Consider the following 143,338-nt stretch of genomic DNA (forward strand, 5'->3'; position numbering starts at 1 on the left):
TTTCTCCAGCAAAAATGGGTTTCTTCCGAACCGGCAGAGAACTGCAGTTTGGGGTCTGCAGCCGTGGTGAGCACACGCAAGGCCCCGGAGATCAAGGCGAGGAGAACCTCTCATGGGGGGAAAGGGAGGTGAGAGGGCTCTGGGAAACCAGGAGGAGTCCTGGGCTTTTCATTGTCTGGATCCTTGCCGAGAAAGAAGAGACGTCTTTCTTCTTCCCAGAGGGCTCTGCCGTTGCTACAGGGGCGGAAAGAGCCTCTTTTTGGTCCTCTCATCTCAGGACGGAAAAGTGCTCAGAACTGGTCTTCTCTGAGGATCGTATACCACTGACTGACCCAGGCTCACTTGCTTGCCTAGAAAATAATTGTCATCTCATCAAGACTCTCAAGACACCCCCCCCCCGAATCTGTCAACTCTCATCTATTAATTACATCATGAATTTTGCTCAGTCTTAATCTCTTGATGGAATCCACATTTAAAATCAGTATTACTTTTAGATAGAGCCGACTTCCATCTAGGGATGGATTTTCTTCCCTGGGGTTCGAATATATCAGTTACCTTACCCTGCCCCTTGAAGGAGAATTTTCTAAAGAGATCATTCTTTTCCTTGGACTCCACCAGTGAAACAAAATTGTGCCTTGTTTTAGTTTTGCTTCCTGTTCGGATGTTGACTTTAGCCCTGTGTTAGCATTAATTTTATGTGGTATTTCTAATGGATACTTGCTTTTTTGTTCAAGAACAAACGTAAATTTTCTCTGTTGCGACCTGGTTGCTGTCTGCCAACTGGGCCCTTCATTCTGTTGTTGAGACTTCTTATTCTTTTCTTCTCTTAGAAACAGCAACAACAACATTCTCCCCAGGTTTATTGAGGTATAATCGCCGTTGCCTGAGTGTAAGGTGTGCACTGTATTTATTTGATGCCCTTAGGTATTTCAGAATTAGCGTCGTGGCAGAGTTAGTGAATACTTCCGTCAGGCCACGGAATTACTGCATTTTGTGGGGAGAACATGTAACATCTATTCTAAGCAGCTTTCAAGGATATGGTCTGGTGTTGTTTGCCATCGGCACCGTGTTGTGTGTTAGATCCCAGAACGTACTCGTTCCATAACTAGACGTTTGTACACTTGACCCAGAATTTCCCTGTCTCCTCAAACCCCAGCCCCGTGCGAGCCATCATTCGACTCTGTTTTATAAAACCCGTATTTGACTATTGAGCAAGTTCCCCCGCCCTCTGAATATCTTGTGCACTGTGGACCGTATCTGTTTGGTCTTTAGGCTGTACACCAAGGGGTTAAGGACAGGGGTCAGAAAGAGAAAGAGGTTGGCCATGGTTACATGGAGAAGAGGCGTTGTGAACGTACCAAACCTATGAATGAGAGCCAGCACGATGAGGGGCCCATAGAAGAGGCAGACAGTGAAAATGTGGGCAACACAAGTACTGAGTGCCTTGAGCTGACCGTCTTGAGAAGCAATAGCCAGCACTGTTTTCAGGATTAGGATGTAGGAAATGACAATGAACACAGAGTCAACTCCAAAGGAACAGAGGACAAGGGACAACCCGTAGATGAGGTTGACTCTGACAGGGCCACAGGCCAGCTTCATAACGTCAGGATGGTAGCAGTAACAGTGTGAGAGAATGACAGCCCCGCAGAAGGGCAGTCGCTGGAGCAGAACTGGCAAAGGGGCCATCAAGGCCACCCCCCTCGTCATGGCTGCAAGCCCTACCCCGATAATCCGAGGAGGGGTTAGGACTGTGGGGTAGCGCAGTGGGCTGCGAATAGCTACACATCGATCAAAGGCCACGGCCAGCAGGATGGCCGACTCCACGGAGGAGAAGGTGTGGATAAAGAACATCTGTGTTAGGCAAGAGTGGAACTCAATCTCTCTGTGATTCAGCAGGAAGACACTGAGTACTGTAGGCAGCGTGGACAAGGACAGACCCATGTCTGTGGCTGCGAGCAGAGACAAGAAGATGTACTGAGGCTGGTGAAGGCTGGAGGTGGTTTTGACGGCAAAGAGGATGGTGCCGTTCCCCAGGAGGGCAAGGGAGTACATGACACACAGTGGAACAGAGATCCATGTTTGTGCAGCTTCCAGTCCGGGGATGCCCGTTAGAAGGAGGGAGGGTGGCTGGAACCAGCTGTCATTTACAAGCCCCATGAGGATATTTCTTGGCATCCAGCCGGATCAACTTCTAAATGTTTCTATTGGGAGAAATACACAGATTTTAAGATAGGAGGATATAATGCCTTGAAGTCCTTTAGAGCAGCACTACTTCTAGGCATCTTTAACATCAAGAAATTGCTCCTTAGAATTTTCCAAACCCACGTGATAACTGCCTGGCGTTGGGGCAGTGGACAGCTGCCACTGCACTGCAAGAACGCCTCCAGCCCCTTGGGCCTAGAACACTGCACTTATTGACGAAGTGACAAAATTCAGGATGTGATTTTCTTTTTTACATTTCGAAAAATCTCATTGTCAGACCTCTTTCTGTTTAGTTCCTATCTAATTATTATTTTTTTTTTTTGTCTTTTGTCTTTTTGTTGTTGTTGTTGTTGTTGTTATTGTTGCTATTTCTTGGGCCGCTCCTGCAGCATATGGAGGTTCCCAGGCTAGGGGTCCAATCGGAGCTGCAGCCACCGGCCTACGCCAGAGCCACAGCAACGCGGGATCCGAGCCGCATCTGCAACCTACACCACAGCTCACGGCAACGCCGGATCGTTAACCCACTGAGCAAGGGCAGGGACCGAACCCGCAACCTCATGGTTCCTAGTCGGATACGTTAACCACTGCGCCACGACGGGAACTCCTAGTTCCTATCTAATTATTTTTGCATCGATTCGTACTTTCGGTTATCGTAGATGAAGCTCAGAAATAAGTGTCTGCATTTGACAGTGAACACTTTCCCTGCATTTGACAGTGAACCTGTAGTTACCTAGCCACCTGGGAACCTGGGAAGGTCCCCTTTAGTGATACCTGCAGAAATAAAGCAGGTATCAATAATGATACTTCAATAACGCACACAAACCCCAAGTCACTACATTTTTTTGGTGTGTGACCGTATTTATTTATTATAGTTATATCTAGGTTGTTTGATAAATTATTTTTAAATAATGTTAATTTTTGTCAAAGCGTGGGAGTGACAAAATCATCAAAGCGTGTGTGGTCATTATGCCTTAGCTGATGCTAAAATAGTATCAAACATTAACAAATCATTTTTTGAATGAAATTTGATCTATTTTTATCACAAAACATATATATATATCAGGAAATAATAAGTACAAATACTTCAGTAAGTATCTTAAAATAGCATAATTAGAGAAAATCAGGTTAGCTTTATGTTTCTATCCTACAAAGAAGGTTGAGAAGAGATTATATATTATTGTTTGAATAAAATTAGATTTAAACGTTTTGTTTAAAATTGCAAGCGGACACAAAATTGCGAGGTGACTATATTTGGATATGAGGGTTGGGGGAGAGAAGGAGGTAATATAACTGACCGTCTCTAGAAAAGCATGCAAGTAAAACACAATATCTTTTGTAAAATCCTATTATTTAAAAGTGTAGCCAAAAATAAAAATACCAGAAACAAAATTAAACAGACATCAATAAAGGATTCCTTCAGGAAGAATGCTAGAGATGGGAGGAATGGGATAGAGAATATATATTTTTTTTGTCCTCAGGCAAAATTAGAATTATTGTACTGTTTTAAAACCATGTAAATCTAAACCAACACCGTGATTTTATAGATGGAAGTGTATCTTGGAAGAGCAGCTCCCAGATGAAGTACAGTGTATAGCTCTCCATCCGTTGACGTGTAGACCTCGCATGTCCATTCGTGCACTCCCACGTCTTGGCAGTGATGTCTCCTGCATCCCCCCACCTTCTCTCCTTGGCATCTTGTAAAGATTGCTCCACACAACCTGTGTTTTGAGCCTAGGAATTGAGTCCGCTTCTCATAAAGAGGGCTCCTCATAAGGAAGCTAACTTCCTAAGGTCTTCAAATACTAATCTTTGTATGTCTTCAGCTCCAGTGTCCATGAAGGATCAGAGCCCCTCGTATTTAAAGAAAAGAAAAAGATATCCATGGTGCGTAGCAGTTCGGGCTATCCAAACATACCGCAGACACGACTCTCACTCAGAGTCATTCAGCACACGGATCCTCAGCACCACTGCACGAGACCGTGTCACAAGCACAAACCTCTGACCTGCCGCAACACCCCGTACACCTCACTGAAACACATGCAGAGACATAGACTGTTAGACATAGCAGACATGGGCGTTGAAATAGTTGTTACAGCTGTATTCTGCACGCCAGAAATCAGTAGACAGATGGGAGCAGTACGGAGTCTGAAGTATAGGTAGGAAGACGGATGGAAAGGTCCACGTGGCAACTCTGCACCTACAAGGACTCTGCGGAAAGAGATCTCGGTCGGAGGCATAGATACGAGAGTCACTAGATGTCGGACACATTCAAGTGAGAAAGAATATCCAAGAAAAGGTAGGAAGTGCTATCTTGCGGGAGACTGTATCTCTTTCTCTCCATCCGTCTGTGTCTGGGTATCACAGTAAAGAAATCCACGGAGGAGGAAGAGACGAGAGAGAGCAGCAGACCAAGTGCAGGTGGCCGGGGAGCGTTCGCTCAGAGATACACAAGACTTAAGTCCTTAAGAGGTTTCACTTCTGGAATTAAATTTTATCCAACGTTAACACAAAGTGGTAGCTTGTAAGTGGTTGAAATTACTAGAGAACAAGGCATCACTCGACAATGGAGTATGGTGAAGAGAGAGATCAATGTTAGAACAAAGAAAAATACATACATTTAAGAAACACAGCAAAGAGTAAATGCTTTAGAAATTGTTTTAAGAAAAATATTCCAGGGAGTTCCTGTCGTGGCTCAGTGGGTAACGAATCCGACTAGAAACCATGAGGTTACAGGTTTGATCCCTGGCCTTGCTCAGTGGGTTAAGGATCCAGCGTTGCGGTGGGCTGTGGTGTAGGTCGCAGACGTGGCTTGGATCCTGCGTTGCTGTGGCTCTAGTGTAGGCTGGTGGCTACAGCTCTGATGAGACCCCCAGCCTGGGAACCTCCATGTGCCGTGGTAGCAGCCCTAGAAAATGCAAAAGGACGAAAAAGAAAAAGAAAAATATTCCAGATTGTTGAAAGGATAATAGTATTTAATATCACTGATAGAGATTTTTAAGATGGGTTAGATTACGAGGGCAAACAGAATAAAGAAACAATGCTAGACATCAGATTTTATAACACAGAGAACAATTCTCTGAAAAACATGACAAGATATTTCTGGAGATTAAGACGTATTTGTGAAGAGAAATGGATATTTAAAAGTTTAACCGATACAAAGAATGGAAGATGTGAGGTCGTTTACATCTCACCGAGGATGGTTTAAAGAACAGTATGCTAGCACAGAGTTCAACTAAATAAACTATTTAAAAAGTAAGACATGAAAAGTTAGACACAAATGAAAGACTGATTTTATAAAGGATATTTTGTTTTTTCCACCCGGAACAAAGTAATCATGTAAATGCCCCATTCTCCATCCCTGTTTCATTCAATGGCTTGTCATCAATTAATAGAGCTATTCTTTGGAAGTTCCTCGGGCTCGCTTCCCCAAGTTTTGTCATGTGTCTGTCATTATTTGACTACTCTCTGGCTTTTTGTCACAATAAGATGATCCATGCATATCTTGTGCTCTGCCTAGACTAGCCTTGACATCAGCCATTTCTTCAAAAAGTCCTGGTTGTTTTAGATGACATTAGTTTTTAGAAGGCAGATCTGAGTGCTAAGTGGTTCATTGCTATTGAAGGGTGACTGCTCTCAGAGTGTCTCAGTGGACAGAACTAGAGAATATAGATAGATGATAAGTAGGTGAACAAGCAGTTACATTAGATGATAGATAGACAGACAGAAAGGAAGATAGATAATATATAGATATCCACCCCAACTTACATGTAAATTAATTTCTGTATCTTTCTAGTTGTGTTGAAAATCATGAAGGCAAACAAATACAGCCTTGACTAATTCAACAGCAAAGGGTGCATTTTAAATGTCTCCCCTTTCGTATTTGTGGCTCTTATCTTCCAGTGAAAAATCTTGCTCCCACTGGCTTCAGTAGCATCTTTATCTGATCATTGTTCTGTGTGTCACGGGTCCAGCATTGCCAAGGTCCTTTCCCCAGAGCAGATTCCCAGATTCACTCCTTTCTCAGGATGGGCTCTGACATTCTGCATACGGCTCCCCCCACCGCGTGGGTGACTCCTTTCCTTCCTTGGGTTACAGCACTTCAGGCTTCCATCTCCCCATGTGGGAGCCCCCTTCTTCGCTCACGCAGTTGCACACCTCATCTCGGAACACCTCCTGCAGGTATACACCCACCCCCCCAACATAAACACACACGCACTCTGCTCAGTCTCTGGCTCTCGTCACTCGCTCTCTCGTCACTAGGGCTGCATTTAGAATCCACCTTCCTGCCAGGTGGGCATCTTCACTTCCACCCCCATCTGAGCGTCCTCTTCTGCTCTCTTCCGACATCCCATGCTGGTCTACTCCTCTCAAAAATGCCCTCCTCACACCTGTCAGGACCTCCCAACCAAACACCCCGTTGTGGCCCACTGGCCACATACCCGCTCCCCGATCCCACACGTGCCAACACAGATGCCTTTGTTCCTGTGCTTCAACCAGTGGTTTTAAGACAAAATCATTCAGGATGAGATGGAGCATGAAGGAAAGGGGAGCAAAGGAAAGGGGGAAGCTAAAGAGCCAGCTTTGTTCACATTAAGTACGGTATGTTTCATTTTACTGCCCATTTGTATTAGGTTGGTTTTTATGTGAAAAATAACCTGATACACTTTAACAGTGAATCTGTCGTGATAGATATGTGGCCAATATATTCTGAGAATTAGTTCCTTAAAATTAACATTTTCTTCTATGTTGCCTTGAACCAAGAATAAACGTTCATGTAACTTTAGTAATAAAATCTATGATTTTTTAAAATTAGAGCTTCTGGGTTTATATCATGAAATGACAGGGGATTCTGATAGTTCTAAAGCTGTATTTCAGTAGAGTATACTGATTTTATAGCTAATTTTTATATTCAGAATTTTTATGAACCTTGATAGTCAAAATTAATTGATGCTTTATACATGTTATGCACGGTTATAATCATTTGCAGTTTTTCTCGGTTCTCATGGAATTTGCCCTACCTTTATTTCTACTTTACTGAGAAGGAATCTGAGACAAGGCGGGTTCGGTAACATTCATACATGATGAGAGAGGAATTAACTGGCTGCAGAACCAGCTGTCATGGCCATTATCTTCTAGCTTGAAACTGCATATAATTCTCATTTTTGCTTATGGCGTGATTAAAAAATCTTAATTTATGCATTTAAGAATTTTCAAATGGTTTACCAATGTAACAAATTATTTACGAATATAATGCCTGCTTGATAATAAATTCTTATATTTAACGGTGCTTAAAATATCCATGTTGAATATTACAGAGGGCTCTTTTTTTCCAAAATTTTATAGTACGGTTGATCACTGTCAGGAGAGAACATGTGTGTTAACAGTAAATGGAGGCTTCCATGAAATAATGTCCTGTTTAAGGGTAGATCATGCCCTTCGAGGTAAAGAAAGCCTGTGTTAGTCGTAGACACTCTTGCTATTAATATATTGACTCAACTCAAAATCGAATCCCTGTAATAAAACCTTTTCTGTCTAAAGATTTCACGACGCTGAAGGAGAAGTCACCAGAAAACTGTCCTTAAAGCTCCATGCGCCCATGGATCATGAAATTCACCCACTGGTGAGTTTCCTGGCGCTTGTGTCTTTGATCGAGTGTAATAAAAACCACTGGTGTCCCTGACCCACTCCTTACCTTGGCTCTTTGTAGTTTTACTGAAATTCACTAATGATTTCGGCGAAGGCTCAATGTTGGCCATCCTGCCAGCAGGCCTGGGCTTTCAGACCGTTGTCCTTCTCGTCGTGGCGCTCGCCGGGCACATTTAGGGCAGCGCTCGCAGACCTCTTCAGTGCCTTCAGTGAGGGCACAAGGGCCCCTGCCTCACCGGGATGCCGCGTGGGAGTTAGAGGCACGTCCTAGAGGCTGTTTCAGATCCTCTAACTAAGTAGGTCCTATGCTGTTTACGCTCTAAAGCAACAGCTCCACATGAGCAGGGTGTTGCCTGCAAGTCAGTTTTATTCCAAGTTTCTCATCTGAAACTGGACTGTTTGCGTTTAGCGCCTCCCTTAACAGCTTTTAGGTGTTTGTTGACGTGTCTACCCACTCGATGCATGAAGAGAAGAGAACACGGGGCTTCATCTTTCTCTGCGTTTCCTTCCTTTCTAAGCTCACACCATCACTGTCCATGAGAAGGACTTTTATTTCCTCTTCATGTCTAATAAGCATTTTCCCATATAATATCCATTCTATCGCTATGCGGTGTTTTAAGGGAACATACCGTATTCTCCCCTGAGAAATTAATCCACACGGGTTTACTACAGAAGTAAACAAACAATTAACAAAAAAGAAAACATACACCAGTGTTTTACAAGTATTTTTCCCTGATGCTTAACCCACCTTTTCAGAAGCTCGAGCTACCTGGACATTGGCTGAGAAGCCTCGTTGCCCTTTTGGAATTCGAAGGAGCTCTTCCGTGAGGACCTCCCCTGTGCTCGGGAAGGGGCTCTTCCGTGTTCTGTGTTTTCTCCCAACGCATATTCATCCACAGGGCGAAATACATAAATAAATACAGAGAGAGGTGGGGGTGGGGGAGGGACCTTCGGATTCACTTATCAAGAAGGTAGGGCTTTGGAGATTCAGAGCTTTCTCTGTCCCTAATTAAAACGTCATCCACCCTCTCATCAGCTTAATCTAATTTCTGACCGTGTTCAGTGCTAGCAGGGGACCAGCTCAGCAGGTGACACTCGTGTCCGACCTCATCATGCAGAAGACTTTTGCTTTCTGGTGAATTCCTTGTTCTCACTGGAGGCCAGTGGAACCTCAGAACACGGTTTCTGTCAGGGCCACTTCTAGGATGTAGAAGGTCATGAGAAAGTGTATTTAATGGGTATGGGGCCCTGTCAGGTGAAACAATTTGATTTTAAAAATGGAATACCAATAGGCCCACATAAGGTATAGTCATTTATCAGTGAAGATTGAGAGTAATGGGTATAGATATGTATTCTCTATTGTCCAAATCAATGTGTGTGAAGAATTTTCATTGTTTTATTTTTATTTTTTATTTTATTTATTTATTTATTGCTTTTTAGGGCTGCACCTGTGGCATATGGATGTTCCCAGGCTAGGGGTCAAATTGGAGCTGCAGCTGCCAGCCGCAGCCACAGCCATGCAGGGTCCAAGCAGCTGCATCTGTGACCTACACCACAGCTCATAGCAATGCCAGGTCCTTAACCCACTGAGCGATCAAACCCATATCCTCATGGATCCTAATTGAGTTCATTACAGCTGAGCCGCAGTGGGAACTCCTGAGGATTTTTCGTAGTGTTTAGGCTCCATGTCTTTCTTTTCAGGTCCAAGAGCTGTCTCTTTGTGTTCTTTATCACCACATGTGCTCTTCCATCGTGAGAAAAAGGAACGGTAGCAACACAATTAGAAGTTTTAAAAAATTTATTGGAGTATAGTTGAATTAGAATGTGTTAGTTTCAGGGTACAGTAAAGTGAATTGTATAAATTACATTCTTTTCCCATAGAGGACATTACAGAATATTGAGCAGAGTTCCCTATGCTATGCAGCAGGTCCTTGTTAGTGACATATTTTATATATAGCAGCGTGTATATGTTAATCCCAGACTCCTAATTTATCCCTTTCTCTTGCATTTCCCCTTTGGTGGCCAAAAGTTTGAAGTCTGATTTTGAGATCTGTGAGTCTGTTTCTGTTTTATAAATAAGTTCACCTGTATCATTTCTATGAGATACCACATAGAAGTGATATCATATGATATTTGTATTTCTGTCTTACTTCACTTAAAATGTTAGCCTCTGGGTCCATTCATGTTGCTGCAACTTTTTTTTTTTCTTTTTGCTTTTTAGGGCCGCACCTGAGGCACGTGGAAGTTCCCAGGCTAAGAGTGGAATTGGAGCTGCAACTGCCAGCCTACACCACAACCACGGCAACACTAGATCCTTAGCCCACTGAGCAGGCCAGGATAGAACCCACATCCTCATGGGTACTAGTCGGGTTCCTTACTGCTGACCCACAACAGGAACTCCATGTTGCTGCAACTTTTAATGCCATGGCTTTATTTCTTTGTATTGACGAACTGTAGATTTTGCTGCGCTTTCTCCCCCACCCCCCAAAAAAAGCTGGTTCGTATTGGCTGCGTCATTAGTCATGACCCTGCAACGTGCATTGTGTTGTTGGACTGTATTGGATTTCTGAGGGCACACCACATGTGGGCATCAGAAAGAGTCAGGGTAGAAACAGCCTCTGTTCGGTTGTCTCTGGGTGGTGCTGTAGATAGAAGCATATAGATAGATCTCTCTTCACACTTGTTTATCCCACTTCTTTCAAAGTGAGGTCCTTCTTTTTAATCTTACAACCTGGATGAAGTAGGTGCATCACTGGGTGTGGGATCTTTCCCTACAGTGTAAGAACAATTCATCACACCTAAATGACTTGCATGGTATTTCACATATAAAAAACAATAAATTACGCCTGAAAACGTTCTACCTTTGAATGATTGTATTCTTTGGAGAAGCTCTTTTTTTTACTTCATTGCTCTAGTTTTTTTTATTAATACAAATGCTGTCTAAGAAGAGCATGAGATTTGACCGAGGCAAACCTGCATTTAATTTTTAGCTGGATTTCTTACTATAAGTGCGGATGAAGCTTCAAGACTCTAGTGTCAGTGGAAAAGTAAGAATACCAGAAATCATCGTGGTTTCAAAAGAACTGGCACATCAGAAACGTGTTTTAAACTTGAGACGTTCTGTGGCAGCTCATACGAAAGGCTAATTTCCCCCATGCAGGTCTCCCTTCCTATGTGAAACAGTTATCAAGGATGCAGGGTTGTATGTTGCTTTATGTGCCTATGTTTGACTCAGATTTAATTTAAAAAAAAAGGTCTTGGAGATAATTTATGATAAATTGCTCTATTTTTCCACCTCCATGGATTTTGTGCTGTTTTTCAGGAGATAATAAATTCTTTTTTTTTTTTTTTTTTTTTTTTGTCTTTTTGCCTTTTCTAGGGCCGCTCTTGCGGCATATGGAGGTTCCCAGGCTAGGGGCCTAATCGGAGCTGTAGCCACCAGCCTACACCACAGCCACAGAAACGTAGGATCCGAGCCGCCTCTGCGACCTACACCATAGCTCACGGCAACGCTGGATCCTCAGCCCACTGAGCAAGGCCAGGGATCAAACCCACAACCTCATGGTTCCTTGTCAGGTTTGTTAACCACTGCGCCACAACAGGAACTCCCAGGAGATAATAAATTATTAAGAAGTGTGTTCCCTCAACAACAAAGACAAAACAAAACTAAACAAACAAAACAGACCCTAGAGCTCTCACAAAAATTCATGCATTTAACAAGTGGAAACCTCAACAACACACTGTATTTCTGTGACGTGTTTGCGTCTCTCAGAGCCGTCTCAGCTTGGGTTGCTGCACCGCTAGGGCCACTGTTAATTCCCCAGGCCTGTCTAAGAAGTACCCTCTTCCCGTAAGTCTGTTGATCCAGTCAATGGGTCTTTCCTGGTCTTAATGAAAGAATCAAGGGCCCAGAAGGCCACAGATACTGTTCTGGATTCCCTGCTCCTCTTGGGATTTAGTTCTCCTGGGACAGGGAAAAACTGAAGAACCAGCCTCGGAGGCAGCACCAGGGACCTCGGTCAAGGGCAGACAGCCTCGCTTGCGGGACATCTGTGAGTCTGCAGCTGCGGAACAGAGGAGCTAGTGAGCACCTGGCCTTCCGTGTGGGACGGCGTGAGGGGCTGTTGAGTTCTGCGAGGGTCCGGGGAGTCCCAGATGGCAGAGCAGGTCCCCTCTGGTCCAGGGACAGGGACTTCGTGATTACGTTCCTGCAATATATGCCCATGTTACAGCACCTGCCCCGGGCCATGACTTAAGCAGATGCAAGGCTGGGGATGGAGGCACGTCCCGTGCCTGTGAAACAGTGTTTGTTATCAACGGGATAACAGGTTAATGAACGGTCCGTTGAAGGGTCATTTATGTTCTACTTCACAGGTTTCTGTGTGGTTTTCTTTATCCACTTTCAGCTTGCCAGTTAAAATTCTCTTTGGAACAATTTAGTGCAGAAGGGCTTTGCCCCCTGTCATCCAGAAGAGAAAAGAAGTTGAGACACAAGGCTAGGTGTAGTGAGCGTGGAAGCCAGTTTCATGGGATGGTGAGAGCTAGCATCTCAGGAGACTCTGATGGTAGTTTTCATTTATATCAAGGGGTTTGGGGGCAGGGTGCTTGTCTATCTCGTTGAAACAGGATAGAATTGGGGAGAGTAAAGAAAATGGAAATGATAAAATATGAATCACAAGCTAAGGGCAGACAGAGATACAAACAACTGGGGAGAAGGAGGGAAAAAAATTCAAAGGAGAGCATTTAGTGCCGTTTCCTGCTTGGTAAGTAACAAACCCACGAGCCCTGTTGGATCGCACGTGTCTGACAGGGCTCTGATTATCTCCGAGCGTGATGGGCTTTTCAGATCAGCTGGCTCACTGCGGCATCTCCTGCACACAGTGGGTGTGTGTGATCCCAAGGCTGTGCGTGATGCTTTGATGGATGTAAGCAGTGCATATGAGGGAGAAAGGGAAGTGACGGGAAGTATAATAGAAACTCTTGGGGTTCTGGATGTTTCTTAGAACACAGCTGGATGGCTGACGGTGGGAAAGGAAGCCCCGTTGTGGACTTTGAGGACCGTGCCATCTCTGCTTGTTTTATGAACGTGGTTGAGTTGATACCTAAGCTGGTTTTCAGAATCGGCTCATTTCTGTGTCTCTGTGGACTGTGTTTTGATGTATTCGTTGACATGCATTTAAAACGTGGAATGCTCAGTACCTCTGCAAGGAACGGGAATGGCAGAGGCACAGGAAACAGATTTAAATGGGGAATCCTGAGTGCAGACCTGTAGTGAGAGAGGAAGCTGCCAGTATCTCTTCCGCTTCAGTCACTCTTTCCCTTCTGTTCAGCACCCGTCTTCCTGAGGGTCGCTTCCCACTGCTCTTCTCCGCTGTGACGCATCCAGCACTTTCCCTCTGGGATCAGACACCGTCCTCTCGAACTTCCCCAAGTTGTAGGAGATGCTAACGAAGACCTGACATTTTCACTGGACGTCCTACTCTCGACGCAGCAACTTGGAAGTAGAACCGAATAAAAAGTAATAATACGAAGAACAACACTGCACATAGTAATAATAATAACGGTAGCATTGGAAACAAGCCGCGGGCTGTGAACACGTAGCAGGAAAACCGGAATACAATGGCATCAAGGAAATCAAAGACCTAAGTTTAGAGAAGGAATTGCTCACAAATGGGGACTGAAGCAGTGTCTTAGAAGCATGGAGTGTTCGAGCAAGACCAGCTGAGTTTGAACCTCTGCTTGGTTAGACACTAGCTGTGACCCTGGACAAGCTCTGCAGCCTCCTTATGCCGTAGATTCCTAACGTGTGAACAGAGACCCTTCCAGCAGTCGTTTGGTTGGGTCATTATTATTAGAAGTAAACGGTATTTTGTGAGCATCAGATTACATAAAGTAGTTGACACAGGGTATGAACTCAGATTAATTTAACAGTATAAATAAAGCAGGGGCTCGGTGGTGGTCTTCGTATTAAAAAGCCGACGTGATTGAAGGCGACTGCTGTGATCACACAGACTGTGGGTTAAGACACAACTAAGGGAGGGACTTAATGCCCAGAGCTCCTCTCTTTTTCATTCTATCTTTTTTCCATCCAGCAAAATGACTTAAATTACAACCGAACTGAAATATACAGCCTGATTTTTTTTGTTTTTTCATTGGAAGGGCTTTGAGCCCCAGGTCCATTTTTGTAAATTTTGTATCTCGAAGAGAAGGTAAGTGTGAGCTAATTTCACTCCAGCCTAGAATGGACAGAGAGTTCAGAGGGAGGAAACGCCTGTGCCAAGGTCCCTGCAGGCTGGTGGCGTAGCTGAGGCTGCTGCTCAGGTAGAGCCTCGTGCCTGGTCCAGGTCTCTTCCTAGGGCACCGAGCAGGTCAGAGTCGTTCGGCCAGATTTACTTCCTCAGTAGTGCCATCAACACTTCCTACAGGAATGCTTCCAGAATAATTGCGCTAACTTCCTCTGAGTCCTGCACCTCCTGTTTTACCTTTTTATATTGGTTAATGGTATCACTATTTATTCCAGACATGATGTCTGAAAATATTTTATCTCTCATTTATTCCTCATATAAGCTATCTCCTGGAAGTCTCTATTCATTGTTTGTTGTTTTTTAAACACCCTTCTTCTCTATGCCCTGTTGTACTGTCAAGGCCACATTCCTAGTTGCTTTGGCCCATTGCAAAAGCTTCCTAGAGCAATTCCAGATAGCTATATTCCTTCATTTCAATCAGTTTTGCTGCATTTTAAACCATATCTACTTAGCAAAAAATGTATTATGCTAGATCCTAAAGAAATAGCCATCATGGGAATTAAGATGTATTGGTGAAGAATATTACAAAATATGTAATCAGGCGTTGTATCGCTGTGCTATTGGGAAATAGCAGGTAAAAATAGTAAACATACTGTCCACCATCACAGACTTCCCTGAAAAGATAAGTCTTAAATTTTGATCATATTGACGTCTTCTTAAAACATTGGTAAAATGTCATAGGCTCCGTAAATACTATTGAATAATAAATCAGTTCTTCATAGAGCAAATTAACCCCAAAGTCTTTAACGTCTAAAGCTCTTTTTTACATTGACTTTTATTGAAGTGGAGTTGACTTATAGTGTTGTATTTCAGGTGTACAGCGAAGTGAATTAGTCTTCAAGGCACCATGTACTTGCTCGGTCCTGTCTCTCGCGTCTCTAAGCCCTCAATACGCTAGATGACTTGCATTTTACAGTGATTTACTTCTTTATTTTAGCTTTTGGCCTTTCTTACTTGTTCTTTCCAAAGTTAGCCTCTTGAAAGGATAGTGTTTTTTGAAAGATAGCTCTAATGGCCACACGTCCACGGATCTTCGCACTGTCCCTCGGTTCAATGTCACACATCGTCTGTGTTACACACGTGGGATCGAGTGTCTGCCATCACTTCATCCTGATCTGCTCTGAGGGGTGGTTGTTTGTGTCCCTGTTTCATGATCCTCCCAAGAGTAGGAGACCCTTGAAATAGCGGGTATTTATAGTTTATATTTGGTTCCTTCTTTATCATAGTGTTATCAACAGAGTGACCTTAAAGAAATGTTCACCAGCTGATTGAATTCTTGCATGTTTAATTCTTGAGTGTTTCAAACTCATTTTTTGTTACTTTGTTATCTATGAGCTGCCTTTTTCTCTTCTCTGGAAATAATATTCAAATTGGAGCAAAAAATGAAGGAAAAAAGGGAAGGGGCACATATTTGAACACAAGCTGGAAGAAATAAATGAGAAGAGAAAAAAGGAGCAATGCAGGCCAGAGGGAGTAGGAGGAAGGGTGTCTTGGGTGGTGATGATGAGTGGGCGCCGCCGGCCACGTCAGAGCCATGTTTTGTGAGTCCTTGCTTTGCAGGGCATCTGTTTAACGGAAGCACGTGCATCCTGGGACCATGCAAAGAGAGAACATGGTTTGGACATGCGCAGTATCAGGTTGGTCATGCGGTGTGCAGAGTAAGGACTGCCTGGACTCCTGTTTCTCTTTCTAAGTCCTTTTCATTTGATGATGAACGTTTTCATATTAAATCAGAGGCATCATGATTTAGCGGTATTCAGCCCCCCCAAAAAGCCACCCAGTCTTCTGAACACTTTGTTTCGGGAGCTCCAGGAAAGAGTGTTGTTAGTCGCCAGAAAGGACCCGTCGGACGAAAAGTGTAAGAGGTGTGAGATCATGAAAAGTTTTCTCGTGTGATGCTGTCAGGACAGATGGTGCATTGACCGTGGTGCTGGACCAAAGCCCAGACCCACTGAGTGTTTGCTGCTGTTACTGTTTTACCATTATCGTTACCTGAAGCACGAGCTCTAACAGTCGTGGTAACATTCATGTCAGGAAAGCCTGTGTGGCTCGTCACCTTTGAAGCGTTGCTGGTTACTCTGCTTTCTTAAGGCACCACTGCGATGCCAAGGGTCACACTCCATCCGGTGAAATAACCTGATTCTCTGTAATTCACACCCTCTCTCTCTCTCTCTCTCCTTTTCCGTCTCCCTCTCCCTCTCCCTCCCTGTCTTCCCCCTCCCCAGGGCTCAGTATCAGAGGACCAAGTAAAGGATGACAGCCTCTTCCAACGACACCAGCCTTAGAGACATCTGGTGTAGCATGACTGGGCTCCCGGGACTGGAAGAGGCACACACCTGGATCTCTATCCCCATCTGTTCCATGTACATAGTTGCTGTCGTAGGCAACACCCTCCTGTTATTCCTGGTCTCCACTGAGCGCCGTCTTCATGAACCCATGTACCTTTTCCTCTCCATGTTGGCTCTGGCAGATGTCTTTCTCTCCACAGCCACCACACCAAAGATGCTAGCTATCTTCTGGTTCCAAGACGGGGGTATTTCTTTTGGTAGCTGTGTGTGCCAGATGTTTTTCCTCCACTTCATCTTTGTGGCAGAATCTGCCATCCTGCTGGCCATGCCGTTTGACCGCTATGTAGCCATCTGTCATCCACTAAGATATGCTGCCATTCTAACACCCTCAGTCATTGGAAAAGTAGGCATTGCTATTGTAACTAGGAGCTTCCTCATCTGCTTCCCCTTGGTTTTTCTGGTTTATCGGCTTACTTACTGTGGGAGAAGGGTTATTCGTCACTCATATTGTGAACACATGGGCATTGCCAGGCTCGCCTGTGACAGCATCAAAGTCAACATCTACTATGGGGTGACTGCGGCTCTGTTTTCCGTATGCCTGGATGTGGTGCTTATCATCATCTCGTATGCCCTCATCCTCCGCGCCGTGTTTAGAATTCCTTCGCAAGATGCCCGCCTCAAGGCTCTGAGTACTTGTGGCTCTCATGTGTGTGTTATCCTACTGTTCTACACCCCGGCCTTTCCTTCAGTCCTCGCTCACCGATTTGGGGGCCACAGTATTCCACTTCATGTACATATCCTCCTTGCCAACCTTTATGTGGTGATACCACCCGCTCTCAACCCCGTCATTTATGGAGCTAAGACCAAGCAAATTCAGGAGAAATTGACCCGTGTCTTCTCTTTGACCAATAAATGTTGCTGATGTAGACTAAACGGCTTAGTTCTTCACTTTTGTATACAACTCCACTAATTGAAGAAAACCTAAAATGTCACTGGGCATCTTACATCATGCTGGCATTAAGAGATCAGTAACAGTAAAATTTGGGTAAATGAGATCATGTTGAGAAATGTAGCAATAAAACCCAGTTTGCACACGGGCAGTGTTACGTTGAGGTTGGGAATTGATTTAAATGTGGTACAGTGGGAAAAACTTAACTTATGCCAAAAACTATTAACAGTTTTTAATAAGTAGAACTTACAAAAATTGGAATGGAGTAGTTGAAACCAGTCAGCCATTTATAACATAAAATGCTTTGCCTTTTGAAAATTGTTTATTTTTCTTTTCTTTCACTAGAGTCCTACCGTCATTAAGTGCTTCTGTTAGTGGGCACCAGCTAGAAGAAGGACAGAGAGGAAGGAGGTAGGGTGGGGAGGTTTCTTTTAGTTGGAAAAGAGGAGGAGTGAACCTCCCTCCGCGTGAGATGGGGAAGAGAAATACCGATGAGCAGGAGACCTGGAGGATCTCATCTTCAAGACCTCAGCGTCAGGCGCACACTCTCTGGCGCTCATGCCAAGTGTCAGGGCGCAGGCGATAGAAACCCAGTGTGTTCTGACGGGGAAGCTAAAAGCAGAATGTTAGCAACCTGTCTCCTGCTTAAAATCTCCCAGGAGAGATTTCCTTGCAAGCTACCTCATGCCATCATCAGAGAGCAGCTTTAGCGTAAAAATGATCATGTGACATATTTAGTGAGAAAACCGGTTTCCTTCTTTTTTACAGCGTTGTGGGGAACACAGCAATCCTGGTGAATGTTGACTGGTGAAGTGGCCAAGGGAATTCCTTTGGGTAGGAAAAAAGTTATTCTGTAGCCAAAGAGCACAATAAAACAACCATCAGAGTTAGGGAAGTAAGAGAAAATGGGTCAGCTGTTAGGGCTTGTGGACTAAGAGCCATCATTGTGGATGGGACACTAGGTAGACACGAGAGAAAAATCAGTCAAAATGGAGCAGAGAGTGCAGGAAGGAGGAGGCATCTCTTTCAGAGTGAGAAGGTAAGATAAGTGTCATCTACTTAAGAGTTTGCTGAGTATTACAGGCTTAGACCAGAGATGCATCCAGTTCTTGAATCAAGGGCCATGCCAGCTTCCCCTTTAATGAAGGTAGCAGGGGACTTGGATGGGTGTGCAAGAGGAGGGGGAGGGAGTGGCAGAAATTGCCTAACGGAGAATGTCAATTTCCAATTGGCAGAAAAAAATCATAAATAGATTAGGTGATATTATAGCAAATACACCTTTAAAACTCAAAAACTTTAATTGACCATTTAAGTGGAAGATTAGAGTTTTAGAAAACCCAGGCCATTTTTCAGTTGGGTTTTTTTTTTTTTTTTTTTTTTTTTGCTGTTGAGTTGTATGTGTTCTTTGTGTATTTTGGAGATAAAGCACTAGTTGGTTGTATCATTTGAAACTATTTTCTCCCGTTCTATAGATTGTCTTTTATTTATGGTTTCCTTTTCTGGGCAAAAGCTTTTAAGTTTGATTAGGTCCCATTTGTTTGTTTGTTTATATTGCTTTGGGAGACTGACCAAAGAAAACGTTTGTATGGTTGATGTCAGAGAATGTCTCGCCTATGTTCTAGGAGTTTGATGGTGTCTTGTCTTATGCTTAAGTCTTTAAGCCATTTGAAGTTTATTTTGTGCGTGGTGTGAGGGTGTTTTCCAGTTTCACTGATTTACATGCAACTGCCCAGTTTTCCCAGCACCACCTGCTGAAGAGACTGTCTTCTCCCCATTTTATATTCTTGCCTCCTTTGTTGAAGATTAATTGACCATAGGTGTCGGGGTTTATTTCTGAGTTCCTACTCGGTCCCATTGGTCTGTGTGTCTGTTTTTGTGCCAGTATCACACTGTCGTGATTACCGTAGCTTTGTAATATTGTCTGAGGTCTGGGAGAGTTATCCCTCTTGCTTGGTTTTTGTTCCTCAGGATTTGTTTGGCAATTCTGGTTCTTTTATGATTCCATATAAATTTTAGGATTGTTTGCCCTAGTTTTGAGAAAACTGTCATGGGTAATTTGATAGGGATTGCATTGAATCTGCAGATTGTTTTGGGTAATAAGGTCATTTTAATGATATTAATTCTGTCAATCCAGGAGCATGGGATAGCTTTCCATTTCTTTGAATCCTCTTTAATTTCCTTGATGAATGTTTTATAATGCTTAGCATATAAGTCTTTCACCTTCTTGGTCAAGTTTATTCCTAGGTATTTGATTTTGGGGGGTGTAATTTTTAAAAGGTATTGTAGTTCTTTATTCCTTTTTCTAAAATTTCATTGTTCAGATACAGAAATGCAACTGATTTCTGAATGTTAATCTTGTATCCTGCTACTTTGTTGAATTCATCCATCAGTTCAAGAAGTGTTTGTGTGGAGTCCTTAGGGTTTTCTATATTAGTGTCATGTCATCTGCATAGGGTGACAAAGACCTGAATAGACATTTCTCCAAAGAAGACATATGAATGGCCAACAGGCACATGAAAAAATGCTCACCATCACTAATTATCAGAGAAATGCAAATTAAAACTACAGTGAGGTACCACCTCACACGTGTAAGAATGGCCATCATTAGTAAGTCAAGAAATAACAAATGCTGGTGAGGGTGTGGAGAAAAGGGAACCTCCTGCACTGTTGGTGGGAATGTAAATTGACACAACCACTATGGAAAACAGGATGGAGGTGCCTCAGAAAAGTAAATATAGAACCCACATACCAGCTAGCAATCCCACTCCAGGGCATATATCCGGACAAAACTTTCATTCAAAAAGATCCATGCACCCATATATTCATTGCAGCACTATTCACAATAGCCAAGAGATGGAAACAACCCAAATGTCCATTGAGAGATGAATGGGTTAAGAAGCCGTGGTGCATATACACAGTGGAATACTACTCAGCTATAAAAATGACCAAGATAATGCCATTTGCAGCAACAATGATGGAACTAGAGATTCTCATACTGAGTGAAGTAAGTCAGAAAGAGAAAGACAAATACCACATGATATGACTTATACCTGGAATCTAATTTATGGCACAAATGAACCTTTCCACAGGGAAAAAAACTCATGGATTTGGAAAATAGACTTGTGGCTGCCAAGGGGGAGGATAAGGGAGAGACGTGGAGTGGGATTTGGAGTTTGTAGATGCAAACTGTAGCATTTGGAGTGGATAAGCAAAGAGATCCTGTTGTATGGCATAGAGAACCATATCTAATTGCTTGTGATAGAACATTATGGAGGCTGATGTGAGAAAAACAATGTGTATAAATGTGTAACTTTGCTCTACAGCAGAAACTGACAGAACATTGTAAATCAACTATAGTAAAAAAAATAAAAAACAAAAACACTGGCCATAGATAGGGATTTTGAGAACAAGATAAAGTTAAACAAGATACAACTCACCACATTTGACTTTCTGAGTAGAAAATACAAACTCTCTTACGTAAGAATTTTGTATATAATAATATTGCCTGAGAAAATAATGGTCTACCAAGTGAGTGTTTCACCTGCTAATTCACTTGAAAATCTGTATTTACATCAGCACAGAATTTAAGATTTTTAACTCACACGGTGAACACCACCACCACCAAAAACAAACAGAATAACGAGGAAAGAACTGCAGTGCAAAATGAAACAGCAATGGCAGCGGTAAAGTGCCGTGAACCAAACTGCCCCACAAGTATTTTCTACGCTCTTAAAATCCCTCTACCGCAATTTCCTCGTCTGCAGAACCGAATGATTATGATTTACCCAGCGGCTGACTCGGAAGAGGAATCCTGAGAATCACTCCTGTGTTTTTCCACAGTGTCTGCCATATGATAGGCCTCCGAGAAATATAAGCAGAAAAATACAAAGTATTATTAATATAACCACTATTATGGTTACTGTAATGTTTATTGTGTTATTAATAGTAAATATAGAAGCATTTAAAAATAAACTCAGTATTAAGTTCATACTTTTATAATCATATGTATATGTTTACATCTGCTTTATTCAAAGTCAAAACTACAACATGCTAAAATGTTGATCAATTAATGAATACATAATTTGTTGTATGTGATACAAAGCAGTAAGATTCAACAATAAACTGTGGATATAAGCAACAAGAATGAATCTCAAAAGTATTATTGCAAGTAAAAGAATCCAGATAGAAATTAAATTATTTATTACTTAATTGACATAACCTTCTCTGAAAGGCAAACTGTATGACAAATCAGTTTGGGGGTTGCTGGGAACTTGGAGTTGTGGGACAAGACTGACCACAAAGAGGTGAAAGGGTGCTTGTGGGGTGATGGAAAGAGGTCCTGTTTCGATTGATGATGGTAGTGATTACATGGCTGTGTTCTTCGGAGCCCATCAAATAGTGAATGAAGATAACTGTTTTGTTTAGTTTTATCTTGTTCTCAAAATCCCCATCTAAATAGAGTAAATTACTCTGAAAATATACCTCAAAGAACACGCCTTAAATATAGTAAATAGATTATATATCATAGTAACAATAATACCTTAAGGGAATTTATACAAAACCAATAGGATCTAAATGTGTGCATCATACAACCATCCATGATTTACTTTAGTGAGTTTTTCACCTTCATCTATTATATGAATGTTTTATGGTTGTAGAACCATTTAACAAATCTTATCGTAGAAAGTACAGAGGGAAGATAGGAAGGAAAGCGTTTTCATGTGATTTGAAAATAAAACAGAGAGTATATCCAAATCCCATCACCTTCTACCTCCTGAAAAGTTGACATGTTGTTTAATGTTTGTGTGTATTTAAACTCCCCAAGTGTGTAATAGAAAATAGTATCCACCACAGAGTCTTGATGGGGAGGTAAATTAGAAACATATTCACATTATTTTACCACTGTGACACTCTATGCCCACTCTCTTTTCTTTTTTCCTTTCTTTCTTTTCTCTTCTTTTTCTTTTCTTTTCCTTTTCTTTCTTTCTTTTTTTTTTTAACTGGGGCAGAGGATTTAAATGAGCTATGGACTTGGGAAAGATTTTCAATGGTTTTAAGTAACATGGCTGTTTGTCTTATCATTTGAATAAAAAACTAATGAAAAGTCTATTTTTTTTCTATTCTGGTTATCTCTATCTCCAATTCAATTACCCTTCATAGGCGTAATTCGTTTCAATTCAATTCATAGGGTAGGAGTGGGGAGAGATTGTTGTGGGCAATGTAACATCAAGCTTAGTTTTCTTTGTTGTCGGTTTCACTGCTTTTTAAATTATCCAAGTAGCCCAAACTCGATGATGCTTACTCCGCTTCATGACAGTGTAGCTAAACTGGGTATCAGTGACAGTGGCTGCGCAATGAACAAGAATATTGCCTAGAGTAGTGAAAATGGACTTTGATCATTGTTGATCCTTTAGTAATCGCTTGAATGACTCTAACCAGCAAAACGTACCTTTTTCATAATGAGTGGATCCCAAACTGTCTTCCCTCCAGCCCATAGTAAGATGAATTTTAATAGCTAGTTCGCCTTCTGCATTCATATGATTCTAAGCCCGTTAGGTATGTATTTTCGGATTTACAAAATTGCTCGCAACGTAACCCATGCCGTTTTTTCCAGTGTGATCGTTACAGGGAAAATGCAGAGGAAGATGTTTATCACACGAAAACATCACTAAACGTGGTTTTAAGTCTTTGCTGACGCTTCCCCTTTTGAGTTACACCGGCTGACTTTTAAGTACCTTCACCTTTGATCCCAGGCGTCACATTCCTTTCAAGGAAAACAGCCTCTGGACTCGCCTCCGTATCTGCTGGGTCCTGATGCTGTAGATGATGGGGTTCATCAAGGGCGGGAAAAGGATGTAGACGTTGCCCATGAGGACGTGGACCAAGGGCGAGAGGTGTCTCCCGAAGCGGTGCACCATGGTCAGACCAATGATGGGGATGTAGAAAACCAGGACGGCGCAGAGGTGGGAGACACAGGTCTGCAAGGACTTGCTCCTCTCCTCTCGAGATGCGGCAGCCAGGACGGCACGCAGGATCCTGAGGTAGGAGAGGATGATGAGCACCGCATCCAGCAGCAGGTTGCTGATCACCAGGGCCAGGCCGTAGACGCTGTTGAAGCGGATGTCCGAGCAAGCCATTCGAATTAAGTCCTGGTGCAGGCAGAAGGAGTGGGAGAGGACGTGGGGACGGCAGTAGTTTAAGAACTTGAGGCGAATGATAACTGGAGGTATGAGTAAGGAACTCCTGCATAGGATCGCCACCCCAATTTTCATGACTTTATCATTAGTTAGGATGGAGGAGTAGCGTAGTGGGTTGCAAATGGCAACGTAGCGGTCAAAGGCCATGGCGAGAAGGACGGAGGACTCCACGAAGGACAGGCCATGGATGAAGTAGGACTGGGCGATGCAGGCATCCAGGCTGACCTCCCGGCTGAGCCCCCACAGGACGCCCAGCACCGTGTGCACGGTGGACAGCCCCACGCAGAGGTCCGTGACGGCCAGCATGGCCAGGAAGTAGAACATGGGCTGGTGCAGGCTGGGCTCCATCCGGATCACATGCAGCACCATGCAGTTCCCCAGGAAAACCGTGGCATAGATGGAGGAGAAAGGGATGGAGAGCCAGAAGTAGTCACCCTCTAGGCCAGGAAATCCAGTGAGAATAAATCTGGAACTATTGATGCTGAAGACTGAGATAGCAGGCATTCATAGAGGATGAAAAATATTTCTAGAGAGAGATGCAAAATCAGGTCTGTTTATAGTCCCCCTATTTCTAGTCAAGTTTTTCTGCTTTTGAGAAGAAAATAAAGTACAACAAATAAAATTTCCTTAAGTGTCATAAACTCAGCCGAATAGAGACCTGATTCTTTATTTTGTAGGGCAGACGTAGATTTTCCTGTGCTAGTGACTGAGAATGCCAGAGGATTGGAGGGTTTTATGCAGAAGCAATAGTGTTAAGGGGCTCATGGGGTTTGGTGGGGATGGACTTCTGGGATCTCTGTTTGTTTCTAAAGGAAGAAACTCGTGACCACAGGTGTGTCCTGCTGCCATGGCTGGCAGCACCATCAGGTGTAAGACCAGCAAAAAGAACTTCCAGGCTCGGAAGAGGCGACTCCCCTTAATCACTCACGAGAAGCGGTCTTGATGCAAACAGCAAGAGGATTTTTATTCCAAGCGCGCTGGGGCCCACAGTCATACACCACGCAGGGGTAGAGGACTGCGGCGGCGAGTGTGGAGTCGGGACAGCTTTTATGGGGTTCACAACAAAGCCCACGCTTCGTGGACCAATTAATTTAAATTGTTTTGGAGTTACACATTTGCGCATGTTTCGGGGAGACATGTTGTCACCAAGATATGTGTATCAACGTTTCAACATCTTTATGGCGCAACCAATTTGAGGTTGCTTTAGAGATTAACCTCCTCTCCTTTTATCTTTTGCAAGCAGTTTTACAGAAGCTGAACAAGCAGTTAGAAACTCCCTGTTCTTGTTATCTCAAATAGTTTCAAGAAGTTTCATGCCTAGAGACACGTACTCAGGGCCTATTTTACTTCTGCATATTTTAAAACAGCAAAAAACCTAACCTTTTACCTATAAGGAACAAACTCTGGAATTCAGAACAATTTTAAGCCTCTCATTAGCTTAGGTTGTATTTTCATCCTTTCACAGGAACGTGTGACATGCATGGGTACGTTTTTCTCTTGGGTACCACTGCTGTTCCTTTTACTGCCACCCAAGTATCATAAGGTCTCCAAAGAAATGGCCTCGTTAACGTAATCTAAATTTACATCACCTAAAATTAGCCAAAAGAAAACCAGTAAGCTAGGTGGAGTCAGAATGTTTTGTGGCACATCCCACACTGTTTAGCCCCTCTATGAATTGCTTACCAATTTTAGCTGCACTTTTTCTTCTCTATTTTCATGTATCTCTTTATCCTATAAAGTTCTATCCTTTCTGACCCTCGTAATTCTTTTACCTCTTATCTCACTATAATAGGAAAGGCATTCATTTGAGACTGTAAAGCGCTAAGCCAACATTTGATCTTGAGCAATAGCTAGGACTGAAATGGTTTGATCACGTGGTAAACATTTAACACGTCTGTAAAAGTGTTCTCCCTTCCTTGCTGTGTGGGGTCTTGCATGCGGCTCACCATGGTTGCAGAGCCTAAATAGTAGTTCTCTGTTGATACCAAATAAACTCACGTGTGCTGAAGAAATAACTGGCAAATCTATTGGATTTAGGGCAACAAAGACTTTTATTTTCTCAAAGAAGGAGCAGAACATTCAAGAACTGTGGGAAAGTTTTAAAGAAATGAAATGCCTGGAGAAGAAAAAGAGAAGACAGAAGCAAAGGTTTGAGGAAGCAGTGTGGACACATTTCAAAGTGAATGGCACACACCAGACTAAAAACCCAGGCAGGAAACTCAGAAAAGCAGGATAAATAGCAAAAATAAAAACAAAAACAAACAGGAAACGCTTACCTAGGACACATTTTGCAACCATAGCCTGTGGACAACTGAGTGATTAACGGCAATGTCATAAGAGATGGAAGGGAAAAATTGGGAGTTGGGACTGTTCTGTTGTAAACTACCTTCAATACCCGTAAAATGGCATATGGTTGGTGCACAGTGGACTTGAATTAGGGCAACCTTAAACAAAGATGAAAAACAGGTAAAAATGATAGCTAGAAGATGAAATGCAATCATCTGGCATGCTCAATTAAACTAGAGAAGGCCAAAAAGATACAGAAGAAGGAGAAAAAGAAGTAGAACCAGCGCAACCCATAGAAAACAATTTCCAACGTGGCAGATTTGAATCCGCCTAAATCAGCCTCACATTAGGTGTGAATGAAGTTAATATCAGAAGCGATAAAGGTGAGTTGGCTGGATTTTAAAACAGCACGTAATTATGTAATGTGCACATGGTCCTACTTTAAAGACCAGGTGAAAGGCTAAGGATAGAGGCAGATACCCTGCTGCCTTTCACCGGAAGAAACCTGCATTAACTGCATGGCTTGCAGACATAACTGATTTCAGAACAGTGGAACCTGTCATGGATGGATGAGATCATGACACAGGCAGCAGAAGGGGTGGATTGGTTACCCCAAATTAACATTCAGCGCTTTTTGTGGTCCTTTGTAGTCTTACATAGATGTGGGGAAAAAAAGAGTTGCTGATGTATGTGTCCCAACTGAGACCAAGCAGGGTGATACGCTCCCTTTTAGTTTCAGCTCTCATAAATATACATAATTATCCTCTTCGTGACCTATTTTTTGGCCATGATTTAAATATTTTTGTGCTTTTGGCGATCATTTCACTGTTTGGAATGACCTCCAAACATAGTCCTGCCTGGTGTTCTAAGCACAAGAAGGCTGTGATGCACCTTACAGAGAAAATGCATGTCTTAGATTAGTGTCCTTCGGGTGTGACTCAGAGTGGCAGTTGTGAGTGCACTGTCAGTGAATCAGCAATACGGTGCAACCAGAAAAAAGGAAGAAAACCCCACATATGAGATGAGGAGGCTCCAGAAAATGCTAAAATAGCATCCGTAGAGCATGAGGACGCTGAGGAGAAGATGGACTAGCAGCTCAATTGTGAGCTGAGAGCTGACAAAGACGGCAGAGGGGACATCATTGCTGCAAGGATGAAAGCCAAGGAAAGCGATGTCACGAGTCCCAGGAGTGGAAACTGATCCCCTCTCAGCCAGCGCTGGCTGCTCGAATGTTTCACAGACGGCGGTGTGGCATGAGAAATGTGAAACTGCAGGCAGGGCGGTTTTTACAGATGAGGAAGCAGCAGAATCTGTTTTAAAGCTATCTGCTACTTCTGTTTTGTAGAGAGGTTCATCTGTGCTTTAATAAAAAAATTAAAAAGATTGCAGAGAAACAGCTGGAAAAAAAATCTGCAGAGTATTTTGCAGAAAGGGTTTTGTAAGAAGCAGGCCTCAACACCTGTGAAACGGGCTTGTTTTACAGGGACCTTGACACGTGAGCCTGTATAATGTAACAGTATTTCTGTTTTGCTGTTATACGCAGAATGCTTTTATTTGTTAAACTTTTTTATTTTTTGTTTTTTGCTTTTTAGGGTTCCACCTGCAGTGTATGGACGTTCCCAGGCTAGGAATTTAATCAGAGCTACAGCTGCCGGCCTACACCACAGCCACAGCAATGCAAGATCCGAGCCGCATCTGTGATGTACACCACAGCTCACGGCAATGCGAGATCCTTAACCCCCTGAGCGAGGCCAGGGATCAAACTCACATCCTCATGGATGCTCGTCAGGTTCATTACCGCTGAGCCTGACGGGAACTCCCAGAATGCTTTTAAAGGTAAAAATGTTGTGACCAAGGCTTGAAGAAACCTAACCTTGTATTTGCCCCAATAGCAAGAGTTCTGTGTTCCCGCTAAGTCAGTATTTGTGGCAGCTTCACAGAACACAACTACCATGAAGCATGAGACCTCCCTGTATAAACATGCACCTCTGGTTTGCAATATAAGCAGACCGTTAGATGGACACCCCAGCTAATTCAAAAAAGTGCCAAAGTCAGACTGTGGAGCTCCCACTGGCCAAATCTGGAACAAATTGAACATTAAAAAATGATAGTGACTGATAACTACCTATTGAATAAAATGTGAAAAAGCAGTAACTGTTACATATTTCCAGAGTTTCAAAGTCTCTCCCACAAAATACTCATTAAATGCCAAAGGCAAATGTATAACTTGATAGCAACCAATCCCGCAGACCCAGCCTTCATTAAATAATCAATGAGCATTATCAGCAACGGAGCAAATGCATGCCAGGCGGAACCTGAACAGATGCACGGGAAGAAAAGCGCCTCAATTTCACGGTGTTCCCGTGTAATCGGAATCTAAGCGTGAGGATGCCTCACACAAACCCACCTGAGGATGAATCAAACATTCTACAAAATACGTGACCTGTAGTTTTCACGTTTCTGTCAAACAAAAACAAGAAAAGTTTGAAATTTCAGAGAAGAGATTACAAAAAAAAAAAAAAAAAAAAACCAGAGCTACTAATGCACCCACATAATTCTGAACTGGATTTTTTTTTTAACAGTAAATATTAAATTAACAGTACGCTTGGAGACAGTTGTTCAGGTTTTAAAAACTCAGTGGTAGTAATGCGTCAGTGTTAGTTTCATGATTTGATGGCTGTATTCTTACTATGTAGGAAAATGTCCCTGTTTGTGGAAAATCACACTAAAGAATTTGAGTGTGATGGGGTATCAGATGGGAAACTTATCCTCAAACGAATCAGGAAAAGTATTCTTTGTGCTATACTTGACAGTTTTCCATAAGAAACGATTTACTGACAGTGTCTCAGAGGGAACGTTTTTGAATAGAATCTATAATTTCATATATGGCATTTGTCAATAATTACACATAGGATGCGACAATATTTTAAGTATTTCACAGAGAAGAGCATACTTAATTATGTATAATTGACACATAATGGAATGTCTTTGCAATAGGATGTGTGTCATTTTTGAGGCATTTTTTCAATCCTTTTCCATATATGGCTCTCTTTATTATGTTTGTCAAAAAGGAGACAATGTGTTTCTCTAGGGTTCGGAAAAGAAAGGTCTGCTGAAGAACTCGGTGAGAAATCAGCGTGAACTTTAGAGACGAGTAGTAATAAGCCTCATTTAAACCTGTGTATTTCCTCAGCCTGAGAAGGAGACGAGAATCCTTTCTCCGAAGTGCGATGTTCTCCCATCCCCTTGCATCTTCATTTCCTGCGCTCTCCTTGTGAGTCAGGTGCTGGCTTTCCAGCCAGTGCAGTGATCTTCCTCCCTGTCCGACTAGGAGAGGCGTGGACTCTGGGGAGAAGCTGCCCTTCCTCCATCCCTCGCAGGACCAGGGCGCTCCGAGTTGGACGAGAACCTTCCACGAGCATCAGCGACCTGAGGGACCGTGGTCTCCCGGGAGCCTGGGTCCGTCCGACCCACATGGTCCTCTTCTTTCCTTCCTCATAAACCCCAGCAGTCGCAGCCCCGGGCCTTGAGGAAGCCGAAGGGGGTGCAGGGGCTGCCGGGAGCAGGGGCAGCCTGTGCTCTCAGTGGCTTGAGTCACTGTCTCCCGGCGTGTGTGCTGCCAGTGGCTCAGAGAGACCGGAGGCGAGGAGTGAAGGCAGTGACCCGACTGGGCTAAAGGGATCAGGACCTGGATTTTCTCCCATAACCTCTGACCCTAGTGCCGAGGAGGTTCCTGGGAAGTCATCTCGTGTCGTAGCTTCGGCTGCAGAGTGGACCCCCCCGCCCCCCGGCTTCTGCAGTCAGCTTTGTCTGTGCTCTGCTCCAAGGAGCTGCGTTATATCTGACAGTCCTCAAGGCAGAAGACCGTTTAAACAAACCTGCGAATAAGTATTTATCTCGTCTTGGGAATCACCTCCAAATAGTCATGTCTGCTGCTTCTGCTTCCATTGTCAACTCCTCGGTCTTCATTCTCACAGGCCTCCCTGGCCTGGAACAGTATTACCCTTGGTTTGCAGTTCCCTTTTCCTGCATCTACGCCGTGGTTTTCCTGGGAAACTGCCTGGTGCTGCATGTGATCCGGATGGAGCCCAGCCTGCACCAGCCCATGTTCTACTTCCTGGCCATGCTGGCCGTCACGGACCTGTGCATGGGGCTGTCCACCGTGCACACAGTGCTGGGCGTCCTGTGGGGGCTCGGTCGGGAGGTCAGCCTGGATGCCTGCATTGCCCAAACTTACTTTATCCACGGTCTGTCCCTCACAGAGTCGGGAGTCCTTCTGGCCATGGCCTTTGATCGCTTTACTGCCATCTGCAACCCTCTGAGATACACATCCATCCTCCCCAACAGCAGGGTCACTCGCCTCATGGTGAGCATTTTGATGAGAAGCGCTTTGTCCATTCTCCCTGTCATCATCCGTTTGAGGTTCTTTCATTACTGCCGCCCTCATCTCCTGTCCCACGCCTTCTGCCTGCACCAGAACCTGCTCCGGCTGGCCTGCTCGGACGTCCGCTTCAACAGCATCTATGCTCTGGCTCTGGTGATCTGTACCCTGTTGCTGGATGCTGTCCTTATTCTCGTCTCCTACGTTCTCATCTTGCATGCCGTGCTGGCGATCGCATCTCCAGCAGGGAGGCTCAAGTCTCTGCAGACCTGTGTCTCCCACCTCTGTGCCGTCCTGGTGTTTTATATCCCCATTATTGGTCTCACCATGGTGCACCGCTTTGGGCAGCACCTCTCCCCTTTGGTTCATGTCCTTATGGGCAACGTCTACATTCTCTTCCCACCCCTGATGAATCCTGTCGTCTACAGCGTGAAGACCCAGCAGATCCGTAGTAGGATGGAGAAGTGGTTTTCTCTGAAAAGGTAGTGAACCCCTTGGATTTTATCAGTCAAAAATGTGGGGGGCTGTTTGTTTGCTTGTTTGGTTTATTGGGGGTCTTTTTAGGGCTGCACCCATGGCATATGGAGGTTCCCAGGCTAGGGGTCTAATGGGAGCTACAGCTGCCGGCCTACACCACAGCCACAGTAACACAGGATCCGAGCCACGTCTGCCACCTACACCACAGCCCACGGCAACGCTGGATCCTTAACCCACTGAGCAAGGCCAGGGATCACTGAGCCACAACGGGAACGCCAGTAGAAATGTCTGAAGGTCAAAATAATATGGCAGTTCTCATGCGTGAAAGCACTTCCAATTTGAATAACATTTTCAATAATTTTTATTCTGAGGACTCAAATATAAAGAACTTAAGTGTCTTGCTCATAAGAGGTGAAAATTGAGTTTTGCTAATACACATTCTAGAAGAGTTTTTCTAAAAATATGCTGGAGAAAAATTACCAGCTTTATAGCCGTAATAATGTCTTTGCATTTTATTGACATAGTCTGGAAGCATAGTTGCTATATTAAAATTGTGTTGCCCTAGTTCCTCAATATTTTCATCATTGGGCATACCTCTAGCTAGACTTTTGGAAGTATGCTTATGGTTTTGACTTTTCAAGACAGGTGCATGTTGAAACATATGCAGTGAACTTGCACTTTCTTTGTTCCTAGAGGGGAGGTGAGTGACATCTGAAACTGTGATGCTGAGCCTTCCCTCGAATCCAGTTTTTTCCCATTAGTGACCTAATAGTAGTTCTTTAGAGGGATTTTGGCATAAGAAGATTTATAACCCCTCTATTCCGAAGATTGTCTTCTTAATCCTTTTTCATAGATTAAGATATGATCTTGTTACATAAACATTTTTCATTCTGCAAGGTTTTTGTTTTGTTTTGTTTTTTGTTCTTTTATCAAATATTGTATCATTAGGGTTTCTGCATGGCATCTTATGTTCCTCATAGCGTCTTCAGGAAAAGTGTGTAATTTAGAAACTATTGCAAAAGCACAACTGAGGACTGATGGTGGCCTCTCTTAGATTAGTGGTGGTGAGGATGAAAACACAGCAGATATGAAGAGGATGTATGAACACAACTTAATGACTGACTGTGGGTAGGTGAACAGAGAGTGTTTTCATGTGAGTAGGTCACAGTGATAATTCTATTTTTATCATTTTGAGACATTGCTGAATTCCTTTCCAAAGCTGGTGTGATGTTTACATTCCCCACAACATTGTGATGGTTTTTCTCCACCGTCTCTTCAGCACTTGTTCTTCTCCGTCCTTTGTCCTTTGCGTGTAGCCCTTCTAGTGGTGCCAGTCCTTGTTTGGGTGGTTTTGATTTGCATTTCCTGGTGACTCAGAGGCCTTGGAGCTGCTTCTTCAGCTGTGCCCTGGCACCTTAACTAAGTCATAGCCCCACCCAGTGGTGAATACAGCCTTCAGGCTGCCTAACCAAGGAACCTGGCCAGAACACACAGCAAGCTGCGTAGCCCATCCAACAGCCCTGCTTACAGTGGCGCTTGGACAGAGAGCACAGCTATGGCTTTCCCTTTCTGCAGAGCAAAACCAGGGGCCCTTTCTGGCCAGGGAATTCAGGGCACAGGCTTGTCTGATCTTGTCCCAGCCCTCAGTGTCACGGCTGCCCAGTTCCCTGTGGTCGTGGGCACAGGTGTCGTCAGGTGGCTGGAATCACATGTGTCTGCCACCTTACCAGCTGTTTGTGGACGCTCTGAAGCTCTGGGCTCTGCTGCTGTGGTCAGAGGTCCAGGATGGCGGGCACTGCCCCTGCGGTTCCCTCTGGTCCACCTCCCCTACGGGTTCCTGCTCCGTCACCTCGAGATGCACAGATGGGTGGCAGTCTCTGGCCTTCTGCTCTGTTGACCAGAGACACTTTGTTGAGTTCCTGATGTTTACCTGGTCGTAGACTGAAGGGGGAAACCACGTCTCTGCCATGTCTCTGGTGTCCCTTTATAATGGGTCCTCCCCGTGGAGCCGTGAGCATCTGCCGACACAAAACTGTGTGAGTTTCTCACCATTAGCATCAAACTGTCCTTTAATTCCGAAGATGTCCAAGGAAGTGCATGATGACAAAAACCAGATTCTTTTTCTGTGTGTGGGAATCTTTGCTGTATGTCTAACTGTAATTTTTTTTTCTCTTGAAGCTCTCGTCTCATTTCGATTTTCAGACATTACTCTCTTCTGGTAGTGTTCCCACTTTTTTTTGTCATTCTCACATGTCATCTGTTGGGAATGCCTTCTGACTTTTACATGGTAAAATAATGCTTTTCTTCAAGACTAAGCTCAGACTTTGGGGGGCATCTCTTCTCAAATGTCTTCACTGAGGTTTCCTCTTTGACTCAAATCCGTCTGTACAGTTTTCAAATTACCTCATGTTGCTGTGTATCTGTATTGAGGGCTTTCTGGTAGATGTTCAGTAGTTAATATTTCATCACTCAACCTCTCATAACATTTTGTCACATGTGTAACAATAAATGCTCCTTGATATAAATGTACGCTCTTTCACTGGTCTCAGTGACTTGGTGTGACGTTTTTTTTCTTTTAATTTTATTTTATTGGAGTAGAGTTGATTCACAGTGTGGTGTTAGTTTCTGGAGTACAGCATAGTGAATCAGTCATACGTATAGATATGTTCATTCTTTTTCCCCGTGTAGGTTATTACAACCTGTTGAGTAGATTCTCCTTTGCAGTAGAGCAGGTTCTCGTTAATCATCAATTTTATACAGTCATGTGTGTGTGTGTGTGTGTGTGTGTGATTCCCACCCTCCCAGTTCTTCTCTCCTCCCAGCGTCTCACCTGTGGTAATCATGAGCTTGGTTTTGAAGTCTGCGAGTGTGTTTCTTTTTTAAACAATACGTTCTTTTGTATCTTACTTTTCATTAGATTCCACGCATAAGTAATATCCTGTGAGCAGTCTTTCCCTGTCTGATTTATCATCACTCAGGGTGATAATCTCCGGTCCCTCCGTGTTGTTGCAAAGGACATTATTTCCTCCTTTTTTACGGCTGAATAATATCGTTAGGTGTACGTACCACGTCTTCATCTACTCCTCTGTCAGTGGGCATGTAGGTTGCTTGCATGTCTTCGCTGTTGTAAATAATGCTGCAGTGAACACTGGGGTACGTGCATCTTTTCAAGTTAGTTTTCCGATATGGTATTCTATGAGAACAAATTCATTTTGGAGAGTGGTCTGAGAGCGTCCATACAAGCTCTCCGTGTATGGAAATGCTTAGGGACACAGCACACCCTAGTTTAGATATCCAGGAGGCAGCTGTAGACAGAAGTCTAGAGAAAGCACATTGGTTAATCCAACTTCCTACCTCCACTACTTAGTGTGGTGCCGACAGTGCGGCATGTAGAATACTATTGTGTTAGACCAATGCAGTAGCTAAGATCGATGAATCGGATTGTATCCGTCTACTCAGCCTATCAAGTATTTAACCCGAGTCAGAAGTGATGACGCTGAAAACAGATCAGCGGGAGGCCCGTTCTCACCTTGGGAAGGAAATGACACGTATCACAAAGGAGAAAAGAGAATAAAGTCTGTGTTTGGGCATCGAGGTAAAAGTGTCGCTGAGCCCTCGAGGTTTTCGGTATGAGTTGGTAGGAAAGCAAATAGAGACGCAGTGCTCATGGTGTGTGTGTGTAGGGTGTGTGTGTGTGGTGTGGCCGGCGCGTCTTGGCGTGGTCACGTGTCCCGAGCTCCTTGTCCTCCCGGAGCTGCTGTGAGTCATGGTTCCCCAACAGCAATGGGCCTGAGCAGTGCCTCATAATCTCTCTGCCAAGCCAACCCTAATCACCACAGATAGAAAGGCTTTGACTCAAAAATAACTCAATTCTTTGGGCCCACAGGTTTTTCAGATTCCACACGAGTGATTTCATCCCGTGAGTTACTTTTGTTACATGTAGGGCCTTACTCATTCACCTTTAAATATTATCTGACTTAAATATTATTACAAAGCTCTGTTTTATTTTTTGCTTAGATGCAATTCTGCCTGAATGCAAGGAAGCCAAAACACAGGCTAAAGTCGCATTTTCCCAGATGTCCGGTGTGGTAGCTCCATGGCATTCTAACAGAGGTGTGGGTTATTCGGTCAAATAGTTTGCAGACTGTTGAACAGGCAAACAGTACGTGGGACTGCATGCAACTAAACTGACTATCTTAAGAAGAGCCTCAAATACAGTATAGTATTAATTTGGTCCTGACGTTGCAGACTAGTTTACTTCAGACACATCACCAGGAGGGTTGAGGAAATAACCCGTCCGTCCGGGAGGCCCTGGCGCTCTGCTTTTCGATGGCTTTAATTTCCCGTAACACGTTAAAGAAGCAGAGATAACATTTTAATGGCGTCGTTCTACTGAGTATTACGAAGAAAGGTCATTCGTAGAAGTGGGAGCATATTTGAAGATCAAGTGGTGACTGGCCTTAGTGGAAAAAAAAAGAAGATATAATTTCTGTTTCTGGGTACTCTGACATCTGTCAGTGTACGAGTATGTTTTAAAATAATTACTTATATTCATCGAATGTTGAAAATTACAAATTCCCGATTTGGGCGCTGACCTTGTTGAAATGCCCTCGGAGCCTTAGAGGAAAATCCGACCGATACGAAGGGCCCACAAGGTCAGGATCTGAATTTAATACACGTATTCACTGTCGTTATTTGCTGCTGCATTTCCTATACTCTCCAGTACAGCTGTAGTTTCAACAACTAGTAAGTAAGTGAAGTGCTGTTATAGACGTAAATACCGAGCTTGCTGTCACACAAAAAGAGAGCTTCAAAAATCACTTTTGACAGGTTAAAAATCGGTAACGTTATTTTATTTACCCCATTTTCTCCAGAAATCAAATACAGTTAAAGGAGTAAGTCTAGCTTACAGGGCCTTTTCCTGCATTTAGCATTTGATTTCAGAGGTGATCTTTCTTCCACTCCTGCCTCCTGCAATGGAGATGAAGCCCCTGCCTGCAGACTGCGGTCAAGCTTTTTCTGGAATGCTCTCGCTCAGAGTCTGTCTCTCTCTGTGGGTGAAACATTCACGATGCGCTCACATAGTTGTGGGAAGTTACGCCCGGCCAGGCAAAGACTTTTCACGATCAGGACATCAAATCCTTCACTTTCCGCACAGAAAAGCAAGCTCAAAGGGGACATAGACAATGGTCATGAGGAATGAGAAGCATGCGCACCCAAGATTTTATGGAACTTAGCTCTGAATGCACAGGTTATGTTCATGCACCTGCATCAAGCAGGAAGGCAGAAATAGAAACGTAAATTAATTATATGATCATGAAGACTCTTAGAAAAGATGATTGTTTCAGCGTTTCCAACGTCTGGTTGTGAGTGATTTTGTAATGAGAATAATAAAAATTACAATCATTATAATACCTTCATGGGGAAGTTTGGCTTCCTTCAGAAAACAAGGCAATAACCCTTTTCCTGTGTGGAACTGGAAGGACTCCATTACCCACACATTACTGTTTCATGATATGGTAGGTAAATTTGTTTTAAACACACGTATTGAGGGAGCATAGGGACTATGAATCAGTATCACTCATTTTATATAGACTTGCACTTTTTTTGTGTAATTAAAATGAAAGTGTCTGTGTGAGCTCGCTTGTATGAAAAGTTAGGGAGTTGATTCTGGATATTGGATTGATTGCCCAGCACTGATTAGTCAAAATTGACTACTACCAAGCTGATTTCCAGAAGCAAGACATTTATTTGAGTGAAAAAAAATCCATGAGGTGTCCTGGGTAAACATTACAGAAGCATTAGGATTAGCTCTTATTCGGAAATACACTCTATTTCCACGCCTCTCTCTCAGTTTTGTTCGGTTAAATTATGAGTCTCTGAATGTACAGTCCGCGGAGTCCTGGAATCAGCAGTGGCCACTTCGTCCAATATTCATGCGTTCATGTTAGAAGCTGGAAAAATTCTACGTGTGGTGACCTCCCCCGATGTGTCTGCTGTCAGCGCCATCCCTCGGGAGATTTGCGTCATGACCTTGCTCGGCTGCGGGCAGTATATTAGCCCCGTATCAGTCTCGTTGGAAGCAGCGTCTTCATCACTGCAGTACGGTCACATGAACCTCTCCGGGCTCGTGTCTGAGAAGATGGGACTTCAGCTTGCGGGTGCGTGTTCTTCCGGGGGCTTCTGAGGTCGTCACAGAGAAACGATAGAAAGGGTCCCAGGACCGTGGGAAATCGCCCCCTGTCGTCATGGTCAAGGGGTCACTCTTGGAGTCCCTTGGGGCCCAGCGAGGGAAGGATCAGGCGTTTTCACTGCAGCAGCTTGGGTCACTGCTGTGGCTCAGGTTGGATCCTTGCCCGGGAACGTGCGCATGCCATGGGCTTAGCAAAGGAAGAAGAAACATCCTAAAAGAATGATTGTCAGGATTTCACCAAAGGCGCGAGGAATATAAATAAGTAGAAATGAGTTCCTCTTGGTCTAGTTAGTATGTTTCACCTTTCTTTCCTCCTCTCACCCCTGATGAATCTCCTCATATCTTCAAGCAGGTTTATAACCTGACTTAGGGGAAGTATTTCCTAAGAAAATACTGAAGTAAAAACAGAGGAAACTTATACATTAAGATACTTTAGATTCTCAGCATTTTTTTAGACTGGTTCTTTCGTTACTTTTCCTAATCCCAGTTCTCTGTGCGACTAGACATTGAAACCAGGGCAAATGGATTTGCAATTGCATTAAATTGGGTGCATTAGTGCTGCATGTCTATTAGATATATTTAATAAATCATCATATGTTGAGGCCAGACAAAAAATTTTTGTATTTTTCTTACACTATGAAGAGACTCTTCCTAGAGGAGGTAATGATTGAGTTGAGAGTTTAATAATAAATGAGTATTTAGACAAAAAAAATATAAATGACTGTGTGTCCAGTGGGAAAGACCAGGAAGGGCAGGAGGAAACCCAAAGGACGTGTTATGAGAAGATGAAAGCATAACGTACAGCGATAGAATTCTAAATTCGTTTGCATATTCTAGCACCTGTCCATCTCCTTATGGCTGATAAGCTTTTAAGGGTGATTAAGTGAAATTTAGCTCTAATATTAATAGTACATGTGAAAGTTTATTTTTCTCTCACATAGAAATTAAGCATATCATTCATTTAGAATGAAGTCCAATATCCTTTTATTTAAAAAGGTTTGTCTTGAGAAATGATACAGCCACTTAGAAATTTTTGGATATTATTCTACGAGGCGAAATTTTTCCCATTTCAAATTTTACAGAAATAAGTTTGCATGTGAGAAATTCCTGTGTCACATTTGAGTCTGGAATAAGTTTGTCTTGTTTATGTTTGTCACGTTACATTTTATTTCAGCTATTTATCTTTAAAATGTATAATTTTATCCCTGTTTCCAGAAAACTTCCCTAGGCTCCCACTTTGAGATGCAGGCAGCTTTTCAATATCCTGTGACAGCCTCCTTGAAGCGTCCCATGTGCAAAGGCGGCAGAGTGCTTGTCATGTGCTCTTGTCACTTAGGTCCTTACCCCATCATCTGTGACGACATCACTTTGTAACTTACTTTCCCAAGATCCAGAACAGCAAGTGTGAGTGGTATTACTTTTATTTTATTCTCCCAGACTGTTGGACTGAATGAATAGGACTTCTTTTGATGAGGGATTTTTCTAGAAAAAAGTATATGTAGCACAACATTTATGTCCTTAAATCTTATTAACTTGGAAGACCGACCAAACTAGGCAGTGTTTTAACTAATTATGCAAAAGCTGCAAGCAGACACATTCTCTGAATATGTATGTGTTTGTATGTCTCTGTGTATATGAGAGAAAGACAGAGACAGAGAACTAGACGGAGGGAACAGAAACAGACCTTGAGGTACATCCTTCAAGAAGCCTGTATCCGCATTCCTGAATACAACTGATTGCTCCATCAAAAAATGCATATGTCTGTCAAAATGCCCTTTGAAACCACCTTTAACCACAGAAAGTATGAATCCGGGTGAGACTAGAAGACAAGAGAGACTCTCAACCCAAACAGCCACTTCGAATCGGAAGCCCTAAACCAGGAAGTTCCAGGCCGGTATGTTTCAACGCAATGACACCGTCTTCATGCCCTTAGTGCTGAGGCTGACGGGCATCCCGGGCTTGGAGCCCGTGCAGGCCTGGATCGGCATTCCTTTCTGCGCCATGTACGTCCTTGCCCTGTTTGGGAACTCCCTGCTCCTGGTCGCCATCAAGTCTGAGCGCAGCCTCCACGAGCCCATGTGTCTCTTCCTGGCCATGCTGGGCGCGACCGACGTGATGCTCAGTACCTGCATCCTGCCCAAAATGTTGGGGATATTCTGGTTCCACTCGCCAGAAATAGACTTCGATGCTTGTCTCTTTCAGATGTGGCTCATCCACTCCTTCCAGTGTATTGAGTCAGGTGTTCTGTTGGCCATGGCCTTGGACCGCTACGTGGCAATCTGTGACCCTCTGAGACATGCAGCCATTTTCACCCCCCAACTCGTCACTCGGATTGGGGTTGCAGTGACACTCAGAGCAGCCCTCCTGGTAGCTCCGTGTCTCATCCTCATCAAATGCCGCCTGAAACACTATCGGACCACAGTGGTCTCTCACTCTTACTGTGAGCACATGGCCGTTGTGAAGTTGGCAGCCGAAGATGTTCGAATCAACAAGATCTATGGTCTGTTTGTGGCTTTCATCGTACTGGGATTTGACATAATCTTCATCACCCTCTCTTACATTCGAATATTTGTAACTGTCTTCAGTCTGCCTCAGAGGGAAGCTAGGCTTAAAGCCTTCAATACCTGCGTTGCCCACATTTGTGTCTTCCTTGAATTTTATCTCCTGGCTTTCTTCTCCTTCTTTACACACAGGTTTGGGTTCCATATTCCACCCTATGTTCACATTCTTCTATCCAATCTCTACCTGCTTGTGCCCCGTTGCTCAATCCTGTCGTTTATGGTGTGAAGACGAAACAGATTCGTGATCGAGTGTCCAGGATGCTCCGCTCTGTGGGTGCTTCTTGATTTCTAATCATCCAATTTTATATCACATCACAAAACATGTCTCTGGACAATGTCTGTTCTTGGTGAGACTCTGCTTCCTCAAGTTCATCATATGCTGAAATACAGAGTTGTAAGTTTCCTTTCAAGACGGGTTGGCGCTAATTCCTATGTCGGTTTTTGGACAGATGATTAATTCATCAATAGATGGAATTGAAGACAGAAATCATGAAGACTTGAGTGTGGTTCAGGCAGTAAAGATCTTTCTTGACTATTTCAATGAAGAAAATTTCTTAAAAACACACCTAAGCGTAAGTGTTTGCCTCTGAGTTACAGCACGAAGTGCACTGAGTTCTTTAAAAACAATAAAATCTGTTGAAATTTGGTAATGCCAATAGCAGTGAGTTATTTTTGTCTTCTAATTTTGATGGCAGTAACGTCCTCCTCCTCATTATATTTATAATCCCAACTCAAGGTAAATACTTTTCTTTCTTGTGATCATCTGAGCACTAAGAATGTCAGATGCTTAATTTTTCATTGAAATGCACATGTGTACAGTTTCTATTGTGAGCATGTTCGGATTGTCGGAAGCCTCAGTAAGTATTAGTGAAAGTTCCCAGAGACCCCACATCCCGTTTTCCTTACCATGATGGTCTTACTTGGATGATATGCTTATTCCAATTAGTAAACTAATGTTGACTAATTATAATTAGCTCAAGTCCATGTATTATTCTAACTCCTTAATTTCGACTTCATTTTTTTGACCCAAGATCCTATCCAGGCTACCACATTGCATTTCGCTGCAATGTCTCCTTGAGCTTCTCTTGGCTGTGACTTTTTGCGAGTGTCCTTGTGTCTAATAACCTGGATAGTCTGGAAGAGTGCCGCTCTGGCATTTCATAGAAATCATCCGTTGACATCGAGCTGATGCTATTCTCCTGATTAGATCGGGGTCATGTGTTTTTAGGAGGAAGGCTATGCACTGACATTACAGTGCCGTTTGATCACACATCCTGGGTACACACTGTCAAGGTAACTTCTCCACTCTTGATGTTGACCTTGGTTACTTGTGAGGTTTATCCACTATAAACTTTTTTTTTTTTCAGTTCCTGTTTCCGTACTGTATTTTTTGGAAGGTAGTTTAGGCAGCCCACACCTAAGAAGTGGGGATTAATGTTTCTCCTCTCTTAGGATAGAGTAGCTATGTAATTTAATAAATTGTTTGGAATCCTACATGGCAGATTGATTTATTCTCCTATGCTTATTAGTTTACTCAATCACTTATTTATATTGGTATGAATTTAGAGTTTGAGTTTTCATTTTCGTTTGTGTTATGATCCGGTGTTACTTTCTTTTTGGTCAGGTTGTTCCAATTTGACCATTGCGGGATTTTTTCGTTTGGTTTCTCTTCCTCTCTTGCCGGAGGCCAGCTCCGGGGGCCAGGGAGTGTGCACTTTCCCGAAGAAGATGGATGGCGTCGGTGAATGTACAAATACAGAGACAGCCTCTTTGTCCCTTCTTTCAGGGCGCTGGACTGCTCAGATTTTATTGGCAACAGTGGCTGATTACATAGACAGCTTTTTGCTACAGATTACATCACAGTGTTAAAAGTCCATTGGTTAACTGTTACATGGTATAGCGGCTATACATCCTGTTTTAAGATCTTTGTTTTAACTAAGTGGGTACAATTTAGGGGCAGTTAGGTACAACACATTATGTTGTAAGATCTCTATCTCAACTATACGTCGTCCAGTTTAAGGGCAATTAGGTACAGTAGTTGCCACATCGTGTGGGAGGGAGGAGACTCAGTACAGATCATCCCACGGCCAGCCAGTCTTTACAATTTGAAGAGGCCACAGACACAAGAACTTGGCATTCACAAACCTTGTTTGCAGACTGGTGCTTATCCTCAAAGTGTTATGGCAGGGAGATAGTGTAAGTAAATATAAACCAACTTCACTAAACTAGCTATCACTTAAAAGCTTTTAAAATCAAGGACGAAACTCACAGCCAGGTTTCTTGGATAAGATATGTCTAACTTTTATGAAGCTCATTAAGATCCTAACTCTAAAGTTTACTATGTAACTAGTTAATAGATAGACACTATGTTTTAACTAAGTCGGATTAAAATAGAGGAAAAGTCCTTCAGGATGAAATTCTTATTAAATTATTGTTGTGACTTTTTTAAGTCACAAATCACCACAGGAAAATAAGAATGGGAAATAGGAATAATAAGTAAATAATCAGGAAAGCCTGAGGAAAACTGAATAACAAGTGAATAACAGAAAAGACTAAGTCATCCATGGAACAGTCCCCACTCAGCAACACAAAGTGGAAATTATTTCCTGGGAAATTAGTTTTCCACCTATGTCAGCAGGCGAGCCTTCCTGTCTTCTGGGGCCTGTCCTCGGAACCGTGCCGTGCAGGCAGCCTCCCTTCCTCGGCTTCTTGTATCGTCTCGGCTCCCCGCACTCTCTGACATACCCCTCAGTGTGTGTGTGTGTGTGTGTGTGTGTGTGTGTGTCTTCTTATTTTATAGCATTAAAATTTGCTCCAAGTTCTCCTTGCATATTTCCTGAACTGGCTCATTAGTCTGCTTGTTTTTACCTGAGTGTCTTTCTTTTAGGTTCTCTCAGCTGACAAAGCAAGGAATTTCGTGTGTATCCTAATCCGTGTAAATACACGTATCTGTAAATATATCTATATGGAACCATTTGTATCTAAATTAAGTTAATCTCGAGTCCTTACTAACATCTGCCACTTTCATTCGTTACCACATGAATCTTTCTAACCCCTTCTCCTTGCTTCTCTGTAAATTCCTTGTCCGATAGTGAAAGGACTTCAACCACCTAATTGTTAATTTCCTGTATCTGAGTAAACCCATGTCAAACTTGTGAATCCTTGACCGTGTGGTAAACAACTTTATAAACTAGAGTCAAGGGTTTGTGGTCCGTCGCGTTTGCTTTTATTCCTACACTTCACTCGCTTCTCAAGTTGCTTAGATCAGTACCTTTCCCCGCCATCCCCTTCAGTGAGATGATTTCGTACATCCGCTATGCAGCCAGGTTATTTTCTTACTGTCTGCGTTCCCGCTGGGATACCTCTACATTCCAAGCAATTATTGTGAATTTGCAAATACTAAGGCCTATTCTACGCTTATAAAGGTATATGCTTTAAAAAAATACATAATTTTATGTATTTACCACATGGTATCATACACAGTATTTGTATCAACCTAAATGATCTGTGGACACATGGTTTTATTTCTCCCTTTTAAATCGACATACCTTTTATTTCCCTGTATAGCTGCTCTGGTTAGGGTTTCAAGTGTGATGCCTTCATAGGAATGGTGAGTGGTGGGGTTTTTGCCTTGTTTCTGATCTTAGGGGCGAGTACCGCTTTCCCACCGTTAAGGATGAAGTTAGATGTAGGATTTTTCTGGTAGATGTTTGTTAGCGACTTTAAGAGGAACCCTGGAATCCTGGATTGCTGGAAGGGTTTTTATCCCCCCCACGCACACTGGGAATGGCTGTTGGATTTTGTCTGTGCTTTTGCTGCATTGATATGGTCATTTGATTTTCCTTTTTAGCCTGTTCTTGTGATGAAAAGACATTCATTGATTTCCCAGTATGGAACCAGCCTTGCGCCCCTGGAATAAATCCCACTTGGATATAACGTCATGTTTTTAATACGTTGTTGAAGGTTCTTTGTTAACACTTGGATGAGACTTGATGCGTCTGTGATCATGAGAGATACAGGTCTAGTTGGTCCCCTCTGTTACTGTCTTTGTCTTTGCTGTTAGGTTAATGCCGACCTCGGAGAGTGAGTTAGGACTTATTCCCTCTGTGTCTGCTTTCTGGAAGAGATTGGAGAGAATACTACTTCTTTGAATATTTTCTGGAATTCATCAATTGAAACGTCTGGCCCTGGTGTTTTCGATATGGAAATTTATTATTTATTAACTTACTGTGTAGTTTCATAATTCTGTTTCTCTCTGAATTTTGGTTATTTGCATTTTTAAGGAATTTATCATAGAATCCACGTTCTCATACTAGTGAAAATAGAAATTTTCATCGTACTTTCAATTTTATTTACAGTGTCCATGTAAGTAGTAGTTATGAGCACGTCTTTCATTTGTGATAGTAGCATTTTTCTATCAGTTTCCTGTTTGCTTGCTTAGAGATTATCAATTTTATTGAATGTTTGAATAAACCTGATTTTTCACCAAGTTCTGTATTTTTATTTTCCTTTGTTCGATTTCAGGGATATCTGTTCAAATTGTTCCTTTTATTTTTGTTTCCTCTGGCTTTATGCTTAATTTGATCTTCCTTCTGTGGTGTCCTAAGGCAGAGGTTTATATTATTGACTGCAGATCTTTCTTTTTCCTACTGTGTTCATTCAGTGCCATAATTTCTCTCTAAGCACTGCTTTTGCTCCTTCCCACAAATTTTGGTGTTTAATTTTTATTTTTATTTAGTTCTATTTTGTTTTGTTTTCTCTTGAGACTTCCCCTTTGATCTATTGTGATTTAGAAGTGTGTTGTTTAATCCCCAAATCTTTGGAAATTTTCTAGTGATTTTTCTGTTAATATTTTACAGTTTAATTTCATTGAGGTCTGAAAAGAATATTTATATTGTTTCCATTCCTTTACATGTTTAAAGTGTGTTCGACGGACTGGAATGTGGGATATTTTTGAATATGTTCCATGTGAACTTGAGAAAAATGTTTATTGTGATGATGTTGAATAAAATATTCTCTAACTGGGAGTTCCCGTGGTGACTCTGTGGGTTAAGAATCTGACATAGTGTCCATGAGGATGTAGGTTCAATCCCTGGGCTTGCTCAGTGGGTTAAGGATCCGGTGTTGCTGTAGCCGTGGTGTCGGCTGGCAGCTACAACTCTGATCGGACTCCTAGCCAGAGAAACTTCCAAATGCTGGGGTGCAGCCCTAAAAACAAAACAACGCAAAAAACCGATAAATGTCAATTCGTAGCTATGTATTACATCTATAGATATATCACTACATATATTTACATCTGTATCTATAGACACAGATAGGCATTAGGGCAAGTGGATTGAGAGTGTTCTTCAGCGGCTGTATTCTTGCTGATTTTCTGACCTCTTGATCAGTTACTGGAAGCAGGGACTTCAGGTCGTTACCGACAGCAGTGGCGCTGTCTACACCTCCTCGCGGCTCTGTCCGTTCTGCACACGAATTGTGATGCTCTGCTCGCTCTTAGGTTCATGCCCACCAAGGGCTGCTCTGTCTTTTGGGAGGGTTGCTCCTACCTCAGTACATAATCCCCACATCCTTCTGATAATCTTCTTTGATGTGAAGTCGGCTTTGTCTGAAATTAACCTAGTTGCCCCCACTTTCTTTTGGTCCGTTGACACTGCATGTATTTTTCCATTCCCTTGGGGGTCCTGGTCTTTGATCCGCTTCCAGTTGATGTACTAGGCAGTTCATATTTGAAGTGAGTATTCGTGTGGTTGGGGTGATATTTACCACGTTCGTAACTGTTTTCTGTTGTGCTTATTCTTTCTTTCCTGTTGTTATTTCCCGTTTTCTCTCTCCTCTGGACTTGACTGAAAATTTTACATGATTTCACTTTCTCTCCTTGGAATGCCAACTATACACCTTTAAAGCTTTTAACTGTTGGTCTGGAGTTTTCAGTATACATTTACAAATACCATGAGCCCACTTAAAATAATCCTGTGCTGTTTCGCAGTTAGTGCAGGTGGTTTACAGTGGAGTTTCCCCACTTACACCCTCCTGTCCCTCATAGCACTGCTGCCATTTATGTCACTTCTCCATATCCCACGATCTCTTGAGTTCTTCTTACTGTTATTACTTGAGCAAGGAGGTATCTATTAAATCAATTAGGTATAAGAAAAATCGTTTTTCTTCCTTTATTCTTTCTTGGCACTGGTTCTTTATGCAGATTCAAGTCTGTGGCCTGTGTGTTTTTCTTTCTCTCTGAAAACTGTTATTTCACCATTCTCACAGAGCAAGGTCGTTGAAGTCCCAGGGTATCTGCTCCACGTAGCTTGATATTGTCTGTGATTATCTGTGTTTGCCTGACTCTGGAGATTTTGAAACAGTAGTTTTCTTGCAGTCTTATTTCTCGGAGGAAATGAAGAAAAGCCATGTTTTTTGTTTGTTTGTGTTATCGTTTTTTCCTGCTATAACGATGGGAGAATGACATCCAAACTTTTTACATGACAGGACTTACACCCAAATTCTCGCATGTGCTTTAATCCAAAATGTCCAACTAAATATCTAACAGATTACTACGTATATTCACATCTATCTGTAGGTCTAGGTAAGTATAAAATAGTTAGATAGGTAAAGAATAGAGTTAACTAAAGATATGTTTGAACCATGATTATGAAATTTCTGTGGATAATGGCTTAAATAAATAATATATTCCCTGGAATTCCGACATGGCTCAGCAGTAACAAACCTGACTAGTGTCCATGAGGATGCGGCTTTGATCCCTGGCTGCTCTCAGTGGGTTGAGTATCTGGCATTGCCGTGAGCTGTGGTGTAGGTCGCAGATGTGGCTCGGATCCTGTGCTGCTGTGGCATAGGCCGGTAGCTGCAACTCAGATTTGACCTCTAGCCTGGGAACTTCCACATGCCAGTAAAAAGAAAAAAAAAAAATATATATATATACACATACATATATACCCAGTGGTGGTTTCCATATTTACTTCCTTTGTGCTGAAAGATGATCTCCACTGAATTTTAAAGTCAATGTTCACAACTATAGCAAGTAGTACAAGGGAAAACCCATACACTTCTCAAAGGAGACCATCTGGTTCTGTGTTATATGTGCCCTTTTGGGGCACTGAAATGGTTTTGATGTTCCTGGAACTAAACGAAATTAAATTTCACACGTGAATGTGTATCTATAGGAAGCACTGAATGATGAAGCAGACCTATTTCATATCAGGACTTCAGCTGTGGCTAAAATGTCTTTCTGATGTATGTAACATGGTTTTATAGAAAGTTTCATAGAAGGTTTAAAACTAAAGAGTGGGTCAGTAAAAACAAACAATTATGGAGGAATATAAATGACTAATACATTATAATGTAATGAATAATTGCTCTAAATTATAGATCAGCAAACTTCTTATGTAAAGAGACAGTGAATATTCTAAATTTTTTGATCTTATGATCCCTCCCTGTTTATTCAGCTTTGTCCCTGTAGGGCAAAAGCTCCCATCGATGCTACATTAATTGATGGATATGGTGGTAATGCGATACTTTTTTTTTTTTTTTTTGCTTTTTTGTAGGGCCACCCTTTTGGCATATAGAAGTTCCCAGCCTACACCACAGCCACAGCAACACAGCCACACCAAGCCATGTCTGTGACCTACACCACAGTTCACAGCAATGCCAGATCCTTAACCCACTGAACGAGGACAGGGACTGAACCTGTGTCCTCATGGATGCTGGTTGGGTTCAATACTGCTGAGGCAATACACTTTTATTTACAAAAAGAGGGAGCAAGCTGTATTTGGCCTATGTGCTATGTGTAGCTTGCCCATGGGCCTGACACATTCATATTCTACGTGGCACATCAGCAGTCGTGTTAAGTGCAAAATGTACTGAAGCATAGAATTAAATAAGTGTAGGTTTGGGGGTATCTTTATTACCTGGAGCCAAGGTCATTCATTTTACAGAAGACTGTGGGGCCTTCACCATTTCCATTGTACTGTTCTTTATTCCCAAGGTGACCAATGACCTTCACAGCGCCACCAACAAGATCTTTGCCTTGCCTTGCCTTTCTTTTTTTTCCCACTTTTTAGGGCCACCCTTGTGGCATTTGGAAGTCCCCAGGCTAGGGGTCGAAATCAGAGATACGGCTGTCAGCCACAGCCACAGCAGTGCTGGAACCGAACCGCGTCTGTGACCTACACCAGAGCTCACGTCAACGCCAGATCCCCGACCCGCTGAGCGAAGCCGGGGGTCAAACCCACATCCTGATGGACACTAGCTGGATGGGTTTCCGATGCACCACAGCAGGACCTGCCCAAGATCATTCTCTGTGGGATGTCCCTGTTGCTTTTCTAATTATATGTTTTGTCTGGAAGTTTTGTTCGCTTTTATTTGTATACATCTCTCTCTTCTGGATTTATTTCCATTTTCCTTACTGTGTCTGTTCACTTCCGTTGTGATGTTGCCTCCATTCTGAAACCCTTGCCCTGTTACCTGGTACTATTCTCATCACTCCTAAGACTCGACTCTCCTTTTCTTGGCATCTCCTCCAAAAAGCCTTAAATAGAAATTTTTCTTAGAGAGAGTGGTATTTGAGGGAGTCCCTAATCATCTGCATAAGTTTTAAACTGTTACATGGAGTTCGTCCTTTTTTCCCCCCGCACTATCTGGGACAGATGCTGATTTTTTTTTTCCTTTTATTTAACTCATTGTTTCACCTTTTAGTTTCTCATATATTGGGGCATATATTTGACACTTACTAGATAGTTATCACATTAATTGATTTCCTCACTGATTTCATTGACTTGTTGTGTTACTCATTGATACAATAAATTTTGTAAGCTGGTGGGATGGATAAATAAATGCAAGATGTGTGCTTTTGGACATGTTGAGTAAAGAAATGGGATATCCTAGTAGGGATATCTGATTCAGAGCTCTCTTGAGGCATTTGGAAAAGTATCTTTGCTACTTGGTCTTCATGTCTTCAATGGCCGTGACGGCGCTGTTCCTGGTGTTACAGGGAGGAAGATTCTGTTGACTATTGCCATAGTTGTGTTCCAGTCATAATTCAACTTAATCCTTGCTCTGGTATCATGACGTATAAGAACTGTTTTCTACATTTAATCAATGATGAAACTCAGAATTTATAAAATAGTGAAACTCACTCAGTTATTAGTGAAGCGATATTTGAACTTTTCTCTTCCCCAGACTCTAGCTCTAAAATATCTGATAGAACACACAAGATACACTCATTGAAAACATGAAAGATTTCCTTTATTGCAAAGAATCACAGCTGTACAGCTATTTGCAATAGAAGCCATTCAAAAGTTAATAAGATACCTATACAGTTATAAACAAACCAGAATATGACTATAGCAGAAATGCATAAAAAGTCAAAGTTTGAGGGAGCTAATTCATTTGAAAAACAAACAAGTATCCAATATATATTTGAAAAATAAGTTCCAATCTTTCCCAAAACCCAACTCAATGAACCCCCCCATTCCCAGTTGAAGGACGTTTTGCACAGAGCATTTATAGATGTGTCCAGTGTAGTGTCCTCTGTTTTCCACGTGTAATACAATTAATTTGTTAACTAAGAGGTTAATTATTGTCACTTGAAGGACTTGATAAATGCGACTGACAAATCAATACCTTCTGAAGCTTAAAAAAAGGAAGTGGGGGATTGAACGTGGACACAAGGGATTTTCATGCTCTTCAAGTGCAGCTCCAGTTTGTTTAAATCATAGTCATGATGTTACTGAGCTGTATTAACTGGACATTTTCCCAGAAAAACAAAGGATTCCTGCCTGGGGGCTTGCCAAAAAATTGTAAGTTATTAGGTATAAAGGGCTTAAGGGAAACTCAAGAAATCTGTCACAATATCTCAAAGAACAAATGTGGGAAAATAAAATAAAAAATATTTAGAGAAATGTTTCCATATTTTTAAGGTGAGAAATAAGTGTAAAATCTGTGGATTAGTATAACATGATAAGGAGTATGTACTCTTGAGCTGGTGTTGGTAGGTTCAAATTCTATGTTGCTACTTCCTAGGTAAGTTACTTTGTGCAATTTACATAATCTCTCTGTGTCTCAGTTTCTTAACAGATACATTAGAAAAATAATAACACCTATCTCACACTGCAGTTTTGTGTTCTAAAGCAGTAAATATATGTGAAGGATTTAGTAAGCAAACGCACAGCTATCATTTTTGGCATGTTAATCTGTCGTTACTGAAATAAGTAAAAAGAAACTTGAAAATAATGACACCGATGTACTGCCTGCTGCGCTGAGGAGGCAGATAAAACTTGAAGTGATTTGAATGATTTTATACTCAAGAATTTTTTTTTTGTGCTTTTTTTAGGGCCACAATTGTGGCATGTGGAAGTTCCTAGGCTAGGGGCCAAATCAAAGCTGCAGCTGCTGGCCTCTGCCACAGCCACAGCAACACCAGATCCAATCTGTATCTGCAACCTACTCAACAGCTCACGACAACACCAGCTCCTTAACCCACTGAGAGAAGTCAGGGATCAAACTCTCATCCTCAAGGATACGAGTCAGGTTCCTTCCTGCTGGGCCACAATGGGAACTCCTATGCTCAAGAATATTTAAACAGAGCATTTAGCGACTCAAAATGTGGGGAAAAAAACTGTTGAATGAGTTGCATGGTCCAATGTATTTGCTTTTAAACTGTTGCAAGAATTAGTCATTCCCACATGTGAATATTATAAAAAATGGACTCTACAAATAGTCTATGAAATAATGTCAATAATAAATAACCATTACAGCTAGCATTTATTAAAGCTTCACAGGGAGAAGCATGCCTTCATTTCTAAAAAAAAAAAAAAAAAAAAAAGAGAAAATATTTTAAAAGATTGAAACTAAAGAAAAAGAGATAAAGGTACCACATCACATCTCCCTGATTAAAAGCATAGCTGAATCAAAACGTAGCATGTTAGGGATAAGATTGTAATTATTGTTAATGCACCATGACTTCATGAAACAGATTCTATAACATGGGTTTCACTTTACATATTTTAGTTTTCAGAAATTTTCCTTTTTGGGAAAAAGAGACCAATCACTCGGTCACGAATCTGCCTGGTCTTGACGCCATACACCAGGGGGTTGACTGCGGGGGGCACCAGGAGATAGGAACTGGCAAAAATTATGTGGACACTTGGGGGCACCTTCTTGCCAATGCGGTGGGTTAGAAAGCTAAACAGTGCAGGCGTGTAGGAGACAAGTATAGTGCAGACGTGGGCAGCACAGGTGCCCAGGGCTTTGGAGCGGGCGTTCTGGGAGGAGAGCCGGAAGACCGCCTGAAGGATTTTGATGTAGGAGGTGGCTATGAGCCCGAGGTCCAACACCATCACTGAAAGGGCCACAGAGATGCCATATGCCCTGTTAACACGCGTGTCAGCGCTGGCCAGTTTCACCACAGCCATGTGCTCACAATAAGCATGATTGATGACGTCTTGGGTGTAACACGGTAGCCTCTTAATGAGGAGAGGACAGGGCAAAACCATAAGGACGGCTCGGGTCACACCAGCCAGACCCATCTTGCTGACCATTGGTGTCGTCAGGATGGTTGTGTAGCGGAGGGGCATGCAAATAGCCACATAGCGGTCAAAGGCCATGGCGACCAGAAGGGCGGACTCAGCTATGCAGAATGTGTGGATGAAATACATTTGTGCGAGGCACATATCAAAGTCAGTCCAGTGAGCATCCAACCAGAAGATGCCAAGCATCTTGGGGGCTGTGGACGAGGCCATGGCCACGTCGTTCACGGCCAGCATGCAAAGGAAGAAATACATCGGCTGGTGGAGGCTCGGCTCGAGTCTGACGGTCACGATGATGCTGCTGTTGCCCAGCAGAGTCAGGGAGAACAGGAGGCAGACGGGAATGCCGATCCAGCAGTGCAAGTCCTGCAAGCCAGGAACACCGACCAGGAAGAAAGATGAGATGCAGTGCCGTGTAGAGTTGTCTGCCATGTCAGAGCTGAGGAGCTCACATGCTCAGATGCCACATAGCCAGCTGAGTCCCCTCTGGGCAAAACGCAGGATGCCAAGTGCTTCTTCCATGGTCCTATATACAGAGGCTCCAGACACTGTGTGACAGGCTCTCTGACGAGCCAACTCTTCTCTAGAATGTCTGTAACTCAGTGGGCAAATCCCTTCATCACTCTGAACCCCAGTCTCTTTCTCTGCAATTAACAAGATTGACTTGTTATTTAGAACGTTTCTCCTCCCTCTGCAGTTTTATCGTATTCTACGCTTTAATTTTTATATCCACTAAGTAGTTTATACTTTTCCTTATAAAGTCTTTTATCAATAATCCTTCAAAAGTCAAACCTGATTACTTAAAATCTTACATTAAAAGCGCCCTTTTACTCAAAATTTTGTAAATTAAAATTTTTTAAAGGTCATGGTTTAATAAAAAAAAAAAGTTGTTGTGAATACACTCTGTAACTTTCCAATCTCTTTCCAGCCCCGGGCTTGCCACGACTTCTCTTCAGTGTGTTCCAGAACGTCCAGCTGCTCTGGGATCATACTCCCTGGGGTTGCTTTCCTGTGGCCTCACACCTACTTTACCGTTGACTCAGTTCTACGGTCCCTTTTCTGCCTGACAAACTTCTACTGATCTTCTTAATCTCTGATGAACATTCTCTAATCTCTTCGTTGTCCACCTCGAAGAGTTAATAAGCCCACCTTTGCCATTCCTATATATCTTTTACACACATTGATAAATAGAAATGTTACATCTTTGGGTAAGCATTCATTTACTTCCATAAGTACACCACTTTTATATAAAACATGAAATAAAAGGACCATTGTTTTGCTCACTTTATACTGCGGAAGCAGCTGACTGTCAGTGATTTAATGTTAACTGAGACAGGCCTGGTCATTTGATAGTGTGAAGGCTGCTTTAAGTCAGGGCAGCACCTTAGGTTCTCTGTGGGCAGATTGGGAACGTGGTTGCTCTCAGCTTCCTAAATCTCTCTTCATCAGCACGTTCGCTCCTCCTCCAGTCTAATCAAAGACAGTGGGTTCTCTCAATTCTCACCCATACGGTGCTTCCTCCTCTAAAGCAGTAGCATGGAGGCTTAGGTTTGCCACCAAAAGACCCCTGTGTGCTGGAGCCTACATGGGAACAGAAGAAACGATTTGGAAACATCGAGAACAGCTTTCTAAGACTGCATTTTCAGTGACAGGCATAACTTAAAAACGTCCTTTCTTCTGTTCATAAGCAAAGCTGCAAATGTATATGTTACCCTGCATTTTGCTTTCTTTCTGGATGCCATTGATATCCCACATTTTGCTTCCATTTAAGGAATAAGTCAAAGATATTAGAGGACTGAAGAGCAACAATTTATGTATGCCAAATCTTTTTTTTTTTTTTCCCCTTAAACTGTTTCCAGGGCTTGAGAAAAACATGTATTTTGTAAAATAAGTAATGCTAATTTGTTTTTCCCAGCAAAAACAAAAAGATTTAGAAAAGGATTATGTAACTCATGCCTGTAGCTTCAGCTTCGTCCCACAGGATTCTAGCTCATTCTCCCATCTTATACCAAACCGCAACAACAACAAAAAAATGATGAAAGAAGATGACAGGATGTAAAGGAAAATAAAAGGCTGATTTTCCTTAAGTGTACCCTTCCCTTAAATTGGTATAATCTGGAGAGTGCATGAGCCTCACCTCGTGCATTATTTTCCGTCTCATTTCTCTTTCATACCACCCACTTGAAACCCTCCTCCTCATCCTTTTTCATGTCTAAAACCAAGCAGATCTCAAACCCATATTCAATGAAAACTTTGCCATATGGCTTGGTTTGTATAATTCTACTCGCCTTATTATTGTATTAGTAGGTGACTTTGAAGTGTAGATGGATGAACCTAATTACCATTCATCTTCCCACTTTCCTTCCCCCAATAATAAATTACTCCACGCTTTACCTTCTCCCACACGAATTTACCATCATCTTTAACTGCGCTCTTCAGAAAACACACTTTCCAAAAGATCGCATCCTGGGTACCACTGCCTGTTCTTTCATGTTCTAACACCCAGCACAGATTCCTTCTCTCTAGATACCTGCGGTTATTAATTGTCAGCACACTCAAATATCTTCTTTCATTTTCTTTTTCTCTCAGCTTTGTTGCAGCTCCCCGACATTGTATCTCCCTGTGATGCTTCTGCACCTGCACTGTTGAATGTTACTGAGGAAAATCAAATAGCTTTGGGGGTCGTGTCACTTAAATTGTATCTCAGTTTTCTGAACTCTAAAATGTAGTCATAAGAATGCATTTTATTTTTGTTTTGTTGCTTTGAGGATTATATATCTGAATGTATCTAACGTGTTTAGTTGGCCACATAACACACAGTAAGCACCTAATCAGTGTAAGTTGTTATTATGAGAAACGATATTAAAGAATAGCATTCGACTACGTGGAAATGCTGGCTATGCTACTTACTTTTTAGCATCCCAGAAAATCACCTCATCTCTCTATGTCTTGGTTTCCTCATTAGGCTGATGGAAATGATGTGTCCTCATTCACACGGTTTCTATAACAAATGCGAATATTCGTGTAGAGAAAAATAGATCAACGTGAACGAGTTCGCCTTTAGAAAAGTGGCTGAAACAGCAAATACTCAACAGAGGCTAACTGAACTCACTAATAAGTTCAGTTAACCTGCACTTACCATCTTGTCTTTAAGATTAAATATTGTGGCTTAGAAGTGAAAATGAAGAATTATAAATTACCTGAGAATTCCTCTTCTACTCAAAAGCATCCTTAAATGTGCACTCACCTTCACCATTTCCATCCAAAGACAGGAAAGAAGGAACCCTCCCAGCTCCAAGTTTAATATCCAGTCATGGTTACTCTAAACCAGTCATCTATTTTTAGACAGATTCACCATGTCAACAACCACGTTGTTCTGTTCAATTGAAACTTCCCCCAATCACTGCGTCCTATCTCCTAGTTAATTGCACTGAGTTTAAGATAAACTCACTAACCTTTTGTTGCTCTCCATTTATCTCAGCCCATATCTCACATATTTCTGAAAAGCAAATTGAAAATTCCCTATCCCCTAGGTTAATTTATCTCCGTTACAGAGAAGTAAAACTCTTTTGCCAAGTAGGTAAGTGATTGCCTACAAACTGAGGAGATTCTCTCTGTGTTTCTGAATCATCTGTCCCAGTTATTCTCACATTTACCTCCTTCGTGAGACTGACAGCATCATAAAAAGGAAGACGTGGAAATCTGATAAGCTCTCGGTATGTTCTGAGTGAAAACCGGAGGTTTTCGTGTATCCTCTAAGTGTTTCACAGGCTTGTATCCTGCAACTCAAGCTTCTGACTCTCCAGAGATGGCCAGCATCTCTGTAATAATTTCCTACTCTTTTTTTTAATGCTTTCTTAGGCTATGTTTGTTCAATATTATGACTACTCTGAGTTACACAAGCAGAAATAGCTCTGCCTTCTGTTAAAGGAACTTTGATTCTTGCTTTAAGAAAGATAGTGCATCAGTACTTTTTTAACGTTGAGAATATTTCCTTCTATTCTCTCTTACAAAATCACCTTACTCAAACCCTACTAATGTCTCTTATAAACATAGATATATATTCTCTGTCTCAAAAATTTCCCACTTGACTTCCACCTGCCTGGTCTGAAATAATACCTCACATAATAATATGAATTGTTGCTCCCTGCAAATCCTCAAATGATAGTTTTCCGTTCCTGTCCAGACAAAGCCACTTGCCGGGGGATGGTTAAAATATATGGCAGTGGTGGCTTTGGGGACATCATGGCCTCTGCGTACAAGTCAGTAGCTATGAAATATGATGCCCAGGAGTCTCGTCAGGGTTTGGAAGGTCCAGAGGTCCCCTGATTATACATGTAGGAGACACAGAAATGGAGGGAAAACAAAAGTGGGCTCGGACTTTGCAGACCTATTATCACAGGGGCAGACCTGCAATGCTGTGATTCCCCAGAGCTTATGTGTGGCCAAAGCTCACATATTTCTCTTTGGAAAATACAGTCTCTAGAGACAGACCCCTGGTTCCCAGTGTTACTGGACTGTTAAGCAAATGTTTAGCTCCTGGAAAAGGCTGTAAGAAGACCAAGAAGTGCAAATGAGTTTTGTGTAAACATATGGTCTGAAAATTAATATCGGGCTTAGGACGTAATAAGGCCACCACGATCTGAAAGTTCAGGCCGTTTCAAGAGCTCCACTGTGTGGTTCTTCTGCCCTTGTGCCATTTTATGGAGACCCAATTTCCCGAGGTCTAATTTTCCTCACTGTGTACCCACAGGCGCATACGTATTCGCAGGCTCAGGGGTATTCTACCCTCTGTTCTCCTATCAGCAGCTCATGAGTTGTACTTACTGTATTTCTGGATTTTAAGTTTCTGATGTTTTTCTGGTCTAACATGGTAATGAAATGGTACTTCCTTCCTTCATGTGTTTCAGATAACACCTCTTTCTTTTTTTCCCCTAGTGCATCTGAGTATCCTTCATATGCTGGAGACTCAGCCTTATGTCATTTGTGATTTATGTTCTCTTGTAAAGTGGTTGCTGTAACTCACTGATGATTTGTATTGTTGATGCTGAGTTTTTCTTAATGATTTGCAGGTGCTTCTCAGCGATTCTAACCCGACACCTGGCAGGAGCCTCTGCCCATAGCTTCTCCCTGGGGACCCACTTGTTCCCTTTGCCGGTGGCGCCTTTAGTTGAAAAGCATCATCCACTTGGAGGTAAAGTCATCAACATTTTGCCTGTTTTTAAAAATGCTCTCGCGTTCTTGATACTGCTTTAACGTGTCCCCACCTTTGCCCTTGGACTGAGTTCTGGTCTCTTGGACTCACTTCCAGCCTGATCTGCTGGAATCTCGACGGTGCTGCCCGCTGGGCACAGCTCCCTCTCCCCTTCCGTCCTGAACGGGGTCTCCCCACTGATGTTTTCTAGCCTGGCCCTTTCTAAACGCTCGTTATGACGTCTTTCTTACAAACAGCACGGCTTCTGCTTCCTTTCCCTTTCTGCTCTTGGCCTTTTCTGCTTGTGAGCCAGCGCCGTTGACGTCACAGGACCTTGAACCTGCCTAGAAGCAACTCCCTTTCCTAACCTCCACGGCATTCGCGTCCACATTCTTTTATCCGCCTATGCAGGTGTAGGTCTCTCTCCTGGGAGCAGGTAAGTGTTCCCTGAGATGGAAATTTGAGGGCTCTGGGCCCCGCTGATGATTTGATTGTAAAATCAACGTTAAGAGCTTAATTCTTTTGCCCCGACACCAACGTCATTTTGAACCAGCGATGTAAAGTTGTTAGACACTGGCAGGAAGCAGGGTTACTTTGGACAATTATCACTTTGATGGAAAGAAATTGGTCTGGATTGTAATTCAATCTGAGTGTCGTTTCACATAAGACACCATGTAATTCTACCAGGTTACGTTGGGGGCCACGGAGAGCTAGTGTGTTTCCTGACAGAAATTTAGACGCAGCCACCTTGATGCATTGAAATGTTCACATAGACACGTTTTAGGCAATGAAAATTGGGGTTGAAGAGGGCATCAAAAGACAAGCTCATTTACCAGATGTGAGGTCTCTGTGGTGATACCATGACAGAAAAGTCTCATCTCAATTTTCCAAGCTATTCCTCTGACCCGTGTCCATCGCAAAGAACATGTGGCTGTCTGAGAACTCAGAGACCAAATCACGGCCATGTCACCACAAATTATCTCCTGCACCTCAAGTTAAGTTTGCTTTCTTGAGAAGTCCTGTTGAGAAGGATTACCCATAAAATTAATTCAACCAAGATGTTTAGAAGTGTTTCTGTAGCTTCCTACAGCCATTTGCTGATATTTTGTCGGCATATTTTGTTATAAAAATTGACTACCTGTAGAACAAAAAAAGTGAATTTTAGAGTTTATATAATTCAGACACTTGTTAACATTTGGCAAAACAATGTTACATGTCTTTTCCTGACACAACTTCTTTCTGTTTTTGCTTTTTAGGGCCTCACTTGCAACATATGGAAGTTCCCAGGCTAGGGGTCGCATTGGCACTACAGCTGCCGGCCTACACCACAGCCACGGCCACACCAGATCCAAGCCATGTCTGTGAGCTACACCACAGCTCACGGCCACACTGGATCCTTAACCTACTGAATGAGGCCAGGGATCGAACCCACGTCCTCATGGATATTAGTTGGGTTCCTTCCCGCTGAGCCACAATGAGAACTTCCTTCATGATACAACTTTAAAATAAGAAGTACATCGTAATAATTGTTTGTGGTAAAATGAATAAACCTTAGCTGATGACCCCCAAGGGTTTAGAATTTGTAGAATGATGTATGTTTTAATAATTCCCCGATCTGAGCTGAGTAAGAGATCCCAGTGTTAGCGGGTGTGATGATGCGGTGTTTGGACGTCATTGACGAATAGGCCTCCGGAGGTGTTTGCTGACTTACATCCATATCACAGCACATGCGGGTCTCTGGCCTTATAGCCTTAGCAACACTGAGAGGCGATTCTATTTTTCCCTCTGCATACCAGAGATGAAATTGTATTTGACCTATTATTTTAAACTTTGGAGTTATTTAATTTTAAATGTGATTGAACCTCCTTTTAATATTTATTAGCCATTTCATTTTTTTCCCCCAAGTACTGACAGTTTAAATTCTGTGTCTTCTTTCTATTGGCTTGTTTTGCCTTTTGTCATATTGATTTATAAGAGTGCTTTGCCTAAGTAGATGGATTCTTGTGTTAAATTGCAAATATCTTAAGAGCTTGAGATTTCTTCTTTGTGTGTGTGTGTGTGTGTGTCCATGTGCTCGGTGTGTCAGTGTAATTGAGCCTCATTTTATGAACACTTATTTCCTGTCTTTATTGGGAAGGCATTGCTTATCCAAAAACCATTAAAAAAATTCTTCTCTTTAATTTTACAATTAAATTTTTAAGGATAAAATATTGATCTGCCTATAAATTATTTTGGAATATTGCAATATTTGGATTGGGTTAGGAAATTGGGTCTGGATTTAGCTTTAAATTTCCCAAATAGCCATTAAATAATCTATATTTTCTTTCTGTACTTAATGTTCTTTTACATTGAGAAGTGTGGGTATTCTTTGTTCAAATGCCCTATTATGTAAGATATCGTTGCTTTGAAGTGTAATTTATTAAATTTGAAAACTTCTCTTTTTAATACAATTTCCTATTTTTCTTTGAATCTTCCCTCAGAAGCTATAAAAACTGTACATTCAAAGTATTGCATCTTATTTAGTCACAGTGAAACTGTAGAGTTGTTTTAGGAGAACAAATATTATTAAATAGAGTGAAGAATGTGCTTCTGTTTCTTCAAGTGGATGCTCTTACCATTCTCTATCAGAGAATTAATGATTTCCTGGTGTGTTTATGCATGTTTATATCTACAGGTGCTGCTTTTGTGAATAGGATTGTCTTTCTATTTTACCCTCAAATAGTGTTTTTGGTCTTTTTTTTTCTTTTTTTCTTTTTGCTGGATCTGTGCTGCATCTGTGACCTACACCACAGTTCGTGGCAACACCAGATCCTTAACCCCTGAACAAGGCCAGGAATCGAACCCGCATTCTCAGGCACACGATGTCAGGTTTTTAACCCTCTGAGCCACAACAGGAACTCCTAAGCCATTTACTTTAAAACGTGTCATTCAGGGGAGTTTCCATTGTGGATACTAGTCGGGTTCGTAACCAGCTGAGCCACAGCTTAGATCCAGCGTTGCTGTGGCTGTGGTGTAGGCTGGCAAGTGCAGTACTGATTCAACCCCTGGCCTAGGAACTTCCATATGCCCCAGGTGTGGCCCTTAAAAAAAAAAAAAAGGAAAAAAAAATGACATTTTCAGAAGGTGCTGCTTGTTGAATGTTTATGATTTTAACAGATTATTAGGAAAAAACTATTAAGTGTTACATTTAGAGTAAGCTTGATGTAAATTATTACACTGATTTCTTCTTCACATTTAAATATTTTAATTTCTTAACTCATTTCATGGACTAATAAGTTAAATAATACTAAATTATCGTGCTACAGAGGGAGGTTTTTACTTTTTCCATTCTTTAAAGGCAATTATGACAATAATCAGTGAACAATCTTTTTTTTTATATGCAAACAATTGCTGTTTTCAACACCATATGTTTTCTTATTAATTTGGATGGAGTAAAAATTTCTTCCCTAATTACATTTGGGTTGGCAGTTCTATTCAGTTCATAAAGTAAAGAGGCATAAATTATCAAATGTATGTTTTAAGCCAGCTTCATTTACAATGTAGGTCCATTTATATTATGGATATAACTTCCACATTTTCAATATTTTAATTGTTTTGCTCATGTTCAAGTTTTTTTAACTCATCATTTTATACACATTTAAATGAATTTTAGTGAGACGTTGGGACAAGGTCCAATGATGGTATCAACTGGATGCCATAATACCCTTTAAGACTGGAAGTTATTTTTATTTTTAATCTGCTGCACCATTTATGATTTGTTTGGTTTTTGAATTTCCAAAATACAAGTAAGTGTTCCAAAGAAATCTAATTAGCAAAGTCGCGTTTCTCTACGTACAGTTTTTCACCAAGTTCTTCTATTTCTATTTCATACATTTTTGGATGAAGACTGGAATGTAAGAGCTCTTATTTTAGATATTTATATATTTTCTACCAGTTAGCTGGTTTCATATCTATTATGACTTAAGATATTTTAATCTATGTCAAAATAGCATTATCTCTTCGGAATACGCACCATTAAGGTTGGGTCCTGAAATTAACAGTTCAGAGTCTATCGTACAGAAGATGGGAAGTGGTTGTGAATTAGAATATTTGGAGAGATTTTTTAAAGGGATGAACTGTGGACCAGTTTTGGTTTCAGAAATTCACAGACAGAGTTCTACAAAGTCATCAGGATTTGCTTTACCTGGTAGCATATATGTTAGCATTTTCTTTTCCTAATTTGGTGATGAGATTAAGGAGAATGAAGATGATCTGTTGCTAGAGATGAAAAGAGAGCCGTGTCTGCTCCCTTTGTAGAGTCTCCTGAGTGACACTTTCACCAGGTTTACAGCACAGGCTGGACTTTATTACTTTCTCAAGTGGCTAATCACTGAGCTCACATTGATTCTTAAGTGCTACATATTTTCTCCATCAGTAGGAAATGCTTCTACAAAAAAAGTTCTTGGGAGTTCCCGTTGTGGTGCAGCGGGAACAGATCTGACGCGTATCCATGAGGATGAGGGTTCTATCCCTAGCCTCACGCAGTGGGTCGGGGATCCAGCATTGGTGTGCGTTGTGGTGCAGGTCACAGACACAGCTCAGACCCCACGTTGCTGTGGCTGTGGTGTAGACCGGCAGCTGTAGCTTCGATTCCACCCCTGGCCTGGAAACTTCATGTTCTGCGGGTACAGCCCTAAAAACCAAAAAAAAGTTCTCGCCGTACTTGCAATCAAATCTAGAAAAGATAATGGAAGATTAAATCAAGAAAGTAATGCATTTATTCTGAACAGTAAAGGACATCAATTTTATGTAAGACTAGAGTTAGCGTGAAGTTGGTGTCCATTTATAAATATACAAGAGAGTGTAGAAGTTCCTCCGAGAAGCTGGAGACAGAGTTGTCTATCGATAGATTAATGAAAAGAGGAAGGTGGATGCTTTGGATGAAATTTACAAGCAAACTGTGAACCAGTCTGAAAACATCATTGAAGGTTAAGGACCAATTTTGGAGTTCACGTCATGGCTCAGTGGTTAACAAACCTGACTAGTAACCATGAGGTCGCGAGCTCGATCCCTGCCTCGCTCAGTGGGTTAAGGATCTGACGTTGCCGTGAGCTGTGGTATAGGTTTCAGATGCAGCTCTGATCCCACGTTTCTTGGCTGTGGCATAGGCCAGCGGCTATAGCTCCAATTCGACCTCTAGCCTGGGAACTTCCATATGTCACCGGTGCGGCCCTGAAAAAGACAAAAAAATCAATAAAAATAAAAAAAGGTTAAGTACCAATTCTAAGGACCAGTTTTCACTTCCATATTGATCAAGGCAGCCATACCAAGTGGTGAAAAAACTGTGCCTCCATTGATAGATATAGCATCTATGTTTGAATAACGTTCTTGGAGATATTTCTTATGAAATAAAATTTTTCTGGATAAGAGTAAATCGTCCTTTTTCCTAGGCAGAAATAATAGCAGCCTGTGATGAACAAGTATACTATGAGAACTTCCAGCATTATACCGGAATTGAGAAATACAGGTTTTCACCATTCTTGATACTCAAAGTCTTTGAACTAATGGCCTGTCACATCAAATCTTAATGGTTAGTTGCCTTATATTGAACTGCCTTGAATAAATCTATCCCTTCCCCTTTTTTGCCAAAGTTTTCTGCTTAGAACCTATTTACACCATTTTGATCTAAAGCATCTCGCCCCCTCTTCATGGAAACCCACTTCTGAATCCTTCCACACATCTGTTGGGTCTTCCTTTGCAAATACTACCTCCCCTCCCGTAAAACTCATCAACCTCGAGTGCTCAGGCTTGTTTTAGGGAACCACCTCCGAATCCTGCCACGGATCTGCTGGGTCTTCACGCTGTAGATGATGGGGTTCATCAGGGGTGGGACGATGATGTAGACGTTGCCCATGAGGACGTGGACCACGGGCGAGAGGTGCTGCCCAAAGCGGTGCACCATGGTCAGACCAATGACGGGGATGTAGAAAACCAGGACGGCGCAGAGGTGGGAGACACAGGTCTGCAAGGACTTGAGCCGCTCCTCCCGGGAGGCGATGGCCAGGACAGAGTGCAGGATCCTGATGTAGGAGACGAGGATGAGCACGGAATCCAGAAGCAGGGTGCAGAGCACCAGGGCCAAGGCATAGACGCTGTTGAAGCGGATGTCCGAGCAGGCCATTCGAATTAAGTCCTGGTGCAGGCAGAAGGAGTGGGAGAGGATGTGGGGACGGCAGTAGTTTAAGAACTTGAGGCGAATGATAACTGGAGGTATGAGTAAGGAACTCCTGCATAGGATCGCCACCCCAATTTTCATGACTTTGTCATTAGTTAGGATGGAGGAGTAGCGTAGTGGGTTGCAAATGGCAACGTAGCGGTCAAAGGCCATGGCCAGAAGGACGGAGGACTCCACGAAGGACAGGCCATGGATGAAGTAGGACTGGGCGATGCAAGCATCCAGGCTGACCTCCCGGCTGAGCCCCCACAGGACGCCCAGCACCGTGTGCACGGTGGACAGCCCCATGCACAGGTCCGTGACGGCCAGCATGGCCAGGAAGTAGAACATGGGCTGGTGCAGGCTGGGCTCCGTCCGGATCACATGCAGCACCAGGCAGTTCCCGGAGAGCACCACGGCGTAGATGCAGGAGAAGGGGATGGAGAGCCAGGGATAGTGCTGCTCCAGGCCGGGGAAGCCCGCAAGGAGAAAGGTGGAGGCGTTGGTGTCGCGAGCAGCAAAAGCTGGCATGGATAATTTGTGAGGTTTTCTCTATGCTTCAGGCATTATGTCCATTTGGTAGATGATCTTTATATAGCTTATTTTCTCATTCAGAATCAATTCGAGCAAAGGTGGGTCATCGTGTAACACACACGTCTCTCGATTAGAGGGTCACCATTCTGGTCGTTCCCATCCATCATCCAGATATTTGGCCATGTATGCAAATCTGTTCCTTTTCTACCTGGAAACAAACGTTGAAGGAGGACAAAGGAGAAAGTGATCTCAATAATGTTGTCTTTTCTCAAGCAGTTAGAACGTCTGCTGGGATTCGATTCCCAACGAGCATGTTGATCCTTCAGCATCACTGTGCAGGGCAGTTACCTTTAACCTCAGAGGACCTTTTCATGCATCCCGTGATTCAGTCTCTCTTCTCTTTGCTTGTCTGCTCCCAGGAAAGAGGACTGTATCTTTTTAAAATCCTTCCCCCAAGACAGAGCTGGAGGGCTGTGGTGTGTGACATTCAGAAAGAGGCTAATGGATATAAATGGACCCTGTGTCCCCAGGGATATTCAATAACATGAAATGATGAAAGCAACTATTACCTGACTGTAATCCAGAATTATCCAAGGACTGTGAATGTGTTTCATTTAGCAAAGACTTGGTCTGTTTAGTGTCTTGGACTCTTCCAGTGCTCTTCTAGGCATTTAAAAAATATTCTAACTGGGTCACCATGCTGTACAGTAGAAAAAAAATTGTACTGGGGAAATAACAATAAAAAAACTAAAGAAATATATTCAGTAATCTAAGCCTCCCATCAACCTCAAGGAATGGGTGCTATCATGAGCCATGCTCCCCCCCCCAACAATGATAACTGAGTTCCAAAAGGCTGAGTAACTTGCCAAAGTCATACAGTGATTCAGTGGTGAAGATGCGAAGGCAGGCAGTCTGAGCCCAGAGCACATACTCTGAGCTCCCAGGCTCTGTCTTCATTGCATCTTCTCTGGGAATCCGTCAGCTCACATTTTATCCTCCTCACTTAGGAGCTGAAGGAAACCTTCCTTTGATTTTTTTCCCAGTGAACATGTGAGAGTAATGTTCTCCCCTGCACCTCAGACTTGTACAGTAGGCGTAACAGTTGTGAATGATGGAATGTGGCCTAAGAACCACTGTAGACTAAAGATGCTATAAACAGGTCAAGTATTCCCTCTCTGCAAAGCATTATTGCTTGATTTTAGTATGTCTGTTCTGCCTACCAGAACTGCTATTTTTCTAGCCATTGAGGAGATTGAAGTAATCGTTTTTCTGCTTGTTTTTGTCTAAACTGATGTTGCCCTCAAGAGAGACCCACATCGTCAAAGGCACTAGATATAATCTTGTTGAAAAACTTGTCCTTGTATATAAACAGCTCAAATCCAATTGTAATCCCCCATTTCCTTTATTCTGCACTGACTGAAACACTAAGTAAATGTTAGTGATTTTGCAACTATACGATGTTATCACTTTTATTGTTATCAGAAGGTCGTACCATTTTTACAAAATATCAGATCTAAATTGTGCTGTCCACAAAATTAGAACTTCAGCTAGACAGTGCTCTTTTCAGAGTATAATAGGGATAAAAATAGTAATAATCAGAAAAATAACATTTATTCTTGATTAAATTATAAAGTCCACTCTCTACTGTTGGCATGCTCTAACATTTGATATTTAATAAACACTACCCCCATGTTTAAGGACCAGCATAGGTTGTAAGTGGTATAAATCAACCCAAGTATGAATTAATTTTAGGTAGGACTAAGTCGCAGAGACAGATAGCAGTCCATTTTTGCAATCAGTAATATTTCCAATAAGAGCAAAACACAGCGCTTGGATTTATTTTTACTTGTGAAGAAAATTTCTAAGCATTAAAAAAATATTAGCTAATTTCATGATGAAGCCCATGAAGGCTCATATCTATCCCAGTCTTACAGATTTATTACAGTATTACCCGAAGCCCAGAGAGGTTAAGCAGCCTGCCCAGGGCAAACAGGCAGGAGGTGGATGACTTGGGTCAGACGGAATGTTGAGCAGACGTTCCGGCATCATTCCCTTTCAACGACCCCCCCTTTCCCAACTTTCCCAGCCTACTCCCCCTTCCAACTTCTTTCACGTTTTTCACACAGTAGATGAGGTATCAAATTATTTGTCACTGAAGGGTAAGAGCATATAAATAATATATATTTTATGTTCACATATCCGTCTGCATATAAGTAACTGAAAATTTGATTCCACTTCCTATTCGGTATTCAAAATCATTCACTCTTTCTGTAAAAGCCACGATCCCTATATTCTTAACTTAATGTCTTCCTACATATCCTTCCTGTATCAGAAAGAGAAAAATATTTAGTAAAATATTCTGAAGCCTTAAAGACAACAAAGGAGATGCTATTTTGTAGTTATAGTAGCTGATATTATTTGGTATTTTTAAATATATGGGATAAGAGAAAATGAAGATAAAAATTTCATTTGAGATTTAAATGTATGCTAAGGCCATTTTTGCTAACTAAATATATTGAACTGCAGAATTGTAAATAAAATATGATTAATTTATAGTTATTGATAAAATATACTATTTTAGAGGAGCATTTATGAGACAGGTGGTTCCTAAGTGTGAAGTTTGAGATTCGCATCAACCTGTAAGTGAATTACTGCTCTTACTGTTTTACAGAATGAATTGAAACTCCAAAAGGGTGACTGGTGTTAAATGAGAATTTGGCAGCTCAGATCTCTAATTCGTACTTAGTTCTATCTAGAGTAAGGTACACATGCTTTCCTTTGCACCCTGTAGATTACCTGCTAAATAACTTAAGTTTTTTATCTGTGAATTCATTCTCAGTGGAAAAACATGGGCTAAAAAATAAAAGCAGAGAATAATCCCAAACATTCATCTTCACGTTTACTTCATTTTGTTTGATTTTATTTTTGATCCAGACTATCCTTTAAAAAGCAATTTCTTATGGAGTTCCCGTTGTGGTGCAGCAGAAATGAAGCTGACTGGGAACCATGAGGTTGCGGGTTTGATCTCTGGCCTCGCTCCGTGGGTTGGGGATCTGGCGTTGCCGTGAGCTGTGGTTAGTAGCTGTGGTGCAGGCCGGCAGGTACAGCTCCGATTAGACCCTAGCCTGGGAACCTCCATGTGCCGTGGGTGTGCTCCTAAAAAGAGAAAAGACAAAAAAAAGGGGGGGGATGTCAGAGAATCTATGAACTTGCCACATCTGGCCTCCATACCCTCCTGTCCAAATCTGGTAGATAGTCTTCTCAATAGGATAATTTAACAAGGAATCAAACCGATAAGCGGAATCTGAGAAATATAGTTTCTGGGGTTTTTTTTTTTTTTTTTTTTTTTTTTTTTTTTTTTTTGTCTCCCCTGCAGTGAGGAGGAGTTAGACAATAGTAATGCAGAATTAAAAAAATAAAAATTCAAGAGTGTAAATATAGCAAATGCAGTAGGTTGCAGGGTACAAAACCAACACACAGAAAACGAGTGACGCTTTTATACACTAATAAAAGGTGTAATCCTCAAAGAACTCTAGCAATTAAATGGCATAACATAACTACTTTCATTCTGAGTATAATTAAAGAGTGGTCAGACTCCGAGCCCAGAGTAAATGTTAAAATTATGTTCAGCAGTGTCGTCGTTATGGAAATCGAGGCTCTGATTTCAGTCAGCCCCTCTAAGGAGCATCAGTCTTATCCCAAATTATATGATTTATATACATGTTTTATATGTGTCTGCACATGACCTCTTTCAGTACTTAAGCCATGGGTTCAAGGACGAGAAGGACAGCTTGTAGCTGAAATGAAGGGAAATAAAATGAAATCTTACATTAGTAGAAAAATTTGCTAAAATATGTCTGCTTCCCCTCACATAAAATGTAAAGACAAATCATGGAGGAAGCGAACAATGAGAGGTTTCTAGGTCTCTCTGTTCAAAGCTCATTTTCAGATCCATCAGGGTGAAGGAATTATTTCTATAATTTGCACTTGTAAGTATATTTAAACCTTGCAAAGCCTGCTGTGCACACCCTGCCCATGGGTTTTCTCTCACTCCCAGGGGTGAAGGGGAATAGCACGATATGTAGCATCCCTTGCTCTCACAATTTTCTGGGATCCAGGATTTATTCCAGCAGCTCTGATACTTCTTGCACCTGCATAAATCTGGCTTCTCCGAGACTCTCAAAGCCCTTGTGACAGACGGGCAAGGAGTGAGACTGATTTTCAAGATTGGCAAGAGCATCTCTGCTGTGAGTGATAGTTGTTCTTGATTAAGTCCCTGAAACACGGGGGTCAGAATGGACCAGGTGACCGATAAATGCCTCCTCTAAATGACTTCGTGGCTTATGTAACAGGCAATGGCTAATCCTACACCCCAACAGCAGCGGGTTTATATGCGAACAACCCCAATGCGCTTTCCTTTTCTATTTTGTACGCTTAAACATGACTGTGCCCCCAGAAGCCAAGACACTTTGTCTTTGCTGTTGGACGTATTGAGAGAAAAGTGATGATTTGTAATGTGGATTCTGATCCTTCTGATGGGTGGATTCTTATAAAAAGCAGGTTTCATATGTAGGCATAATTAATTTAGTCTGTTTCAGAGAATATTGAGCTTCTAAAAAAATACAGGTATTGGTCTTATATCTAGTGAGCCGTTATGCTAATCCAATTTTTATTGTCGCTGTTACTTCAGACTTGACACTGAGGCAGGGAAGACACACATGGATCCTGATCAGTGCTAACGTACGTTTTTCCTTCTAAATCAATGTCTGTTGGACCTGATTCCAAACTCAGTAACTCCACCTTTCTCCTTGCGGGCTTCCCCGGCCTGGAGCAGCACTATCCCTGGCTCTCCATCCCCTTCTCCTGCATCTACGCCGTGGTGCTCTCCGGGAACTGCCTGGTGCTGCATGTGATCCGGACGGAGCCCAGCCTGCACCAGCCCATGTTCTACTTCCTGGCCATGCTGGCCGTCACGGACCTGTGCATGGGGCTGTCCACCGTGCACACGGTGCTGGGCGTCCTGTGGGGGCTCGGCCGGGAGGTCAGCCTGGATGCCTGCATCGCCCAGTCGTATTTCATCCATGGTCTGTCCTTCGTGGAGTCCTCCGTCCTTCTGGCCATGGCCTTTGACCGCTTTACTGCCATCTGCAACCCTCTGAGGTATGCATCCATATTAACCAACGCCAGGATCATCAACATTGGGCTCGGAATTTTAGTTAGGAGTTTCATGTTCATCGTGGCTCCCATAATCCGCCTAAAGTTTTTCCGCTACTGCCGACCCCACGTCCTCTCCCACTCGTTCTGCCTGCACCAGGACCTCCTCCGGCTGGCCTGCTCGGACATCCGCTTCAACAGCGTCTATGCCTTGGCCCTGGTGCTCTGCACCCTGCTTCTGGATTCCGTGCTCATCCTCGTCTCCTACATCAGGATCCTGCACTCTGTCCTGGCCATCGCCTCCCGGGAGGAGCGGCTCAAGTCCTTGCAGACCTGTGTCTCCCACCTCTGCACCGTCCTGGTTTTCTACATCCCCGTCATTGGTCTGACCATGGTGCACCGCTTGGGAGCACCTCTCGCCCGTGGTCCACGTCCTCATGGGCAACGTCTACATCATCGTCCCCCCCTGATGAACCCCATCATCTACAGCGTGAAGACCCAGCAGATCCGTGGCAGGATTCGGAGGTGGTTCCCTAAAACAAGCCTGAGCCTCGAGGTTGATGAGTTTTACGGGAGGGAAGGTAGTACTTGCGAAGAAGTAACTCGTGATTTGTAGTAATAGTACATTTACCTGTAATGCTCGACAGGGTAAAGGCATAGTGATTGTGAATTTTCTAACTTACATAGTAAATTAGAGAAATAGGCAGAAGGAGTGTTATTGATTTTGTTTCCCAATTTTAAAATTAAATAAAAAGTGAGTTATATTCCATAGTGTGTCAATGAGGACTTTACAAATTTAGAAATTTTTAATACCATTTATGCTTTTTTTGTTTTTTGCTTTTCAGGGCCAAATCTGTGGCCTGTGGAAGCTCCCAGGCTAGGGGTCGAATCTGAGCTACATCTGCCAGCTTATACCACAACCACAGCAACTCAGGATCCAGCCACGTCTGTGACCTACACCACAGTTCACGACAATGCCACCCACTGAGCAAGGCCAGGAATTGAACCCAGATCCTCATAGATACTATTCGGGTTCATTACTGCTGAGCCACAATGGGAACTCCCAGCATGTAAGATTTTTGAATTCTAGTTCAGAGCCATATTTCATTTTTGCATCTAACTTATATTGTTTACTCTGTATGAAGCAAGCAGCTTTTACATACTATTTTCATGTGTCACAGGTTGTCAGTGTAGAGCTTATTCATACTTCTGCTTGTAACTCTTACTTATAACTAAACAAAAGTGTCTGGAGAGTTCGACCTGCTCATCTCATAGAATGCCGATATTGGCAGATTAGACCGCATGGCTTAATGCAGAGATCTGGGGAACAGTGGCAGCTCATCAGCTTTCACATCTCTACATGCCTCCACCCAGTCTTCCCAAAGACATACGTCGGTCCTTTGGAGTGAATTGAGAATAGTGGGGGATGCTCACTGACTTTAATAGGCTTGATTATCAATCTTGGTTTAATATCAATTGACTTTAATATCAAGACAGTTGATTAACCAACCCCTTCGTTTTTAGAAGAGGATGGTGAGGCAGGGAGGTACTAAGTAAAACATTAGTAGCTGAACAGGGGATAGAATTGTGGTTGTTTTGTTCTGTTTTGTTTTCTATTTATTTATTTATTTCTTCCCCCTGCACCGCAAGGGGATCAGGTTATCCTTACATGTATCCATTTTCCCCCACCCTTTGTTCTGTTGCAACATGAGTATCTAGACATAGTCTCAAGGCTGCTCAGCAGGATCTCCTCATCAATCTATTCTAAGTTGTGTCTGATAACCCCAAGCTCCCGATCCCTCCCACTCCCTCCCTCTCCCGTCGGGCAGCCACAAGTCTCTTCTCCAAGTCCATGGTAGAATTGTGGTTTTGGGAGTCTTTTGAACAAATGCTTTATTTCTACAGCTCATCCTCTTCCTAGGCACAATCAGTCATCAAATGCAGGTGTGCATGGTTCTTTCTTTACTTTTTTAAAAATTTCCCAACAAATTAAGAAATATTAAGGTTAAAAAAATATGGTTTTTTTCTTTCTTTAAATATCCCACTTAATCCTGGCTGTGTACCAGCCGTGACTGAGGCAGCAAAGTTATCAGCAGAGCCTTACTGCAGTTAAGCTGCGTAGATTGGAGGAAACGAACTGTCACGTGTTCACCTTCCAGCATATAAAGTTCTGAGGACAATGTTCTAGAGGACATAGGCTTGTTCAATTTGGAAATGAATCGTCGCTTTGTTAGCTTTCGGGTTGTCTTTTAATGCTTTACTATGCGATAAGAAATATGATTGGTTTTTCCTTTTAATTAAAAGACTCTTGAATTTGTGACTCTGGCCTTTCGGAAGCGTCCCACTCATCATGGCCCCACACGTCCCTGTGGCTCAGTCTGCTTACAGGGCTCTGTGCTCGTCAGATTCCTTTCCTCTTACGGTTTCCTTTCTTTTGAGCTCCCTGTGATGGTACTTCTTCATGTCAGAATCCCTGCCTTTCCCATTGGTCCTGTCCCTCTCCTGGTAACCCATTTCCTAAAGAGCCTATTTGCAAAGCATTGTTACTTAGCTTCCTCTAGTTATAGGGGAGAATATATATGATTTCAGCAATAAGGGTGGGGAGGAACCTTCACCTTCAATGATGATATTAATGAATGATGGTTATGTAAACGACCTCTGTCCTATTATGTACATTCATGTTTAAACGAAATGTTTGTATGTGTATCCTAAGTCAGATTTTTAAGTAAGAATAACTGAGTTAGCCAAGGACAATAATATTGTCCCCGTTTATCCAGCAGTAAAATGGGTTTGGGGAGCTTTACATTTTGTGTAAGTTGAGTTTTTTTCTCCATAAGTAATTCTGAGAAAATAAGTTTTATAGTATTTTAATTTATATAAAATGTTATATTATAAATTTTCCCCTCAATTTCTTCACTCTAAAAACTGATTGGAAGACATAGTACACTGAAATGAGCCCAAGTAAATTAATAGTGAAAAAGGAGAAGTTTGAATAAAAGTGATTCATGAACTGTCAGGGTCAAAATGCTCTCTTTATACATTCATTCTTTACTTTAATAAGTTAAAACACATTGATAACTTATAATTAGACATTAGTCATTAATGCATTGTGTGTGAATATGTACCTACACATATACATTTGTATTTGTATATGCATATATATTTTTATATATATGGTCCTTATCTTTAGAGATTCGGTGTTTGTGGCATCACCTGCTTCTTAAATTTATCTGAAACCCAAACCAGTACTCAGGGTTTTCATCATAATTGGTGGACAGAACAGCAAAACATTTGGGTGGCCCAATGTGTGTGTCCTCAGCCTGGGTCAGCAAGGTGACACTCTGCTTTCTTGACTCAGCTCTTGTGAGCACCCTTTTGGCAGTCTATTTGGTTCTATGTTTTTCTCAGTTTCTCTGGTGGTGATTTTCCTGTTTAAAACAGCCCCCCAGCACAGGGCCGCAGGGCTGCCTGGGGACACAGGCTGCGATGGACCTTGTGAGAGAAATACGGGTGTGCAATGAGCTTCCCTGAGGCGCGAGACCACAGTGGTCCGTGTGGTCCATGGTGATGGACGGAAACCCCTGTGCCTCCGGCAAAGGAGGAGGCAAAGTGCAAGCCTCATGGGCGGCTTCTCGGACAAGAGCTTACGTCACATCTTCAGTGTGTGATGAAGCTCTGACAAAACGGGAAAACGGCTCCCTCTGTGGATCCACGAGGGAAATAAGTTAAATAAGATGTAGTGGACAAAACGAACAGACGAAAGGTGTGATGGACACTCTGTTGTCGGGATGAAATCCAAAGAAATTTAGACACAGTACCCAGGGTCAGAGAAACGCTCAGCTCTTCTCAGCTAGTATTTTATTATAATGAAATACTGCCTACGATTCCTTACTTGTCAGAAATAGATATGAAGAGCCTTTGATACATGTGAAAATGTGTCTTTAAACAGAAACACACACACACACACAAACATTATCTTAATTTGGTTAATAAAAATGTGACCAGAAGCCCAAAGGAACTTATGGCTATATTTCTCCAAAGCAGAATGGCTCAGAATTTACTAATACAGTGTTTGCAGTGACTTCACACAATGTAATTACAGAAAATAACGAGGATAGATTGTGTGTGTATGTGTGTGTGAGAGAGAGAGATTCTATTTCTATCAATATATACAGGAAAAATGCTTACCCACCTATGAAAATACACACATTTATAGCATAATCAATATGTTTGAAAAAAGGTTTATTTAGGGCAAAAATTAACTGAATTAACTGACTATTGTAGTGCTTCTACAATATTCAATGTTTGGGAATTTTTGAAATGAAAGAAATCCAAAATTTGTGATTTACGGAGTTGTCTCTTTTATATCGGTAGATGAAAAACTGCAGAGGAATAATAGTCATGATATGATCTCATTTTTATTAAAAATAAGTCTGCATGCATTCAGATATAAAAAAGCCTGAATATCACACTCATTAGCTCTATTGAGAGAACGAGGAAAGAAAACAGAAGAAGGATTTACATTTTTTTGCATTTTATACAATAAAAGGTATTAAGTTAAATAGATATTTATTCAAAGAAGAACATTCTATGGATTTTTCATGAAATCGGGTATAATTTTACCTTGCTGATAGGTTTGTCATATGCATAGGTATCACAAACAATCTCGTATATATTAAAGACCATATATAATGTTGAGATTGGCAAAGTTTTCCAAGCGTAATTTTAAAAACGTGTTAAAAGGGGAAAATAGGGTAAATAAAAATATTTTGCATATAAAATCCTAACTGTAATTTAGTCCAGAGGAACATGAAAGGGTACCTAGAGGCAAAAATTTACCCAACGAACAAGCAACTCCATTTATTACCGAAGAAGTTAAAATGCATGAAACCCAGTCTGAAGCCATGAGAGGTCTGGAGGAGGATTTTGGAGACCAGAGAGAGCCGATGGTGTGAATCCACACTTGCCGAGAGTCTCGGATCAGTCCTGGGCATGGAGCAGGAGGCCAAGGAGGACAATTTTTCCTACAAAAAGCCAGTTCGGAGGTTCAGAAAAACAGAGAATTTGGAATGCATTCAGGGCAGGAAAGAAAAAGAGAGGGCAGCATAAGGCTCTCACTCCAGGTGGGAAAGGAAGAGAGACAAAATGCTGATAGCGTGCTAGAGCTCACGGGAAACGTTTGCTCACCTCTGAACCTGCATAGCATGGAAGGCCAAAGAAGCAGAGAGCCTCTGAAAAATAAAGAGATTTTTTTTTTTTTTTTGACAAGTAGTGCTGGACAGAAAGGGATTATAATCTAGGGTGAGGATTGCACTCCTCGGTCACATTCGAGAGCCGTGGCGAGCAAAGCCAGGACTGCACTGGTCCATACAATAGAAAAAGAAGCTCCAACCGGGGCAGATCCTTGCTTAGATTAAGCTGGTAAATCTATACGGGGCTTGTCAGAGAGCAAGAGCATATCCCTGGAGGAAAATACAACTTCATAATTTAGTGTGTGTAATGTCTGACACCCAGTGAGAGATTTCTAAGAAATAGGAATGTAAGTTTTAAAGCAAAGAGAAAGAAAGACTAATAAAAACAGATCCGCAGTTGTTATTTATTGTAACTATCAGTCAGGGCATTCAAGTAATGATGTTTAATGTGTCCAAGGAAATAGAGAGACAAATAGATAAATAAATCAGTAAATACAATGAGAAGACTGGAAATTTCACCATAATACATTAAAATTAAAGGAGAGAGAGAGGAAAAAAACATCAGAGGGATATTATAAAACTACAAACTATAAAAGCTAAAGATAATAAATAGGAAAAGACAATTACAGAACAGAGGAATTAGTACATTAGAAGAGTTATAGGAAATAAGAAGACTAAGCTTACAGAGGCAAGAGATGTTCCTGGAGAAAGAGAAACCCTTCACGATAATACAAAGATCAATCAAGCAAGAAGATGCGTTAGCTTTAAATATTTCTGTACGTAATAATAAGGAGTATCTAACTACTCATAGCTTAAAAGTACACCCATCAAAAATTCTGCAGTTCTAACAATAGAAAGACACTCATCTGCATTCCCAGTGGGAACTTTTAATACACTTCGATCAAAACCTAAAAACACAAGCAAACGACTCTAAGATTATAAATGATAAAATCATGTAAAATTAACAAACTTGACTATGTACACATAGATATATAGACACGGAAATAGAAACAGGCAACAGTAACACTGCATTCAGCATGGATAAGTCAACCAAAGTGACAACAGACTGGGTCATGAAAAAAGTTTACATTGAATATTGTGGGATATTGGACCATCTGAAAAGCAGCGCATAATGTTTGGACTCAAGCACAACAGGAGTGATAATGATTTTCATGACGAAAACATTAGTGATGATGAAGACAATGAAAATGATCACGTGACAATTGAGTCCTTACTAGTTACCAAGCGGCAGGAGAAGTCCATTGCATGCAGATACCCACTGCTTTACACTATCGAAACCACTGTCTTTAATTCCCAGAGAAACATGTGCTATTCTTTTATATTTATAGGTTAGGCAGCTTAATTTATGACAATAAATTGTTTTCCAATTCACATAGTTGGGAAGTGGCAAAATGAAGTTTCGAGCTGAGCTCATTTGACTCTGAACTCATGCATATCACCACTTCCTCAATGATTTTTTTTCTGACAAAATTTAATCTGCTTTTTGTATTAAATATTCTCAGTAGACATTTGATTACATGCAGTCATTAATGATGGGCTTGCAAAATGTAGTTTCTCCATGAAATTTTATCATTAGCATTTGAGCATCTTAATGCAGAACAAAGTAATTTTTACTTTATACTAAAAAAAAGAAAAGGAAAAAAGAAAAAGAAAGAAAAAGAAAGAGACTTTGGGAAACCAATATAGTGAGAATCTCAACTTCCATTATTTCTGTCCAGGTCTAACTCCATCCTTAGTAGGTCACAAGGTGATTGCTTGTTGACTTAGGAAAATAATTGAACAAACTTTTGAATACTATTCCCTGCAGTAAGTCTACAACGTGCCTCCACATTTGTAACATTCATGCAAACCTCAAATACCAAAGCTTTATTCACATTGCTCTTTAAACAAATGAAGAAATGAAACGAGCATTTAAGAACAACGGAAAGGAAGCCTAGTATTGTGTGGCCCAGTCTTAAATTTGTCTGTGCAAGTACATTTTACATCATGAGAATCACAAACTTAATACCGTGAATTACTTAATGAGAACAGCCTTCAAGAAGAAGATATTTATATCTGTAATTAACAAGAAGGAGCTATTCAAGGGATAGATTTTGGTGGCACAAAGTAATCACTAAGGAAGATTTTACAATGGTTGGAGAAAGAAGGTAGAGAGACTAGTTCACTAACACAGAGGAGGTTGGCCCTGGTGCTCCAAGTAGGAGAAAGGTCCGTGTCGGTATTATTCTTTACTGTGATCTGCACAGGCGTCTCCACATTTGTTTAATTCATCCAGACCTGACCTCAGGTGACAAGGAGAGTCGTGTGTTATAGACAAGTGCTTAGTCTTCAAGCATCTTCTCATCTGGTTCCCTCCCTTTCTTCCTTTATTTATTCATTTATTTATTTATGATTACTCAAATGAATGGATCACATCTGTAGTTGTATAATGATCCTAAGAATCTGATTTCCCAGGATTTCCATCCCACAGCCCAAGTACATCCCCCCACCCCCCAAACTGTCTCCTCCGGAGACCATAAGTTTTTCAATGTCTGTGAGTCAGCATCTGTTCTGCAAAGTTCAGTCTGTCCTTTTTTAAGACTCCACATGTCAGTGAAAGCATTGGATGTTGGTGTCTCATTGTATGGCTGACTTCACTTCGCATGATAGTTTCTAGGTCCATCCATGTGTCATTCTTTTTAATGGCTGAGTCACATTCCATTGTGTACCCCATCTTCTGGATCCACTCCTCTGTCGGTGGACATTTAGGTTGTTTCCATGTCTTGACTGTTGCAAATAGTGCTGCAGTGAACATCGGAGCACATGTGTCTTTGCGAGTTGTGGTTTTCTCTGGATAGATGCCCAGGAGTGGCATTGCTCCCTCAGTTTCTTCTAACTGCATTCTGACTTCAGTTCGATAACCTGTGGAGTTCTTTAACACGATCTTTCACATGCTTGTTAATGGATTCCTCAAGTAGCACGATGCTCCACACCATTAACTAGACGCTTAGATCACACAGGCGCAATGGATGAGCCGATACATTTATAGGAGGGATTAGATCCATCAAATGCTAAGCCTGGTCTTTGGAACAGAACATTTTTTAAAACTTTTTCTGAGGGTTGCACCTGTGGCAAATGGAAGTTCCTGGGCAAGCGGTCGAATCAGAGCTACAGCTGCTGGCCTATGCCGCAGCCACAGCAACTCGGGATCCGAGCCGTGTCTGCGACTTACACCACAGCTCACAGCAACACCAGATCCTTAAACCACTGAACGAAGCCAGGGGTCAAACCCGCATCCTCGTGGATCCTGGACTTGTTCATCATCCTCTAAGCCACTGAGGGAATTCCCTGGAACGGAACATTTTTATCGCCTTGTCTCGGATGTGTTTGGTCTTTACCCCGTAGACAAAGGGGTTGAGGAAGGGTGGGACCAGTAGGTACAGGTTGGACAAGGTGATGTGTATATATGATGGGAAATAAGTCCCAGACCTGTGAGTGAAAAAGGAGAAAAAGGCAAGGAGATAGAACTGGAAGAAGACACATATGTGGGGAATGCATGTGTTAAATGCCTTAAGACGCGCCTCTTTCTGAGGCAGGCGGAAGACAGTGATAAATATTTGTGTGTAGGAGAGAGTGATCAAAAGGAAGTCAAGGCCTCCAACAGTAAACGCGCCAAGGAGACCATAAATTTATTGATGAAAACATCTTCCGTGGCGAGTTTCACAAGGGCCATGTGTTCACAGTAAGTGTGGGCTATCAGCTTGGTTCTGTAAAGCTTCAGGCGACACTTTATGAGCAGCAGGCATGGGATCACGAGCATAGCAGGCCGCAATGTCACTCCAACGCCAATGTTAGCGACTAGTTGTCGAGTGAATATGGTAGCATGCCTCAGAGGATAGCAGATTGCTATGTAGCGGTCCAGCGCCATGGCCAGCAAGACGCCCGACTCAATACCCTGAAATGTGTGGATGAGCCACATCTGAAAGAGGCAAGCATCAAAATAGATCTCTGGCAAGTGGAACCAAAAGATTCCGAGCATCTTGGGGACAATGCTGGTGCTAAGGGCAATGTCTGTGGCTCCCAACATGGCCAGGAAGATATACACGGGCTCCTGGAGACGGGGCTCCGATTGGATGATGACCAAAAGGAGAGAGTTCCCCATCAAAGCAATGATGTACATGGCACAGAATGGAATCCCTATCCAACGCTGGACAGTGTCCAGGCCGGGGATCCCAATGAGGGCCAGCACGGAGGGCATCAACACGGTGCCGTTAGCAATAGGCATGGCAGGGGTCTTAGCAAGAGGACAGCCTTTGCCAACCTGGGACTTACTCTAATCCTGTTCTCAGCCAGTCACACAATTACTGAAGGCCATTAGTAGGAGAATCAACCTCATAAGCCTATTTATCTTTTTTCTTTCACAAATGACTGAGACGTTGCCAACATGAAGACCCAGGGAAAGCTTCACCAGTGTACACTTGAGCAGCGGCAGCATCCATCCACACCCAGTGGTCCCCAGAGCATAAAAGCTGAGTGTTTGGACGCCACGCTTGGGATGGCGCCAATGTGATCAGGCTGTGCAGTGGGGGGTCTCCTTCCTGCCCCACTCCATCTTCCCTTTCTGCTTCTAATCAGTTGGTGGAAATAAGCGGGAAAAAAGAAAAGGGAACAATGCTTTAAACAAAGAGATACCGGAAGCCTTGTACCTCACTGTTCTCTCCCTGCACTCCCCCACCCCCAATGTATATTTTCTTTGTCCTCTTTACTCTCCATTCACCTTAGACCAGCAGGCTGGTTATTTCTACAGAACATGCTGATCCTTCTTTAAAAACATTGGTTGAAGGCCCCTTTCTAGGGTTGTGACTACTCTAAATCAATGGCCTCTCCGAACTTGAACTTCCTTCTCACCAAAGATATTTGAAATATGAAATGGCTTCAGGACCCATAGAGCCAGCTGGAGATAGACAGTGGCAGCTGCAGTGTGTTTTTTATGACCATGGGAATTCTGATTCAGGAAACAAAGTCATATATATTCGCCAGTTAGATAAGCATCTGCGGCTCCTCACACAGCCTCTTCTCCATACATTAGAGAGACAGTTTGCAGATATCAGTTAATAAAATGAAGAGGTTAGCGAGTACCAGTGGAGGACAGGAGAGACCTCGTGCATTTCTCCAGGAGCGGCGTGAGGAGCTGCTGGCTGGTTAGAGGTGTGGTGAAATGATTGACGCTGGAAGCCGAGGTCTCCATGTGGAGGTGGTGTTGACAGCGATGATGCTTACACAGAAATCAAGGCTACTTGCTGCTGAAGGGGGGGTGGAAAGGTTGACTTTCTGTGAAAGCCGAACCGAAAACATGAGGGAGTTGGCCTGGTTGAGAACCGTCCAAGATATTCCATAGAGAGTAGCACATGGGTGCATTCAGGTGGACGAACCTTGGGGGCCAGGAGAGACCGAAAGAGGAAGCCCTGGAACAACTTTCTCACTGCACAATAGAGGCTGCAGCCCTTGACATTTTCCAGTCGCTGAATACCAGCAATGCATTAGATAGGTCAGCTGTCGGGATGACAAGAGCATGCATTGATGAATCTATCTATTTTTTTTCCTTTTTTAAGTAGTGATTTTTATTTTTTCCATTATAGCTGGTTTACAGTGCTCTGTCAGGTTTCTACGGCACAGCAAGGTGACCCAGTCACACATACACATATGCATTCTCTTTCTCACACTGTCCTGCTCCGTCACAAGTGACCAGACATAGATCCCAGTGCTACAGCAGGATCTCCTTTTGAAGCGACATGAGAGAGGTTGGTTGCATAAGGGATTAACTGTCTAAATCAAGCAGATTGTAATTTTTTTAAGTGCTGTTGTCATAAGCATTCCAACGTATTTCTCTGTAAGTCAAGTCCCTGCTTCTGGATATTATTCTTGGTTCTTTACCGCCCCCCTCAAACTCTCCATTTCTCAAACTCTTCAAATTTTAAATTCGGAATGCTTTGAATTTTATGCTGCCAAATCACCGTCTTCAAACAGAATTCCTCAGTCTTGCTTCCTGACATCTGACTATGAGCATACGTCCCAAGACTGTCCAATTATGCACAAGCCTCACAAAAAGATCTCCTTGTCTTGAGCTGACGCCTTCTCTGAACGAGCGTCCTACTTTTTGAATTCTGTGTCTTCAGATATATTAGCGCAAAGATTCAAGGCACTAAAGATGCTTTCTTCCTCAGGTCAAACATCTGCAGGTTCCTCGGCCTCCCCAGTGGCTGCTACCTGCCCTTAACCCTCCATCTTCCCAAGCAGAGTCTCGAATTTATTAGTACTGTTCTTGAATCATACTTCCTAGAACTTCGAAATCAGACCTTATCAAAAATATATTTATACTCTTTCCTTTTACGACTTGGATTTTTTTCCCCCTACAGTCTGTCTTCACTGCCTGTACTTGTGTTTGTACTTCAAGACACCTGATTTTATCTCCCCTTAACCAGATACACGTACCTAAGCATCTGCTTACTCAGCATCCAGAAGCAGCAGTGGGAAGTGCAGGAGGAGGCTGTTCTTTGCTGGTCTCAGCTGTGGATGATTTGTGTTTTCTAACATAATTTTCCCTGCTGACCAACGTTCCATGGCCTTGTGCAAATCCTGAGAGTTACGTTTTACTCTCTAGGGCAAGGAAGGAGTTTTAGGACCAGAGGGGCAACCAGAATTTCTCAGCACAATCTTCTTCCGCATTTCCCAGGGGACCTGATAATATCGAGTCCAGCCTGGAAATGACAGTGTCCTCTTAGTCAAAGTGCAGTTGTGTTTCTTTCAGCACCAGAGGTTGGGGCTCCTCTCCTGCTTAGATGTGTGGCAGAGAAAAGGAAGGCCGTCGTGGGGGTGCACGTAGAGCTGGACTCCATTCCCTGACTGAGAAAATTGGCCTGCTTTATTGCATGCTTTTCAAGGAAAGGAAATTGGAAACACAACACATAACCGCCTCTTCTTGGTTATTCTCACTTCCTCTTGGCCATCCTTGGGCATTCAGAGGATTTCCAGACGCACTTCAGAACCCCAGGCAGAAGTGTGTTTGGAAAGGTTTGGAAAGACAGGGCTGATTGTGTAGTAAGCTCTGTAAGAAGTAAGACTTGCTAAGACAAAGGGCAAGCTGAAAAAAATCAGCAGTGCCCAGGTGCTATGCTTCCTGTGTGTGCAGATGGGGTGAAGGAAGATGCTTCTGCTTAGAGACGGAGATCATGGGATTTTTCAGCATCTCTGGGTCACAGGAACTTTGATACTCTAAAATATGTTTAATATGTAGTTTAATTTAAGATACATATACGCTTGAGAATCCCATGTTCTAATTATATCTAAACCTACCTTCAGCATCCCTAGGGATGGCTTTTCAGAGCACAGTATTCTCTCTCCTGTCCTCTCTGTTGAACAAACCCCACCTGGTCTATTGAAGAGCCTTCATACAGCGTGCAAAGCCGTGGTCGGGCTGCTTTCAAGTAGGCTACTAGTCAGCACGTGGATCTATTGAGCGTTTTGCTTGTGTTTTCATCCCCTTTCCAGGTCAGATTTGTTCCATGCTGCAGATCTTGGAGCATAGAGACCTTCTAAGGACTGGTCCCAAAATGATACTGCCTACAGAGGCACCGAGGGTCTGCTCCACTCCCAGATTTGATGTGCCTTTCAGCGGAGGACTCAGCTCATTAGACAGAGTCTAGGGTAGCAGATGACCCCCTGCATCAGGTGGAGAGTTGAGATGTTTCTCGGATTGGTGTATGTCCTATCTGTAATGCAATCTGGTTATTCATTTGGAAAGTGCCAACCACAGTCGCAAATGCTACTTTTATATATATATATATATATACTATATGGCTAAAATTATGAAGGGCTGTATCATGTATTAGTAAAGATTCCAGTAATGCAGATTCTTAGATTCTGCCAGTGGGTTTAATTGACGCAAGCAGTTCAGAAATGTGTTACATTATCTACTCATGTTGGAACGTGTTGGTACCCTATGAATTAGCCGTTTTTAGATGCAGAAGTCATCACTCTAAGTGCAGCAAGATCCATGTACGAGAATGATTATAAATCTGTTCTTCATACTTGACTCTTCTCCAGGCATAGGATGGGTAAAGAAATGTTATTCTTTCCATAGTACATTATGCAGGAAGAAGAAGAGCATAAAAAGAGGCACACAAAATATCCAGGATAAAAATCCATAAGAAGAACAATAAAAAAATATAGTATGTGCTTCTATTTATATCAAGTTTAAAAAGAAGCAAAATAAACTATAACATTTAAGAATGCATGCTTAGTTTCAAAAAGTATAGAGCCAAGCAAACATATAATTATATTGGATATTCGTATAAAGATACCTTTGGGGAGGATAGAGATTGTAATGAGCAATGGGACACATACAAGGCTTGTGGGATATGAAAAATGATTTATGTCCTCACATTTATGGTAATTTATTTGCACTTTTCCTTTGAGGTTATATTTCAAAAAGCAAAGAAAACATGCCTGCCCTAGTGGCTGTATTACTTACTTCTTTCTAATCACCCCAATCAAAGACTAAATTCTCCTTATTCTTACAAAGGTAAAGTCATTACCTTGCTTGTATTTTCAACGGAACTGTTAGCTTTACTAACTAACCTATATCTCATCTTCTCCTTTAAAGACAAAAAGTAGTGGCTCGATTATTGCACCCTGTTCTTGTCCTCTCAAATGAATTATAGGCTTAAGAAGATGGACTTTCAACCCATGGCCAAGTTATACCTCACAATCTCATTTGAAAATTACTTTTTCTGTATCATAATGCATTTTTATGGTTTCTGTTGTTTGCCTTTCCTCGTCCTCTGGAAGATAAATGCAATCATGTATCCGAAGCCAAGAGAAAATTTTGTCTTCTTCAAACAACGAGGTTGTTTTTTCTACCTAACTTGGGCTCTTTAAACATAGCTGTTTAACACCCTTTATGTTACTAGGGTCCTTTCTGTTCCTCGATGCATTTTTGTGCTTTATACTTTGGAATCTGGTTCTCCCGGTCACGCATCATTAATCTCTTATTGTCATTACTCTCTGCTTGCCTCGGTTCCTTATTCAGGAATATCGTATACTTCTGACCCCTATTCTGTGTCCTTTCTGCATGACGATCTTTTTGAAAGAATCCGCGTATTTGCCATTTTACTTTCTTTTGAGCTGTTGAGGTCCTCCCAGTTACCCACTATGCAATATGGATGCCAGTACTTTTTGAAACATTTAATGCGTTAAGATGAAATTCAAGTAAATTAAGCTTTTATTATCTCATGCAACATATGTCTGTATGTCTGATATACACTAATACATTGTTTTATTACTTCTCTTGCTGTATTTTTCCTTTCTTCATATACATCATATTTAGACAAATTTTATTAAAAATTAAGTGCATTATGACTCAAACTTCTGTTTCATTCAAGATTTTTTTTAAATTATTCTCTTCCTCGGCTTCTTGAATGTCATTATCCCTTTCTTTTTTTTTTTTTTTTTATTATTTTCCCACTGTACAGCAAGGGGGTCAGGTCATCCTTAGATGTATATATTGCAGTTACAGTTTTTTCCCCCACCCTTTCTTCTGTTGCGACATGAGTATCTAGACATAGTTCTCAATGCTATTCAGCCATTATCCCTTTCTTTTTCTTTGTTTCTTTCTTTCTTTTGGTAGTGGACTACTTCCATAGGTTATGTCTTTTCTAACTACGAATTTTACAACTAGAGATCCAGATACGTCTGTCTACTTGGTCCTTCTTAAAAATCATCGTATTGGTTCTGAGTCTTGAAGACTAATTGAAGTAAATTTAAACTGGATCTCTACTGATGCAGCATCCTGCAGAAGGATGAAGGCGTGCGTAGGGGTGGTGGGGGGGGAACAGCAGCGAATGAAGAAAAAGCTGAAGTCCCTCTTTGAGGAGCCAGTTTCTCCTATGTCAGTTCCGTATCTGGCTCATACTTTCAAGATTATATAATGATCCGCTCAAGTTATCGTCTTGTTTACTTTACTAATATCGGCATAATCTCTACCGTGCAAATTTTCTGTAAGATGATGGTGTGTGTTATCTTAGAGCCTCTAGATTTGCTGCTTTTGCATACCATTGAGCAACAGCAGGAAAATGTTTGAACTGTACATTATTCAGTGTTATTTTTCCTGAATTTCAAAGAAGGCTCAGAGATTGTCTTACTGTTAACACAAACATAAATTAGAAACAGTTCCTGTACTCAAGATACTTGCAGTATGAAATTTCCAAAAGCAATGAAATGTTTTGGTGTAAGTGTTCAGGGCTAAAACTTAAACCTCTAATTTCAGGTAAAACTCAAATTGGGTAAAATCATTACAATGTGTGTCTCTGGAAGGATGGTTTCTATTTAAGTACTGAGCAAATTATTTGACTAAAAAATATGTTTTTGCATATACCTAATATTTTTATTAACTTTTTCTTATTCGTACCTATGCCATCTCCTCAGTGGTCACAGAATTTGGTTAGCATCATCCAGTTTTTGTGTTGCTGGTGTTGATATTATCGTTTATACACTACTTATATATTCATTATTATTTTGGGAAAGTAGATAAAAATACATACCTGATACCAAATTTATCAAAGGGTAGATGCACAAGCAGATATTTGAAAATGAGACCTAGCCAGAGTTATAGTATGGATTGGTGAAGCAGTTAAAACATATTAATGTATTCCGGGAACTTTCCTGAAATGAAGTGTTTTCTACAATTTTGTTTTGTATATGGGCATACTTATTGCCATACGGGAAATTCCAGGTTTAAACAAACAGGACCAAAACAGAAGAATTACAAAAACATTTTAAAATTGCAACTTAAGAGAGTTTTTCTTTATATCAATAGCAAATCAAAATTCTTAAGTATTTGAGAGTTTGTTAAACACTTCCTTAAACTCTGAGCATTGGCGTTTAAATGTTTTTTTCAAATGTAGACAGGTGTTCACCATCTTCAGGTTGCGTCTTTGAACCAAACTAAAATTTCTACAGAAGGAGCCACTAATGATCAAGATGTCTTTTGGAAAAAAACACATTCAGGACATGGTCACGAATTTGTTTGGTCTTCACGCCATAGACAATGGGGTTGAGAAAAGGTGGGACTAGCAAATAAAGGTTGGATAAGAGGATGTGAACACAGGGCGGGATGTGAGAAGCAAACCTGTGTGTGAAGAAGGAGAAGAAGGCGAGGAGGTAGAACTGCAGGAAGACGCAGATGTGGGCGATGCAGGTGTTAAAGGCTTTGAATCGTGCCTCCTTCTGGGGCAGCCGAAAGATAGTGATAAAGATCGAAATATAGGACACAGTGATGACAATGATGTCAAGCCCTAAGATGGTGAAGGCAACAAATAGACCAATGATCTTGTGGATCCGGATATCTTCAGCGGCCAGCTTCACGAGGGCCATGTGCTCACAGTAAGAGTGGGAGATGACAGTAGTTCGATAGTGTTTAAGACCGCGTTTGATAAGTACCAGGCACGGTGCTGTGAGAATGGCAGCCCTGAGTGTCACCCCAACTCCCATGTGAGTCAGGAGTTGTCGGGAGAAGATGCTGGCGTGTCTCAAGGGGTTACAGATGGCCACGTAGCGGTCTAGGGCCATCGCCAGGAGGACCCCGGATTCAATGGCCTGGAAGGAGTGAATAAGCCCCATTTGCAGAAGACAGGCTTCAAAAGAGATGTCTGGCAAATGGAACCAGAAGATGCCTAACATTTTGGGGAGAATGCAGGTGCTAAGTGCAATGTCCGTGGCCCCCAACATGGCCAAGAAAATGTACATAGGACGATGGAGATTGCTTTCGTGTTTGACTATCACTAAGATCAGGGAATTCCCACTCAGAGCAATAAGGTACATGACACAGAATGGAATCCCGATCCAGCACTGCACGGACTCCAGTCCGGGAATCCCGATGAGTGTGAGGACAGAGGGCATGAAGACTGAGCCGTTGAAGGTGAGCATGCTCACCTGGTGCCTAGGGCAAGGGCTGCTTCACCTTCTATTGCCTGTGAAGCCTTCATAAGTTAAAGATAAGACAAAGTTAGTTTATTGTAGTAAAATGGACCTTAGTTAGGGGTATCCCATCTCATCTTTTCTATCCCAACTATTTCTCGCTAATTTTCTTTCCCTTTTTCCAATGTCATTATGTGACCAGTCCTCCGGTTCTATGTTTCTGCATGTCGTCCTAATTTTCAATGAAATGTATTAAGTCGACCTGATGGCTTCCTTTTGGTCCCTGACTACTGGGACAAACAAGATCCCTTTAACTCATCTTTGCTTATCATCTTCTATGCTTCTTCATCACCTGCTAATTGGAAGTGAGGGACAAAATTCATTGAATTCAGAGTAAAGGTATTTCAGGAACTGGACTCTATAGCCAGCTTAGCTATGAGAATCTGCAATGGTAGAAAATCGTTCTGCTTGATCATAAGCAGATTAGCAACTGTGAAAAGAATGTTTTTCAGGTTTGCAACTCCCTAAGTTTTTTAGCCAGCTTAGTCTCTCCATGGTCTGAACACTCTGCAAAAGATTCTCCCCGGATGCTTTCAATCCAATATTTCAAACTTTCAGTGTTTCTCCCCAAACCAGCCATACATCTTACACTTTTCCTTCTTAAACTCTGAGACAATAAATCCACACGTTTAAATTCATGGGTGTTATCCTTACCAGTCTCTTTTAGATTTGTCTGTGGGAGGCCTGACTGTGGGCACATCACCTGTGTTCCAGTATCAACCTCTGTCTTCAGTTATTCTCTCTCCTTATCCACAGTCTTTCGGCCTGAATACCTATGTTTTCATAACTATTTACAGTAACAAAACTCCCCTTTAAAGGTAGTGTTTACGTATAGCCTTAGGCATCTTATATCCACTCAAAACACACTTTCTATACAGGTGAACATTTTCCTTTACACACTGGTTTTCACAGGACTGGCTCCATTCCCTTCTTCCTCTGTGCCCTTCACTGCTTCCTTCATGCATAAGACTGTGTGCCTCCAGGGCCTCCTGCCAGTGGCTTGCCTTATCATTTTCCCAAACGTGGGGACTTTCCTGCCTGCCAATTCCCTACAACCTATATTTATCTCTTCTCCAAATCAATCAATCAATCAATCAATATATATATATATATGAGATATAGATTATATTTATATATATATATATAAATTCCAGTGTGAGGACCCTCCTGGTTCTCTGAGATCTTGTGCCACAGTGCAAGACAGCTGCAAATGTGGACTAAGTCTTTGAATTGAGCAGCAAATGCATTAATGTCTTAATGTCTCCTTAAACCCCAGATCTGCTTTCCAATGAGACCCATTGGCTGTGGATCTTGGCAGTTATTGGCACGGGATCTGAAGTCTGCCAGGAGAAGGTAAATCCTGGATGCCACCACTTTGCTTTACAGGCTCTAAAGCCAATTTCAAAGCATCTCATTGTCTCCGTTTCTGTGTTGGTGAAACAAGGATGGATCGTGGATAAAAACACATCACAGTGTGACTGTGCGCATTAAAGGACATAATCCCTCTAAAGAGTTGGAAGAAACATAAAGAGTTTGATCGTCAATAAAAGTCCACACTTAATTAGTGGACATTCATCTTCGGCTCACAAAGAACTTGAGATATTTGAGGAGCACTTTGCTCCAATAAGCATTTCTCCTGAATTAGCTGAAGGGCATCTTTTTTCTTGCATCCTTTCCAGTCTAAACATGTATAATACCTTTGGCAAATACGCTTTCCATTCATCCATCAGCACAGATGTCATTCTCTAGATCTTTTTTTCTATTTGTCAACCTCTCTTTGCAATTTTTCACCCCGTGTGACGTTAGCTGATTCAGAAATACTGTGCAAATGTGAAACACAGTCTTCGTAGTGTTTAAAAATTCAAACGCTCTAAGATCATATTGCTCTTTCTCATCCTGTAATTCCTTTGGATCACATGATACAGCGACACTTTCTGAAACCAACCCTTCATTTCCTTAGAGCCTGTGCAGAATCTCAAACCCAAAGACCTACCAGGGACCATCTGTGTTAACTCGCATAGAGGCCAGGAAGTGGCAATCGTCTTGATGTTTCCGATGGTGCAGGAGGGATGCTTTATAGTGTAGGATGCACCTGGGAATGTGGTTCCACCAATCCCTGGAGAGCTTTTAGGGTCCCTGGAGACAAGGATGAGGCATAATATGGTTCAGAATGTACAAGATACATCGTCTGAACGTGCTTCTCCATTTTAAAAGTGTGCTCAAACTTTGGTTTCACCTTGGGAACAGGAACCAAAAGGAGCCTCCTTTCAAAAATTCCTAAGAGAAGGCAGTGTCCCAAGATAACACACATCAGTGTTACTGACTCACCAAGATACTGAGCCAACCAAGGTACATCGAAACATTTGAGATATGAGTGTGAATATAGGCTAATGAGCGTGGACCTTGTGACAGAGAGATTCAACAAAAAATTTAGTTGAATTCTAGATGGAGAAGCAGTGCTTTCTTCTTTAGGTGCTTGAAAGGGGCCGACCTGGGAACATTCACCTCAGGGTCTCAGGTACCAGTCACTTTCAGAGCTTCTTCCATATGAAAGTGGGTGACACAATTCTTTCTTTTATCCAAACCAGCGCCCACCGCATTTCCATAAAAGGATGCTATGTATTTTCAGGAGTGTTAGTGTCAGTCATACACCTTCTATCAACTTCCCAACCTGAAACTGTTATCTATGGCAGCTGTTTACTTGGTTGAAAGAAGGGTTGGTACTTTACAGTAGGGATTTGGAGCTCTAGCACCTAGAAGAGGAGGAAATAAGATGTCTCTTATCCGCATAGGACAAGAGAAAGGCCACCAACCCTGGATGACGTGCCTCTGCCTGAGAGACCTGGTCATCTTACTTGAAGTCACAGTGTTTTTGTCCTGGGTCACTGCCTCTGGCCCTATTGAGTCGTTCTGTTCCTTTGGAATGGAAAAGCTCCCTGGCCACCTTTTCTCATGAAATTCCCACTCAATTATAATCATCCTAGAAAAAGCAATGGTCTAGAAATGAGGGCAGTTAAATGGAGGATCCAGCTCACCCTGGAGTACACGTGGGCATCACTTCCTAGCTGGGCACTCAGTGATTCCCACTGGCTGGCTGAAGTCAGTTGGAACTGAGTCTCTACATCAGGGAACCCAAAACACACAAACAAAGAGACAAAGAAACCAGTGCATGTCAGATTGCCAAAGCCTCACGCCAGAAAGAGATGGACCAAACCAAAGTGAAATATTTTCAGGGAAGACAAGATGAATACTTCAGATAAACTAGGAAGCAGGCGGAGTTGAGGACCACAGGTTCTCAACTCTGTGCACTCTTCTTTGTGTATAATACAGCTCTCAGTATAGACCTATCGAGGGACTCCCATCCTCGATCCTCGGCACACACTTAAATGTTTCAGGAAAAGGGAGGAGTTTCATGTTTTAATCCATGAACCACGGGGACTCTTGGTTCCTGCAGCACAAGGTAGCCAGCACTGGCATGTAGCACCACAATGAGGGGATGAGGCCGAGTCTCGGTGAGATCCTAAGAGGGAACTAAGTCCATGACATCTATGAAGGGAACGTAGAATGAAAGCTATGTACTAAATGCAATAGATGAAATGAAGTTGCTGTTTCCAGTATTTCGTTGTCCAACTTAAGAATGAAAGTTGCTGCCCAGGCTCTTAATGTGACATTTCTGATGGTGTGGGGGTTGAGGAAGGCTAGAAGAATCCTTTAGCACCTAGACTAGAGTTAAATGGAGACTCATTTCATAAAGATCTTCTTGAAAAAGAAGCATTTAGATGTCATGATTACCTGACTATAAGTAGAGAAAGTGTCCTTATGAATCTCAAATGGAAAAACAACTTACGTAACCCCCTACTAGTCTTCAACCTCTAATTTTAAGTTGGATTTGAACATTCCTTTGGGGTTAAGTCTGGCCACAGTTGGCTAACAAATGAGTTTTTGAATTGGACTGTAGCCTTGAACCTGAATTCTGCCCCTAACTATGATGTAATTTGTGAAAGTTTCATGTAGAAAATACCCCTGAAAATTGCTTCATATATTTGTTCTGTTATTTAAATGATCTTACTCTCTATAAAGCACTTAGAATACTATACTGTATAAAGGCCTTCTCTAATGAATTTATGATTTTAATGACTGGTGTTTTTGAACTTTAAATTAGGCTAAATGGTTTTTAGTATTAGACCTTGTGAAATTTATTGTGGGGCTATAAATATAGACCGTGGTCAAAGTATTTGAGTGTGAAATGTCAAAATAATCGTTTCCTTCCTAGGTCCTTTCAATTAAAAAATAACCCTGTTGTGAGAATTAATGGAGCATGGCCATGGAGAGCAGACTTGGGGTTCCTGGTTATGGGGGGCAGTTGGGAGGCCTGTTGGAGGGAGTGGGATGGGTGGGCATTTGGGGGATTTGGAGGATGCAAACTGTTATATTTGGAATGGATGGGCAATGGGGCCCTACTGTACAGCACAGGGAAATGAGTGTGATTGGGTCCCATTCCTGTACCACAAAACTCGAAGAAACATTGTAAATAAGGTATCCTTTACTTTTAGAAAAAGTTTGCAGAATTGCTTAAAATGATGTGTCGTTATTCTCGCATGTCTTCCTCTCCTACATGCTGTCACCAAGTGTCAGATACCATGGAGGTCAGGAGCGTACAGATAAATTGGACGTGATCTACGGAGATGGAGTAGTTACATAAACTGAAAATGACGGGTAGTGTTGCATGTGTTGTGGGAGCTTTTAGGAGCGGGTATGAGAAAAGAATGACAATGGCCAAAGTTCCTGAATTCCCCTACACACCTACCTAAATTCTAAAAGCTGGACAGCAGTTAGGCCAGCAAAAAAGCACCCATGTTTTTATCCCATAATAGAAGGAACACTGTCCAGAATACTCAAGTAGCCCATTTTCTATAGAAAGTCAAGTAATTTAAAGCACCCCCTGAAAACAAGCAATGTGTAATACATGAAGATGCTAAACTAGTGTTTAGACTTAGAATGCTAAGTTTGGTAATTTTGAAAAGTAGGACATACGTAAGAAATACCAAGCAGTAAAACATGAAAAATACATTTTCCTTCTCATGAGACGTTCTGTACGATTGACTATTGGAGTGAGTAAGAACTAATAGAGAGGGGGCATCATAACTGGAGTTGTTGCTTTCTTTTCTTTTGTTTTTAAGAGACAATGCCTAGGACTTTGCTTGAGTAGGAACTGGTACAGGCCATCATCAGAAGCACATGAGTACATTTCTGGATGGGTCAATTGTGTGACTCATGGTGAGCTTTTCTGAATTGAGGTTATTTTCAAGAACAGTGCTCAAAATTGGTTGATGTTGATATAACGTTCATTGCATAGACTATTGCAGAATAGGTCAGGAGATTCCTATGTAACACTTGGCCAGAGTCACAAATTACTTCTGTTTTGCCCCATTTTCATTTGAGAGGTAGATGATCAGAGAGAGAGAAATCGATTTTTGTTTTTTTGCTCCAAATCATTTATGATTAAGTTGAAGACATAGTGCTTCTTTCTTCCTAAATAATTCTACCTGTATTTTCCAAGGAAAGTGATACTCTATTGTGTAACTATTCTGTGATACCCTAGCCCTCAGAATGTTTCGTAGATTTTTATGATTTTTATTTTGTCCATTATACTCGATGTAGAGTGTTCTGTCAATTACTCCTGCTCAGCAACGTGGCCCAGTCGTACATGTATACACACATTTTTGATCTCACATCGTCCTCCATCGTGTTCCATCAAAAGTGACTGGATGTAATTCCTTGTACTGTACAGCAGGGTCTCATTGCTGGTCCCCTGTGAATGCAGGAGTCTGCATCTCTTGACCTCAGACTCTGAGTCCATCCCACTGCTTCCGCCTCCCTTTGGCACCCACAAGTCTGTTCGTCAAGGGCATGTGTTTCTTTTCTGTGGGAAGGTTCATTTGTGCCATGTACTAGATTCCAGATAGAAGTGACATCGTATGGTATTGGGCTTTCTCTTTCGGACGTACTTCACTCAGGATGAGAGTCTCCAGTTCCATCCCTGTTGCTGCAAGTGGCATTATTTTGCTCTTTTTAATGGCTGCACAGTATGCATTGTGTAGATATGCCACATCTTCTTAATCCATTTATCTGTGGGTGGACATTCAGGGTTGTTTCCGTGTCTTGGCTGCGTGAATTATGGTGTAATGAACATAGGGGTGCATGTATGTTTTTCAGTGAAAGTTTTGTCGGATATGTGCCCAGGAGTGGGATTGCTGGGTCATATGGTAACATCAGAACTGTTAATCCTGAGATAATACGCTAAGCTAATTGGCAGTTCAAAGTCACAGTTGGATAAGAGTCCAAAGATTGACATCTCCTAGCGACATTTTGTTGTTGCCCAGCATCCAACACAGGACTGCATGGTGACTTAACAGGGACGGATCTTCAGAGTTCTTTCACCTGCCGCAGCTCCTCTGAATTTCTTTTGCTTCCTTATGTTTTTCGTTTGCTTGTTTGGCTTTGTTTCTGTGCAATTATTTACCTTACATTTTTAGATGTTTTCGTTGAATCCTAACATACGTAAAAATGCTATGTGATATGACTTATTAAATACCTTTCACAAGGTAGACGAAATGTGTAACTGTCTTATTGAGAAACATAACATTTCTCAACCCTGAACCAACCCTCCCCTTCTCCTTGATAGTCATTAATTCTTCAAGGATTGCATTAATCCTGAATGTTTTCTTAAATCCTTAAAATGAGTTGTGTCTTGAAAGAGCTGAAACTCTACAGTATACACTGCAGAATATGTCTGTGGGGAGGAATTGCTACAAAGCAAGAGAAGAGGCAGCAGCCACCTGTGAGGGAAGATGCTTCCTTCCTGATGACTACAGAATATAGGGAAGTGGTGGAATGGGCAGCTTAGCAGACAGAGGCTTGTTCCTTGGATTTCACCTGTTCAGAGCTACGAAGATCATGAGATTTGGCCAATGTAGTCCCATTCGTTGTGGAGACAAGTGAAAGTAAAACACAATGATTCAAAATCTATGGGTTACAGCAGAGCATTCAAAGGAGGAAGTTCATAGCAACACAAGCATACTTCAGGACACAAGACACATCTCCAATAAACACCCTCATCTTCCACCTTAGAAAATAGGAAAATAAAACAAAGAAAACCCAAAGTTAGTAGAATGAAGGAAATAATAAAGATCACGGCAGAAATAAATGAAATAGAGACTTCCAAAACAACTAAACAGAGAAAAAAATCAGTGAAACTAGCTGCTGTTTCTTTGGAAAAAATAAAGAAAATTTATAAACTGCTTGACAGACTCACAAGAAAAAAGAATGGAACCCAAATCGATAAAATCAGGAATGAAAAAGGAGAGGTCCTAACCAATGCCACAAAAGCACAAAGCATCGTTAGAGATTGTGATGCACGATTATGCACCAATGAAATGGAAAACCTAGAAGAAAGGAAGAAACTCCTACAAATATACAATTTCCTGAGACTGAGCTGGCAAGCACATGGAAAATATGAACAGATCAATTGCTAGTCATGCAATGGACTCAGTAATCAACCATTCTCCACAAACAAAAGTCCAAGACCAGATGGCTTTGTGATGAATTCCTTCAAACATTGAGAGAAGATCTAACACCTCTCCTTCTCAAACTGCAAGGTACATCCACGTATATCACGCATACAGAGAGTCTGTTGAAGGGGAAAAGAGGGAGCCAGAGGAAAATGTTCAAATATGCCACACCTTGATCAGAGCTCAGCATGGGAAGAAATAGAAATGGCACCAGAGTTGGTCGTTCTGAGAAATGATGGAAGTTGCAGAAATGGCTTCATTTAAACAGATCTGAGTAATGACCCTGCAGGAGAGTTAGATGGGAAAATGTAGCACATGGTCACTTACGGGGAGAACATGTTCTTTCCAGAAGTGCTTCAGTAAAAGGAAGGGTCAGAAGAGCATTTATGTAGATAGAGCTCTCCTGGCACAGGAACATGTCTACGTTTAAGAGGACGTCAATGGTCTGCAAAGAAGGGCAGCTCAAAAAGAACACCACTTGTGGAAAGAAACCTTGTGTATATTATGAATGTGTCTGCACTGAGGCTGTGGGAAAGGAGAAAAGCACAGCCAGGAGATTTCTGCAACTAGTACAAATGACATCAGGGACATTCGGTGCAGATGAGCTTCAGAGAGTTCAGTTAAAATCGGTTGGGTCCCTTGTGGTTTTTTCCTTAGGGGCTAATAAATCCTCTAAGTCCCTCTTCTTCACCTGCTCATCAGGGAACCCTGAGATTGGTGCCTAGCAGCTTTCTTCTCCAATTGGAGCTCCCTAAATTGATGCTGTGTCTCCGAATAGCACAGCCAGTGCTGTGCGTTCTGTCAGAGGATGGACATGCCACCGTGACCTCAGGCAGACGTGCAGAAGGTGGAGCGTGTCTGTCTTGCGGAGGCAAAAGAGACGCCTGAAAGCCGATGCTGGAGGTGTCCACCCATGGGCACACGGTCCCAGCACCAAAAGAATTGGAGTTGCTGACTTTCACTGGGTTCTGCTACCGAGGGGGCAGAGATAGAAGAGGCCACGCGGCCCACGGAATGCAAGGAAGTGAGGCTGACCTCCCAGGAGAAGAGCAATTGAGTGAGACGTGATGAGTGACAGGAAAAGGAAGAACTAAGATTACTCTTCGGGAGTCAGGTAGGAGGAGACCCGGTTCCAGCAGCAACTGGCAAGTAATTCTCGGTGTCCCCGCGTGGAATCCCATGCATTTTCATTACCAGTTTTTACAATACTAGTAACTCCATCTCAAAAGCCGTGCGTTCAGTGATGTGCTCTCAACCTGCCATCCCACTACCTGTACCTGGCAGGGAATGCTCCCAAGTCATCTTCTGACCCCTTAAGAGAGTCAGACAATGTGGTTTTTATTCAAGGTTCCTCTTCTAATTCTGCCCGTCTTGGAAGAGGAAAACCTCTACTGCTCTCAGGAAGAGGCCATGACCCATGAATTGCAGCATCATCGAATTAAGCTCTGGGGAGAAAACCAGTGGAAATCAAGGTCCTTATTTAACTGACTCGTCTGTCCTAAATATGTGTCAACCAGCCCAGCCTTCTGTCTTAGAATGACTCCCGTTGACTATATTCAATCATGTAAGGCTTAAAGCACCATAAATCCCAACTGCTTCCTGCATCATCGGCTTGTTTGGTGACATGCAGTGAACAGCTAGCGGATCATTAGCTTACAGACACAAAGCCACACTCTGGAGAGTTTACAAAACAAGAAAATAACCTAACTCTATGTTTCACATAATCACACCCATTTCTCCAGTGTATAGCTTTAGCATCTTGATTCAAAACGTGTCCTTTTTAAAAAAGTACTAAGTTTAGTCAGAAAAGAAGTTTCATGTAAAGCATAAGAGTGGAGGTGTTAAGGAAAAAACAGTAGTCCGTGAAATGAGAAAGGATTCAGTTGTCGTCAGTTGCTCTGGAGCCCTGTACTGAGTCATCTCAGGTCTACCACGATCTGCTCTGCCTTCATGTCTCTTTCCACATGTGACTCCTTTTAGGGAGCCTGTCCTTTGGGGGAGCCTGTCCCTGGGCCCTCTATTCTCTATTAACGTCTTCTGTCTCAGCTCATAAAATGATTCCAGTGTTCTCTTGATCTGTACTTCATTCAGAGTGAATGAGACGACATTGGCTGAATCACATGCTCATTGTAGCTCTGAACAGTTTAAATCCAAGAAGCCAGGCTCCATCTGGCCAGGTCACCCACGTCACTGTTCTCCCATAGTCTACACCATCCAGCATGAGTCCTGTAACCTCTTATGTCACTGCTGCCCATTCTCTTGCTTCTTAGTGATTCCTCGTCTCTGGTTATTCTGTAGTGTGTATTATGGGATTCCTGCTATTTTAAGACACAACTAGTTTGAAGGGTTTCAGGTGTGAAATGTGCATGAAAATGAAGTGTAATTTTACTAGACATGTAAAAATTAGTAAACACCATGACCCATACTCTCCAAAATACATGGATTTGAATGATCTTCTCTAAAGTTCTCCCTTCACATGCTTTTGAAGGAACATCTATCCATACAAAATAGATACGTAGATAGACAGACAGACAGAGGGAACTCTTGGGTGTCCACTTTTCTATCTCTATTTTCTCGCATAGGTAGTCTTTTCTCCCAGTACACTACCGAAGTCTGAGAAATTGGGAGTCCAAACCAACAGTTCATGAGTGAAAGACAACAGGAACTAATAGAGCCCTAAGGTCCCTGGCTATGGGAGATGGAGAGGTTGAACAGAGACTCACTCATATTCAAAGGAGATTTTCAAAGGAAACAAGCAAGTCTCTTTTGTCCTCAGGTGCAGAAAAGAATAACGGAAGTCAGCAGTTACTCCCTTGCCCAGGTGTTTGGCTTGTTCTGATGCAGGTGGCTCGCCCTGCACATGCCGCCTTGAGTACTGTGTGTGTGGATGCGCTTCCTGAGAATGGTGAAGGATCTCTGAGGATCTGTCTTTTCCTTTCATTCTGTGAATGGAGTGGATGGTATAATCGTAGAGTGCAACAAAATTCTGACACTATGACGGCGTTCGATAAACCTAGAAAGTAGAAGAAGAAGAGTAGCCCTGACGACCTTCTCTTGGTTCCATCGGGAGGTCCAAGGACACTATGTCCATTTCCAACGTCACGATCCTCACGCCCTCTGTGTTGACACTGATAGGGATCCCAGGCCTGGAGTCTGTGCAGAGCTGGATCGGGATTCCATTCTGTGCCATGTATCTCACTGCTGTGCTGGGAAATTCCTGGCTTCTGAGCATCATCAGGTCAGAACGCAGCCTCCGTGAGCCCATGTACCTGTTCCTAGGCATGCTGGCAGCCACGGATATCGCACTTAGTACCAGCGTTGTGCCCAAGATGCTTGGGATCTTCTGGTTTCATGCCTCAGAGATTTATTTTGATGCCTGCTTGCTTCAGATGTGGCTCATCCACACATTTCAGTGTATCGAGTCAGGCATCCTGCTGGCCATGGCCCTGGACCGCTATGTGGCCATCTGTTCTCCCCTGAGGCATGCTGCCATCTTTACCCAGCAGCTAGTCACTCAGATTGGGGTTGCGGTAACACTCAGGGCTGCCATTCTTGTAGCCCCATGCCTCGTCCTGATAAAGTGTCGATTGCACCTTTATCATACGACAGTCATCTCCCACTCCTACTGTGAGCACATGGCCATTGTGAAGCTGGCTGCAGGAAACATCCGAGTCAACAAAGTCTACGGTTTGTTTGTGGCCTTCACTGTTGTAGGGTGTGACCTCACAGTCATCACTCTGTCCTATGTCCAAATATTCATGGCAGTGTTTCGTCTGCCCCAGAAGGAGGCCAGGCTGAAAGCGGTCCACACTTGCGTCCCTCACATCTGCGTCTTCCTGCAGCTCTACCTCCTTGCTTTCTTCTCCTTCTTCACACACAGGTTTGGTGGGCACATCCCCCCTTACATCCACATCCTCTTCTCCAGCATCTACTTGGTGGTCCCTCCGTGCCTCAATCCGCTTGTCTATGGGGCAAAGACCAAGCAGATCCGCATCCAAGTGACAAAAATGTTCCGTTCCTGAAAATAACCAGGAGTACTGCTTTTTGGCTTTCCCTTTTGTCTAATAATAACCATCTTTCCAAAGAAAAATAAGCCACGGAAATCGTGTTATTTGAGATCTTTGAGGTTTCCATGTAATTGCTTTCCGAAAAGCTGGTTTTCAGAGTTTCATACCCCCTGAGGCCAATCGGCAATGGGTTTCTGGATTCCCACTGAGAAACTAGAGTGAGAATCGCAGAAAGAGGAAAACAGTGCATGTGTTTTGCTTCCTTTTCTCTGTGGTTTTTCGTCCCAGGTTGAGCTATCTTCTTTGAGAGCCCTCTTCCAGGAGTTCCTATTGTGGCTCAGAGGTGATGAACCTGACTAGTATCCATGAGGACAGAGGTTCTATCCCTGGCCTCCCTCAGTGGGTTAGGGATCTGGCCTTGCCGTGAGTTGTGGTGTAGGGTTCAGACGAGGCTCTGATCCCGCGTGGCTGTGGCTGTGGGGTAGGCCGGCTGCTGTAACTCTGATTTGACTCCTGGCTTTGCAACTTCCATGTGCCATGGAGGCGACCTTTAAAAGACCAAAAAAAAAAAAAATCATAAAAAAAACAAACACCCTCCTCCCACATGGCTCATAGATTATGGATTTCTCAGTGATTTTAAACACTCATTGTTCTAGAGTAATCAGGTGCTGCATGAAATCAAGTAGCTGCCTCCCTTTCTTTCTTGATCCAATCACTCATCTTAAAAATCAACAACAAAACACAAAGCAGCCTCTGTGTATCTTCGTCATATTCTTATCCAAACTCTTGCATCTACTGAGACGGTTAAGGCTGAAGGTGTCGTTACATTCCCAAGGTTCCTCAAGGAGTTACAAGCACAACACTCTTGAAACCCCCTGTGTTCCCATTTAACTTCAGTCTTCTTTCTGGTTCTTCCATCCTGTCCTTCTTAATCAATTCATCGATGGTTATCACACACCTATACTCTTATAAATAGTGTCCTAGAGAATAGTGGCCTAGTGGTACATTTGACGTAGTGTGTCTATTTCATGAGTTTGTAGCTGTCGTAAGCTCTCATTTCTGGGAGAGAGGGCTGGAGAAATGGGGAGGGAAGTAGTCCTTGTCCCCACAGAATGTGTAGCGAGCAAAGAGAATGGAGCATGAGGATCTGGCCCAAAGCATCAGTCATAGATCCCCTCGCTCTTGTTTCTGAAGTAGGGAGTGTGATTCTTGAGGCAGGATGACCCGTGACCCCGGACAGAAGGACCCACCATGCCAGGTGCAGGACCGAGGTGATGTCAGAGAGAAAGTGGTGAAGGGCAGGGCACAGGGTGTGGTGTTGTGTTGTGCTCTGCAATGTAAGGTGCACTTTGAGGAAACACCATGAATATTACGAATGGGCATGGACATTGTGCAAAATGGTTGAACTTTATTCTGAAAACCACTATGTCTCCTACGAGAGCTTTTCTCTATGAGATGGACGCACGTGTGTGTGTTTCTGTGTGTATCTCCTTGGGCATGTGCCAGCATATATTGATTACCATGCCTTTTAAACAGCTAAGTTATAATTTTTTGTAAATATGTGATTGCTCTGTTTAAGGATTAAGGACTTTAGAACTTACCAGAGGTGGATTTTTCCTGAAAACGTCAGCTTATTGGTCATTTTTTAATAAAGATGCTGAACAGTATTCACATGTGTGAAGGTGTCCATGCCTTTTTACATTTATTTTTTGAATGTCCACACTGTGGCATGTGGACGTTCCAGGGCTAGGGGTCTAATCGGAGCTGCTGACTTCACCACAGCCCCAGCCACACCAGATCCGATACCATCTGCGACCTACATCTCAGCTCACGGCAGTGCTGGGTCCTTTAACCCACTGAGTGAGGGCAGGGCTCAGACCTGCATCCGCATGGATACCAGTCAATTCTTTACCCTCTGAAGCACAAGGGGAGCGCCTGCATGCTTTACATTTCAACAGTATTGAAAATATTGTTGAGTTTTTGAATTGGACTGTAGGCTTGAACCTGAATTCTGCCCCTAACTATGATGTAATTTGTGGGTTTTTTTTTTTTTCTTTTGCGTTTCCTCTGCTTTTGTTTCCACATGTCTGCCATGTAGAAAATACCTCTGATAATTGCTTCATATATTTGTTCTGTTATTTAAATGATCTTACTCTCTATAAAGCACTTAGAATCCTATGCTGTATAAAGGCCTTCTCCAATGAATTTGTGATTGTAATGAATGGTGTTTTGAACTTTAAATTAGGTTAAACAGTTTTTAATGTTAGGCCTTGTGAAATTTATTGTGGGGCTATAAATATAGTCTGTGGTCAAAGTATTAGAGTTTGAAATGTCAAAATAATCGTTTCCTTCCTATGTCCTTTCAATTGAAAAATAACCCTGTTGTGAGAATTAATGGAGCATGGCCATGGAGAGCAGATTTGGGGTTCCTGGTTATGGGGGGCAGTGGGAGGCCTGTTGGAGGGAGTGGGATGGGTGGGCATTTGGGGGATTTGGGGGATGCAAACTGTTATATTTGGAATGGATGGGCAACGGGGCCCTACTGTACAGCACAGGGAAATGTGTGTGATTGGGTCCCATTGCTGTACAACAAAACTCGAAGAAACGTTGTAAATAAGGTATCCTTTACTTTTAGAAAAAGTTTGCAGAATTGCTTAAAATGATGTGTCGTTATTCTCGCATGTCTTCCTCTCCTGCATGCTGTCACCAAGTGTCAGATACCATGGAGGTCAGGAGCATACAGATAAATTGGACCTGATCTACGGAGATGGAGTAGTTACATAAATTGAAAATGACGGGTAGTATTGCATGTGTTGTGGGAGCTTTTAGGAGCGGGTATGAGAAAAGAATGACAATGGCCAAAGTTCCTGTATTCCCCTACACACCTACCTAAATTCTAAAAGCTGGACAGCAGTTAGGCCAGCAAAGAAGCACCCATGTCTTTATACATAATAGCAGGAACAGTGTCCAGAATACTCAAGTAGCCCATTTTCTGTAGACAGTCAAGTAATTTAAAGCACCCCCTGAAAACAAGCAATGTGTAATACATGAAGATGCTAAACTAGTGTTTAGACTTAGAATGCTAAGTTTGGTAATTTTGAAAAGTAGGACATACGTAAGAAATACCAAGCAGTAAAACATGAAAAATACATTTTCCTTCTCATGAGACGTTCTGTACGATTGACTATTGGAGTGAGTAAGAACTAATAGAGAGGGGGCATCATAACTGGAGTTGTTGCTTTCTTTTCTTTTGTTTTTAAGAGACAATGCCTAGGACTTTGCTTGAGTAGGAACTGGTACAGGCCATCATGAGAAGCACATGAGTACATTTCTGGATGGGTCAAGTGTGTGACTCATGGTGAGCTTTTCTGAATTGAGGTTATTTTCAAGAACAGTGCTCAAAATTGGTTCATGTTGATATAACATTCATTGCATAGACTATTGCAGAATAGGTCAGGAGATTCCTATGTAACACTTGGCCAGAGTCACAAATTACTTCTGTTTTGCCCCATTTTCATTTGAGAGGTAGATGATCAGAGAGAAAGAATTCGATTTTTGCTTTTTTTTGCTCCAAATCATTTATGATTAAGTTGAAGACATAGTGCTTCTTTCTTCCTAAATAATTCTACCTGTATTTTCCAAGGAAAGTGATACTCTATTGTGTAACTTTCTGTGATACCCTAGCCCTCAGAATGTTTCGTAGATTTTTATGATTTTTATTTTGTCCATTATACTCGATGTAGAGTGTTCTGTCAATTACTCCTGCTCAGCAACGTGGCCCAGTCGTACATGTATACACACATTTTTGATCTCACATCGTCCTCCATCGTGTTCCATCAAAAGTGACTGGATGTAATTCCTTGTACTGTACAGCAGGGTCTCATTGCTGGTCCCCTGTGAATGCAGGAGTCTGCATCTCTTGACCCCAGACTCTGAGTCCATCCCACTGCTTCCGCCTCCCTTTGGCACCCACAAGTCTGTTCGTCAAGGGCATGTGTTTCTTTTCTGTGGGAAGGTTCATTTGTGCCATGTATTAGATTCCAGATAGAAGTGACATCGTATGGTATTAGGCTTTCTCTTTCGGACGTACTTCACTCAGGATGAGAGTCTCTAGTTCCATCCCTGTTGCTGCAAGTGGCATTATTTTGCTCTTTTTAATGGCTGCACAGTATGCATTGTGTAGATATGCCACATCTTCTTAATCCATTTATCTGTGGATGGACATTCAGGGTTGTTTCCATGTCTTGCCAGTGTGAATTATGGTGTAATGAACATAGGGGTGCATGTATGTTTTTCAGTGAAAGTTTTGTCGGATATGTGCCCAGGAGTGGGATTGCTGGGTCATATGGTAACATCAGAACTGTTAATCCTGAGATAATACTCTAAGCTAATTGGCAGTTCAAAGTCACAGTTGGATAAGAGTCCAAAGATTGACATCTCCTAGCGACATTTTGTTGTTGCCCAGCATCCAACACAGGACTGCACGGTGACTTAACAGGGACGGATCTTCAGAGTTCTTTCACCTGCCGCAGCTCCTCTGTATTTCTTTTGCTTCCTTATGTTTTTCATTTGCTTGTTTGGCTTTGTTTCTGTGCAATTATTTACCTTACATTTTTAGATGTTTTCGTTGAATCCTAACATACGTAAAAATGCTATGTGATATGACTTATTAAATACCTTTCACAAGGTAGACTAAATGTGTAAATGTCTTATTGAGAAACATAACATTTCTCAACCCTGAACCAACCCTCCCCTTCTCCTTGATAGTCATTAATGCTTCAAGGATTGCATTAACCCTGAATGTTTTCTTAAATCCTTAAAATGAGTTGTGTCTTGAAAGAGCTGAAACTCTACAGTATACACTGCAGAATATGTCTGTGGGGAGGAATTGCTGCAAAGCAAGAGAAGAGGCAGCAGCCACCTGTGTGGGAAGATGCTTCCTTCCTGATGACTACAGAATATAGGGAAGTGGTGGAATGGGCAGCTTAGCAGACAGAGGCTTGTTCCTTGGATGTCACCTGTTCAGAGCTACGACGAGCATGAGATTTGGCCAGTGTAGTCCCATTCATTGTGGAGACAAAGGAAAGTAAAACACAATGATTCAAAATCTATGGGTTACAGCAGAGCATTCAAAGGAGGAAGTTCATAGCAACACAAGCATACTTCAGGACACAAGACACATCTCCAATAAACACCCTCATCTTCCACCTTAGAAAATAGGAAAATAAAACAAAGAAAACCCAAAGTTAGTAGAATGAAGGAAATAATAAAGATCACAGCAGAAATAAATGAAATGGAGACTTCCAAAACAACTAAACAGAGAAAACAATCAGTGAAACTAGCTGCTGTTTCTTTGGAAAAAATAAAGAAAATTTATAAACTGCTTGACAGACTCACAAGAAAAAAGAATGGAACCCAAATCGATAAAATCAGGAATGAAAAAGGAGAGGTCCTAACCAATGCCACAAAAGCACAAAGCATCGTTAGAGATTGTGATGCACGATTATGCACCAATGAAATGGAAAACCTAGAAGAAAGGAAGAAATTCCTACAAATATACAATTTCCTGAGACTGAGCTGGCAAGCAGATGGAAAATATGAACAGATCAATTGCTAGTCATGCAATGGACTCAGTAATCAACCATTCTCCACAAACAAAAGTCCAAGACCAGATGGCTTTGTGATGAATTCCTTCAAACATTGAGAGAAGATCTAACACCTCTCCTTCTCAAACTGCAAGGTACATCCACGTATATCACGCATACAGAGAATCTGTTGAAGGGGAAAAGAGGGAGCCAGAGAAAAATGTTCAAATATGCCACACCTTGATCAGAGCTCAGCATGGGAAGAAACAGAAATGGCACCAGAGTTGGTCGTTCTGAGAAATGATGGAAGTTGCAGAAATGGGTTCATTTAAACAGATCTGAGTAATGACCCTGCAGGAGAGTTAGATGGGAAAATGTAGCACATGATCACTTACGGGGAGAACATGTTCTTTCCAGAAGTGCTTCAGTAAAAGGAAGGGTCAGAAGAGCATTTATGTAGATAGAGCTCTCCTGGCACAGGAACATGTCTACGTTTAAGAGGACATCAATGGTCTGCAAAGAAGGGCAGCTCAAAAAGAACACCACTTGTGGAAAGAAACCTTGTGTATATTATGAATGTGTCTGCACTGAGGCTGTGGGAAAGGAGAAAAGCACAGCCAGGAGATTTCTGCAACTAGTACAAATGACATCAGGGACATTCGGTGCAGATGAGCGTCAGAGAGCTTAGTTAAAATCGGTTGGGTCCCTTGTGGTTTTTTCCTTAGGGGCTAATAAATCCTCTAAGTCCCTCTTCTTCACCTGCTCATCAGGGAACCCTGAGATTGGTGCCTAGCAGCTTTCTTCTCCAATTGGAGCTCCCTAAATTGATGCTGTGTCTCCGAATAGCACAGCCAGTGCTGTGCGTTCTGTCAGAGGATGGACATGCCACCGTGACCTCAGGCAGACGTGCAGAAGGTGGAGCGTGTCTGTCTTGCGGAGGCAAAAGAGACGCCTGAAAGCCGATGCTGGAGGTGTCCACCCATGGGCACACGGTCCCAGCACCAAAAGAATTGGAGTTGCTGACTTTCACTGGGTTCTGCTACCGAGGGGGCAGAGATAGAAGAGGCCACGCGGCCCACGGAATGCAAGGAAGTGAGGCTGACCTCCCAGGAGAAGAGCAATTGAGTGAGACGTGATGAGTGACAGGAAAAGGAAGAACTAAGATTACTCTTCGGGAGTCAGGTAGGAGGAGACCCGGTTCCAGCAGCAACTGGCAAGTAATTCTCGGTGTCCCCGCGTGGAATCCCATGCGTTTTCATTACCAGTTTTTACAATACTAGTAACTCCATCTCAAAATCCCTGCGTTCAGTGATGTGCTCGCAACCTGCCATCCCGATACCTGTACCTGGCAGGGAATGCTCCCAAGTCATCTTCCGACCCCTTAAGAGAGTCAGACAATGTGGTCTTTATTCAAGGTTCCTCTTCTAATTCTGCCCCTCTTGGAAGAGGGAAACCTCTACTGCTCTCAGGAAGAGGCCATGACCCATGAATTGCAGCATCATCGAATTAAGCTCTGGGGAGAAAACCGGTGGAAATCAAGGTCCTTATTTAACTGACTCGTCTGTCCTAAATATATGTCAACCAGCCCAGCCTTCTGCCTTAGAATGACTCCCGTTGACTATATTCAATCATGTAAGGCTTAAAGCACCATAAATCCCAACTGCTTCCTGCATCATCGGCTTGTTTGGTGACATGCAGTGAACAGCTGGCGGATCATTAGCTTACAGACACAAAGCCACACTCTGGAGAGTTTACAAAACAAGAAAATGACCTAACTCTATGTTTCACATAATCATACCCATTTCTCCGGTGTATAGCTTTAGCATCTTGATTCAAAACGTGTCCTTTTTTAAAAAGTACTAAGTTTGGTCAGAACAGAAGTTTCATGTAAAGCATAAGAGTGCATGTGTTATGAAAGAAAACAGTAGTCCATGAATTGAGAAAGGATTCAGTTGTCGTCAGTTGCTCTGGAGCCCTGTACTGAGTCATCTCAGGTCTACCACGATCTGCTCTGCCTTCATGTCTCTTTCTACATGTGACTCCTTTTAGGGAGCCTGTCCTTTGGGGGAGCCTGTCCCTGGGCCCTCTATTCTCTATTAACGTCTTCTGTCTCAGCTCATAAAATGATTCCAGTGTTCTCTTGATCTCTACTTCATTCAGAGTGAATGAGACGACATTGGCTGAATCGCATGCTCATTGTAGCTCTGAACAGTTTAAATCCAAGAAACCAGGCTCCATCTGGCCAGGTCACCCACGTCACTGTTCTCCCATAGTCTACAGCCATCCACAATGAGTCCTGTAACCTCATGTGTCACTGCTGCCCATTCTCTTGCTTCTTAGCGATTCCTCGTCTCTGGATATTCTGTAGTGTGTATTATGGGATTCCAGCTATTTTAAGACACAACTAGTTTGAAGGGTTTCAGGTGCGAAATGTGCATGAAAAATGAAGTGTAATTTTACTAGACATGTAAAAATTAGTAAACACCATGACCCATACTCTCCAAAATACATGGATTTGAATGATCTTCTCTAAAGTTCTCCCTTCACATGCTTTTGAAGGAACATCTATCCATACAAAATAGATACGTAGATAGACAGACAGACAGAGGGAACTCTTGGGTGTCCACTTTTCTATCTCTATTTTCTCGCATAGGTAGACTTTTCTCCCAATACACTACTGAAGTCTGAGAAATTGGGAGTCCAAACCAACAGTTCGTGAATGAAAGACGACAGGAACTAATAGAGCCCTAAGGTCCCTGGCTATGGGAGATGGAGAGATTGAACAGAGACTCACTCATATTCAGAGGAGATTTACAAAGGAAACAAGCCAGTCTCTTTTGTCCTCAGGTGCAGAAAAGCATAACGGAAGTCAGCAGTTACTCCCTTGACCAGGTGTCTGGCTTGTTCTGATGCAGGTGGCTCACCCTGCACATGCCGTCTTGAGTACTGTGTGTGTGGATGCGCTTCCTGAGAATGGTGAAGGATCTCTGAGGATCTGTCTTTTCCTTTCGTTCTGTGAATGGAGTGGGTGGAATAATCGTAGAGTGCAACAAAATTCTGACACTGTGATGGCTTTCGATAAACCTAGAAAGTAGAAGAAGAAGAGTAGCCCTGACGACCTTCTCTTGGTTCCATTGGGAGGTCCAAGGACACTATGTCCATTTCCAACGTCACGATCCTCACGCCCTCTGTGTTGACACTGACAGGGATCCCAGGCCTGGAGTCTGTGCAGAGCTGGATCGGGATTCCATTCTGTGCCATGTATCTCACTGCTGTGCTGGGAAATTCCTGGCTTCTGAGCATCATCAGGTCGGAACGCAGCCTCCGTGAGCCCATGTACCTCTTCCTAGGCATGCTGGCAGCCACGGATATCGCACTTAGTACCAGCGTTGTGCCCAAGATGCTTGGGATCTTCTGGTTTCATGCCTCAGAGATTTATTTTGATGCCTGCTTGCTTCAGATGTGGCTCATCCACACATTTCTGTGTATCGAGTCAGGCATCCTGCTGGCCATGGCCATGGACCGCTATGTGGCCATCTGTTCTCCCCTGAGGCATGCTGCCATCTTTACCCAGCAGCTAGTCACTCAGATTGGGGTTGCGGTAACACTCAGGGCTGCCATTCTTGTAGCCCCATGCCTCGTCCTGATAAAGTGTCGATTGCACCTTTATCACACAACTGTCATCTCCCACTCCTACTGTGAGCACATGGCCATTGTGAAGCTGGCTGCAGGAAACATCCGAGTCAACAAAGTCTACGGTTTGTTTGTGGCCTTCACTGTTGCAGGGTGTGACCTCACAATCATCACTCTGTCCTATGTCCAAATATTCATGGCAGTGTTTCGTCTGCCCCAGAAGGAGGCCAGGCTGAAAGCGGTCCACACTTGCGTCCCTCACATCTGCGTCTTCCTGCAGCTCTACCTCCTTGCTTTCTTCTCCTTCTTCACACACAGGTTTGGTGGGCACATCCCCCCTTACATCCACATCCTCTTCTCCAGCATCTACTTGGTGGTCCCTCCGTGCCTCAATCCGCTTGTCTATGGGGCAAAGACCAAGCAGATCCGCATCCATGTGACAAAAATATTCTGTTCGTGAAAGTAACCAGGATTACTACTGTTTGGCTTTCCTTTTTGTCTAATAATAACCATCTTTCCAAAGAAAAATAAGCTGCAGAAATCGTGTTGTCTGAGATCTTTGAGGTTTCCATGTAATTGCTTTCGGAAAAGCTGGTTTTCAGAGTTTCATAGCCCCTGAGGCCAATCGGCAATGGGTTTCTGGATTCTCACTGCGAAAGTAGAGTGAGAATCGCAGAAAGATGAAAACAGTGCACGTGTTTTGCTTCCTTTTCTCTGTGGTTTTTCGGCCCAGGTTGAGCTATCTTCTCTGAGAGACCTCCTCCAAGGGTTCCTATTGTGGCTCAGAGGTAATGAACCTAACTAGTATCCATGAGGACAAAGGTTCTATCCCTGGCCTCCCTCAGTGGGTTAGGGATCTGGCATTGCCGTGAGTTGTGGTATAGGGTTCAGACGAGGCTCTGATCCCGCATGGCTGTGGCTGTGGGGTAGGCCGGCTGCTGTAACTCTGATTTGACTCCTGGCTTTGCAACTTCCATGTGCCATGGAGGCACACCTGAAAAGACCAAAAAAACCACACAAAAAACAAACATGCTCCTCCCGCAGGGCTCATAGATTATGGATTTCTCAGTGATTTTAAACACTCATTGTTCTAGAGTAATCAGGTGCTGCATGAAATCAAGTAGCTGCCTCCCTTTCTTTCTTGATCCAATCGCTCATCTTAAAAATCAACAACAAAACACAAAGCAGCCTCTGTGTTCTTCGTCATATTCTTATCCAAACTCGTGCATCTACTGAGACAGTTAAGGCTGAAGGTCTCGTTACATTCCCAAGGTTCCTCAAGGAGTTACAAGCACAACACCCTTGAAACCCCCTGTGTTCCCATTTAACTCCAGTCTTCTTTCTGGTTCTTCCATCCTGTCCTTCTTAATCAATTCATCGATGGTTATCACACACCTATACTCTTATAAATAGTGGCTTAGAGAATAGTGGCCTAGTGGTACATTTGACATAGTATGTCTATTTCATGAGTTTGTAGCTGTCGTAAGCTCTCATTTCTGGGAGAGAGGGCCAGAGAAATGGAGAGGGAAGTAGTCCTTGTCCCCACAGAATGTGTAGCGAGCTAAGAGAATGGAGCATGAGGATCTGGCCCAAAGCATCAGTCATAGATCTCCTCGCTCTTGTTTCTGAAGTAGGGAGTGTGATTCTTGAGGCAGGATGACCCGTGACCCTGGACGGAAGGACCCACCATGCCAGGTGCGGGACCGAGGCGATGTCACAGAGAGAAAGTGGTGAAGGGCAGGGCACAGGGTGTGGTGTTGTGTTGTGTTCTGCAATGTAAGGTGCACTTTGAGGAAACACCATGAATATTACGAATGGGCACGGACATTGTGCAAAATGGTTGAACTTTATTCTGAAAACCACTATGTCTCCTACGAGAGCTTTTCTCTATGAGATGGACACACGTGTGTGTGTTTCTGTGTGTATCTCCTTGGGCATGTGCCAGCATATATTGATTACCATGCCTTTTAAACAGCTAAGTTATAATTTTTTGTAAATATGTGATTGCTCTGTTTAAGGATTAAGGACTTTAGAACTTACCAGAGGTGGATTTTTCCTGAAAACGTCAGCTTATTGGTCATTTTTTAATAAAGGTGCTAAACAGTATTCACATGTGTGAAGGTGTCCATGCCTTTTTACATTTATTTTTTGAATGTCCACACTGTGGCATGTGGACGTTCCAGGGCTAGGGGTCTAATCGGAGCTGCTGACTTCACCACAGCCCCAGCAACACCAGATCCGATACCATCTGCGACCTACATCTCAGCTCACGGCAGTGCTGGGTCCTTTAACCCACTGAGTGAGGGCAGGGCTCGAACCTGCATCCGCGTGGATACTAGTCAATTCTTTGCCCTCTGAAGCACAAGGGGAGCGCCTGCATGCTTTGATTTAGGACATTAAATCACTGTGAATAAAGTTCCTGTGTGGCTCTGCAAGTTGAAGATGCAGTATTGCCACAGCCGCGGCTCTGGTGCAGGTTCCATCGCTGGCCTGTTAATCTCCACATGCCATGGGCGTGGCAGAAGAATGAATAACTGCAATACAAAAACAAAATCACTGTGTATGTTGGAAATGCTGCTGTACACGTCATAGAGATGGTGGCAGTCTGGCTGGTTTAATGATCGGGGCTTCTCAGTGCCATTGGGTGGGATGGATTTGTGACTCTCAAGGCTACCTTGGGGTGCCTTTGGAGACTGCTTTGAATATCTGTGGTTATTAGGTGTGATGGGGGTGCGTTACCAGTCGGGGTCCATGATCTCGGGTACCACGGTTTTCTTGGATGTGAGACCAGAAGAGCATCAGAGGTCATTTCCGACCGTTCTGGTCATCATTGTTCTCACTGGTATGTTCTGTGAATTATTTCATTGTTCCATTGACCATTTTTCTCATTTCTGTCCTTTTCTTCCTGAGTTGAAGATCTGAGAAATTGATTGAGTGAACTAATACTTTAAGGGCTTTATTCCTCAGGACGTCACAAGAAACATTTCTCTCTCTTTTGGCTTTTTAGGGCCTCACTTTCGGCATATGGAGGTTCCCAGGCTAAGGGTCCAATCGGAGCTGCAGCTGCGGGCGTAGGCCACAACCACAGTAACACCTGATCCAAGTCACATCTGTGACCCACACCCCAGCTCGCGGTAACGCTGGATCCTGAACCCACCAATCAAGGCCGGGGATCGAACCCACATCCTCATGGATCCTAATGGTTTGTTAACCGCTGAGCCCCAACGGGAACGCCACAAGAAATATTTCACTAGGCCTTGGGCATTGTATTGTACAGGTGGCTTCAGATGAAGGTAGAGGTCTTCAGGGAGCTGATGTTCGACCCATTCTTGGCAGGGGGTGACTTTTCTCTCTCAAGGATGGCTTTCAGGTGAGGTATCCGTGATGCACTGACCGTGCTGGCTCTCTGTAGTCCGGTGTCTAAATCTTTACTCTGGGAAGAACAGCTTGCAACATTTGGCACATCTCCACCCTTCTTCCTGGTGGAGAACTGCCCACAGCTGAGGCCTTTTGTGCTGACCATCCCAGAGTAGCCTCTCCTCCAACATGGGAATATTGTTCTGATGGCCACATCACCCTGGCTTGATGGAAAATCAGCCACATTTGGGATGCAGGGATGCAGGGATGCAGGTGCCTTTTGCTTTCATACGAAGCTGTGTCTTTACATTTCAACAGTATTGAAACTATAGATGGTCTTCTCTCTTTCATCTACCACTTGTATGTATAATTCTTACATTTCTCAGACCCTGTATTGGTCAGGATTCTCCAGAGAAATAGGAAGAAGGGATTATATATATATAATTTCCTCTCTCTCTCTCTCTCAATGTAGTATACTTTGCATACCCATATACTTGTGCATATATTGGGGTGTGTTAATATATATACATGTATATTTCAAAACATCTAAAACAGCCTTCCAGTGAAATCTCGCATACCGTGTGCCGTTTGACCTAATAACTGGATTTCGTGGCTTCGGCCATCACAGAAGCCAAGGCAGAAAACAGGCAGGCCTTTTTCTGGCCCCAGCAGAGCTTCACATTCAAGGTTTAGAAGTTCCTAGAAAATAGATACTGGAGCAAACACTGTGGAGGAGCGTATCCAGCGTCACGTGACAAAGTGATACCCTTTAAAATGACGCAGTTGTTAATTACATGGGCCAACGTGACTGGGCCACAGGGCGCCCAGAGCGTTGGCCAGACGCCATTCTGATGACTCTGGGTGTGTCTCTGAGGGTTTGGTTGGATGAGATGAGCAGGGAAGCGGTGCAGTGAGGAAAGCAGAGAGCCCTCCCTGCTGGCGGGGGCCTCCTCCCATCCCCTGAAGACCTGAAGAGCATGGAAAGGCTGACCCTTCTTCTGGACAGTGAACCATCTTGCATGACAGCCTTCAAGTTGGAATCCTGGATGTGTGTGTGTGCGCACATGTGTGTGTGTGCGTGTGCATGTGTGTTAGGACTAGAATCTAAACACTGAGTTTTCTAATGTCTTGACTTTGCAGGACTTTAGACTGGAGATATACCATCAGCTGTCCTTGTTAGTAGGCTTTCAAACTCAGACTGAAAATAAGTCATTGGGGCTCCCAGGTCCCTAGCTTGCTAATTTTCCTGCAAAAACGTGTGTGTTGCTGGACTCCATAATTATATGAGCCAATTCTCTTTAATAATTCATTCTCTCTCTCTCTCCCCTACCCATATGTATATGATGTCAGTATTTATATTTCTCTGTACATCCTTTTGGTTGTTACTCTGGAGACTCCTAACACAGGGATTTTAAAAGAGTTTCTTTCACGAAGCCAATCTGAAATGAAACGTTATGCAAGGGTTCTAATAAACAGCTATGTTCCACATTTACGAGTGAATACTTTATAGGTCAACAGCTCCCAGAAGAAGTGTATTGCATCAGAGAATAGCAATATTATCACCTGGGTGGAAGACCTTAGGCTGATATACGCAATGCCAAATTTATATCGTATTTGTTTTTTCAAATGAAGTAATTGATGTCACTAGTTTTAAGTATAGTTGATTTACAGTGTTTCTTCGGTTTTGGCTGTGCAGTCACACACAGTTCCCTGTGCGGTACAGTGGAAACCTGTTTGTTAAGGTGAAACGTCCTGAGTAGGTGAATAAAGTGATGCCTTTTTTCAAAAGAGACAGTCACTCAGTTATAAGACACAAAGTTCATACGAAACGAGTTCTGTGAATCAACTGACTGGAAAAAGTCCCTGGAAAGTAAAAAAGACCATTGGCTATTGAGCATAAAACATGATACTTCAAGATGTGTTTATGTGTACAGTAAAATAAAACACAAGGATTCTGTACTAAGAATTGCAGAGATTGTCGGGAGACAGCAGACGGGTCTAAAGAACGACAGAGAGCTACCGCCGTCATATCCTGCAATCTCAATATTGTTACAAAGTCAGTTCAATGAATCCTAGGGCTTCAAACAGTCCTGAGAGAATCCTAGCACACACCCTTTGCAAGCATTAGAAACTGATTCTGCATCGTATAAGGAAACTCAATGTGATCAACGTGAAGCACTCTTTAAAAAAGGAATACATTTTGAGTCCTTACAGTACCTGAAATAAGTACTTACTGTAAAACTATAGTAATCAAGATATTCTGCTATCACCATGAAAATAAAGACACGTTATTAATGACACGGAATGGAGGACCCATGAGAAAACTCACATTCGTATAATCAGTTGTATTCTATAAAGATGCCCGAGCCATTCAACAGACCATGGAAACCCTTTTCAACACACAGAATGAGAGTAAAAAGAGTTGTACAAACAGCTTTACTGACACACCCCAAATGTAATAACCCCAAATGTAGAAACTAAACACAAATCTATCAAGAAGAAAAACATAGGACATCTCTCTGTCTTGAAGATAGGCAGATATTTCCATGTCAGGACAGAGAAGCTCTAAGACACCACCATTTTTGCAATTCATTTCTACAAATGCATACTTTTTAAAAACTCAGTAAGCACCATATAGGTGGTGAAATCATACTCTATATACACACATACAGACATGTATTCTGACACAAGACTTAAATCTAAAATATACAAGTTATTCCTACAAATTAATAGTAAAAAGGCAGTATTCTTCATCTGACACTTAATGAAGAACCGTGAAGGCCTCACAGTATCATCTGTAAATATCAGAGACGTTTTGGTGAAGAAAAGAAACTGGACCTTTCTGCTTACATGATCCTACGTGTGATGAGCAGAAGAGGCTAAAGAAATCAGGGAGTGAACCATAAGGGATTTGTTCCTCAGCAGGGGTGGGAGGTGAGAAGCAGGGGTGGGAGGGGACTCGAGGAGGATCCTGTCTAGAATGCCAGCAGCGCTCCGCATTTTGATGAGAATGTGGGGAAGACAATTGTCAAAAGACAAGCTTAAGATGCACATACTTTGCTGCCTGCGAGTCATTCCTCAGAAATGAGAAAAGTAGTACACACAGGAGGTGCACATCTGTTCGGATTGCTTTTCGTTGTGATACCGGGTAGACACGTGGAGACGACGTGCAGGCACAACGTCCTTTGATTGCACTTCTGAGACACTGTGGGGTTTTTTTTTTCCACATTGAAGGTGTGCAGCTACCCTGGATCGAGTCCGTCTTTTGGCACCATCTTTCAAACCGCATTTGCTGCCTTAGTGTCCCTGTGTCCCCTTTGGCTACTCCTCACGTATTTCAGGCAACATGTTGCCTAATGGCTCTTCCTGTGCTTTGCAAGACTCTCTTGAATAAGGATCAAGAGTAGGCAGCCTGGCTTTCTTCCCGACCTTGAGCTAGTCCTTTCACTTCTTTGAGTGGGATGTTTGCTGTGGCCTTGTCGTATGAGGCCTTTATTATTTTGAGATGCGTTCCTTCCATACGCACTTTGTGGAGACGGTTTTGTTTTTTTACTAAGTATAGTTGATTTCCAGTGTTGGGCCAATTTCTGCTGTACAGCAGAGTGACCCAGTTGTATATTTTATGTAGTATATTTTTCTTAATCTGTCTTCCATCTTGTTCTGTCCTAAGAGTTTGGATATAGTTGCCTATTTCCCTGTGCTATATAGTAGGACCTCAAAGCTTATCCATTCAAAATGGAATCATTTGTATCTATCAACCCCAAACTCCCCGTCTATCCCACTCCTTCCTCCCTCTCCCTTGACCACCTCATTGTCTGTTCATGATGTCTGGGGTCTGTTTCTGTATTTTAGATAGCTTCACTTGTGCCGTAGTTGAGATTCCCCCATCAGGGATGTGTCTTTCTCTTTCTCACGTACTTCACTTAATGTGGGAATCTCCAATTGCATCCATGTTGCTACAAATGGCTTTATTTCATTCTTCTTCTGGCTGAGTAGTATTCCATTGCATATATGTCCCACCCGTTCTTAATTGTTTCATGTGCTGATGGACATTTAGGTTGTTTCCATATCTTGGCTCCTGTGAATAGTGCTGCAGTGAACACAGGAGTGCACGTATCTTTTCGAATGACAGTTTTGTCTGGATAACTGCCCAGGAGTAGGATTGCTGAAGAATACCATAGTTCTAAGGAACCTCCATAGGGTTTTCCGTAGTGGTGGAGAGTGTTTTCTTTCTTTCTTTTGTTTTAATCATAAACATAATTAAACATTGTCATCCACTTTTTTTCATCGATGGAGCTGATCCTATGGTTTTGACTTTGTTGTTGTTGTTGTTGTTGTCTTTTTGCTATTTCTTGGGCCGCTCCCACGGCATATGAAGGTTCCCAGGCTAGGGGTCCAATCGGAGCTGCAGCCACCGGCCTACACCAGAGCCACAGCAACGCGGGATCCGAGCCATGTCTGCAACCTACACCACAGCTCACGGCAACGCCGGATCGTTAACCCACTGAGCAAGGGCAGGGACTGAACCCGCAACCTCATGGCTCCTAGTCGGATTCGTTAACCACTGCTCCACGACGGGAACTCTGGTTTTGACGTTTGAAACTATTAATGTGATATATATCACATTGTTGGATTTGCTGATGTTGAACCATCCTTGCCTCTCTGGATCCTGGATCCATTCCCGCTTGATCGTAATATATGACATTTCTAATGACTTATGGGATTCAGTTTGCTAATATTTGGTTTCAAGGATTTTTCATCTGAGGTCATTGGAGTTATTGGACCTTAAGTTTTTTATTGCCCTTTCCATGTTTTGGTGTCGGAGAAAGATTTACGTAATAAAACGACTGAGGAACCATTCTCTCCTCTTCAGTGGTTTGGAAGAATTGTGGTTTTTATTTTATGTTATTTTTTTTTTGTCTTTATACGTCCACACTCTTGGCACATGGAGGTTCCCAGACTAGGGTTCGAATTGGAGTTGTATCTGCCAGCCTACACCACAGCCGCAGCAACGTCGTATCCAAGCCATGTCTGTGAGCTACATCACAGCTCACCACAAAGCCGGATCCTTAACCCGCTGAGCGAGGCCAGGGATGGCACCTGCGTCCTCATGGATACTAGTCTGATTTGGTTCGACTGAGCCATGACGGGAACTCCTATACTTTGGAAGAGGTTTAGAAGGACAGGTATTAAATGGTCCTTGAACATTGTGGTAGAACTCACCTGTGAAGCTCGCAGGTCCAGGACTCTTAGACTTGGAGAGGTTTCCAGTTATGGTTTCAATGTTCTACTAGAGATCTGTTTATTCAGATTTTCTACTTCTTCATGATTCAGCCTGGGATGCAGGTATCAATACAGTGTGTCAGTTTCCAGGTTGCCAATTTCTTGCATCTAGCTATTCCCGTGTTGTGTTGGGATCCTTTGTATGACTGTGGTGTCAGCTGTAATTTCACCTCTTTGCTTTCTGACTTTCCTTGTCTAAGCCTTCTCTCCCAATACTATTAGGAGAGTATGTGAAAATAAATGACAGTTGTTGAAGAATAGCGCCAGCCCTGAATGTGCATGATAATACATTCCCCTCATAGCCACTCTGGAGACACTGCATTAGGGGTGATCCACAGAGGCGTAGAAAGCTCTGCAACCTGGTAAGGTTCCCAGCATTGATTTGGAATTGAGCTCAGACTTTCACCCTGAATCCCATACTTTCGATCTCTACAGACTTAATTTATGTGTGTAAGGTATTTCCTGTCCAAGGGCAATCCTCAGATATTCAGGTGGAACTGGGCCCGAACTGGGCCCTTTGCCTGAGTGGATGCACGGCTCTCATTCTTCAGGATCAACTGACTTCATCTCATGTAGGTGGTCAGAGAAGGCCATCTCATCTGTCACTGTGATAAACCGGTTGTACTGTTTCTCTCTGCAGATCAGTTAAACCTGTTCACCTCTAGGGTTGCTGGCAAACCATGTGGTTTCTGCATTTGGAGCCATAAGTTATCACACTTCAAATTGTATTTTCCCATCCTCCAAAGTGCTACAGCCTTCTTCACTGTAGGCGCATAAAAAATGAAGCCACAAGTTTAAGGTGGATTTTAGTATTTATTGCACAACCAAGGGAACATGGAGATAGATTTCTTGTTTTTTTTTTCTGTCTGAGAGTTGCAGTTAAAACCTAAAACTGAGTCCCCAAGGCCCTAGGTGTTCCTAAGTTCCTGAGAGCTGCCATGGCTTTCTAAGATGTGCCTGTCTCTCCTGCCACAACCCGCTGCCCTCTCTCCTCCCCCACCTCCTGCCAGTTTCTTGCTCACGTCTTGGCACCTGGGAGAGGGAGACCATTCAGGATTCGTCCTGGGCTTCCCTTAGTCTCTGCTCTTGCAGAGGAGACAGTGATGATGCTTTTCCATCCCTGGGCCCAAGGGAGTGAGACTCTGCAAAATTCTCATGAAGACTGAAAGTTTCTCAAAAGATGGGAGACTGACGCTCTGTTCTCCTAAAGCGTGAATTTGCTGCCAAATCTAGGGATGAATTCATGCAACCCACTTTCACTTCTCCCCATTCGCCTGTATCTCTTTCTTCCCAAAACTTAAGGCAACCAAAGTTCTGAACTCAGGGAAATGAACCCCTATGTCAGACTCACCATATGCTCTCTTCTCCAGCATGCTGTGGATAAGATTCTAGGATGTTGATAACGCTTAAGGAGGTAATTAGAAAAGTGGTGGAGGTAGCAGAGAAAGTACTGATGTGTAAAATGGAACACGTGCATTCTCATGCTTTCTGTGCCTGTCATTCCCCTAAGGAACTTGCACATTCACTGAAGTTTCTGACTGTATTATCTCATTAGAAACATAAAATGTTTTGTTTAGTTTTGATAACAACATAGATAAAATACAATCCTCCTTCTCTTCCTTTTTGTTTTAGGCTGTACCTGGGGCTTATGGACGTTCCAGGTTAGGGGTCGAATCAGAGCTGTGGCTGCCAGCCCCAGCCCCAGCCCCAGCCAGAGCCATGAGGTCTGTGCCTGTGTCCTATACCACAGGTCACAGCAAGGCTGGACACTTAACCCACGGAGTGAGGCTAGAGACTGAACCCGCATCCTCATGGATGCTAGTCGGGTACCTAAGCACTGAGCCACAACAGGACCTCCCTCTATTTATTATTTTGAAGACAACGCAGGTGACCAAGAAATAGCATTAAGAACTGGATTTCCCTGAGGACCTGGACACTGCAGAACACGCCTTAGCTGTATCTCAGTTCAGTGAGGGATCTGTCACATGTGAATCTTCTAGAGTCAGATGCTTACAAGGAGACATTCAGCCAGGAACTAAAAATGAAAGAGCGGGGAAAGGACATACATTCGCTATTTTTCTCTTTTATGTCTGCTCTCATTACCCAGAAAGAATCCACCATCCTGTTGGGAGACCGTTGTCATGGGCTAAGAGGATCTGTAAGATGCTAACATTCCGGTAAATTAAAAAAAAAATTAAATGAAAAACTCAAACATCTCAAGTAAAATAGATTGTTCATTTTATATATTGTGAAGGTTATGACATTGCCCACCAAGAAAATCATGAAAGGATGAATCCTGGTCACTTTCACGAATGGAACATTTTTGTCACATGGATGCGGATCTGCTTGGTCTTTGCCCCATAGACAAGCGGATTGAGGCACGGAGGGACCACCAAGTAGATGCTGGAGAAGAGGATGTGGATGTAAGGGGGGATGTGCCCACCAAACCTGTGTGTGAAGAAGGAGAAGAAAGCAAGGAGGTAGAACTGCAGGAAGACGCAGATGTGAGGGATGCAAGTGTGGACCGCTTTCAGCCTGGCCTCCTTCTGGGGCAGACGAAACACTGCCATGAATATTGGACATAGGACAGAGTGATGATGGTGAGGTCAACCCTGCAACAGTGAAGGCGGCAAACAGACCATAGATTTTGTTGACTCGGATGTTTCCTGCAGCCAGTTCACAATGGCCATGTGCTCACAGTAGGAGTGGGAGATGACTGTCGTATGATAAAGGTGCAATCGACACTTTATCAGGACGAGGATGGGGCTACAAGAATGGCAGCCCTGAGTGTTACCGCAACCCCAATCTGAGTGACTAGCTGCTGGGTAAAGATGGCAGCATGCCTCAGGGGAGAACAGATGGCCACATAGCGGTCCATGGCCATGGCCAGCAGGATGCCTGACTCGATACACTGAAATGTGTGGATGAGCCACATCTGAAGCAAGCAGGCATCAAAATAAATCTCTGAGACATGAAACCAGAAGATTCCAAGCATCTTGGGCACAATGCTGGTACTAAGTGCGATATCCGTGACTGCCAGCATGCCTAGGCTCACGGAGGCTGCGTTCTGACCTGATGATGCTCAGAAGCCAGGAATTTCCCAGCACAGCAGTGAGATACATGGCACAGAATGGAATCCCGATCCAGCTCTGCACAGACTCCAGGCCTGGGATCCCTATCAGTGTCAACACAGAGGGCGTGGGGATCGTGACGTTGGAGATGGACATAGTGTCCTTGTGTTTCCTGATGCCAAGGAAAGAACTTTCTCCGTCAGTGTTTCTTCCTTTTCTACTAGTTTTTATCCAGAGTCATGATTTTGGTAGAAATCTTAGGTCCCATCATCCATCGCATGTGTCTGAGATGTAAAATAACGATCACAGAGACGCATCCTTGTGTTTAGGAAACATGTCGACAAGCCCTGTGGCACAATAACATGTGATGTGTGGGGCAGCACACCTGCATTAAAACCAGCAAAATAACGAAGTTAGGAAATAAACTCGGTTGTCGTGTCATTCCAATCCTGTGGACCAAAAAAAAAAAAAAAAAGTCTTGTTTATTTTGCTTGAAACGTGCCTTTTAATTAAACGTGATGAATCTATACATATTCTCTAGTCTTGGTAACTGCTTTACTTCTGTATTTTTCTCAATTGTCTCTAAATCAGGATGAGTTGGTTTAGATCAGCAAATACTCACACTCTGACCTGTACATGAGAGTGAAAATATCCCACCAACCGATAACAGATACGGAAATATGTGTCACCCCAAAGCATCAATCTATCCTCTCTGTCTCTGTGTAAGACCAGATGTCCTGCATGAGAATGTGAGGAAGAGCTTAAGAAAAGATTATTCAAATTCATGTCTATTTAGCGAGTTTGGGAAAAGTTCCCTGCTACATTCTATATTTCTAATAAACCCATATTATTGCTCCCTATATTTCTAAAAGTTGAAATACTAAAAAAAAAGTGTGTGCTGAAATTGCATTTGAAACTTCTATAACATGCATCACAAGATAGCTAGAGGAGGGAATCTGCAGAAGGCAAAGGAATCCGCAGCAGCAGTGTGTGTGGTCATGGTAGCCCTATGCTGAACCTCAGAAAATATGTCACTATTTGCTTCTTTTTGCTTTCGTTTGCTGTGCAAAAGCGTGTCAGTTTGATTAGGTCCCACTGGATATTTTCACTTTTATTTCTGTTGCTTTGGGAGACTGAACTGAGAAAATATTCCTAAGGTTGATGTCCGAGAATGGTTTGCCTATGTTCTCTTCCAGGAGGTTTTTTGTTGGTTTGTTTGTTTTTTGCCTTTTCTGGGGCCGCTCCCATGGCATATGGAGGTTCCCAGGCTTGGGGTCGAATCGGAGCTGTAGCCGCTGGCCGACGACAGAGCCATAGCAATGAGGGATCCGAGCTACGCCTGCAACCTACACCACAGCTCACGGCAATGCCAGATCCTTAACCCACTGAGCAAGGCCAGGGATCGAACCTACAACCTCAGGGTTCCTAGTCACATTCCTTCACCACTGAGCCATGACAGGAACTCCTCTCTTCCAGGAGTTTGATGGTGTCTTGTCTTCTATTTAAGTCTTTCAGCCACATTGAGTTATTTTTGCGAATGGTGTAAGGGTGCGTTCTAGTTTCAGTGATTCGCATGCACCTGTCCAGGTTTCCCAGCAATAGTTTCTGAAAAGAGTGTCTTTTTCCCATTTTATGTTCTTGCCTCCTTTGTCAAAGATTAATTAACCATAGGTGTCAGGGTTTATTTCTGCACTCTCTATTCTGTTCCATTGGTCTGTCTGTCTGTTTTGGTACCAGTGCCACACTCTCTTGATGACTGTGGCTTTGTGATATTGCTTGAAGTCTGGAAGAGCTATGCCTCCCACTTGGTTTTTGTTTCTCAGGATTGCTCTAGCAATTCTGGGTTTTTTGGGATTTCGTGTGAGGTTTTGGATTGTCTGTTCTATTTCTATGGAAAATGTCATGGGTCATTTGATAGGGATTGCATTGAATCTGTAGATTGCTTTGGGTAGAATGGCCATTTTTACAATATTAATTTTTCCAATCCAGGAACATGGACTGTCTTTCCATTTCTTTCCATCTTCTTTGATTTCCTTGATTAATGTCTTATAGTTCCCAGCATACAGAATGGGAGAAAAGAGTTTCAAATGATACAACTGACAAGGGCTTCATCTCTAGACTATGCAAACAACTTATACACCTCAACAGCAAAAAAGCCAACAACCCAAAGGATAAATGGGCAAAAGACCTGAGTAGACACTCCTCCAAGGAAGATAAACAATGGCCAACAAGCACATGGAAAAATGCTCAGCGTCCCTGATTATTAGAGAAATGCCAATCAGAGCTACCGTGAGATACCACCTCACACCAGTCAGAATGGCCATCCTTATTAAGTCCCCAAATAACAAGTGCTGGAAGGGGTTGTGTGAAAAAGGGAGCTCTTTTGCACTTTTGGTGGGAATATAAGCTGGTACAGCCATGATGGACATCAGTATGGAGGTACCTTAGAAATCTATATGTAGAACTACCATGTGATCCAGCAGCCCCATTCTTGGGCGTATATCTGCACAAAACTTTCCTTATAAATGACACATGCACCCACATGTTCAATGCAGTTCAATTCACAATAATCAAGATACGGAAACGACCCAGATGTCCATTAACAGATGACTGGATTAGGCAGAAGTGGTATATACACACAATGGAATACTACTCAGCCATAAAAAAGAACGACCTAATGCCATTTGCAGCAACACGAATGGAACTAGAGACACATACTGAGTGAAAGAAGTCAGCAAGAGAAAGACAAACACCATATGATATGTCTGGTATCTTATACACAGCACAAATAAACCTTTCCACAGAATAGAAAGTCATGGACTTGGAGAATAGACTTGTGGTTGCCCGGGGTGGGGGAGGGGGAGAGAGTGAGAGGGATTGGGAGCTTGGGGTTAACGGGTGCAAACTATTGCTCTTGGAGTGGATTTACAATGAGATCCTGCTGTGTAGCACTGAGAACTCTGTTAGATACTTACAATGCAGCATGACAATGGGACAAAAAATGATCTATACTTGTATGTGTAACCGGGTCCCCATGCTGTACAGTGGGAATAAAAACAAATGGGAAAACAAATTTATAACAAAAGTGAGGAAACTTGAACTCTGGCTTTTTGCAATACTATTAAGACATTGATGTAATTTTGTAGGCATACCACAGATCCATGGAGATTTTATAAACAACAAGTCCCATATGTTCAGGATGCATTAGAATATGCACATATGAAATTAAAAAAAATAAGTCACTAATGCAGAAGCAGCTGTGGTTTGTGCTGTTAAACCTCAAGTGAAAGAATCAAAAGGTCGTTTGAAGGGAGGAAGCCTGTGTCAGTTCACATATAGTTCAGATGGACTAGTCACTCCCTAAGCAGTTGGATACCCGTAGGTTGGACTAATTTTATGATCAATCATTACAACACTGACTCTAATAGTAGGGAAGTTTCTCTTTCTCAAAGACAATGAGATCAGAATAGGAAGGCTTGAAGAACAGTCGCTGTGTCTGCCTGTTTCAGGGACCAGGAGCAGCACTTGAGGATGGTCTGACACGTACAGATAGTGGAATAGCAGGGGAGAAGCTTGTGAGCCTGGTGGAAGAGGTGGAGGGGCTCTTACGGGCATAGGTATGGCGGTAGACTGGGCATAGTGAGACTTGTTTGCCAGTTGTTGGGAGCTGGTTCTACTCTTCCCAAGGACCCGAAGAGCACTAAAGCTCTTCAGATCACCGTCCCTCGTGGCTCACCTCTTGTCAGTCCTTAGTCCTCCGTGATGTCTCCTGCTGTGCCTCCTCTTCCTGTCTGGAACCTCTTCAACAGCACCGAGTCAGTGCCAGGGACTCTCATCCATGGGGTGTCGGAGCCTTCTGCGATGGGCGGGCATCTCTAGGATGGCCTTTCAGGCTTCTCTTTTCTCTCTGCAATGCCGACGCCCTCCCTCGTGTGTGAGTCTCCCAGAAGTCACGGTTTTGTGTTTGTTCTTCAGCAAGACTAACGGCAAGCTCTGTGTTCCTCTGGGGCAGAGCATCCTTTATTCAGCTTGGCTTGAGAACGAAGGTGCTGGCCACCTCCTGTAATGTTTTCTAAGGGATTTGTGACAAGAGAGGAGTTGGGAATACACACAGAGGGGTTGATGAGCCCCTGGCTAACCCACCAGGGCCCAGAAGGATTTAATTGTGGTCTCTAGGGTTCTTTCACACCTGGTGTCCCAGAGATCATGACTACAGCTTGCAGACACCCCCCTTGCCCCTCTTTTTTCCTTTTCCACTGGCTAAATTAAGCACGAAGTTTATACACATGTTTTAGTAAGCTGAGTTCCTTTTATGTTGTCCTCCTTTGCAAATTAAGGCTAACGTCTATTTGAATGGAAACATGTTCCTGTGCCAGTGCATTCTATTTAAATCAATATCCTGTGACCCTTCCCTTCAATGAGGCAGTTCTGATGTGAACTGCACGTTGTGTCCACCATGGACATTGAGGTACTCAACGCTCCTCTTTCTGTGTGGTCGTCTGTTTCTCCCTTTGGTTGTACCAAGGTTTGCTTCTTCTATTTGGGTGTTCTCATATTTATAATGTACTTTCAGGGTGACCGGACCCTTTTAATATGGTATAACATCTTTACTTTTTGTGACTTTTAAGGTCATTCGAGTCTATTTTGTCTGATATAAGGATGGCCCCTCCTGCTATTGGCATGAAATTTCTTCTTCTGTCCCTTCACGGTCAGCCTTCGTGTGTCTGTAAATCTTAAATCCTATGAGTCTCTCGTAGATGGCATAGACTTAGGTCTTCATTTTTCATCAAGTCTCTTATATCCTCTCTGTATCTCTGACTATCCAGTAACAACTTTTGTATTCCTTCTCTATTTTTTTGTGCCATTCCTGGCCTTTCGCAGTTCATGTTTAAAAAATCTGATTAAAGCCCACACACATCATGGATCAAATTTCTTTCTGCTTTACTCAGCCAGGTGTCTATCCAAAATTTCCTCTACGTATGCATCGTTCATAACATGCTCCCTTCCTTTTCTCGGAGTGGAATGTGTCCTTGGCTTATTTCTTTCATGAACCATGCATCCGTCTAAAATCAGAGACCAGATGTCTTTCCCTGTGCACTTGAGGCTTCTGAAAAATTCTTAGTAGTCCTCCATGTGGAAAGTAATTTGAAGAATATTTCAACCTGGTCTCTACGGGTGCAACATCCTGAGAGCAGATGCAGGAAGGTGTGAGGGCAGAGGCACAGTAACGAGTGAGGAGATGTGAAGTCTTTGTTGTGGAAGAGAGTTTCTCGCAGGAGAGGTGTGATTTCGGCTCATACTCTGCTTCAAGGTCTTAGACGGATTCACTCAAGACATTATCTTTGTTTACAGCAATAATAGTGGCATAAACATTCTAGTGGGCATAGTCGCTACAAATGGATGTTACGTGTGACCGTAAAGCCTCCAGGTGAGTTGCCGTTGAAGACCATTGATAACCAACAGGGAAATATTTAAAGTGTTCATTAGACAAGGCCCTTTTTACTCCTGTTCTAAGAAGTCTCAGGCGTTATCCTTGTAAATAAGACACAGTTGCTACACTGTAGATACCTGCCGTGGGTGATTGCTAAATGCAGGGGCATTTATCTGTTGATGAAACCTCCAAATTTGGGTAAAAGGCAAACTGGGTCAACTCATTAAGATGTGCCTCTGGAAGGGGGTGTTCTATTTAAGTACTGACGACACTTGTGTTTCCTAAAAAGCACATTTGTGGAAATGCCTAATTTATTTTATCGGCCTTCTTTGGTGCTGTCTTTCTTGTGCAAATAACAAGGTATAGAGACTCTAGCTCCCATTAGTTTTTCTGTTGATGTTGGTATTACGTATGTATATTATTGTTGTAGGTATCAGTATTTCAGAAAAGGAGATAAAAATAGAGCAGTAGTTCCAAATGTGTCAAAAGAGAGATTCATAGGCAGATATTAGAAAAAGAGACGTGGACAAAATTATGCCTGTGGTTTGGGTTAGCCGTTTGAGAGTGTGACTGTGTGACATGGTCCCTGAAACTTGTCTGCAATTGAGTGTTGGTTTCTGCAGTTTTCTTCTCAAGGGAGTCTAAGCGTTGCTAGAGAGAAAGCCCCAAGTCTGAAGAGGGAGGCCAGAAACAGAAGCATAATGGAAACGTGTTTCCCACCTTTTGAAATCACAGCGTAAGAGAATTTTACTCTTTCTCAGAGGAGGAACCCCAGGTTCCTGGGATTTGATGCCTTATACATTTCACTTCCGTTATGAGCCTCTGAGACTCAAGTTTATGCAAGATTCAGCTTTTAGCACATTGATGTGGCAACGTTGTTGTACTAACGTGAAATCTCTTTAGAAGGAGCCAGTAGTGATCAGGATGTTTTGGATCTAAACATATTTTCAGGACGTGGTCGCGAATGTGTTTGGTCTTCACGCCATAGACAACGGGGTTGAGAAAAGGTGGGACTAGCAAATAAAGGTTGGATAAGAGGATGTGAACACAGGGCGGGATGTGAGAACCAAACCTGTGTGTGAAGAAGGAGAAGAAGGTGAGGAGGTAGAACTGCAGGAAGACGCAGATGTGGGCGATGCAGGTGTTAAAGGCTTTGCATCGTGCCTCCTTCTGGGGCAGCCGAAAGACAGGGATAAAGATCGAAATATAGGACACAGTGATGACAATGATGTCAAGCCCTAAGATGGTGAAGGCAACAAATAGACCAATGATCTTGTGGATCCGGATATCTTCAGCGGCCAGCTTCACGAGAGCCGTGTGCTCCCAGTAAGAGTGGGAGATGACGGTAGTTCGATAGTGTTTAAGACGGCGTTTGATAAGTACCAGGCACGGTGCTGTGAGAATGGCAGCCCTGAGTGTCACCCCAACTCCCATGTGAGTCAGGAGTTGTCGGGAGAAGATGCTGGCGTGTCTCAAGGGGTTACAGATGGCCACGTAGCGGTCTAGGGCCATCGCCAGGAGGACCCCGGATTCAATGGCCTGGAAGGAGTGAATAAGCCCCATTTGCAGAAGACAGGCTTCAAAAGAGATGTCTGGCAAATGGAATCAGAAGATGCCTAACATTTTGGGGAGAATGCAGGTGCTAAGTGCAATGTCCGTGGCCCCCAACATGGCCAAGAAAATGTACATAGGACGATGGAGACAGTTTTCGTGTTTGACTATCACTAAGATCAGGGAATTCCCACTCAGAGCAGTAAGGTCCATGACACAGAACGGAATCCCGATCCAGCACTGCACGGACTCCAGTCCGGGAATCCCGATGAGTGTGAGGACAGAGGGCATGAAGACTGAGCCGTTGAAGGTGAGCATGCTCATCTGGTGCGTAGGGCTAGGGCTGCTTCATCTTCTATTGCCTGTGAAGCCTTCATAAGTTAAAGATAAGACAAAGTTAGTTTATTGTAGTAAAATGGACCTTAGTTAGGAGTATCCCGTCTCATCTTTTCTATCCCAACTATTCCTCGCTAATTTTCTGTCTCTTTTTCCAATGTCATTATGTGACCAGTCCTCCGGTTCTATGTTTCTGCATGTCGTCCTAATTTTCAATGCAATGTATTAAGTCGACCTGATGGCTTCCTTTTGGTCCCTGACTACAGGAACAAACAAGATCCCTTTAACTCATCTTTGCTTATCAACTTCTATGCTTCTTCATCACCTGCTAATTGGAAGTGAGGGACAAAATTCATTGAATTCAGAGTAAAGGTATTTCAGGAACTGGACTCTATAGCCAGCTTAGCTATGAGGAATCTGCAATGGTAGAAAATCGTTCTGCTTGATCATAACCAGATTAGCAACTGTGAAAAGAATGTTTTTCAGGTTTGCAACTCCCTAAGTTTTTTAGCCAGCTTAGTCTCTCCATGGTCTGAACACTCTGCAAAAGATTCTCCCCGGATGCTTTCAATCCAATGTTTCAAACTTTCAGTGTTTCTCCCAAAACCAGCCGTACATCTTACACTTTTCCTTCTTAAACTCTGTGACAATAAATCCACACGTTTAAATTCATGGGTGTTATCCTTACCAGTCTCTTTTAGATTTGTCTGTGGGAGGCCCGACTGTGGGCACATCACCTGTGTTCCAGTATCAACCTCTGTCTTCAGTTATTCTCTCTCCTTATCCACAGTCTTTCGGCCTGAATACCTATGTTTTCATAACTATTTACAGTAACAAAACTCCCCTTTAAATGTAGTGTTTACGTATAGCCTTAGGCATCTTATATCCACTCAAAACACACTTTCTATACAGGTGAACATTTTCCTTTACACACTGGTTTTCACAGGACTGGCTCCATTCCCTTCTTTCTCTGTGCCCTTCACTGCTTCCTTCATGCATAAGACTGTGTGCCTCCAGGGCCTCCTGCAAGTGGCTTGCCTTATCATTTTCCCAAACGTGGGGACTTTCCTGCCTGCCAATTCTCTACAACCTACATTTATTTATCAACCTATATTTATCTCTTCTCCAAATCAATCAATCTATATATATATATATAATATAATATATAATATATATATATATATATATATAATATATATATATGAGATATAGATTATATTATATTATATATATATATATATATATATAAATTCCAGTGTGAGGACCCTCCTGGTTCTCTGAGATCTTGTGCCACAGTGCAAGACAGCTGCAAATGTGGACTAAGTCTTTGAATTGAGCAGCAAATGCCTTAATGTCTTAATGTCTCCTTAAAACCCCAGATCTGCTTTCCAATGAGTCCCATTGGCTGTGGATCTTGGCAGTTATTGGCACGGGATCTGAAGTCTGCCAGGAGAAGGTAAATCCTGGATGCCCCCACTTTGCTTTACAGGCTCTAAAGCCAATTTTAAAGCATCTCATTGTCTCTGTTTCTGTGTTGGTGAAACAAGGATGGATCATGGATAAAAACACATCACAGTGTGACTGTGCGCATTAATGGACATAATCCCTCTAAAGAGTTGGAAGAAACATAAAGTGTTTGATCTGTCAATAAAAGTCCACACTTAATTAGTGGACATTCATCTTTGGCTCACAAAGAACTCGAGATATTTGAGGAGCACTTTGCTCGAATGAGCATTTCTCCTGAATTAGCTAAAGCATGTATTTTCTTGCATCCTTTCCAGTCTAAACATATACAATACCTTCAGCAAATACGCTTTCCATTCATCCATCAGCACAGATGTCATTCTCTAGATCTTTTTTTCTATTTGTCAACCTCTCTTTGCAATTTTTCACCCCGTGTGACGTTAGCTGATTCAGAAATACTGTGCAAATGTGAAACACAGTCTTCCTAGAGTTTAAAAACTCTAACACTCTAAGATCATATTGCTTTTTCTCATCCTGGAATTCCTTTGGATCACATGATACAGCCACACTTTCTGAAACCAACCCTTCATTTCTTTAGAGCCCATGCAGAATCCCAAACCCAAAGACCTACCAGGGACCATCTGTGTTAACTCGCATAGAGGCTATGAAGTGGCAATCGTCTTGATGTTTCCGATGGTGCAGGAGGGATGCTTTATAGTGTAGGATGCACCTGGGAATGTGGTTCCACCAATCCCTGGGGAGCTTTTAGGGTCCCTGGAGACAAGGATGAGGCATAATATGGTTCAGAATGTACAAGATTCATCGTCTGAACGTGCTTCTCCATTTTAAAAGTGTGCTCAAACTTTGGTTTCACCTTGGGAACGGGAACCAAAAGGATCCTCCTTTCAAAAATTCCTAAGAGAAGGCAGTGTCCCAAGATAACACACGTCAGTGTTACTGACTCACCAAGATACTGAGCCAACCAAGGTACATCGAAACATTTGAGATATGAGTGTGAATATAGGCTAATGAATATAGGCTCTTTGTGACTGAGAGATTCAACAAAAAATTTAATCGAATTCTAGATGGAGAAGCAGTGCTTTCTTCTTTAGGTGCATGAAAGGGGCCGACCTGGGAACATTCACCTCAGGGTCTCAGGTACCAGTCACTTTCAGAGCTTCTTCCATATGAAAGTGGGTGACACAATTCTTTCTTTTATCCAAACCAGCGCCCACCGCATTTCCATAAAAGGATGCTATGTATTTTCAGGAGTGTTAGTGTCTAGTCATAAACCTATCAACTTCCCAACCTGAAACTGTTATCTATGGCAGCTGTTTACTTGGTTGGAAGAAGCGTTGGTACTTTACAGTAGGGATTTGGAGCTCTAGCACCTAGAAGAGGAGGAAATAAGATGTCTCTTATCCACATAGGACAAGAGAAAGGCCACCAACCCTGGATGACATGCCTCTGCCTGAGAGACCTGGTCATCACCTGAAGTCACAGTGTTTTTGTCTTGGGTCACTGGCTCTGGCCCTATTGAGTTGTTCTGTTCCTTTGGAATGGAAAAGCTCCCTGGCCACCTTTTCTCATGAAATTCCCACGCAATTATTATCATCCTAGAAAAAGCAATGGTCTAGAAATGAGGGCAGTTAAATGGAGGATCCAGCTCACCCTGGAGTACACGTGGGCATCACTTCCTAGCTGGGCACTCAGTGATTCCCACTGGCTGACTGAAGTCAGGTGGAACTGAGTCTCTACATCAGGGAACCCAAAACACACAAGCAAAGAGACAAAGAAACCAGTGCATGTCAGATTGCCAAAGCCTCACGCCAGAAAGAGATGGACCAAACCAAAGTGAAATATTTTCAGGGAAGACAAGATGAATACTTCAGATAAACTAGGAAGCAGGCGGAGTTGAGGACCACAGGTTCTCAACTCTGTGCACTCTTCTTTGTGTATAATACAGCTCTCAGTATAGACCTGTCGAGGGACTCCCATCCTCGATCCCTCCTCGATCCTCGGCACACACTTAAATGTTTCAGGAAGAGGGAGGAGTTTCATGTTTTAATCCATGAACCACGGGGACTCTTGGTTCCTGCAGCACAAGGTAGCCAGCACTGACATGTAGCACCACAATGAGGGGATGAGGCCGAGTCTCGGTGAGATCCTAAGAGGGAACTAAGTCCATGACATCTATGAAGGGAACGTAGAATGAAAGCTATGTACTAAATGCAATAGATGAAATGAAGTTGCTGTTTCCAGTATTTCGTTGTCCAACTTAAGAATGAAAGTTGCTGCCCAGGCTCTTAATGTGACATTTCTGATGGTGTGGGGGTTGAGGAAGGCTAGAAGAATCCTTTAGCAGCTAGACTAGGGTTAAATGGAGACTCATTTCATAAAGATCTTCTTGAAAAAGAAGCATTTAGATGTCATGATTACCTGACTATAAGTAGAGAACGTGTCCTTATGAATCTCAAATGGAAAAATAACTTACGTAACCCCCTACTAGTCTTCAGCCTCTAATTTTAAGTTGGATTTGAACTTTGCTTTGGGGTTAAGTCCAGCCACATTTGGTTAAAAAATGAGTTTTTGAATTGGACTGTAGCCTTGAACCTGAATTCTGCCCCTAACTATGATGTAATTTGTGGGTTGTTTTTTTTTTTTTCTTTTGCGTTTCCTCTGCTTATGTTTCCATGTGTCTGCCATGGAGAAAATACCCCTGATAATTGCTTCATATATTTGTTCTGTTATTTCAGTGATCTTACTCTCTTTAAAGCACTTAGAATACTATACTGTATAAAGGCCTTCTGTAATGAATTTATGATTGTAATGGCTGGTGTTTTTGAACGTTAAAATAGGCTAAACTGGGAGTTCCCGTCGTGGCGCAGTGGTTAACGAATCCGACTAGGAACCATGAGGTTGCGGGTTCGGTCCCTGCGCTTGCTCAGTGGGTTAACGATCTGGCGTTTCCGTGAGCTGTGGTGTAGGTTGCAGACGCGGCTCGGATCCCGCGTTGCTGTGGCACTGGCGTAGGCCGGTGGCTACAGCTCCGATTGGACCCCTAGCCTGGGAACCTCTATATGCCGCGGAAGCGGCCCAAGAAATAGCAAAAAGACAAAAAAAAAAAAAAAAATAGGCTAAACGGTTTTTAGTATTAGGCCTTGTGAAATTTATTGTGGGGCTATAAATATAGTCTGTGGTCAAAGTATTTGAGTTTGAAATGTCAAAATAATCGTTTCCTTCCTATGTCCTTTCAATTGAAAAATAACCCTGTTGTGAGAATTAATGGAGCATGGCCATGGAGAGCAGACTTGGGGTTTCTGGTTATGGGGGGCAGTGGGAGGCCTGTTGGAGGGAGTGGGATGGGTGGGTATTTGGGGGATTTGGGGGATACAAACTGTTATATTTGGAATGGATGGGCAATGGGGCCCTACTGTACAGCACAGGGAAATGTGTGTGATTCTGTCCCATTGTTGTACAACAAAACTCCAAGAAACATCGTAAATAAAGTATCCTTTACTTTTAAAAAAGGTTTGCAGAATTGCTTAAAATGATGTGTCATTATTCTCGCATGTCTTCCTCTCCTGCATGCTGTCACCAAGTGTCAGATACCATGGAGGTCAGGAGCATACAGATAAATTGGACGTGATCTACGGAGATGGAGTAGTTACATAAACTGAAAATGACGGGTAGTGTTGCACGTGTTGTGGAGCTTTTAGGAGCGGGTATGAGAAAAGAATGACAATGGCCAAAGTTCCTGTATTCCCCTACACACCTACCTAAATTCTAAAAGCTAGACAGCAGTTAGGCCAGCAAAGAAGCACCCATGTTTTTATACATAATAGCAGGAACAGTGTCCAGAATACTCAAGTAGCCCATTTTCTGTAGAAAGTCAAGTAATTTAAAGCACCCCCTGAAAACAAGCAATGTATAATGCATGAAGATGCTAGACTAGTGTTTAGACTTAGAATGCTAAGTTTGGTAATTTTGAAAAGTAGAACATACGTAAGAAATACCAAGCAGTAAAACATGAAAAATACATTTTCCTTCTCATGAGACTTTCTGTAAGACTGACTATTGGAGTGAGTAAGAACTAATAGAGAGAGGGGATCATAACTGGAGTTGTTGCTTTCTTTTCTTTTGTTTTTAAGAGACAATGCCTAGGACTTTGCTTGAGTAGGAACTGGTACAGGCCATCATCAGAAGCACATGAGTACATTTCTGGATGGGTCAAGTGTGTGACTCATGGTGAGCTTTTCTGAATTGAGGTTATTTTCAAGAACAGTGCTCAAAATTGGTTCATGTTGATATAACATTCATTGCATAGTCTATTGAAAGAATAGGTCAGGAGATTCCAATGTAACACTTGGCCAGAGTCACAAATTACTTCTGTTTTGCCCCATTTTCATTTGAGAGGTAGATAATCAGAGAGAGAGAGATCGGTTTTTGCTTTTTTTGTTCCAAATCATTTATGATTAAGATGAAGACATGGTGCTTCTTTCTTCCTAAATAATTCTACCTGTATTTACCAAGGAAAGTGATATTCTTTTGTGTAACTGTTCTGTGATACCCAGACCCTCAGAACATTTCATCTATTTTTATGATTTTTATTTTGTCCATTATACTCGATGTAGAGTGTTCTGTCAATTACTCCTGCTCAGCAACGTGGCCCAGTCGTACATGTATACACACATTTTTTTCCTCACATCGTCCTCCATAGTGTTCCATCAAAAGTGACTGGATGTAATTCCTTGTACTGTACAGCAGGGTCTCATTGCTGATCCCCTGTGAATGCAGGAGTCTGCATCCCTTGACCCCAGACTCTGAGTCCATCCCGCTGCTTCCTCCTCCCTTTGGCACCCACAAGTCTGTTCGTCCAGTGCCTGTGTTTCTTTTCTGTGGGAAGGTTCATTTGTTCCATGTATTAGATTCCAGATAGACGTGACATCATATGGTATTGGGCTTTCTCTTTCGGACGTACTTCACCCAGGATGAGAGTCTCTAGTTCCATCCCTGTTGCTGCAAATGGCATTATTTTGTTCTTTTCAATGGCTGCATAGTATGCATTGTGTAGATATGCCACATCTTCTTAATCCATTTATCTGTGGATGGACATTCAGGGTTGTTTCCGTGTCTTGGCTGCGTGAATCATGGTGTAATGAACATAGGGGTGCATGTATGTTTTTCAGTGAAAGTTTTGTCGGATATGTGCCCAGGAGTGGGATTGCTGGGTCATATGGTAACATCAGAACTGTTAATCCTGAGATAATACTCTAAGCTAATTGGCAGTTCAAAGTCACAGTTGGATAAGAGTCCAAAGATTCCTTCTAGTGACATTTTGTTGTTGCCCAGCATCCAACACAGGACCGCACGGTGACTTAACAGGGACGGATCTTCAGAGTTCTTTCATCTGCCGCAGCTCCTCTGAATTTCTTTTGCTTCCTTATGTTTTTCGTTTGCTTATTTGGTTTTGTTTCTGTGCAATTATTTACCTTACAGTTTTAGATGTTTTCGTTGAATCCTAACATATGTAAAAATGCTATGTGATATGACTTATTAAATACCTTTCACAAGGTAGACGAAATGTGTAACTGTCTTATTGAGAAACATAGCATTTCTCAACCCTGAACCTTGTGTATATGAATGTATCTGCACTGAGGCTTTGGGAAAGGAGAAAAGCACAGCCAGGAGATTTCTGCAACTAGTACAAATGACATCAGGGACATTCGGTGCAGATGAGCGTCAGAGAGCTTAGTTAAAATCGGTTGGGTCCCTTGTGGTTTTTTCCTTAGGGGCTAATAAATCCTCTAAGTCCCTCTTCTTCACCTGCTCATCAGGGAACCCTGAGATTGGTGCCTAGCAGCTTTCTTCTCCAATTGGAGCTCCCTAAATTGATGCTGTGTCTCCGAATAGCACAGCCAGTGCTGTGCGTTCTGTCAGAGGATGGACATGCCACCGTGACCTCAGGCAGACGTGCAGAAGGTGGAGGGTGTCTTCTTGCGGAGGCAAAAGAGACGCCTGAAAGCCGATGCTGGAGGTGTCCACCATGGGCACACGGTCCCAGCACCAAACGTATTGGAGTTGCTGACTTTCACTGGGTTCTGCTACCGAGGGGCAGAGATAGAAGAGGCCACGCGGCCCACGGAATGCAAGGAAGTGAGGCTGACCTCCCAGGAGAAGAGCAATTGAGTGAGACATGATGAGTGACAGGAAAAGGAAGAACTAAGATTACTCTTCGGGAGTCAGGTAGGAGCAGACCCGGTTCCAGCAGCAACTGGCAAGTAATTCTCGGTGTCCCCGCGTGGAATCCCATGCGTTTTCATTACCAGTTTTTACAATACTAGTAACTCCATCTCAAAAGCCGTGCGTTCAGTGATGTGCTCTCAACCTGCCATCCCACTACCTGTACCTGGCAGGGAATGCTCCCAAGTCATCTTCTGACCCCTTAAGAGAGTCGGACAATGTGGTCTTTATTCAAGGTTCCTCTTCTAATTCTGCCCCTTTTGGGAGAGGGAAACCTCTACTGCTCTCAGGAAGAGGCCATGACCCATGAATTGCAGCATCATCGAATTAAGCTCTGGGGAGAAAACCGGTGGAAATCAAGGTCCTTATTTAACTGACTCGTCTGTCCTAAATATGTATCAACCAGCCCAGCCTTCTGTCTTAGAATGACTCCTGTTGACTATATTCAATCATGTAAGGCTTAAAGCACCATAAATCCCAACTGCTTCCTGCATCATCGGCTTGTTTGGTGACATGCAGTGAACAGCTGGCGGATCATTAGCTTACAGACACAAAGCCACACTCTGGAGAGTTTACAAAACAAGAAAATAACCTAACTCTATGTTTCACATAATCATACCCGTTTCTCAGGTGTATAGCTTTAGCATCTTGATTCAAAACGTGTCATTTTTTAAAGGTACTAAGTTTGGTCAGAAAAGAAGTTTCATGTACAGCATAAGAGTGGAGGTGTTAAGGAAAAAAACCGTAGTCCGTGAATTGAGAAAGGATTCAGTTGTCGTCAGTTGCTCTGGAGCCCTGTACTGAGTCATCTCAGGTCTACCACGATCGGCTCTGCCTTCATGTCTCTTTCTACATGTGACTCCTTTTAGGGGAGCCTGTCCTTTGGGGAGCCTGTCCCTGGGCCCTCTATTCTCTATTAACGTCTTCTGTCTCAGCTCATAAAATGATTCCAGGGTTCTCTTGATCTGTACTTCATTCAGAGTGAATGAGATGACATTGGCTGAATCGCATGCTCATTGTAGCTCTGAACAGTTTAAATCCAAGAAGCCAGCCTCCATCTGGCCAAGTCACCCACGTCACTGTTCTCCCATATTCTACAGCCATCCAGCATGAGTCCTGTAACCTCATGTGTCACCGCGGCCCATTCTCTTGCTTTTTAGTGATTCCTCGACTCTGGATATTCTGTAGTGTGTATTATGGGATTCCAGCTATTTTAAGACACAACTAGTTTGAAGGGTTTCAGGTGTGAAATGTACCTGAAAAATGAAGTGTAATTTTACTAGACATGTAAAAATTAGTAAACACCGTGACCCATACTCTCCAAAACACGTGGATTTGAATATCTTCTCTAAAGTTCTCCCTTCACATGCTTTTGAAGGAACATCTATCCATACAAATAGATACATAGATAGACAGACAGACAGACAGACAGAGGTAACTCTTGGGTGTCCACTTTTCTATCACTATTTTCTCGCATAGGTAGTCTTTTCTCCCAATACACTACTGAAGTCTGAGAAATTGCGAGTCCAAACCAACAGTTCGTGAATGAAAGACGACAGGAACTAATAGAGCCCTAAGGTCCCTGGCTATGGGAGATGGAGAGATTGAACAGAGACTCACTCATATTCAAAGGAGATTTACAAAGGAAACAAGCCAGTCTCTTTTGTCCTCAGGTGCAGAAAAGAATAACGGAAGTCAGCAGTTACTCCCTTGCCCAGGTGTTTGGCTTGTTCTGATGCAGGTGGCTCGCCCTGCACATGCCGTCTTCAGTACTATGTGTGTGGATGCGCTTCCCGAGAATGGTGAAGAATCTCTGAGGATCTGTCTTTTCCTTTCGTTCTGTGGATGGAGTGTATGGTATAATCGTAGAGTGCAACAAAATTCTGACACTGTGATGGCGTTCGATAAACCTAGAAAGTAGAAGAAGAAGAGTAGCCCTGACGACCTTCTCTTGGTTCCATCGGGAGGTCCAAGGACACTATGTCCATTTCCAACGTCACGATCCTCACGCCCTCTGTGTTGACACTGATAGGGATCCCAGGCCTGGAGTCTGTGCAGAGCTGGATCGGGATTCCATTCTGTGCCATGTACCTCACTGCTGTGCTGGGAAATTCCTGGCTTCTGAGCATCATCAGGTCAGAACGCAGCCTCCGTGAGCCCATGTACCTGTTCCTAGCCATGCTGGGAGCCACGGATATCGCACTTAGTACCAGCGTTGTGCCCAAGATGCTTGGAATCTTCTGGTTTCATGTCTCAGAGATTTATTTTGATGCCTGCTTGCTTCAGATGTGGCTCATCCACACATTTCAGTGTATCGAGTCAGGCATCCTGCTGGCCATGGCCCTGGACCGCTATGTGGCCATCTGTTCCCCCCTGAGACATGCTGCCATCTTTACCCAGCAGCTAGTCACTCAGATTGGGGCTGCGGTAACACTCAGGGCTGCCATTCTTGTAGCCCCATGCCTCGTCCTGATAAAGTGTCGATTGCACCTTTATCACACAACTGTCATCTCCCACTCCTACTGTGAGCACATGGCCATTGTGAAGCTGGCTGCAGGAAACATCCGAGTCAACAAAATCTACGGTTTGTTTGTGGCCTTCACTGTTGCAGTGTTTGACCTCACCATCATCACTCTGTCCTATGTCCAAATATTCATGGCAGTGTTTCGTCTGCCCCAGAAGGAGGCCAGGCTGAAAGCGGTCCACACTTGTGTCCCTCACATCTGCGTCTTCCTGCAGCTCTACCTCCTTGCTTTCTTCTCCTTCTTCACACACAGGTTTGGTGGGCAAATCCCCCCTTACATCCACATCCTCTTCTCCAGCATCTACTTGGTGGTCCCTCCGTGCCTCAATCCGCTTGTCTATGGGGCAAAGACCAAGCAGATCCGCATCCAAGTGACAAAAATGTTCCGTTCGTGAAAGTAACCAGGAGTACTACTGTTTGGCTTTCCCTTATGTCTAATAATAACCATCTTTCCAAAGAAAAATAAGCTGCAGAAATCGTGTTGTCTGAGATCTTGGAGGTTTCCATGTAATTGCTTTCGGAAAAGCTGGTTTTCAGAGTTTCATAGCCCCTGAGGCCAATCAATGGGTTTCTGGATTCCCACTGAGAAACTAGAGTGAGAATCGCAGAAAGAGGAAAACAGTGCACGTGTTTTGCTTCCTTTTCTCTGTGGTTTTTCGTCCCAGGTTGAGCTATCTTCTCTGAGAGTACTCCTCCAGGGGTTCCTATTGTGGCTCAGAGGTAATGAGCCTAACTAGTATCCATGAGGACACAGGTTCTATCCCTGGCCTCCCTCAGTGGGTTAGGGATCTGGCCTTGCCGTGAGTTGTGCTGTAGGGTTCAGACGAGGCTCTGATCCCACGTGGCTGTGGCTGTGGGGTCGGCCGGCTGCTGTAACTCTGATTTCACTCCTGGCTTTGCAACTTCCATGTGCCATGGAGGCAGACCTGAAAAGACCGAAAAAACCACACAGAAAACAAACACCCTCCTCCCGCAGGCTTCATAGATTATGGATTTCTCAGTGATTTTAAACACTCATTGTTCTAGAGTAATCAGGTGCTGCATGAAATCAAGTAGCTGCCTCCCTTTCTTTCTTGATCCAATCGCTCATCTTAAAAATCAACAACAAAACACAAAGCAGCCTCTGTGTTCTTCGTCATGTTCTTATCCAAAATTGTGCATCTACTGAGACAGTTAAGGCTGAAGGTCTCATTACATTCCCAAGGTCATTCAAGGAGTTACAAGCACAACACCCTTGAAACCCCCTGTGTTCCCATTTAACTTCAGTTTTCTTTCTGGTTCTTCCATCCTGTCCTTCTTAATCAATTCATCAATGGTTATCACACACCTATACTCTCATAAATAGTGGCTTAGAGAATAGTGGCCTAGTGGTACATTTGACGTAGTGTGTCTATTTCATCAGTTTGTAGCTGTCGTAAGCTCTCATTTCTGGAGAGAGGGGCCGGAGAAATGGGAGGGAAGTAGTCCTTGTCCCCACAGAATGTGTAGCGAGCAAAGAGAACGGAGCATGAGGATCTGGCCCAAAGCATCAGTCATAGATCTCCTCGCTCTTGTTTCTGAAGTAGGGAGTGTGATTCTTGAGGCAGGATGACCCGTGACCCCAAACCGAAGGACCCACCATGCCAGGTGCGGGACCGAGGCGATGTCACCGAGAGAAGTGTGAAGGCAGGGCACAGGGTGTGGTGTTGTGTTGTGTTCTGCAATGTAAGGTGCACTTTGAGGAAACACCATGAATATTACGAATGGCATGGACATTGTGCAAAATGGATGAACTTTATTCTGAAAACCACTATGTCTCCTACGAGAGCTTTCTCTATGAGATGGACACACGTGTGTGTGTTTCTGTGTGTATCTCCTTGGGCATGTGCCAGCATGTATTGATTACCATGCCTTTTAAACAGCTAAGTTATAATTTTAGTAAATATGTGGTTGCTCTGTTTAAGGATTAAGGACTTTAGAACTTACCAGCGGTGGATTTTTCCTGAAAACGTCAGCTTATTGGTCATTTTTCAATAAAGGTGCTGAACAGTATTCACGTGTGTGAAGGTGTCCATGCCTTTTTACATTTATTTTTTGAATGTCCACACTGTGGCATGTGGACGTTCCAGGGCTAGGGGTCTAATCGGAGCTGCTGACTTCACCACAGCCCCAGCCACACCAGATCCGATACCATCTGCGACCTACATCTCAGCTCACGGCAGTGCTGGGTCCTTTAACCCACTGAGTGAGGGCAGGGCTCAGACCTGCATCCGCATGGATACTAGTCAATTCTTTGCCCTCTGAAGCACAAGGGGAGCGCCTGCATGCTTTGATTTAGGACATTAAATCACTGTGAATAAAGTTCCTGTGTGGCTCTGCAAGTTGAAGATGCAGTATTGCCACAGCCGCGGCTCTGGTGCAGGTTCCATCGCTGGCCTGTTAATCTCCACATGCCATGGGCGTGGCAGAAGAATGAATAACTGCAATACAAAACAGAATCACTGTGTATGTTGGAAATGCTGCTGTACACGTCATAGAGATGGTCGCAGTCTGGCTGTTTAATGATCGGGCTTCTCAGTGCCATTGGGTGGGATGGATTTGTGACTCTCAAGGCTACCTCGGGGTGCCTTTGGAGACTGCTTTGAATATCTGTGGTTATTAGGTGTGATGGGGGTGCGTTACCAGTAGGGGTCCATGATCTCGGGTACCACGGTTTTCTTGGATGTGAGACCAGAAGAGCATCAGAGGTCATTTCCGACTGTTCTGGTCATCATTGTTCTCAGTGGTATGTTCTGTGAATTATTTCATTTTCCATTGACCATTTTTCTCATTTCTGTCCTTTTCTTCCTGAGTTGAAGATCTGAGAAATTGATTGAGTGAACTAATACTTTAAGGGCTTTATTCCTCAGGACGTCACAAGAAAACATTTCTCTCTCTTTTGGCTTTTTAGGGCCTCACTTTCGGCATATGGAGGTTCCCAGGCTAAGGGTCCAATCGGAGCTGCAGCTGCGGGCGTAGGCCACAACCACAGTAACACCTGATTCAAGTCACATCTGTGACCCACACCCCAGCTCGCGGTAACGCTGGATCCTGAACCCACCAATCAAGGCCAGGGATCGAACCCACATCCTCATGGATCCTAATGGTTTGTTAGCCGCTGAGCCCCAACGGGAACGCCACAAGAAATATTTCACTAGGCCTTGGGCATTGTATTGTACAGGTGGCTTCAGATGAAGGTAGAGGTCTTCAGGGAGCTGATGTTCGACCCATTCTTGGCAGGGGGTGACTTTTCTCTCTCAGGGATGGCTTTCAGGTGGGGTATCCGTGATGCACTGACCGTGCTGGCTCTCTGTAGTCCGGTGTCTAAATCTTTACTTTGGGAAGAACAGCTTGCAACATTCAGCACATCTCCACCCTTCTTCCTGGTGGAGAACTGCCCACAGCTGAGGCCTTTTGTGCTGACCATCCCAGAGCAGCCTCTCCTCCAATGTGGGAATATTGTTCTGATGGCCGCATCACCCTGGCTTGATGGAAAATCAGCCACATTTGGGATGCAGGGATGCAGGGATGCAGGGATGCAGGGATGCAGGGATGCAGGTGCCTTTTGCTTTCATACGAAGCTGTGTCTTTACATTTCAACAGTATTGAAACTATAGATGGTCTTCTGTCTCTCATCTACCACTTGTATGTCTAATTCTTACATTTCTCAGACCCTGTATTGGTCAGGATTCTCCAGAGAAATAGGAAGAAGGGATTATATATATATAATTTCCTCTCTCTCTCAATGTAGTATACTTTGCATACCCATATACTTGTGCATATATTGGGGTGTGTTAATATATATACATGTATATTTCAAAACATCTAAAACAGCCTTCCAGTGAAACCTCGCATACCGTGTGCCGTTTGACCTAATAACTTGATTTTGTGGCTTCGGCCATCACAGAAACCAAGGCAGAAAACAGGCAGGCCTTTTTCTGGCCCCAGCAGAGCTTCACCTTCAAGGTTTAGAAGTTCCCAGAAAATAGATACTGGAGCAAACACTGTGGAGGAGCGTATCCAGCGTCACGTGACAAAGTGATACCCTTTAAAATGACGCAGTTGTTAATTACATGGGCCAACGTGACTGGGCCACAGGGCGCCCAGAGCGTTGGCCAGACGCCATTCTGATGACTCTGGGTGTGTCTCTGAGGGTTTGGTTGGATGAGAGCAGGGAAGCGGTGCAGTGAGGAAAGCAGAGAGCCCTCCCTGCTGGCGGGGGCCTCCTCCCATCCCCTGAAGACCTGAAGAGCATGGAAAGGCTGCCCTTCTTCTGGACAGTGAACCATCTTGCATACAGCCTTCAAGTTGGAATCCTGGATGTGTGTGTGTGCGCACATGTGTGTGTGTGCGTGTGCATGTGTGTTAGACTAGAATCTAAACACTGAGTTTTCTAAATGTCTTGACTTTGCAGGACTTTAGACTGGAGATATATCCATCAGCTGTCCTTGTTAGTAGGCTTTCAAACTCAGACTGAAATAAGTCATTGGGGCTCCCAGGTCCCTAGCTTGCTAATTTTCCTGCAAAAACGTGTGTGTTGCTGGACTCCATAATTATATGAGCCAATTCTCTTTAATAATTCATTCTCTCTCTCTCTCCCCTACCCATATGTATATGATGTCAGTATTTATATTTCTCTGTACATCCTTTTGGTTGTTACTCTGGAGACTCCTAACACAGGGATTTTAAAAGAGTTTCTTTCACGAAGCCAATCTGAAATGAAACGTTATGCAAGGGTTCTAATAAACAGCTATGTTCCACATTTACGAGTGAATACTTTATAGGTCAACAGCTCCCAGAAGAAGTGTATTGCATCAGAGAATAGCAATATTATCACCTGGGTGGAAGACCTTAGGCTGATATACGCAATGCCAAATTTATATCGTATTTGTTTTTTTAAATGAAGTAATTAATGTCACTAGTTTTAAGTATGTTGATTTACAGTGTTTCTTCGGTTTTGGCTGTGCAGTCACACACAGTTCCCTGTGCGGTACAGTGGAAACCTGTTTGTTAAGGTGAAACGTCCTGAGTAGGTGAATAAAGTGATGCCTTTTTTCAAAAGAGACAGTCACTCAGTTATAAGACACAAAGTTCATACGAAACGAGTTCTGTGAATCAACTGACTGGAAAAAGTCCCTGGAAAGTAAAAAAGACCATTGGCTATTGAGCATAAAACATGATACTTCAAGATGTGTTTATGTGTACAGTAAAATAAAACACAAGGATTCTGTACTAAGAATTGCAGAGATTGTCGGGAGACAGCAGACGGGTCTAAAGAACGACAGAGCGCTACCGCCGTCATATCCTGCAATCTCAATATTGTTACAAAGTCAGTTCCATGCAGTGAATCCTAGGACTTCAAACAGTCCTGAGAGAATCCTAGCACACACCCTTTGCAAGCATTAAAACTGATTCTGCATCGTATAAGGAAACTCAATGTGATCACTGCAAAGCATTCTTTAAAAAAGGAATACATTTTGAGTCCTTACAGTACCTGAAATAAGTACTTACTGTAAAACTATAGTAATCAAGATATTCTGCTATCACCATGAAAATAAAGACACGTTATTAATGACACGGAATGGAGGACCCATGAGAAAACTCACATTCGTATAATCAGTTGTATTCTATAAAGATGCCCGAGCCATTCAACAGACCACGGAAACCCTTTTCAACACACAGAATGAGAGTAAAAAGAGTTGTACAAACAGCTTTAACTGACACACCCCAAATGTAATAACCCCAAATGTAGAAACTAAACACAAATCTATCAAGAAGAAAAACATAGGACATCTCTCTGTCTTGAAGATAGGCAGATATTTCCATGTCAGGACAGAGAAGCTCTAAGACACCACCATTTTTGCAATTCATTTCTACAAATGCATACTTTTTAAAAACTCAGTAAGCACCATATAGATGGTGAAATCATACTCTATATACACACATACAGACATGTATTCTGACACAAGACTGAAATCTAAAGTATAAAAGTTATTCCTACAAATTAATAGTAAAAAGGCAGTAGTCTTCATCTGACACTTTGTGATGAAATGAACGGTGAAGGCCCCAGTATCATCTGTAAATATCAGAGACGTTTTGGTGAAGAAAAGAAACTGGACCTTTCTGCTTACATGATCCTACGTGTGATGAGCAGAAGAGGCTAAAGAAATCAGGGAGTGAACCATAAGGGATTTGTTCCTCAGCAGGGGTGGGAGGTGAGAAGCAGGGGTGGGAGGGGACTCGAGGAGGATCCTGTCTAGAATGCCAGCAGCGCTCCGCATTTTGATGAGAATGTGGGGAAGACAATTGTCAAAAGACAAGCTTAAGATGCACATACTTTGCAGTCTGCGAGTCATTCCTCAGAAATGAGAAAGTAGTACACACAGGAGGTGCACATCTGTTTGGATTGCTTTTCGTTGTGATACCGGGTAGACACGTGGAGACGACGTGCAGGCACACGTCCTTTGATTGCACTTCTGAGACACTGTGGGGTTTTTTTTTCCACATTGAAGGTGTGCAGCTACCCTGGATCGCGTCCGTCTTTTGGCACCATCTTTCAAACCGCATTTGCTGCCTTAGTGTCCCTGTGTCCCCTTTGGCTACTCCTCACGTATTTCAGGCAACATGTTGCCTAATGGCTCTTCCTGTGCTTTGCAAGACTCTCTTGAATAAGGATCAAGAGTAGGCAGCCGTGATCTGCTCAAATTCCAAATCAATGCTGGGAACCTTACAGTTGCAGAAGCTTTCTACGCCTCTGTGGAATCACCCCAACATGTTCAGAGTGGCCTATAGGGAATGTATTATCAGCACAACCAGGCCTGGCGCTAAATCTTCAACAACGGTCATTTATTTTTCACGTACTCCTCCTAATAGATGGGAGAGAAAGGCTTAACAGGAAAAAGTCAGAAAGCAAAGAGGTGAAATTTAAAAAACAGCGACACCAAGTCATACAAAGATCCGAACACAACACGAGGAATTAGCTAGAATGCAAGAAAAAATTGGCATAACCTGGAAAAACTGACACATCTGTATTGAATACTGCAATCCCAGCGGAATCATGAAGGAAGTAGAAAATCTGAATAGAACGATCTCTAGTAGAAACTTTCAAACATAAACTGGAACTCTCCAGTCTAGAGTCGGACCTGCGAGCTTTCACAGGTGAGTCTTAACCACAATGTTCAAGGACCATTTAATACCTGTCCTTAAACTCTTCCAAGTATAGAGTCCCCGTCAAATGGCCTTTCCAGTCGAACCAAATCAGGACCCGAGTATCCATGAGGACTGCAGGTGCCATCCCTGCCCCTCGCTCAGCGGGTTAAGGGACCGGCTTTTGCGGAGAGCTTTGTGTGTAGCTCACGACATGGGCTTGGATCCCACATGCTCGTTGGCTTGTGTAGGCTGGCAGATACAACTCTGCAATCCGACCCCTAGTCTTGGGAAACTCATGTGCCCAAGGGTGTGGGGACCGTTTAAAGACCAAAAAAAGTAACATAAAATAAACACAATTCTTAAACCACCTGAAGAGGAGAGAATGGTTTCCTAAGTCGTTTATTACGTAATCTTTCTCCGACACCTAAAACATGGAAAGGGGAATTAAAAACTTAAGTCAATAACCAATGAACTGATAAATATATCTTGAAACCAATATTAGCAAACTGAACCCCATAGTCCATAGAAATGTAATATATTAGATCAAGCAGAAATGGATCCAGGAAATTCCAGGAGAGGCAAGTGATGGTTCAACATCAGCAAATCCACAATGTGGATATGTATCACATTTAATAGGTTCAAACCGTCGAAACCGGAGTTCCCGTCGTGGGAAAGCATGGTTTAACGATCCGACTAGACATGAGGTTTTGCGGTTTCGGTACCTGCCTTGCTCAGTGGGTTTTAAAGGATCCGGCGGTTGCCTGTGAGCTGTGGTGTAGAATTGCAGACA

The 143,338-nt window shown here is 42.8% G+C and overlaps 12 protein-coding genes and 3 pseudogenes across 12 annotated transcripts; 7 read left to right on the forward strand and 8 right to left on the reverse strand.

Moving 5' to 3' along the window:
• Window positions 1–1,185: 1,185 nt before the first annotated feature.
• Window positions 1,186–2,157, reverse strand: LOC110258216 (olfactory receptor 51I2-like). Its single transcript, XM_021081404.1, has one exon. It carries the CDS (start codon window positions 2,155–2,157, stop codon window positions 1,186–1,188), a length of 972 nt encoding a protein of 323 aa, XP_020937063.1.
• Window positions 2,158–16,406: 14,249 nt separating this feature from the next.
• On the forward strand, window positions 16,407–17,422 carry LOC100518320 (olfactory receptor 52Z1-like). Its single transcript, XM_013998989.2, has one exon. It carries the CDS (start codon window positions 16,407–16,409, stop codon window positions 17,361–17,363), a length of 957 nt encoding a protein of 318 aa, XP_013854443.2. The 3' UTR covers window positions 17,364–17,422.
• Window positions 17,423–23,146: 5,724 nt separating this feature from the next.
• Window positions 23,147–24,091, reverse strand: LOC100518500 (olfactory receptor 51V1-like). Its single transcript, XM_003129521.2, has one exon. The coding sequence runs from the start codon at window positions 24,089–24,091 to the stop codon at window positions 23,147–23,149; it is 945 nt and encodes a 314-aa protein (XP_003129569.2).
• Window positions 24,092–29,533: 5,442 nt separating this feature from the next.
• LOC100514783 (olfactory receptor 51V1-like) lies at window positions 29,534–30,740 on the forward strand. The gene has a single exon (XM_003129510.4). It carries the CDS (start codon window positions 29,799–29,801, stop codon window positions 30,738–30,740), a length of 942 nt encoding a protein of 313 aa, XP_003129558.4. The 5' UTR covers window positions 29,534–29,798.
• Window positions 30,741–38,146: 7,406 nt separating this feature from the next.
• LOC110258218 (olfactory receptor 52A5-like) lies at window positions 38,147–40,133 on the forward strand. The gene has a single exon (XM_021081407.1). It carries the CDS (start codon window positions 38,821–38,823, stop codon window positions 39,709–39,711), a length of 891 nt encoding a protein of 296 aa, XP_020937066.1. The 5' UTR covers window positions 38,147–38,820; the 3' UTR covers window positions 39,712–40,133.
• Window positions 40,134–50,503: 10,370 nt separating this feature from the next.
• On the reverse strand, window positions 50,504–51,457 carry LOC100620090 (putative olfactory receptor 52P1). Its single transcript, XM_003357160.3, has one exon. It carries the CDS (start codon window positions 51,455–51,457, stop codon window positions 50,504–50,506), a length of 954 nt encoding a protein of 317 aa, XP_003357208.2.
• A 10,063-nt stretch (window positions 51,458–61,520) lies between these two features.
• Window positions 61,521–62,925, reverse strand: LOC100518850 (olfactory receptor 51V1-like). Its single transcript, XM_003129523.2, has one exon. It carries the CDS (start codon window positions 62,761–62,763, stop codon window positions 61,987–61,989), a length of 777 nt encoding a protein of 258 aa, XP_003129571.2. The 5' UTR covers window positions 62,764–62,925; the 3' UTR covers window positions 61,521–61,986.
• A 4,715-nt stretch (window positions 62,926–67,640) lies between these two features.
• On the forward strand, window positions 67,641–68,716 carry LOC100519039 (olfactory receptor 51V1-like). The gene is given in 3 exon segments (XM_003129524.3): window positions 67,641–68,508; window positions 68,510–68,556; window positions 68,559–68,716. Coding segments are annotated over 3 exon segments (1,005 nt in total). The 5' UTR covers window positions 67,641–67,708.
• A 7,873-nt stretch (window positions 68,717–76,589) lies between these two features.
• On the reverse strand, window positions 76,590–77,949 carry LOC110258222 (annotated as a pseudogene).
• A 6,368-nt stretch (window positions 77,950–84,317) lies between these two features.
• Window positions 84,318–88,089, reverse strand: LOC100519378 (olfactory receptor 52A5-like). The gene is made up of 2 exons (XM_021081405.1): window positions 87,319–88,089; window positions 84,318–85,327 (listed from the first exon to the last, which is right to left on the reverse strand). The coding sequence occupies exon 2, from the start codon at window positions 85,272–85,274 to the stop codon at window positions 84,318–84,320; it is 957 nt and encodes a 318-aa protein (XP_020937064.1). The 5' UTR covers window positions 85,275–85,327; window positions 87,319–88,089.
• Window positions 88,090–95,926: 7,837 nt separating this feature from the next.
• LOC110258220 (olfactory receptor 52A1-like) lies at window positions 95,927–96,918 on the forward strand. The gene has a single exon (XM_021081408.1). The coding sequence runs from the start codon at window positions 95,980–95,982 to the stop codon at window positions 96,916–96,918; it is 939 nt and encodes a 312-aa protein (XP_020937067.1). The 5' UTR covers window positions 95,927–95,979.
• Window positions 96,919–105,642: 8,724 nt separating this feature from the next.
• On the forward strand, window positions 105,643–106,581 carry LOC110258223 (olfactory receptor 52A1-like). Its single transcript, XM_021081410.1, has one exon. It carries the CDS (start codon window positions 105,643–105,645, stop codon window positions 106,579–106,581), a length of 939 nt encoding a protein of 312 aa, XP_020937069.1.
• Window positions 106,582–117,067: 10,486 nt separating this feature from the next.
• On the reverse strand, window positions 117,068–118,236 carry LOC100519723 (annotated as a pseudogene).
• Window positions 118,237–123,307: 5,071 nt separating this feature from the next.
• LOC110258219 lies at window positions 123,308–127,330 on the reverse strand (annotated as a pseudogene).
• A 7,385-nt stretch (window positions 127,331–134,715) lies between these two features.
• Window positions 134,716–135,797, forward strand: LOC110258221 (olfactory receptor 52A1-like). The gene has a single exon (XM_021081409.1). It carries the CDS (start codon window positions 134,838–134,840, stop codon window positions 135,774–135,776), a length of 939 nt encoding a protein of 312 aa, XP_020937068.1. The 5' UTR covers window positions 134,716–134,837; the 3' UTR covers window positions 135,777–135,797.
• Window positions 135,798–143,338: the final 7,541 nt, after the last annotated feature.

Source organism: Sus scrofa, unplaced genomic scaffold, assembly GCF_000003025.6.
Source record: "Sus scrofa isolate TJ Tabasco breed Duroc unplaced genomic scaffold, Sscrofa11.1 Contig1574, whole genome shotgun sequence".
In the NCBI taxonomy this organism is placed as follows: domain Eukaryota; kingdom Metazoa; phylum Chordata; class Mammalia; order Artiodactyla; family Suidae; genus Sus; species Sus scrofa.

Coding starts and splice junctions, on each gene's coding strand:
- LOC110258216 (XM_021081404.1), bottom strand. CDS start 2,157: ATGGGGCTTGTAAATGACAGCTGGTTCCAGCCACCCTCCCTCCTTCTA.
- LOC100518320 (XM_013998989.2), top strand. CDS start 16,407: ATGACAGCCTCTTCCAACGACACCAGCCTTAGAGACATCTGGTGTAGC.
- LOC100518500 (XM_003129521.2), bottom strand. CDS start 24,091: ATGCCTGCTATCTCAGTCTTCAGCATCAATAGTTCCAGATTTATTCTC.
- LOC100514783 (XM_003129510.4), top strand. CDS start 29,799: ATGTCTGCTGCTTCTGCTTCCATTGTCAACTCCTCGGTCTTCATTCTC.
- LOC110258218 (XM_021081407.1), top strand. CDS start 38,821: ATGTTTCAACGCAATGACACCGTCTTCATGCCCTTAGTGCTGAGGCTG.
- LOC100620090 (XM_003357160.3), bottom strand. CDS start 51,457: ATGGCAGACAACTCTACACGGCACTGCATCTCATCTTTCTTCCTGGTC.
- LOC100518850 (XM_003129523.2), bottom strand. CDS start 62,763: ATGTTCTACTTCCTGGCCATGCTGGCCGTCACGGACCTGTGCATGGGG.
- LOC100519378 (XM_021081405.1), bottom strand. CDS start 85,274: ATGCTCACCTTCAACGGCTCAGTCTTCATGCCCTCTGTCCTCACACTC.
- LOC110258220 (XM_021081408.1), top strand. CDS start 95,980: ATGTCCATTTCCAACGTCACGATCCTCACGCCCTCTGTGTTGACACTG.
- LOC110258223 (XM_021081410.1), top strand. CDS start 105,643: ATGTCCATTTCCAACGTCACGATCCTCACGCCCTCTGTGTTGACACTG.
- LOC110258221 (XM_021081409.1), top strand. CDS start 134,838: ATGTCCATTTCCAACGTCACGATCCTCACGCCCTCTGTGTTGACACTG.